Genomic DNA, 144,179 nt, shown 5'->3' with positions numbered 1-144,179 from the left:
ACTTCCAAATATTGCCTTTTGAAAGGACACTGATGGAAATATCAGATGGAAACATTAACCTGGGGTGATTATGTTAAGTGACACATTTTATTTGTCTTTTATAATGGAATTGACTTGGATACTGAGGCTGCCGTCCAGGGTTTAGGATGAAAAATACAAGCAAAGGTTGTTTTGATGTCTATATGAGATTTGGTGGTTAATTAAAAGATTCCCCAACATTATATGTTTGTTTATTTTTATTCCTCTGGGCGGGCTGGAGCGATAGCACAGCAGTTGGTTGTCGCCTTTCACGTGGCCAAACTGTGTTCGATTCCTCCGCCCCTTTCGGAGAGCCTGGCAAGCTACTGAGAGTATGGAGCCTGCATGGCAGAGCCTGGCAAGCTACCTATGCGTATTGGATATGCCAAAAACAGTAACAATAAGTCTCTCAATGAGAGACGTTACTGGTGCCCGCTCAAGCAAATCAATGAGCAATGGGATGACAGTGACAGTGACAGTGATATTTTATTATATAAAATAAGGGGAATCTGGGTGGAAGAGGCCCAGTCTCCATCCAAGCAGCCCTGGAGATCTTGGCCCTGGGTCCTGCACACCTGGGTTCCTCTGCTGGTTCCTTCATGCGTGAGCCTTGTCTGAACATGTGGAGAGCATGGCTGTGGCTGAGTTCTGGAGGTCTTCAATTGCCAGGGCTCTGCTTGGGGAGGGGAGGGAAACTCAACCCACCCCCTCCGAGGGGTCCTGGTGAAGACAGCCAGGCTAGGGGGCAAGAGACTGTATCACATGCTTCCAGGAGCTTGGTTCTATAGTCTCTGGATGTTGGCTAATTATGGGATTACACGGTGTCAGGGGCAGTTTCTGGGTGTGACTGCCTAGCTACTGGAAAATGGGGAATCTGGGTGGGAGAGGCCCAGTCCCGATCTGAGCAGCCTTGGAGATCTCGGCCCCGCACACCCGGGTTCCTCTGCCGTTCCTTCATGCTTGAGGAAGGAAATAAGTTTTGTTTTTTGTTTTTTGTTTTTTTTGGTTATTTTTTTTTTCATTTTCTAATAGCTAGGCAGTAACAACCAGAAACTGCCCCTGGTGCTGTGTAATCCCATCAATGGCCAACATCCAGAGACTATAAAACCAAGCTCCGGGAAGCATTCGAGGCCATATGACATCTGATAGCCTAGTTCTCCCTCTTGGAGAACCTGGCTAGGTACTGAGAGTTTACTGCTCACACAGGAGAGCCTGGCAAGCTCCCTGTGGTGTATTCATATGCCAAATACAGTAACAATGATGGGTCTCATTCCCCTTACCCTGAAGAGCTTCTAATGTGGCACCATTGGGATGGATGAGTAAAAGGAGACTGCTAAAATCTCAGGGCTAGGATGAATGGAGATGTTACGGGTCCTGCACGAACAAATTGTTGATGATTGGAATGACAGTTGACAGTGACAGTGATATAAAATAAGGGATAATATAAGGGGAAAATGGGGTCAAAGCCTAAAATATTTAAATCAGATCATCCTTATTTCTAGCCCAGGTAGACCTTGGTCTGTACGTCATTGTTTCCAATTCATCTTAGCATCTTGAGACCATGTATGTGGTTGCAAACTAAATGAATGGATTCCAGAAAATATACAGATTATATAAAGGGGAGGTGAGGTATTGTGGAAGAAGTCGTAGAATTGAGGGGAAATGCAAGAAACTGGACATAGTGCATGAAATAAAAGGAAACCAGATTGCTTTAGGAATCTGTTTCAAGACTTATTCAGCCTTCATAATAGGCTCCGTGCCAGGATGGATGAGTGCCACCCTCAAGAGATTTAGGAGGGAGCCTCACTTTTGTGACATTTCTTTCACGAATCTGGTTGGAGGTAAGGACACTTTATCTACACCCGCTCCAGAGTCTGTCCCTGGGGAGAAGGTATACTTATCCCTAAAGAGAACAAGGAATAAAATACAGAGATGATTTCTGGATAACAAAATAAGAAAAAGAAAAAAAGAACAGTTGTCTACTCTATATTTCACTCTAAAATGCAATTTTAAAGAATATTTTAAGTCAGAAAGCTTTTTTAATGAGTCGATTAATGATTTTAAAATTCAAATGTCAATAAGTCATGACTTAAACTTAGTGTTCTCTTATTTAATTCATTGGGAATGATTTGAGGAAATGCCATACTCATTTATAGATTGGATTAAACATGGAAGTAATTTCCCTGAAGAATAGTGTTGGGGAGAGGTAAAGGACAGTAGCTGTGATGGTGAACAATTTGACCTTCTGGACTTGCCTACTAACCTACTTTCTAATCAACACTGAGTAATCCAATCTACCTGTACTTGCAAATCTTTAAAAAATAAATAAGGAAGAAACCCTACAAAAAAAAAAAATTCTGCCTGACCTGCAAAATGTGTTTGGCTGTTATCCAGGTTGCCAATACCCCTATGACTTTTCTCCTGGGCGAACTAGCAAAGTAAGAGCTTTGTGCTTTCTTCCTACCCAGCTTCCTGGAAACCAGAACGACTCTGAGCATCCAAAACAGAAATGGGGGAAGGCTACAAAAGAAGAGAGATGATTTCTCATGAGGTTTAACATAATTTCTTTTGCACCCTGAGCATGTGTAAGGAGGTGATTTTTGCAGAGACATTAACCTCTGTGCTCTTCAGGGTCAATAGCACTTTCCCATTTTACTGGGGAATTTGAATTATTGACTATTTTGTGTCTTTATTCCTGAGAATGCGAACTGAAGGAAATAATGTCTTAAGAAGGTTTTTAATTTATATTTTCTAACATTAATATTTAAAGTGGCTTTTAATAAATACATTTTCCTAGTAATTACTATTTTTTCTAGGAACATTATATTGAACCTTGATAATTGTGCAAAATGCTACAATGGAGGGCTGGAGCAATAGCACAGCGGGTAGGGCATTGCCTTGCATGCAGCCAACCCAGGTTCAATTCCCAGCATTCCATATGGTCCCCTGAGCACCGCCAGGAGTAATTCCTGAGTGAAGAGCCAGGAGTAACCCCTGTGCATTGCCACGTGTGACCCAAAAAGCAAAAAAAAAAAAAAATTCTACAATGATGATCACTTTCAACTGAGGCACAGAGGTGACTTTTTCAGTGCCACTGGCAGAGAAATACACTAATTGCAGAACATTCACAGACTCTTTCAGCATAAGCTGGCTCATTTTCAAATATCTTTTAGATGAAACTTAGACTACTTTGATAGCTTATTTTTAAAGCTTTGGGGTAAGGAGTGTCTTCCAAACTGATCACATACTGGTTTGCTACTACTTGGTTTAGTTAGTTGTGCCCTTCAAGTTTATTTTGAGCATTCTAAAAAGGGGGGAGTAAATAATCAGGCATGTTGGTATTTTTTGAGAGTTTAGATGTGTATTCAGCTCAAGAAAATAGAGATTAAAAATTCATTTAAAGTCTTATTAAAACAAGTGAAAGCAATAAGAAAATGCCTTTACTAATTATTATTATTATTATTATTATTATTATTGCTATTATTTTGAACTTTGGGCTACACCCGGTAGTGCTTAGGACTTACTCCTGGCTCTGTGCTCCAAGATTAATCCTGAGGGCTCGGGGGACCTTATGGGATTTTGAGAGCTGAACCAGTGTTGGCTGCTCTAAGGCAAGCATCTTACCAACTGTCCTATCTTTGCCCCTCAACATTAGTATTTGAAAGAGCCATGAAATTCTAGCTCTGCCTCATTCTAACCATGGGCCAATTATATGTTCCTTTGTCAGTTTCCTCATCTATATAGGGAGGGCTGTACAGACAGCATACTTTGGGGTCAAAGTAAAATTAGACTAATGTATATACAAAGGCATTATGAACCCTTGCATACACAGTAAATTCAACAAATGGTAGTTTTTAGGAAGGAAATAGGAACCCTGTATGCAGACAGAAATTATTTGGGTTTTAATATATATTTGTCTTAACACAGAAGATAGATCAAGCTATTGTTCTTTCTATAAGGAGAAGATGATTTAAAAAAAAATCTCTAGTTCAATCAAACATCCTGAAGCAACTCTCCTTAGCAAGGTCACTACAATTTCTCCCCAAATCCTCTTCATTCAACTCCTGCTCTGTTTTTCATGTGTTTAGTTACTTCATGGCTTTTCCCTGCAGTTTGTGTTTTATGCTTCTGTCTCCTCATGCAAGAAAGATAGCTTATTTGATGATATTTCTCATTCATTCAAGAAAGTGCTAAGTCAAACAGCTATCTTGTCTGAAGAGGTGACACTCCTCCTACCTAGAAAGCCAATGGCTAATAGCCATCCTGCTAACTTTAAGTATAGATTATTATTATTATTATTGAGCTTATAGCACCTTGGCTTTTTGCCCAGCATGTCCTTGTTCACTCAGGGTCACAGAAAAGAGTAATTTTCTGCCACAACTCAATAAGACATGAGACCTGTATGATTAGAATGGCCTTCACATTTGGAATCTTGAAGTAATGGCACTCTAAATTAAATTAAAAATGGGTTAGATTGTTTTCACTGAATAATCATTATCGCCCTGTCCCTTTCTTCTTGCTCCCCTCCAAAGTCTTTATTGATTTCATTGTTGCTCAGATCTGATAATGTCGCTCCTATTGTTTGGAGGAATTTAGGATGCTTCTACATTACTGAATAAATGGAGGGAGGCTGAAGAAACAAAGAAAATGAGGTGATTTAAGTACATATATAAACACACATCCCTGCCAAAGGTTGTCGCTGTAGTAGACACTTTCTTTGATAAGCCAGAGCAAACTTCTTTGTTCGACAGTCACTTCCTGGATGAATGTGCTTAGTCAGTACACGAGGCCACTGGCCCTTAGACAACACCAATTCATTTGCCCCCCAGCGACCACAGTGCCCACACAGAACATTTTGATAATTAAATTCCCAGAAAAACCTGTTCTGAATCACCCAATAATTGACTAAATTTGTATTTGGATGCCATTGCTGATGAGAATAAAGCACCATGCAATAATGTGTTCAGTTTCGCTATGGTTTTATTACATTATTGGACCACCAGGGACCTGCTACACCCCCAGCCCTGGGGGAGAGGGGATACTTTCCAATTTAATTGAGCTGAAGACATTTAGCTTAAAGAGTAATAAATAATCGACTAACACTTCCCTTCCCCCTATTTCTTTCTTATGGAGAGTTACTAATAATAATGATGTGGTAATTGAAATCCAAAATCAAACTCCATAGCCGGAGAGGTGACTAGACAATGAGGAGGGTGCTGGAAAATAAATGAGAGTAACGCTGCTGGAAGGCGTCTTACGATGGCTGTACTTAGATATGATGAAGTAGGGTTCTCCTTTACTTTAAGCTCAATATTCAGAGGCAAGCATGAGAAAATTATCTTCTTTCATGGATAGGATTTCAGGACTCCCAGGAAGGGGTTCCTGGCTTGTAAAACTTTATTTTTTTTATCATCACAGGGAGTTTTAAACCAGAAACAATACCATTTATTCTATTGTTACCTAAAAGGTTTGGAATGTGAAGTCTCCCTGGTGAGAGAGAGAGAGGATGATGTAAGCTCAGGAACAATGAGAGGCAAATGACTGATGTCATATCCTCTCTTGAGAGTTGGTGTTGATGATGAAAAAAGGGATGCAAATCCTGGACTTTGATCAGCAGTGGGGAAGAAGAAGCCAGCGTTTTTTTATATTGTACATTTTCCCCCAGGACTGTTTGGTTGGTGAAATTTTAACCATGTCATATAAAAAGAAGCTACTGATAAGTGAGAAGTATTTAGTATCTACTGTGTGCTAGGTTCTGTGCTAAGTTGTTTCCCAGTCTGTCTGGGGTTTATCACACTGCTGGAAGAGAGAATTCCTAGTCAGTCCCCTTTTGTTGGAGAAAACAACCCCTGTTCGAGTGCATACATTAAGTTATCTAAGATAGCTTGGCTTTTAATTGACAGAGCCAGGATTAGAATCAAAAGATGTAGTCTATACCAAAATAAGTTTTTAATTTTGCTTCTGCATGGCAGCTGATAAGTGCTTGTTCTAAAGTTTGGGGATAAATTAATTTTTTAAAAAACTACAAGCCAGGAGTTAGAGAGATAGTACAGTGTGTAGGACATTGTTTGTCTTGCATATGATCATCTTGGGTTTGATCCCTGGTACCCCTTACAATCCCCCAAGTCCCACCAGGAGTGATCTTTTTTTTTTTTAATTTTTATTAAATCACCATGTGTAAAGTTACAAGGTTCTCAGGTTTATATGTCAGTTATACAATATTCAAACACCCATCCCTTCACCAGTGCCCATATTCCACCACCAGAAACCCCAGTATACCCCCCGCCCTCACCCCTACCCCCTACTGTATAACTAATGAATTTCACTTCATTTTTTCTTTACCTTGATTACATTCCATAATTCAACACAAAACTCAGTATAGTTGTTGGAATTTCCAACCAAGAGAGACAGACCTACTACATTTGATAATTAGTTTTTCATTGCTGGAAATGAAGAGATATGTAGCCCCACTGCTACAAGTACATAACTCTCTCTCCCTTTTTTTTTTCCTTTTTCCTTTTCCCTTTTTTTTTTCTTTTTCCCCCTCATCCCCCTTCCTGCGCCTCATAGTATGGTGTACGCCACGCCGCGTCGGCCAGCGTGGGGCTTTTGCTAAGTTCACAGTCCAGAGGTAGCTGCTACATTAAAAACCTTCAATATTTCAACAAAAACTTACTGTTATTATTTGGAGTTTCCCCCCCAAGTCAGACCTGTTCAAATGGAACCATTTCACATTGCTGACAATTATAAATGTTAAGTCTCGCGGACGCGGCAGCATCCGCAAGGTTTTGGATTTCTGTATAAAGTCCAGGGAAAATTCTGCCAGAAATTACATAGCCCAGCTCACAGTCCCAGTGCATTGCTGTAAGAAGTCTCTGAATTCAAAGTCTTTAGGCGCAGAGTGTCCGATTCGCACTCAGCAGCTCCGGATTTATCTGGGCCGAGGGCGTGCCAGTTACGCCCCCTTCCCATGAGTTCCTGGGAGCCCCAAAAGTAAAAACCGAATACCTGTAGGTTTGGAGTCACAGAAGATGGTGCCTGCCATATGGGTGCCACCAGCCCGCCGCTTTCCGTGCAGGAAGACAGGGTGGGGAGGAAAAAAAAATCCACCCCCGGCAGCACAGAGTTGTAGCCCAGTTTGGTGTCCCAGTGCATCGCTATTGGATGCTGCGCTGGATGCCTGAATGTGTTACATCTTTGGAATCAAAGTCTTTAGGCGCAGAGGGTCCGATTCGCGCTCAGCGGCTCCGGATTTATTTGGGCCGAGGGCGTGAGGAGTGATCTTTGAACACAGAACTGTGAGTAAATTCTGAGCTCCACTAGGTGTGGTCCAAAAATCAGATCAGAAGAAAAAGATAACAAACCAAGTCAAAATCTTGCCATTAACTTTGGAATATTTTGGTGAGACGATTGGCTAGAGGGATTAAGTTTGTTCCATAAATGAGACTGATGAAGGTCATACAGAGAAGAGTCTAATTTTTTATTGCAAGATGAAAAGGAATTAGGACTTATCATCCATTCCCTATTCGATATCTTCTCTGTATCTTGCCCAGAAACTGTAGATCAATCTGTGTAAAACTGAGTCTATCATTTAGTCCCAGGCCATTACCCAAACCGTTTTCTTGCCCTGAACTATTCCCCAATATATTTTCTGTCTTGATTATTGAAAAACATGATTCATCTTTAGCCACTTAGAACAAAAATCTGGAAATATTTCTATATCTTCTCTACCCAAATCAAATCAGTCCAGTTGAATATACTTTTAAAAGTTTGTTTTTGGTTTTGGGTCACACCTGTCAGTACTCAAGGCATACTCTTGATTGAAGGCTCAGAGATTCTTCTAGTGGTAACTGGGGTGACCCCAGATCCCCCACATCCAAAACATGCACACTGGTCCTTTGAACTATCTCCTTGGCTCTCAAATTTCTCTTAAATCAGATTCCTTTCGCCTCTTCTCTATGTCCAATGTTAACTTCTTATTTATGAATGCTATAATCTCCTGGATGAATCAGTTACATTAAATGTTATTCTGTGATGCTCCCCCACAACTCACTCCTTCCTAAAAAAATTAATAACAAGCTGATCTTTATAAAACCCAAAGCTTGGGCTGGAACATAGAATATGCTGAATGAATTAATGAATGACAAAATAAATAGTAAAGAAAAAGTATGCTGAAGTGTAAATAAAGCATCACTGTATCACTGTCATCCCATTGTTCATTGATTTGCTCAAGCAGGTACCAATAACGTCTCCATTGTGACACTTGTTGTTACTGTTTTTGGCATATCAAATACACAACGGGTAGCTTGCCAGGCTCTTCCATGCGGGAGGGATACCCTCAGTAGCTTGCCGGGCTCTCCCAGAGAGACGGAGGAATTGAACCCGCGTTGGCCGAGTGTAAGGCAAATTCCCTACCTATTGTCCTATTGTTCTAGCCCCTCAGTTAGAGTAAATAGGAATAAATGAGCTGAGAAACTACAAGCTTCTTGCTCTTCTTTAAGTTGAGGTAAGATATAGTGATATAGTACAACATAAATCATGGGCATAAAATTCATTAAATTTTCTCAAATATGTGCCTATGTAAACTCACTACCAGTTATCTCTTCAGAGGTGGAGAATATTTCCATCACACTATAAACATCCTTCTTGTTTTTCTCTGAAAATTCATACTTAATACACTCCAATATGCTTATTGGACATCCATATAACTACTTTTGAAAATAGTCTATTCATGTTTATCACCTTTTGAAAATTTGGTTGTTGGCTGGAGTTGTACAGCTGGTAGGGGGTTTGCCTGGCATGTAGCTGGCCCTGGTTTAATACCCGGGATCCCATATGGTCCCCCACATCTCTGGGTGTGTCCCCAAAAGCAAAATAAAAAAAATATCTTTGCCAATTCCAGACCTTGGCGATACCCTTCTGTTTTTTTTCTAGAAACCTATTGTTTTAGTCTTTATGTTAATTTCTAAATACATTTAAAATCAAAATTGTAAGTTGTGTATAGTAAGAAGTAGAGATCACATTTTTGTTGACATTTTTTGTTCTCGATTTGTCAATCTCAGTATCAGCTCTATGATGTTGATTATTATGCCTTTATTATTATAAAATTTTAAAACAGGTAGTATAAGTGCTCCTACTTTCTCAAAATATTTTTTGCTATTTGAATTCTCTATGTATTCATAAATTGTTCCAACAGTTACCACAAAGAAAAGCTAATTGAGATTTTGATTGAGTGTACAAAATCTTTAAACATATTTGAGAGGAACTGACATCATAAAAACTGCAATTTTTCTCAGTCTATGAAAATGGTGTATTTAGTTTTTCATAGTTATGGATCTTGCATAGCTTTTGTCAAATTTATTCTCACTTGCTTGAAATTCATAGTGTTTTAGATTTTTTTAAAGTTTCATTTTCTAATTGCTGGTGATATACATAAATATAGTTAGATTTTTCTACAAAATCTTGATGAATATGTGAAAAAGTTTTGCTCTTTTATTTCTAATTTTTCTGCCTGTTATTTATTTTTTTTGCCATAACACCTCCAGTACAATAGGAATAGAAGTAGCGGAATTTCTATTCTTTCAGTGTTAGAAGAAATTCAATGACTCACTGAATATGTTGTTTGCTCTTTATAGATATGGATGTGGGTCAGATTGAGAAAGTTCTCTTTTATTTTCATTTTACTAAAATTTTTTGTTATGAATGAATATTAAATTACTTCAGATATTTCCTGCCCCTATTATTCTATTTTTTCCTTTTAATGTGAATAGTAGTGAATGAATTTTTAATATCAAACTTGCCTCATGTTCCTAGGATAAACCTCTCATCATAATATATTATTCTTTTAATAATAGTCTTTAAAGTTTGGGTTTCAGACTAACCATATCTCTATTATCAAGGAATTTATTAAAATGCAAATTATTGGTCTTTGGCTTACTAAATCAGGAACTCTGGAAAGTGAATCACAGAATTTTATTTTAACAAACTCTTTTTATTTTTTTGGCTTAAGAATCACTGCCTTAGAACAACAACAAACAAACCCCATAAATTATAAATTTTTAAGCTAATAGTAATCCAGGAGCAAATATTTCTCAATTCATTTTATGATGTCAGTATTTCCCTAATGTAAAAACCTGAAAAGACATTGTAAGTAGATATAATTATAGAGAAATACCTTCCAAAAATGCTGATGCAAAAATCCTTAGTAAATCATTAGCAAAATAGATTCCATAAAATATAAAAGGTAAGATTTTTTCCATAACAAAATGAGGTCTATCTTAGTAATACTCTAGGAATTAAAATATAATTATTTACCTTATTCTAATTTACTGAGAATTAATTACATAACTTTACCTAAATTTATGAAAATTTCTTTAAAAATTCTATTTAATATCTATCTTCTATAATTGTCATATGTTTTGTAGACAGACCTAAGTAACAATAGCAAAAATTTAACTTTATTATTCTCGGTGTAAAGGATGAATATTTTTTCCAAAACTAAGAGGAGAAATACAACTTTTGCATGTGAGTACTCATTTATCACTAGATTCTTTCACATTTTCTCCTATAAAATTAAACAACTTATTGGTATTGCTTCAAAATCAGATTGGAAAAACTTCCTCAAGTTTTTTCTCTTGAATATATCTCCCAGTACTTATAATATCTTCAATCTATTTCACTTCTATTTATTTGAAAATGCCTTCATTTTTCCCTCATTTAAAAATGAGGTGATGCTATTACTACATCACCACTTTAAAAATATCACCTCATTATCTTTTTACCTCAACTATTTCTGGTGAGAAATCAGTCAATTTCACATCATTAGTTTCTTGAATATAAGAAGTGTTTTTTCTTTTATCCTCTGGCTACTCTTCAGATTTTCTCTTTTATCTTTGATGTTCAGTAGTTTATAATGATGTGAATCTAAGATCTTTAATTTTTTCTCGGATTTCTCAGGCTTTTTGGATTTATAAATTGATATTTTTCAGCAAATTGAGAGAATTTTCGGCATTCTTAATATATTGCTTTATACATTTATGCCCTATTTCTTTCCTCATTTATACCTCCAAGTATATTAGACCATGTGATATTCTACAAGTCAGTGTTTTGTTCATTTTCCCTCCTGGTGTATGTGTGCGTGTAGTAGTTGGTGGTGTTATCATTGTTATTTTGGGTCATACTGGGCAGTGCTCAGAGATTAATCCTGGCTGTGCATTCCTGGATGACTCCTGGTGGTACTTAGGGGACCATACGTAGTACTGGGGATTGAATTTGGGTCAGCCATGTGCAAAGTAAGTGTTTACCTGCTACATTATCTCTGGCCCTCCCTTCTGTTTTTTTTTTTTTTGAATTGAAAAATTCCTCTGTATGTAATTTGTGTTCACTGACACTTCTGTAATCTCTAATATTATCAAACCAACCTAGTGTATTTGGGGGAGAGGGCAGCTTTTGGGCCACAGCCGGTGGTACTCAGGATTTACTCCTGGCTCTGTCCTCAGGGATCACTCCTGGTGGACACAGGGGGCTCCCCCAAATACACTAGGTTGGTTTGATAATATTAGAGATTACAGAAGTATAAGTGAACACAAAACACATACAGAGGAACTTTTCAATTTTAACATGAGTGGGCTTCATGCATGGAAAGCACCCTATCCCCTCTACTATTGCTCTGGTCCCAGTGTATTATTTTTATTAAGATATATTTTTCAGTCTTAGATTTATACTCTTTTTTTTAAGTTTTCATTTCTCTCTTGAGCTTCCCATCTGTTCATTTACTATGGTCACTTTTACTTTTAAGATTTTCATAAATTTATAATATTTGCTTTTATGTTTCTATCTAGGCTGTTCCAAGATGTTTCTGCTTGTTGCTTTTATTCCTTATAATGGATTGTATGTTCCTGCCTTTCACATTTATCTCCAACTTGTATTTTATGATGAAACTTACTGATGATTCAGTACAGGATCTTGAATTGTGTTGCCTTCTTTTATAAAGCATTAAATTTTGCTTGGGTGGGGTGGGGTTGTCAGTTAAATAATTAGAGAATCTCTTAGGTTCTTAGGCTTTGCTTTATTATTCAATTTTCTTAAGGAAAAATCTATTTTTGATGTGACCAGATCTTATGGTATAACTCTTTCTCTAGTTTATGCTTCTTATTCCCAAAACATAGCCTTTCAGAGTTCCCAGTGAAATTTCTAAGATGTTTAGTAAGGTCTCTTCATTCTGGATATATTGGAGCCTAAAATTTCTTAGCACCACACAACTTCTCATTTCCTCACTTAGTTATTAGTCTTCCAGCAATTTCTTTCTAGTAGACCTTTTTGAGTCCCCCTCCCCCCCGCCCAAGTCCCATTTTAGCCCTTAGCCAAGGACCTGTGTTGAATCCCTCCCTAAATAAACTTTGGGCATACCCCCTATTGGAAATTCCCCTTTTCTCGCACCATCCACTGAGAATTCCAGGTACTCCTGCAGTCTAGAATTCTAATCTATAGCACATCCGGTAGGGCGTTTGCCTTGCACTCGGCTAACCCAGGTTCAATTCCTCCATCCCTCTTGGAGAGCCCGACAAGCTACGATGAGTATCTCCCCTGCACGGCAGAGCCTGGCAAGCTACCCATGGCATATTCGATATGCCAAAAACAGTAACAACAAGTCTCACAATGTAGATGTTACTGGTGCCCCCTCGAGCAAATCGATGAGCAACAGGATGACAGTGACAGTGATCTCTTCAACTCAGGAAAAAGTTGCCATTCTTCTTGAGCTCTAGTTTTCTAGATATGAACAAGAAGATGCCCCCCATCAAAAAGTCATGAAGCCTTGAGTATTTCTCTTTTCTCAGATACTGGAATACTCCCCTGACTTGTGTTCAATGCTTGAAAACAGAAACTTCATATACTTTGACCATCTTTATACTTGTTTGTGTTGGGAGGACAGATCCTTATACTTGTTTATGGCACTGGTTACTCCCTTGTGGTTGAAAGAAAAGTTTGAAAGTTGTTTATGCCCTTACATAAAAATTTTATGACTAACCACAAATGTGTTTGGTGAAAACAATGCAGTAAAAACCAAAGTTTTCTCACAGCCACCCCCACACACCAATCATCTGCAAATTGTGTGCTCTGATCACTAAAGGGCATTTTAGTGTGGCGAAGACTTTTACTTCAATAGAGTTTCTAATATTTTCCATAACTTCCATCAACTGGAAATGGAGAAATCAAGAAATTGTGTTGAAATGCAGATTTTTTTTGCTTCTTTAGAAAAATGAAAATATCTGGTAGTACTCAAGTTTAGTAGCAGTTGCTGAGAGAAAATATGTTCCCTGTTCTGCTACTTAGCCCATTTTGCTCTGCTATGCTATCTGTCTGCTTCCTGCGGTTTTCTACATGCTTGTGACCCTAACATGTAGGCACACAATCCTACATATAAGCAGCCTATCCCTGGTATTCAACAAAATCAATCCCAGTATTGTTACATTTCCCACAATAGATTTATTACATAAATGAACCCTGTTTTACCAAACTGCTTATGGGTATGTAAATATCTCAGTGAGGGGGAATAAACATAAGGAAGAGAAATATGGAATGGAATTGAATTTGACAAACAGACCCTGGTTTTCATGCAGGTGGAAGTTCATCAATAAATGGTAGGGGCCAGTCACACTGTCTATTCTCATTCCGATTCCTATGTTAAGATGTGTTTATGTCTTTCAGCCAACAAACCTCTCTTGCTTAAAAGCCTCTCAGATATTACTTTCCTGGAAATTCAATTTGGCCCTGCTCTGAATTTTATGCATAGTTTTGCTTGAAAATGCAAAGGAATGGAAAACCATAATTGTTTTGCTTGTGCAATAGGGAATCAGTATTTGTGTTATATAATCAAAATGTTGTTTTTTTTTCCTTGAGTTTGGTGTCTGTGTGGATATGTATGCACTCAAATCTCCATGGTATCAACTAGTGTGTTGAATACATGCTGTGTAATAGGTAGTCTACTAAACATTTTACATGAAAAATGACACTTTTAATCATCACAACAGTTCTGTGAGGTAGAAATGAATGTTCTCCTCATTTTATGGGTGAGACAGCGAAAAAAGTAAAGTTTAATACCTTGCTTGAGATTAATTGACAAGGAAGGAAGGAAGTTGGATGTTGGAAATCTCTGAATTGAAAATATAATGTCTGAATGGAGTTCTACCTGGCTGCTTTCCTTATAATGGTTATGAGCAGGAGTGTCAAAGTGATGCTGCGTTTAGCGGGTTTTGACGAGCCTTGACTTGCAAAGTCCAGAAGGGTTACACATACCTGCATGGTAGCCTTCCCGACTGAAGGATTTTCTTTGAAAACGAACCCCTTAAAGCACATGTGTCTTCAGAGCAAATGTCAGAAAAACATTCAGAGTAAACCACAAAATTCCACAGCCTAATGTACACATCACATAGGAAGCGAGTAGCACCCCTAGGCTCTACTCTGCCTTGGAAAGCTCATCTCTTCTTTGTGTATTGAGCTTACAACAAAAATACTTGAGAACAGGAAAGACAAGAACTTTAAGAAACTCCCTTTTAGTATTCTCAGGGCCAGAATACACCTGGATAGACATGATTAAGAACAAGGTCAACCGTGAGGTGTACTTTCTTTTCTGACTTGGGCCCACTAAATATTAAAGTAGAAGGGAAGATATTTTCTCCAGCCATGTTGTCTGACAGATGGGCAGTTGAAGGCCTGAAATAGGTCTGCTCCCAGCTAGAAGATTGGTGATGGCAGAGAAGAGCCCAGAACGCAAGCCTTATGGCTCTCTACACAAATTCATACATGGCACCTCCACTAGGCAGGAACTGAGACTTGCTAGAAAAGTGACACCATGACACTTTATGGCTTCAGTAAACAAGGGAGAGCAATGGCTGTAGGGTGAAAAAGATAACAGTGGACAATGGTGATAATTTAAGCAAGAGAGAAAATGCCAAACTCTTAAAATAAAACTAACAATTTAAATTCTATGTCCACTCAAACCTTTTTTTTCTTTAATACTTTTATTTTTATTAATCCATCTCCTTTATCTGTTTCTTTCATTGTCCATTTCAAATCAGAAATAAAATCTTTTGAAAAGGAAAAGTCCATGCAGGTAGTAAAATATGAACAAGGCATTTACCTCCCTGGAAATATTACCCCTATTTTCTGCTTTCCTCATCCCTCATGTCCTCATGCATTTTTTTTTCTCCATTTTGCCCTATTCTAGCTAAGTCTTTTTTTTTTTTTAACTTTCCAAGGAGTCTTCCGAGAGATCGGAAGAAACAAGGAAAAGAATACTGTTTTATTTATGGTTACTTCACTGATAAGTGCTAGGAAATAGAGAAATGGATATTGCAAGGGCCCCAAGGAGAATATGGTGAAGAGGGATAGAACATCTCACTTGTTTCTGTATTTTGACACAGTCCCTGCAGCTTGATGCTCTTCAAGATGTCATGTGTCATTGTCATAAGTAAGGGACTTATAGGAGTAAGTTGACTTTCCCAAGGTGGTCTAACTATCGGGGTCAGAGCTGCATCCTAGAATTTTGGCGTTTTTTTCCTCTTGTTTCTTATTTTTGTCTTTCCTTCCGTGAGTGTACAAACATCAAATCAAATATAGCTAAGCTAAGGGGCTTATGTGGGCATATTCTACTCACAGACAAATGTAGGCTCATTAGTTGCAAGATGATGTCCAGCCCCTCAGCTTTTCCAAGCTTTAATTTTCTCATCTGCACAATAACAATAATAATAGCTGCTTCATGAGACTAATAAAAAAGATTATATGGTTACCCTTCCATTACATAAACTGCTTTTCATGTAGTAAATATTCAAGAAATGTTAGATCTTATTTTGTCCCATCCCAACATTCAAAATAGTCAAAAGAGATAAGTACAAACATAATAACCAAATAAGCATAGTCAAGGTAGTAGCAGAAATCCTAACCATGACTGTGCTATATTATCTTTTTTCTGTTTTTCTTCTTGGGTCACACCCAGCGATGCATAGGGGTTACTCCTGGCTCTTCACTCAGGAATTACTCCTGGCAGTGCTCAGGGGACCCTATGGGATGCTGGGTCGGCCGCCTGCCTGCAAGGCAAACACACTACATGCTGTACTATCGCTCCAGCTCCTGTGGTATGTTCTTGATCAGACTTCTCCATGGTAGTTATTGTCACCCTTTTTCTATGACTTCTCAAATTGTTTACTAGGGCAGGAGGACTTTTTAACTTCTTCCAAAGATCCTTACTTAAATTCTGAAACAAAGCTTGAAGTCTTTGCTAGCACCAACATGCTTAGTATGTGTCTTATTTTTTATTTTATGGTGTTGGAGGGTTGAACTCCAGGCCTCACACATGCTAACAAAGGAGCCACATTTTCATTTTGTGTGTCTGGGTTTTAAAGGGAGAAATGAAATGGAGAAAGATTACAGAAAGTCCCCCTTCTGGAGCTGTTGATGTGGGTACATATTGATCCCAGTCATGCTTTCAGGTTTTGGAAGTGGGAACCAGTTCAGTTACAGTGTCTCTAAAGCACAAACTCTAGTTAAGAATGAGGATGTCATGTACAGGCTTGTAATCACAACAGAATTCATGTATGCTAACTGGAGAGAAATTACGGGGCCTCAGGCACTTAACTTGCATGTGGCTAACCCTGGATTCTGGCACCATATATGGCTCTTTATATGGCAAAGAACCAGGAGCAATCCCTGAGAATCACCAGGCCACCCTGTGGCCCTATAATCTCCCCTTCCAGAACCTCCCCGAGACCAATGTACGTATGTGAAAATATTGAGTAAATGAGAAAGAATTAAAATAATAAATTGTAATCGGATTTGCAGATCACAAACATGCTTTTCATGCGACTTCCCAGCCTCCACTTTACCACTTCACTAAAACCCTGCTTTTCACACATCTGGGTGTGTTCCTCGTGCTCAAAATCTCTTTACTGGGGCAGTATCTAGGGTGATTAAGTGGTCAAGGTTATTATCCAGCTACTCTGCCCTGGAAGTGTCTCGTTGGGAAGGATGAGTTTCTCCTGCAGCAATCACAGGGAGCTTGGCCTCTGCCAGGCTATAGCTATAAACAATGGCTTTGTTCAAGTTCACCTGCCGTGTCGTTCTATTTTTCCTTCCATGTACCTGTATTCTCCCCAACTGAACTGGAAGCTCTTTTCGGGAGGCGGCTCCTTATTCATCTTTTCATCCCCTCTGGCACCTGAACTGGGGTGCTATTGAATTGGCTGCTGGTGTTTATGTAAAAAGAAAAAGAAAAAAAATTAAATTTTCTACTTCAATAATTTTCTATTTGGCCAAAACTTCTCTTGCCGTGATTTAGGAAATAATCACATTTCTTTCTCTTTTTTTTTTGTTGTAACCCATCTCTCTTCTCAGCTTTGTGTCAATGAGGAGATAGGTTTATTTAGCCAGTAATTTCCACTGCAGAAAATCTCGGGCCCAGATTGCACTGCAAAAGCAATATGTTCTGTTTTATTTTTATATTACATTATATTTATTTTAATTGCATTCTCCATCTGGTCAAAGATAGCATTAGGCACTGTAGATGGAGAGGAGAAACAAAGAAATATATAACTATGATAATAACTAGGATTATCATTTTTCAAATTGTCCCTGGGTACTATAACCTCTAGACACAGCGACCCCCCCACCTAAAAAAAAGTAATGCTCTGAACAAAATGAAAACCCAGGCTTTGCGTTAGAGAGCTCTATAGATGATTCTGGAGAGGAAGATGAAGAGAAATGAACCAATTCAGGGATCCTCATGTCCCCTGGGTGACCCAGATGGATCCTTGCAACCAGCCCCAGCCTGGTTCCAATTTCAGGACAGTATAGGTCGCTGTGTGAACCCCCTGTGCGAGCTGGAGCACTTTCCCTCTTTCTAAAGTCATTTTAGCAGAGCATTAATGCACAGTTTCAATCACATGTATTTTTAATAAACTTTAGAAGAGACCCCCATGGGAGAGGTCATTTTCTTCTCATTTCAGAGGATGTTTCTGCAAAGCCCTGAGAACAATTGGAGGTCTTCCAAATGAAACTGATGTTACATCCATGGTTTAGGATCCCAGAAACCAAATCCTAGACTTGGATGCCTGCAGTGGATGACTGGGCTCTCAGCACTCGGGGTAGGGCGCTGTGTGAGGGGACTGGGGAGGCTCAATCTGCTGCTGTTCCTGCTTTTAAATGGAAACAAATGATGGGACTCGAGGGGCGGGTTTGCACGTGAAAGTTTGCCAGAAAAGAGTAGGTGGTGACATTCCCAGGCTATAATCCGTTCCTCCTACTCACGGCAGTCTATCACTTAGGGTAGTTTATGTTTAAAATTAAAAAAAAAAAAACTGAAAGTGGCTTAAGCAAATAATGGAATTTGTTGGTTCGCAGACTGATGGATTTAAGGGTATATGGCTTCCGGTGTGGTTTAATGCGGAGATTCACCATATTCTCAGGGGCTCTATTGATTTGAAATCCTTTTGCCCACCTTTAATGTCAGATCTTTTATTCAGACTTGTCCAGGCTTAGGTCGCAGAAACGGTTTCACAGCTCCAAACACTGCGTGCTTTCCCCACGCCAAGCAACAGAAGAGAGTTTCTCTCCAGGTCTTTATTAAGAGCACGAAGCATTTTCCTCTGCTGCTCCAAGGAAGTTTTCTTGCAACTTTTATGAGTCAAAACTGGGTCTAGAGCCTTTCTCTGTGAGAGAAAGCCTTTTGCTTTGCAGAGGGCGGGTGGGTGAGCTTTGCAAGTTGCCTTAAGCTTATCAGCCCTCATCCCTGGAACAGGACGGGGTCAATCCCATTTTTTCCATTGGTTTTCCCCCTGCACAAAAAAGTCTGGGAATGCTAGCATCATGAAAGATGAAGAAAGGATAAGAACAGGCCAAACCTCATGTACTGCCTCCTTCTTCAGAGCCAGGACAAGTATCGATGCTACCTTGTGTCAAACTTGGGCCCTTTTCTTCCCAGTAGTTACTGCTCTCAATGTCAGTGTCGGCATAATTTAGAGAATGGAGAAAGAATGATATAAATTTTAAAAGGCAGAAAAGCAAGAAAGGTGGAATTAGGAATTAGAATGAAAGAAGCCTCTTCAGCCACTACTGAGCACCCCTTTCACTGGACTGGATCATGGAGAGGAGGGACTTTCCCCAGCTGTGAAGACTACTTACTGGCTGTGAACAGTTTAGCCTCATCCTTTTTGCTGGAGTGAATGGCACACCTGCTCAAGAAGTCCTGTCCTTTCCCCTGAAATTGAGGACATAAATGGTATGGTGGCTTTTTTTCCCCCAAGACCCCTGTGGATTAGATCAAGGTTTGAATTATACCTGAGCCCCCTTCCCTGCTCTAACTCTTTTTCCTTTCTTTCTCCATCGCTCTCTTCAGCTCTTCCTGAGAAACAGCCCCATCGATAAATTGCACTTCTCAAATCCATCTTCCACTCTGGTCCTAGGAAGCCTGACTTTAAATAAAGAGGCTGGTTGGTCTGGAGCAGGAGAAAGCAAAATATAAACCAACAAATGGGAGCCAAGAACCTTGATTTAATGTGGGCTTGAGGAGCCAATGAGACACAAGAAATATTAGATGGTACTTAAATTCATTAGTGCTTTATTCTTTCTTTGCTTTTTTTTCTGTTTGCTTCTTGGGTCACACCCAGCGATGCTCAGTTACTCCGGGCTCTGCACTCAGGAATTACTCTGGTCGGTGCTTGGCAGACCATGTGGGATGCTGAAGATTGAACCCAGGTCGGCCTTGTGCAAGGCAAACACTCTACCCCGCTGTATTATTGCTCCAGCCCCATTGTGCTTTATTATTCCCAAGCAATAGAATCCCTTCCCAGAGTGACTTACACATCAAAAAGACGCGGTATCATAAGAAGTTGGGGTGTTATAGAGGACCTAAGGGCTTCGGCTAAAACCCCATTGAAAATTACCTAGGACTTTGGGGGAGAAGAGACATGATTTATTCCTCAATGAGGTTGAATTAAAGAAAAATCAATGTTAGGAAGGATTGTTTGGGTGATAAAGTAGCCAATCCATGCTCAGATAATCATGGCAGTGAGCAGAAAATGAGAAAATTGAGTACTGGCTCTTCAAACTTTTGTCTACTCATGATACACACTCCTTGCAGTCACTTTGGTCAACAGAGAGTCACAACTGACTCCAAAGCAGTTGGTAAGTGCAGCCCTATCAGGAGAACAGAGGCAGATGGCCACATGGCTTAGGGACTGCACTAATGTATGCCACAGTGGGATTTTGGTAAGAGGAAACATTAAGAGCTGACTTTGAATAATGACATATAGAGAATTTCTGGAGAAAAATGTGAAAAGCCTGCATAGAATTTATTCCTTGAACATTTGAAAGAAAGTGCATTGTCTGAATAATCCAACTAGCAGGTGATGAACCAGGAAGCTGATTTTCATCCTGCACTATGGGGTGTTCTGCATGAGTCCTAAGAAATCAGGGATTGGATCCCCCTCTTTTTATTTTCTCAACTACTTCATTTGGTTTTTGGAGAAACGTGCCATAAGCTCCTTGCATTAAGCCCCCATTCCTAGTTCCCATGTTAACAGAAAAAAGGACAGATGTCGGGGATGCAAAAACCAAGAAGGCAGGTGTCAGTAGCACACTTTGGTCTGGAAGGAGGATGGGAGAAAAAGATTGGTGAAATCCAAGAGATTGGATTGGATTGGATTGGAGTATGGTGGGCATAGAGGAGTGGACCCACGACTCTTCTATGAGTGGGTGCAGGGTTCCTGCCCATACACAGAGATAGACACAGACTCAGAGCCAGGCCCCAAGAGGAGCAGACTGAACCTGTGGATAGACTGTGGCTTCTCAGCACCCATTTATCCTTTATAACAGTGTTCTCATCTTATTTTAGAAAATCATTTCCTCCACATTGTTTGCAGTCTCAGGTATTCCTCTTAGAAGCTCGAAAGCTCCTGGTACCTTCTACCAGGTATAGCCATGTACGTGATTTTTTTTTTTTTTTGCTTTTTGGGTCATACCCGGCAATGCACAGGGGTTACCTCCTGGCTTTGCACTCAGGAGTTACTCCTGGTGGTGCTCAGGGGACCATACAGGATGCTGGGATTTGGACCTGGGTCGGCCGCGTGCAAGGCAAATGCCCTACCCGCTGTGCTATTGCTCCAGCCCCCAGCCACGTACATGATTAAACAAACTCTCTCTCCCTAGACTTTCACTCTTGGTCAATGACAGTCCAAGCGGGGAACAAAAAAATGGTCCAAGTTTATTCAATGCCAGTGTAATTCCTGATGCTTTGCATATTCCCTGGATTGTGCTTCCTCTTCCCTCTAATCCCATAAAAGCATTAATATATTTCCAGTAAATTCCCCCATGCTTTAGTTAGCTTATTAGTTTCTATTGCCTAAACTGAGCAACCTTAAATAAAAAATTCATTAAGATATTATTTTTTTACAAAGAGTTCTACAAATTCCATATTAGAGTGATGACCAAATAGTTTTCGGTATTGTTTCTAGCTCTATGGATTAAGCCCAAAAAGCCACAGAAGAGACTGCTTACTGTGAATATGACAGCTGACCCAATGCAAATAGTACCTCTGACAGCAACCACAGAGAAACCTTGGCTAGTAATATACTCTTATAAAGAAAGATGTTTCCAGATCTTCTCCACCCTCCTTCCTGCACTGGTCTGTGAAATTAAACTCTTTCTAATATCCATGCATTCAGAATCTGCCTGCTTGAACTTTCAGGAGCTATGAGCTTTAGTTTCCCCTGAGAATGTCCCTCTATACTTCTTTTTACAACGATGGTAGAAAACCAGCATGGCTCCAAGTGCCTGCTGGCTTGGAACAAGGTGCCTTTTAGGTTCCTGTCATTTCTGTACAATAGTGACAGCAGATTTGGTGAATGATTTTTATAACCTGGCATCATCTCCTCAATCTTCCTGGCTGATATTTATGAGTTTAAATGTGGCTAATGATATAATACTCCTGCCAGATGGTCAGTCGGAACTACGTGGATTCAGATATTTGAGCATCAGGCAAATGCTTAATTCCTTTGATTGAGACTACTCAAACATAGTGCCATTGATAGGAAATAATCTCATTCTGAGGATTCACAAACATTAAACAGAAGTGACCAGTGCAGATAAGTGAAACACAAATGAGCTTAGCACAGTCCGTGCATTGTCACTATGAGTGCTAATTAGTACCTCATCAGGGTATGTGCCTGGTCTCTCAGGGATACTGGTTATCATGTTGGGTGCTGAATATCACATGCATTTCCCTCATGACCTAGTCAGTGGCCACTTATTTTATTTGGAGGTCTTTGCTGCCTCACCGTTTCACTGCATCACCTCCATCGGGTCCATTTTATTCCTCTTGTAGGCAATCCTTTCTCATCGGTTTTCATATTCTGTGTTGTGCACCCAGATAAGCACCATTTGACTGTTGCACTCTGCTGCATCTCCACTGACATGTGTTGTTTTGTGGACCACTGACTTCTGTGTCCCTGCCTTCCCCACCTGATCATTGACAATGCTCCCTGAACTGCCACCACACAACACAAACCAGCTCTGGACTCTGGAATTTTTCTCCCTTTCTGTCAAATGGGTATTCCTTCCTGCTTGCTTTGTTTTCTAGCTGTTAAAGCATCACTTGGCAGGCATATCTCAAGGGCCCTCAACAAGGCAGAGAAGTACTTTTCTTGTGCATTTATTATCTATTGTTCTCAGACTTTAAGCGAACATCCCTCTCAGAATTAGGTAAGTGCATGGAATAAAAAATTCCATGGAAGAAAGATTTGCAGAAAATAAAGAACAAATTTACCCAGGAAGAGGGTCACGGAACAGAGAAAGCAACTAATTTCCTGCAAAATGGAAAGGGAAGCCACACGAACTCTGGACAAGTCCAAAGACATTTGGTGGCAGACCTCCTTTCCTTTCAGAATTGTTTTAAGCATGGTTTGCCTTTGTGCAGATTTCTCAAGAAATCCACCTGGTTTATTTTACTGTTCTTTGCTTCCATATGGGAAGTTTCTATTAAATCCCAAGGACCTGTAAATGAACACAATAGCAAAACATGAATAGGATAGAGAAATTCTGCTCTGGAGCAGGAATACATCTAGTAAAAGACATGGAATGACTGAGGAGTCATTGTCATCCTTCTTGTCCTGGTCTTATTGGGCGCGTTCATGCAAATAAATGTGTCTGCGTAAATCAGCTCTCAGTCAACAGCTTTGTTCAGGGAAAGACACTTACTCACTCTCACTGCATCCCACGAGGCTCTGTCTGTTCTGAGACTCTGCTTAAACTGCTATGTAGCCACATGAAGACATTGTATTGGTTGGGTTTCTTTTGCTTGGGGGGAGAAGTGCTCAGGAACTCCTATGCTCCTGGCTCTGTGCTCAGGATGTTGCTCCCCACAGTGCTCGAGGGACTGTGTTGTGCCAAAGATTGAACCCGGTCTCAAGCCTGCATACCATACATTCAGTCATCTGAGCCAAGTCCCTGTCCTGTGAATATATTTCACGGGTGTGCATTACCAGCAGTAATTCTTTCAGGGGCTGGCATCTCCTCTCTTCCTGTTCTTCCCGGATTCCCCCGCACCGCCATTCCCCCAGCTGCCTGAAGATCAGAGGACTAGCCTTGGCCTCTGCACAAATAAGAGAAACGTACTTGCTATGCACTTTACCCTGAACCAGGAGACATTTCGTTGGAAAAGGAAAGATGTTTTATTTCCTCCTGAATTAGAATAATGAAATATTTCTTGTAAACCTGGAAATTAAAAAGCAGAAAACACATGTCCTTCACTATCCTTTTCTTGGTCTACAGAGGTGAACCCAGGAATCGTTGTAAATATGCACCAGGATGGCTTCTGGTCTGAAGGCATTGAAATTCCACGGCCAGCAATGCCTAATGTTGCGGGGGGGTGGGCATCCCCAAGAGCCTCTTGCTGTTTCTCCCCACCTTCCTTTTCCTGTCCATCTCCCTGCCCTGGCTATAGTGACTTTGAGGCTGGTAAGAAGCTTTTCGAGGTGACCCCCTAGCAGCCATGTGGTCGGAATGCATTATAAAGTGATGTCTCACTCAGAAGTAGTTTGGGGTTGCTGTCGAAGGCAGCCATAGCTAGGATCCAGCCTGGGAGGAGTGCACCACTGCCATCTCCTGGAAAACCCTCTGCACTCAGGGTCTGCAGTCCTTGTTCCACCATGGCCACTGGGGAGTGGGGGAAAAAAAAAAAGGCCTTGGCCATGAGGGCCTTCTAGTGTTTGAACTAAAGGTCTGGGCACACAGAGCCCTCTTCTGCCCGTTCACATTGGAAGGCACCATTTCCTGAAGGGAGGGGAAAGGCGTTAAGCTATTATCTTAATTGAAGGCCCCAGTTGAATGGGGGACAGCTTGGTTGTCCAGACTGTGTGATTATGAGATTATGACTTTGAACTGCTTTCTAGGCTGGGAATGGGGGGGGGGTGCTACTTCCTGAGCCTAGTTTCTGGCACCCTTGTCATTCTGTCGCCAGTACCACTGTGTGGGCTAGAAGCAGCTGGATTTCTACTATCTAGGATAGGACAAGGGTTTTAGAAAGAAGTTAACTGTTTGGATGGAGTGTTAAAGAAGAGGCATCCCTGAATTTTTCTTCAGCCACTTGCTCCCGGCAGTTGTTTATTGAGATTCTACCTCCTAAGTATGTTGGGATAAGTAATGAGATGTATTCAGAACGCATAAACATACAGTTTGAAGGGTTTCTATTGAAACTCAGGGCCTGTGGAAACCAGTTTGCGTGACCGTGGCTTGAAGCAGGGTGGATTTTGTAAGGCGCAAGTTTGCTGATTAAAGCTGATTCATTGTCTGGTTTTGGTCAGAAGAACAAAATGTGTTTAGGAAAGTATCAGCCTCATTTTCATAAATAAGAGTGGGAAAATGGATTTCTCTGTCAATACCTTTCCTAGTTTTCCTTTGAAATAACAAATACTTATCTGTATAAGGAGAAGAAAATATTCTCATTAGTGGAATTAACTGATTTTGGTTAATTAACCAAACTGCTTAAAGTCAACTGTTGTCCTTTTCAATTAGTAGTTCTTATTATTTGGAAGACCCTTTGAAAAATTGGAAAATTTACAAAACCTTTTCCTAGAAAACAGAACACCTATGCATTTTGCCTCATTATTAAAGCCCAAAGAACCACATCATTACCATTGCTGAAACAAAGTAATCTTAACAACACACTAAAAATGCCTTTTCTAGTTAGGCTAGTTTACATGCTTTTTTTACTTTTTGCTTTTAGGTGGGAAGAAATGGGGCCGCAGGAATGTTTGCCCTCCTTCCCTCCCAAGTTAAAAAACAACTAGCCTAGGGGTTGGCCCTTCTAAGGAATGAGCAGAGGTATTTCTCCTTTTCTGGCTTCATATTAGAAGTAGTTTTATTTAGACATAAGTTCATCTTACAAACTCTGGTCTTGCAAAGGCATACATCTGAAACACCTTGTTTGAGCCTGGCTCCAGGAAAGAAGCTGAGTAAAGGTTTCTGCCAAATGATGGCTGGAGGAACCAGTTGGGATGGGAGATGCATGCTGAAAGTAGATAATGGACCAAACATGATGATCTCTCAGTGTTACTGTATTGCAAGTGATAATGCCCAAAAGTAGAGAGAGAGTATGGGGAATATTGTCTGTCATAGAGGCAGGGGGAGGGTGGGAAAGGGGGGGTATACCCGGGATATTGGTGGTGGGGAATGTGCACTGGTAGAGGGATGGGTGTTTGATCATTGTGAGATTGTAACCCAAACATGAAAGCGAGTAACTATCTCACGGTGATTCAATAAAATTAAAAAAACAAAAAAGGATTCTGCCATGTTCCCTTTTAGACATGTCCTTCCCACCAAAATCTGTCTTTTTTTAGCTTTTGGAACACACCTACTGATACTAAGGGGTTCTTCCAGCTCTTCGTACTGAGGAATCGTTTCTGGCAGTGCTCCGGGGACCAGGCAGTATACAAAGAGTTCAGGAAATTAAATTTGGGCCTCTGGCACACAAAATATGTGATCAGCCCATCTCTGGTCCTGAAACCCAAAATTGTAACTTTTATGCTACAAAGAAGCAAGTAGGGTCATCTTTATAAACTCAATTTTCTTCCTCCCTTCACCATGGATGATGGATTAATACAAAGAAACCGTCTAAATATTGTTCAAAAGAAAAACATGATGGAAGAATAAGAGATGGGACAGAAAGGGAGTTGGCAATGTACATCACAACTCATCAAGGTTTAGTGTTTGCAGAATAGAAACCATATCACCAATTTAAAGCAAAGGAACACATCAAGCTATTTTCACTTGGGGCACCCCAGAGTGGGGGGGGGTGAGAGCCCTCACTGCCCCAGAGGGACCCAGCCCTGGCAGCCGACCTCCACAATCCAACAGCCACAACATTCCAGGCTGTTTTCCACACGCTCGGTCTGAGCCACATGCATGAGTCAAGTCCCACGGAACCCAGGTAATGTGGAACTTTGTGACTTTGGACTCTGTGTTCAATGTAACCTGGGAGTCAAGATCCTCTGTCCGTTTCCCCCAGTCTCCAGTGACCCAGGGGTCACTCATAAGCCACCTCCTGCTGACGACAGATAATCTTCTCATCCATCACCCTCCAGAACTCACGGCTGCTTCTCCCGGAAGGGAGCATAAAATGACCCCCCATAACCTTGTCAGTGGACTCTGCGATAGGCTGTTTTCACTTAGGGCACCCCAGAGGAAAGCAGGTGAGAGCCCTCCCTGTCCCAAGGGACCCAGTCCTGGCAGCCCACTTCCACAATCCAACCACCACCGGTTTCCACACACTTGGGCCACTTTCCACACACTTGGGCCAATTTTCACATATGAGCAAACATATTCCTGGACTGTGCGACACATCATAAGACACCCATTTTCCATAATTACCACACCATATTTGATCGGTTTCAGACAGTAGGCAACAAATCATAGAGGGAAATATATGTATGTACATATATATGCATATGTACATATTTTCAGACATATATACCAAAGCTCACATCACCCAAACTTTAACATGTTAGTGATATCCTATAGAATGTCTTAGTGACTCCTGCAAAATAGAATAATCTTCACACTTTTTTTCTATATGAACACTTTTTTGTAAGCATGTTCATCAGTTCTTCCTAACAGACAATACAAAATTTTAAAAAATAAAGCAAAGGAGGGGCTGGAGTAATAGCACAGCTGGTAAGGCATTTGCCTTGCACGCGGCTGACCCAGGTTCGATTCCCAGCATCCCATATGGTCCTCTGAGCACTGCCAGGGGTAATTCCTGAGTGCAGAGCCAGGAGTGACCCCTGTGCATCTCTGGTGTGACCCAAAAAGCAATAAATAAATAAATAAATAAAGCAAAGGAACAGTGCTCCATTTTGTCTTCTGAGTGTTTACATTGGTGAGTTGCAATTTTTTGACAATCATCATAATAGAGGGCCTTACTATAGATCGTTCAGGGATATTGTATCTCTTGTAAATGGTAGAGAGGTCAGAAAAATTGGCATCTGATATCTTCAGGAGCAGCAAGTATGCAAAGTCATGTGCTGGGACCTGAAGAATACCATAGAAGAGATTGGGACAATATTTAAAAATCTTTGAGTACTAATGGGAATGAAATAATTTAAAAACTAAGGAATAAAACAAAGAACAAATGATTGAATAAAAATTAATCCTTGCCTATCAGAGAGTAAGATGATCTTTTTTCTTCTAACTTTGGAAATCAACTTGGAGCTTGCGTTCTGATATAATGACTTTTCAATTGCCTCCTAGGATAACAGCCCTTGTTAAGACTAATCCTTCAGATATTTCTCTCCAATGAGTAGTTAGGGAAGACTGGAGCAGAGGTCATTGCATGGATCCCACTCTCCCTTCCCCCCACAGCTGGTACCTTCCCACTGTGTCTATGACATTTTCCACCAAGTATGTGACATTTGCCCTTTCTTCTCTTTTTCTTCAGAAGCCATCATTTTGGACAACTGTGAATAGGATCCAACTCTCTTTGTCCATAGTCTCCTAAGCTGAAATAATATTTCAGAAACTTTTGGCAGTTTGCTCTTAGCTCCTCAGTGGGCATGTGCTTGCCTTACTGCTGTGCCCTAGAAACCTGCCTTATGGAAAAAGGAAGTGAAGGAGAACTCAAGAAGCCCATGGATTATCAGGAGTGATTCCAGGTGCATCATACACCAAAAAAGGCAGCAATAAGGAAAAGAGACAGCAGAAGATTCTTACAGTAGATAAGTGTCCTGATTACTGATGACATCAGTTAGGTTTGGGTCTCAGAGTGAGTGTGGAGACTCAGAAGATTGCACAAAGGGAGGGTTCCTGTGCTACATTTTGGAAAGAGTCATTCCCTGGATTCTGCATCCTCCGAGGAAACCTGAACCTTCCATGCCAGGAAGGAGTCTTAGCGAAAGGGCAGCAAATGCCTCTTCAGTGACAGTACGCTAAGGAATCTTACTAATTCTTCAATGGCATAATACCTAGAGAGAATAAAAGAAAGAATACTGGGATTTTTGTTGTTGTAGTTGCTGTTGGCCACATCCAGTGATTCTCAGGAGCTACTCCTGGTTCAGTGCTTGGTGGTTGCTGCTGGTGGTACTCAGGGGAACGTGAATTGGGAGGTCAAGCCTAGGCCACCTGCGTGCAAAGCATGTGATCCAACGTGTTGAACAATCTCCTTTGTCCAAAAGGAATATTTGATCATTGACAATCAAATCAGGGGGGAAGATTTGCTTTAGTTGTTACAGTTACTGTATGGTAAGAGTTCTTTTCCTCTATTTCAGAATTCCCTGTGCTATGGGGATAAGAAGAACGTTCATCGTCATGCCTAACACTTATTTAGCTCTTACTCAGTGGCTTGGGGAAGTGATCTGTAGCACTGTAGCACTGTCATCCCGTTGTTCATCGATTTGCTCGAGCAGGCACCAGTAACGTCTCTACTGTGAGACTTACTGCTACTGTTTTTCCTGAAAAATCAACATCATCCACTGCAATTTAACAAGATAAATTTATCCACACTGCCTAACCACGGTGCAAGGCAGACCTACTTATTATTCCCATTTTATCAATGATGCAGCTGAAACATATACTGGTGCAGTAACTTGTCCCAGAAGATGATGGAGTTGTGCTTTGAATCCAGGCAGGAAGGCATCAAGTCTCTCTGGGCTCTCACATACATGAAGGCAGGAAGGCATCAAGTCTCCCTGGGCTCTCACATACATGAAGCTGGGGTATGGTTTGTGCAGAGGGAAACCTGAAAAAAATCATTTGTGCACGAGCATGTGGAGCATGTGCAGGTGCTATTGCTAGAGTTAATTAGACAACTGTCAGAAGAACCGATGTTGGCTTTGCTTGTGATGTCTGTTCAAGCATGGAGGGGTCTGATTTGCTTGCAGAGAATAGGATACTCCACATCTGCTGGGATAAGTGCTGAGATGTGATGAATCAGACCCCAAACACCTCCCACTCACACTTTTTTCCAGTCAAGTGGCCTGGTTTTATTTCTGCTTTCAATGTAGGGGCTTTGGGACAACAGGTTTAAAAGTGAGAGTGGGGTCTAGACCTGGACATTAGCAGATTTCAACTTCTCCATGAAAGGAAGGCCTTCGGTCCCTATTTGTGTGATTTTATTAGAATTAAGGAAAAAGAGAAGCATTTTTCCCTTTGGGGTTGCAGGGAGGATAGGACCCAGACTTCTGGGGGTGGGCTGTGCCATTTTGAGACTATATCTGGCCAAACCAACAGGGGAAAAAGCTGATGAAAAATTAAAGTATGGAAAATCACCAAACCTGGAAACTTCTTTAGAATTTCTTCTATTTCTGAACTCCCCTTACATATTTACTCTGTAGATACCAATAAATTCCTACTTTTAAAATGTAAAGCCAGATTGGTTGGGACTCCAGTCCTTTGTATCTACCCAAATCTGCCTATTAGACCTGTAAATCCTTGGGGAAAAAAAGAGCACTGTAAAGTCCTAGAGTCTCTTAATCCCCTTCCTCCACAGGTAGGGCCTTATGGATTCTCTCGTGTTCATACAGTGGCAGGCATTGGATGCTTGACTTTCCAAGAGGTAAAATTCCAGAGACAACCAGGTGTTTGCTGACTGGACTTCATCTGAGCTTTTTCCTTGCTGGAGAGAAGGTTTGCTCTGGCATAGCTTCTCCTCCTCTGCACATCTTTTGATTCCTCCATCCCACTCCCTTCAATTTTATGTAAGACATTGAAGTGATTTTCAGGTACAGAGACATCATTGAGGACTGGAGAGATAATACAGAGGGCTGAGCTCTAGCTGACTCTGATTTTAATTCCTGATTCTTCCCAATTCCCAGTGCTACATTTGGTTCCCCCAAGCCCCACCAGAAGTGATCCCAAAGCACCAAACTAGTAGTTAGCCCTGAGCAGTTCTGGGCATGGTCCAAAAACCAGACATGAACAAAATAACCAAAACCATCACTTAAAATTGAAAACAACTTTAGGCTATTGTCAGAAACTCATATTAAAGAAAGTGTTTTGCATAGATCACAGATTTTTTTTTTCCCAGCAATCAGTAATCAGTTTTTCAAGTTCTCCCTAAGCTTTCTAGTGCAACCTTCTATTCCCTTCCCATCCCTCCACTGGGGCTGGCCTTTTCTTAGCCAGCTCCTTGCTTGCATCCTTATTTCAGAACTCATGCCGAGGTGAGTGTTGACTTTCCCGGATTTTGAACTCAACTTTTAGCTCCTGGAGAAAGAAGACATTTGTCATGTTACAAAACAAAAATGGTATCCCCTGCTTACCTAGTTGCAGCTCTTTTTAAATATGACCCAATCACTAGTGTAGAGTTTCTCAAAGTGTGGTCCCTAGAGCACTATCTTCAGGGAGCCTCTTCAAAATACAAATTCTTGCATCCTACTGACGGAATCAGAAACTGAGCCCGGGCACAGCAATTCATATTGTAACAAGCGCTCCAGATGGTTCTGATGCAGATGCATGTTGGAGAATGCTGTTCTTGCTACTCAATGTGAGAATATCTAGCATAAGCCTCATCTGGGAGCTTGTTAAACTGGCAGACTTCTAAGATCCATTGATATGGCCCTAGAATCTGCATTTTAACACATTCTGGCCTTATTAGGTGCTTTGTATATGCAAAAGCAGTGCTTTCTAAGTTTCCAAGAGTATCCAATTACCTAGGAATTTACTGACCCCAATATCTGATGGCCAAGAATTTGAATTTTTAACAATATAATCAAATGAGACTAACCTACATGTCCCTAAACCCAGTTTTCGTTGTCAGTGCCTAGGTTCAAAATGAAGAAAGAGAAAAATTAAGGGTGGAGTCTTTTTAGTTTTAAAGGCTGAAGACAGACAGCTTTTAAAGTAGTAAATTTGCAAACCTAATTATATGGTAAATATTAAAAATGTGGATTAACAAGTGTATGGGAAGTTGGTGGATAGTATGTTTTTTAACTTTTTAGAAATAGCTTTCACCAAGCTTTTGCATTCAATAAAATTTTGAAATCTAAGATTGAAATGAAGGTGTCTTGAGACCAGAAACTTCTGTTAAGTCAGAAAACAATGGGTAAGTTTCAGCTGACAGATCAAGCCATCATTCTGTCTTTCCCAATTTCTGCATCTTAGTGTCTCTTCATGATCCCTTTTACTCCATTTCTGACTCTGTGGATCTGTAAAGGTGCTTCCAGCATGGGTCTATCAAACTTGTCAAGGCTGGGTGAGACTTGGACAAATACTCAGGATCTTAGAATGTTTCAGTTTTCTGATCAGCCAATCACTATAATTTTCCCATTCTTTTTGCACATTTCCCCAGAGATCGTGCACAGACCCATTGTAATCTCTCTCTCTCAGGTTTATCCCTTTGTTTTGATTTTAATAACATGAACACAAGTCTTTTTCAAGTGGGTACTGTGTAATATTTTCTGAAGAGCTGGTCATGGACTTCTCTGCTCTATTCTATCCTTCGGGATTTATCTTCCAGATTCATTTTTCCCCACGTGTATGTAATATTTACCCTCCCTAGGTAAAAGCATGGGTACTCTGCACAACCTACAAGGTTAGTGTAAAGGACATACTGACTTTCTGGACCAACCTGATCAGTTTGGCCTCTCCATCTCCCCATTTAAGGCTCCTCCACATAGCCAACTGGGTTTGTGCACTGGGGGAAAAAAGGTGAGGATAGGGTGGGGGTGGGGCTCAAACTCATATACGCTTATCACTTTCTATTTCTTCTGGTTTGGATGGTATTTTTTGTACTATCACTGAAAAGGAAAAAGGCTCTTCACCTCTGATTTGTACCTTTAGTATGAAGCTGACTTGCACAAATACATTTTTAAAACAGAACACATTCTCAGGAAGAACATAAGAGCTCCACAGGAAAGGAATACGCAGGTAGGAAGGTAGTTGATACACAGACCATTTAAGCTCTTTGGAGCTTTATATTTGTTATTATTTTTTTTAAATGAATGACTCCTTAGAAAGAAATAAAATTCCTTTTTCAGAGTAGCTAAGAAAAAAAGCTATGCTGTCTTGATTATAGCCGAGTGGGAAACTGTTATAAGTGGCTATTATTTTCTCGTAAAGTCTTATCGTAAAACCAAATCCTTCAAAGTTTATAAGTCCATAAAGGCTGATTTTTCTTCACAGTGTCTCCATTAGAGACCAATCTGAAAATGCTTATGTTTTCCTGAAGTAAAAGTCTTACCCAGAACAAGATTCCTCCTGTTCTTGAATAACAGCATTTTCAAAATAAAAATTTTTTTTTCTGTCCATATGGCACTTAAAACCCCAAGGCATATTTAGAATGTTAAGTAACACTTATACTTTTTAAAATCAATGGTCATCTTTGAAAATTTTGGTCATCATAGGGAATTAAGATTGTACTATATGCTGCTAAAATTCCCAAGGGATTTGTCTTAAATCAGATTCCTTCAAGGTAGACCCAGATGTGAGAATGTAATGCTTTATTTGAGAGAAATATCTAAGGAGAGTGGGGACATGAGCACAAAGAAGGGGAGGGCATCAAACATAGGAGTAACTTCAGAAAAAGTGCTTTGGAAGATCACTTCAACTTTACTCCACAGGCTTTGTGAAGCATTAACTACACTTTGGAGCACTTCCCAATTCACTGGGGAGAGAAGGAACTCTGGTACTACCGGTCTCATTTATTACCATCTAGGCAGATGCTTGGGGAGGTTTGGTGGTGGGAATGATTCTTCTACACTTCTACCACTTGATTGCCTCATGTAACACATATGCGGTAGCCTCGAGGCAGTGGATGGAAAGAGTCTTGTGTGAATTGTTGAAAGCAAAATACTTTTAGGACAGATACGGAAGAAGGCAAAGAGGCCTGGAGGGAATAGTGTATTTCTCACCTTCCAAAATGTACTTCTGACCTTCCAAAAAATTTCTATCCTAATAAAAAAATGTGTAAAATCAACCATTATCTGGCAGTTGGGGTTTTGAACCACACCCAGCTGTGCACAAGACTTACTGCTGTTTCTATGCTCAAGAATCATTTCTGGCAGTGCTCAGAGGACCCTATGTAGTGCTGTGAATTAAATCAGTCTTATCTGTATTATAAGGCAAGCACTTTACTGTCTGTACTATCTCTGACCTGAAATCAATAATCATTAAGAACAATGTGACCGTGGTCATGCTGTTTACCTTCTCTTCGTCTCAGCTACACCAAATGAATAAAAGTACCAACTTGAAATTCTTATGAATAACAATTCTTATTATACAGCATAAGAGATAAGGAATCTGGAGTTCCGACCTCCATCTCAATGATTGAGAATCAGCAGTGCTGTCTTGTTTGCCAAGTCGTAAAAAATCAGATGGGACGGACACGTAATGCAATTTAGAGACAACCGCTGGACGAGAGCTGTTACCGACTGGATTCCACAGGACGTCAAAATGTGACGTGGTCGCCCACCTACAAGATGGTCAGACTTCTTCATCAAGAACTTGAACGAACGGTTTGAGGCTCTTCATATTCCTGGAGCAAGCAGATACTATTGGACTACACTAACACGTGACAGGGACGAATGGAGACGTTACTGGCACCTGCTCAAGCAAATCAAAAATCAACAGGATGACAAGTGATACATGACAAGTGATTATACAGTATTAGACAGAAAAGTATTTCAGTCATTTCTGATAGTTGATGTAGGTAGGTAGACAGGGAAATACCCTCATGGCAACGGAATTCCTAGGAAGTCATAAAACCAATAGTGCCAAGGCTACAAAAAACTCACCTTGTGAGCTCAGGAATTAAGACTTCATCTGGCGCCAGAGACCCAGAGAAGGCTGGGCCCCCTCAGAAAAAAACTCCAGCCAGAGCAAAGGCAAAAGTAAGGAATGTCAAAGAAGACCTTTGACCACTCCCAACTCTAGCCCCTTGGCAACCACCCTAGCAACAGACTCTTACCTAGCTAGAAGACCCACATCAAATGCTTGGGGATAAAAACCTATAAAAGCCAACTTGAACAAAGGAAGCACACGCATATGCTGCCAGAGCCCATGTGCTTCTTGTGTCCATGTGGCCAAGCACATGTGGTGCCTGAGCACATGTGTTACCTGCATCTCCCCTTGAGATGTGTGCTGGGGCTCTGTCTTTGGAGAAGCCCATGTTTTCTCTTGAGTGCATTCCTCTCTTTGTCACCCTTTCTCTTCTTCCTCAAAACCTCCAGATAAAATCTATTTTCACTTTACTGTTCATCTACTCCAGAAATTCTCTTCTGTGAGAAAGACAAAGACCCAGATGGCTTGGATAAGACCTACGACTGCCTTTCTTTTCCTGCAAAGAGCAATTCCTTGCTCCAGCCTGTGTCCACAGTTCCCTGAGAAATTGGGTGGTGGGATTAATTCCCATGCTGAGTAGACCGAGTGGATGTCAGGTGGGGCTTGATGGCTACCTAGTGGGGCTGGTGCCATGCAGGGGATCATCACAGACTTTTTCAATTCTAGCCTTCCCAACCTGTTCCAGAGTGACAAAGGTGATGTTGGTGAGTCCCACGGGTGACTTATGTGAAGCTCAGAGGAGAAAGATGGTCACTTTCTCCCCATCCGGCTCTGCCACCCAGGATCCAGGGTTAATGGGTTCTTATCTAACCTCTCAGAAAGGAATTTCAGGAGCAGAAAAGCAGTGAAATAAGTAGATTTTATTTGGAGCGTTTTTAAGGTACGGAGGGAGAGAAAGAGAGAGAGAGAGTAATGCATTCAAGAGAGAACATGGGTTTCTCCAAGGGTGGAGAGAGCCCCTAGATAAATTGCAGTATTAGACACGAAAACATGAGAGTACTCATCTCAAGAGAGGAGATGCGGGCAACACATGTGCTTGGGCACCACATGTGCTTGGCCACGTGGGCACAGCAGCACATGGGCTTGGGTAACATATGTGTGCCCTTTCTTTGTTCAAGATGACTTTTATAGGGTTTCTCCAACTTGCCCCTATGTGGGGCTTCTTCCTAGGTAAAAGGCTTTTGCTAACCAGGGAGGTTGGGAGTGGTGATGGTCTTCTTTGGGCTGAATCACTAAAGTTAGGGCATTCGAGGAATTTTTCGTCATGGGGAGGGGTCTAATCTCCTCAGAGTCCATTGCTGCTCAAGGTCTTATCAGGCCTTAGTTTCTGTTTTTCCTGTGTTCTGCAAGGGTGGCTTTTGCCATTGCCTTAGGAGGGGGCCTTCCCTATCCTGCCTAAAATCAAAGGTGGATTGGAAAAATATGAGCATCTCTCTCCTCTCTGTCTCACATAAGTCACGAGTAGGGGCCCACCAACTTCATTGTGACAAAAGGTAAGGGTTATTTCTTTCTGTTTTAATTTTAAAGCTCTTTTGTATTTCTTACTACAATTTTATATACTTGGGCAGTAGATTTCTTTTGGCATAATAATCAATTTTTGCCTGTTCCACATTGTATACATAAGCTAAGAATAACACTGGGGTAATAAGAAGACTATATTTACAATAGCACATTGTGTTAAAAAAAAAGAAGAATAAGAACTTGATCAGACAGAAGAAACAAAAGTATAATTCATTTTCACTGCAATAAAAAAAGGTTAGGAGCTAGAAGTTTGAATGTCATCTGAATATATTGTTCTGCATCATTTTAAAAATTGAAACTCACATATAAGTCAAGAAGAGCTAGATCTTTTGTAGGAATAGTTATGAATAAAACACTAATAGAGTTTGGTGGAAATAAAGAAATAACAGGAAATAGCAGTCCATTCGAAGTACTTAAACAAACTCAAGAAAAAAAGCATTGAGACTACATATGGTCTAACTATATACAGCCAACAATACTTGGACATTTTTAAGCACACAAAACATGAATATCATATAATCTAGTCTAATACATCAAATTTGGGGGGAGATTCTTTTTTATAGGACTCTCTTTAATGGGGCTATCTTCAGTTCAACACATTTGGCTGCTACACCGAGGAGGCAAGACTCTGACCTCTCTTTCCCTGGGCATGTGCTTACCCCAGGCAACCTTGGCGAGGGAGAAAATGTCTCCTTCCAGGCAGCAGATCAGGTTTGCCTGCAACTTGCTTAGAGAAGCTTAAAGTCTTCAAGCACAGAGTTTCATGCACACTATTTAATCAATCTGCAAGTGTCACTCCCTTGAAACTTGAGGAAAAGGAGGCCTAATGTTCTGCTATTTATTGTGCTCATACTGTTCACGGTGCTGTAAGAAATAATTCCTCTCTGGCCCAGGAGCATGTCTTCTACTGCTTTCCATGAAACTGGAACCTGCTGACAACTTAGCTCTAATCTAAGGTAAGATCATATCCCAAACCCAACAAATCTGTACCACAGACTACCCTCAGGATTGCATTCGTGTTATCAATTGAGAAGTTTTCCTAAGTTATTGTCCTTTAATACCAGGAAGCCAAAAACCTTCTTATTAAAGATCAGGGTGGTCATTTGTGGTCTCGCTATTTTTTTTAAAGTATATATAACAAGTTTATTGTGAAATAAGAGGAGAGAAGGGGACAGGTAAAGTTAAGATATGTGCTCAAAAGAGAATAGGGGCTTCTCCAGAGTGGAGTGAAGCCAAATTTCAAGAGAGAAGATGCTGGTGGCATGCATTCGGGCAATATGTGCATGGGCAACATGTGCCTGGCAGCATGGGAGCGGGCAGCATGGGCACTGACAATACATGCCTATCCTTCCTCCTCTGCCAAGTTAGTTTATGTACTTTTATCTCAAACTGCACCCCACCCCTTCTCCACCACCAGTCAATTGCTATGGTGGTTACCAAAGGGGAGTTAGGAGCAGTTGATGGTCTTCTTTTGATATTCATGCATGTCCTTTGTTCCAGGGTTGGAGCCTCTCCTCCAAGGAGATTCAGCTACTTCTCTTGTCTGGAGGACTCCCACATTTAGCCTGGAATACTGCAGCTCAATGGTTTTTCTGGGCTCCCCAAATGTGTCCTTCGGGTCAAAAGTATCCATGCCTTCAGCCTCAGTCAGGTTTCAGACACGTTTCTTTTTTCCAAAAGACTTTATCAGAACCCCCCCTGTGCCCACTCCCATCTTGTCTACAACAAACATCTTCCCTTATAAATTTCAGCCCCTTAAATCTTTTAATTTTGTTTGTTTTATATTTTCTCCTGTTTACAACCATGGGTTATTCTTGGCTCTGCACTCAGGAATCACTCCTGGTGTGCTCAGGGGACTCTATGGGATAACAGGGATCAAACCTGGGTTGGCCACATGCAAGGCAAGAGACACCCATCTGCTGTACTATCTCTCTGGTCCCTTCCCCTTGTACATCTGTAAGGGATTGAACTTTCTGTTTTGCTCTTAAGATCCTTTAATAACAAGAAAAATCTCTCATAAGAAGATAAAATAATGTCCTGGGCCACAGATCTTCATATTGTCAAAGACACTTGAAGCCCTCCAGGAAAGCTATGATGTATACCATATTCCTGACAGAGGTTGCAACATGCTAGTAACTTATATTTCCATCTGCACCCTTCCAACTTATTTTGACGTTGGGCTGAATCTTTAGACATGAATTAAACTTTGTAGACCTGAGCTCCTACTGCATACAGAGGTTCAAGTATTTAGAAGACTGCCCCAGGAGCTAAAACATAGGCTGAATAAAAGCTGTTAACTGCCTCAAGACATAGCTCCCCTATTTTCTTCTTGCATAAATGTCATTGGTGGTCACACAAGCTTGCTCCCCTCTGAAGCTGACCATTGATGGAACCCAAATATTTTTTTTTCTTAACATGCCAAATGGACTTAGCATTTTTATGTAAATAGCTATTCTCTGATTCATTAAGCCCCATTGGCCCTGACATTTTCTTTTCTGACCCCATCAGCCGTACACTTGTGAGACATGAGGAAATAAGGAGATCAAAGAAAGGCAATAAAAGGGTTACGATCAAGAAGTGTACTGTGACTGTGATAAACAAGAAAATTTGGAAATGGTGACTGAACACCCAAGGATGTCCTGTCAACCGTCACAGCTACAACATTAGTTCAAAGCCTGACAAGAGCTTAGCACCATTTCAAGGTGTCACATGGAGATACACAGGAAGTGACAATCATAACCACTACCTGAGGAACACTAAAAGTTTTATAGATGGTACAGCACAATTAAACACATGCCTTCCTATAAAACTGTCCCTTCCTTTCCTCTCTGCTTATTCATTTTTTCTCTTGTAGTACCTGTGACAAATAACAATATTTTAGTATGTTTATTTGTATTCTTATTGATTATGGATCCTTAGAGATGAGATTCGTTTAGTAAGCAATAGTAGGTCTCCTCCAATGATTTATGGCTTCCAACTCCAATTTCACCCACTAGAAATTCCACCATGTGAGGAATCATGCATATCTTATTCACCATCATTTCCACGGACTAGAAACATGTAACTAGTAGACACTCAAAACATCTGTGCATAACTAAACAAGATTAAAATAAATAAACCATTAAAAGGAATATAGATTAGTAACTTTGTCTTTTGAATGCCACTTATTAGCTCAACAGCACAAAATTAAGTGTAGACCTGGAGCAAAGGCCCAAGCAAAATTTTCAGAGACTTAAGGGGAGAAAAATCTCTGACCCCTGGGAATCTTCCTGGAAAGTGACCACAGATGCATTAATCCTCACAACAGATCAGAAGAACTTATTAATTACCAATAGATTTGCGAGTGCCTTGGTTTGCAGCAGAATCGTGGATGAGGAATTGATATTAGATTGTTGAAGGAACTAAAAGTGAGTGACCAGCAAAACAAACATGAAAACTCAAACATGATTCATATTTATTAAGATGAAAATCTTTGGGGTCAGAGAGATAGTAGAGTGGGTAAGGCACTAGCCTCGAATGCAGCTGACCCCGGTTTGATCCCCAGCACCACAAAGAATGCCCCATCCTCATCAGGAGTGTTCTCTGAGCACAGAGAACGGAAGCATTGAACACAGTTCATTATGGCACCCTCTGCCCTAATTAAAATAAAATATAAATTTTGTTTATTACATTTTTTTGTTTTTTCTGTAATCACAAACAAGCACCTTCTCTGCAGCTACATCCGTGACTTGGGGCCCGATCAAGCCAGGGGAGTAGCACTTAGAGGGAATAAACAAAGAACATGAGCAGGCTTAGTACCACGGTGGTGGATGTCACCTTCCCAGCACTGTTTGAATATTTTTTGTCTATATCCTCCAGGATCGAGAGCACAGCCTCCATGGTCTCTTCACAGGTGGCTTCGATCTGCTCTTGTGGCAAGACAAAGCCATGTGTTCCATTATCCCTGAGCTCAAAAGTATATGAGAAAGGGATCCCAATGTCCAGAGCCCAGTCTCTTGAAGATCCAGATGTGGCATCTACAAATGGAAATGAAGGTAGAATTTGAAATTGGATTGTGACAGGATAGACCATGAAATCCATTTTCAGGGATAAATGCTCAATCCAGCAAAGTAAATAAAGTCACATTAGGGTCTCAGGGATAGCTATTTCCTCTATTCTTGAGACTGAGCCCCTGTGGGGCAGATCACATCCCTTTCACAGCTTCTCTGTCTCTCCTGACCTCCCACCCTTCACAGCTCCTGGCACCTAGCAGAGGCTGGGATAGTACTGGGTGCTGATTTACATGTGACCTACTTAGGTTTGATCCCTGGTATCCCATTTGGTCCCCAAAGCCCACCAGCAGTAATTCCTGAGTGCAGAACCAGGAATAAGTCCGGGGCACTGCCAGGTGTGATTCCAAAACAAACAAACAAACAAACAAACAAACAAACAAAGATTTCTTAGCTAAGTAAAATACTAGGCAAACTAATATTGCAAAATGGATAAACCAACATGTCAAGAAACAGAAATAACTTATGAGTAAGAAGAGGAAATACTACACCAATGAAATCCAGGTAGTTCTCTTGTGGATGGAAGGAGGAAATGGTCATCGAGGATGGGGAAAGCAATACACTCTCAACTAAATTCTTCTTCTTTTTCTTAATATTATTCAGATTCTTTTATAGATTTTACCTACTCGACTTTTTAGCATGATGGACCCTCCCTGGGATGAATCCACTGGCTAACACTCACTAGAAAGTTTCTTCCTGTGCACTCTCATGCCCTCTCACTTGCCAGCTCTTTATAACTAAAACCAGAAGAAATTCTGGTCTGACTGGTGTGTTAATCTTACTCTTACTGCTCATACCTTATCCCTAGAGAGCATAATTCTGGATTTGTACAGGCCCCCTTTTAATATTTATCATTTTGATTTGCACAACTTCCTGTTGATCCCAAGAATTTCTCTCCCTCTCCTGTTCACCCCCTCAACACAAAGTCTACTGACTCCTTTCGTGCTTCAGATACTATTGAAGAGGGGAAAAAAGGCACTTACATAAAATATCTGCACTTGATCCAACTTTATAATTGGTTCCATGCTTTGCTTTCAATGCATTTGCTGCCTTCTGTCCAACTTGGAACTGTAGGTGGGAAATGCAAAGACAGATATCTGGTGTTAAAAATAAATGGAAAAGGGGGACAGAGAGACAGTATAGCCGATAAAGTACTTTCCTGGCTCATGGTCAATCCACATTCAATCTCTGGCACCCCATGATAACCTGAGCACAGATCCACAGAGCTAGGAGTAAGCCCTGAGCAAACCTGGGCATGACCCTCAAAACAGTGAATAAATAAATACAAAATAAATTAATTAAGCAATCAAAAGAGTTTGACATTTTGACCAAATTCATCTCCAAAGTTACAGACTTTCTAAGTTCTAACTGGACATCTGTACCTAGGTAAACTGCTGGCACTTCACAGTCAACATGCTCAAACTCAGAAAGGTTTCTGTGATTTCCCTGCCTCATCATGCTCCCCCAAGCATCCATAGACTCCTGCAGTGTTCTCTAACACTTTTTCTCTTAAATAGTTGCCAACTTGCATTTCCAGTGCCATCATCTCATTACCTCTGAAACAGATAATCCTTGTTTCAGTGAATCCATCTGGTTTCCAGGTGACCTCTTACAGAGAATAGCTCTGAGTTTGATTGTGCTGAAAAGCCTTTAATAATTTTGTTACCCAGTGAATTAAGTACAAACCTCTCAGTTGAGTGTTGGAGATTATCTGTGATATGCCCTAACTTACTGTGATATGCCCTAACTTACCCTTCTAACACCCAGCTCTCTACATCTCATTTTAGGTTATAGTGGAACTAAAGAATCTTTTCTGCTCTACAAATACACCAGATGCTTTAGTCTCTGGCTTTTCCCAGGTCATTCCCTCACTCGATGCCATCCCCCTATTTGTGCTGGTGATATTCTTAGCCTGAAAGAACTCTCATAGTTGTTAGCCTCTCCATAAATTTTTTCCTGTTCACCCCAACCGAATTCTCTCTCTTCCCCATTTTGAATCTCCCATAGCCCTTTGTTTATAGTCCTTTCATTACTCCCCTCTTATTTTTCTGTATTTGATACTTTTTGTCTATATTGTCTAAGACCAGAAGCTGCACCTTTCTCCTTTCAAGTGCCTCACTACATTGGAAACCCCTCAGAATTTGATAGATTTAAAAGTGTGAGCCTTACTCTCTGCAGAAACTTTCCTGAGAGAAGGGTCACTAAAGTCAAAGTGAATTGACTGTTTTTATTGACTTTATGGTAAATCTCCTTGCATAGCCCCTTCACGTTCATGTCCGTCTCCTTTGCATATCCCCTTCTTAAGTAGAGTCTTCTATTTTCCACTCTGACCCCTTAATGTTATTTCCTACCATATGATGATATATCCCACTGCTTTAGATTCTACACAGACACTGCAAAAGTCTTCTTGGTCACTCCCCCTTGCCTGGACCATGTCCATGATTGCTTTACCCCAAGGGCAGTCTGACTGCATTTGTATATACATCAGCTTCACTGACTTCTGAATAGTGACAGGTCTAGTAGTAGATCACGTGTTCTTTTTTTAATCTTGCTGCACTGTCCATAAGAAACCAAAGCTATCAAGGAGAAGTGCTTCATGGAGTGCAGAGAGGCACAATGAAATTCAAAAGGTAGAGTAAGGGAGACAATAGAGACAATAGGTATTGTGTCTGGGGCGGTCTTATGCAACAGTTGTGAGCATCATCTCTAGAGTGTTGTGACTTTAAGGCAGAACACTACAGTGAATATATTTGCAAGCTTTTAGTCTCTTCACTGACTGCTGAGATTTCTATCTTTGACCATTCATCTTCTCTCACTCATCTTGGAATGAGATCTTCAGTCTGTTTTCCTTCCTGGGCTTGTGTTATCCAAATTTAGGTTAGTGAGTAGGAAAGGCTAAAGAATTACAAAGGGTAAAGCTGATTTAATCCTGTATACCAGCAAGAAGACATTTCTGGAGAAAGAATTTCTGATAAAGAAATTAGAATGGAAGGTGGAAATAAATAGTTTAAGGTAGTGCCACGAATGTGTGTGAAATGAAGAGCTCCAACTACACACTTTTTTAAAGACACTGGTAAAGATGAGAATTGCTTTCCTTTTCAATTCCCATGAGTCTCTGTGTATCTTTGAATGAAACTCCGTGCTAATTGTCCATCTGGGGCGATGTGGGTCTACTTCGATGATATAGATCAGTTTGAGGCTACATTTTCAATCCTAATAAAAATTTCTTCCATTTTCTCTTTCCCATATGATCTCAGACAATAATTCCTGTTTCCAATTACTAGCTTATGATACTTCTATTCTATAAAGTTCTCTCCCTTCAAATCCTGATTATGAAACAGACAGCTATCTTCCCAGATGATCTGCTTTATTGACAAATAACTTTTATTTCTTAAATAATTCCACTAGCAATTACTATGGGGATGCAGCTAAGATAAAGTGATACATATGAGATGCATACAGTTGTGAGTCTTTCTGAGATAAATGGAACTCCAAAGACTGCTCTGACTTCTCTCTTTAGGGACAGAACTCTTGATTATACTTCTCCTTCTGACACTATACAGGAAAAGCATAGAGAGCCAATGCCTTGGCTTCCCTTCTTAGCCTGAGGAAGTTTCTAGTCAAAATGATTAAAAAAAAATCCCTTTGCTAGAAGAACAAAATTTCCACTGCTGACCTGAGGGCTGCTCTGACCATTTCTTCCTGGAACACAAAGAATTTCCCATAGATGTGGGAAGGCACCCAAAGAGTTTCATTAAGACCCTGGCATGTGTGTTCAAGGGTAGAGCTTGGGGTGAAATAGAGGAGTTGATATGGAGAGAATTTTAAAAAAGCAAAGGACGCATCTTAAAAATTAAAATTTTTCACAACTTTTCTAATTCTCAAAGAGTTTAGAATGAGGTTATGTATGGTTATGTTTCCTCTTTATATAGAGATTACCCAGTTGTCTACCATGTGGGATAACATTTATCAAGGTTTCTATCAGACTCAGTTCGGTAAAGATATTGAGATTAATTACTAGTGTCTGTTTGTTGTAATAGTACCAGAAACAGAAATCTCACTGAACCGTTGTCTTGGTTTCGTGTCTTTGTACACTATGCTAAAGGCAAGAAACTAATGCCACTTTAACTTAGTTACATTTAAGTTTGACACAAGTGATAAAGTTCTCTGTCTTTATTATAGAAGAGTCTTAGAGTAGGATGCTTATACTAATTCTTCAGTAATTCCAGTGCCAGTGATTCCCATCTTAGCACTTCCTTCTAGCAGTGCTAATGCCAGTGCCTATGTCTCTCCTGCTTCCTAGCTTATGATCACAAGGCTCTAACATGTAGTCCACCTGCAATACAAACCGTCTATCTTTTGCATACATGCCATGCAAAAATGGATTTGATGGAGTTCCGTATACATTTTCCTGGACCACAAAAAGAAATGAAGTTTTCTAGAAAAGATATAGAAAAGTAGGAAACTCTTTTTTTTTGTCCTTGCAGGTGGAACACTGGTTTTACCAGATATCTAAAAGGCCTATCTTCAGTGGTTTGTCTGTGTTTGTCTCTAATTTCCTCTAAGCAGAAATGAGACATCTATGACAACTGTTAGAGAAACAAGGAAATGAGGAGGGTCCTGGGCTTCTCAACTGAAATCTCTGTTTCTGCAGACTTCTTTATCAAATAAGTGGAACTTTAAGGATTCAGAAATGAGGACATAGGATATAGTGGACTGGGTATTTAAACTGGTAAGAGCTCCTGGGGCTGGAGTGATAGTAAGATGAGTAGGGTACTTACCTTGTACACAGGGACTTGGGGTCCAATCTCTAGCACTCCTTATGGTACCTCAGCTCCTCTAGGAGTGATCCCTGGGCACAAAGTCTGGAGTAAACCCTGAACACCACTGGCTGTGGCCTAAATCCACTCCCTCCAACCCCAAAATTGGTAACAGCAGTTACTAATTTTGCGACCTCCTAGAAGTTGCAAAAATTTCTCTGAGCCAAGAAAGGAAGTTATAAAGTTGTAGTCAGACCGTGACCTTTAGAGACTGGTAATGAGCCTTTCAACCAGGCACTACCTGGGCACTACCACCATTCACTACCTGTTGAGGCTCTGGAATGAAAGCAAGGGCTCAATTTTCATGTCTCTAAACTGAGTTTATTTATTATAGAGTGGTGAGAATCAAATGAAATAATTGCTGTAAAATCTCTTTGCAAATTATAACATTCTAGGCAAATTCCACATTTCACAAAATAGCATTTAACATAGCTCAAATGACCAAAGACAATGGCAAGAAAGAACTGGGTGTGGCTAACTATTTCCTATGATGCAGGAAGGGCTCCCTTTAGTAGAGCTCTGTAGCAGTTTTTTTTTTTTAATTCATTTAGTGTGAAGACTTATGTTCTTTGAGTGATAAGTAGGAGTAGGAAGTAAAGTAGGAAGTAAAAGGATCATTGGATTCTATAACCTAAAATTAGAAGGAACTTAGTCCCCACTTATCTTAGCATTTTCTGATCATTATAAGCTGGCTTTAGACAAACAAACAAACAAACAAACAAACAAACAAACAAAGATAAACTAGAAATCTATAAGTGTTGGTGAGAATGTAGAGAAATTTAAACCCTTGAACACAGTTGGAAGGAATAAAAAGTGATGTACCTGCTATAGAAAAATAGTATGATGGTTCTTCAAAAGTTTAAACTAGAAACCTCATGTCCTAGAAATTTTATTTCTTGATATATACCTCCTCAGATTGAAACAAAGAAATGTCTGTTTGTTATCACAATTATCACAGATAATCACAAAAAATGCCTGTATTCTATGTTCAAAGAAGAATTATTCACAGCAAACAGAAATTGAAACAACTCAATGCCAATGATAGATTTCCTAGTTTAAAAAGTGATATTAGAATATTGCACCATTTTTTGCCTTTTGGAGGAAGGAACAGACCTTGAGACCACTATGCTTAGGGAAGTAAGCAATCACATAAAAACAGATGTGTATGAATCTACTAATAAAAGGTACCAAAGTCGAAGGGGAAAAAAATCAGAATCATGGTTGCTGGGGTAAGGGACAGTGAGGGATTTTTATGGGCATTGTATTTCCATCCTGCAAAATGAAAAGGTTTTGGAGATTGTTTGACCAATAATGTGTGAATGCACTTAACATTACTACACTTTCCCCTCGAAATGGCTAAGAGGATAAATTTTTATGCTCTGTATATTTTGTCATAATTAAGAACCAAACAAGTAACAAACATAATTATGTGGTTGTTGTCTTCAGGTTTGCAACTGTACTTTTCAACAACTCTAAAACCCATAGTGCCAGGGCTAATAGTTTCGGAGACAGTTCTGAAATAAAGCACATAACTTTCCTGAGCCAGGCTTGCATTTGATGGGCTCATCCCCTTACAATTTTTCTAGACAAATACTAGAAACAGGGTTAAAAAGAAAATAAAGCATTGTGTTTAGCAGAAAAGAGAGCAGATATTATTTAGCTGTGTTATTTTAGATATGCCATATTCCATGAACAGCTGGCAAGTTCTTTAAAGCCTGGTTCAAAAGCTATAATTGCTGAATGGAGCTTCAACAAAATTTACAGAAATGAAAGCACATTCCTGCAGATTATTAACATAATCATCTCATTTATATTATAGACAAATGCGTAAGATGTCTCCCAACTTGACACTTTAGGAAACAGGTAGTTAATTAATGTAGGTAAAGCAGCATTTAACCTGAAGCCTTCCCAGCAGGCATCTGGCGAGGTGTAAAAAGCAAGAGAAAGAAAATAAAGAGCAGAGATGAACAAAAGCGGGAGTTAAAATCTTAGAAATAGAAACCAGGAAAAGGAGATTTCTCTGGAGATCTCAGCAAGATCTCAACACCTCTCTTCTTACCAGTTCATCATAGTTACTTGATTTATTTTTGGTGTAACCATACGGCAGGAGGATGAGCTGTCCATAAGAGTGCATGGTCAGATAGCACACAATGCTCTTCTTATTGGCCTCTATAAAGCTGGAAACAGCTTTAGTTTCTGGTTCAGACACTGGTCCTGCCCCACAGAACGTTAAGTCTTCACAGTTTTTAGATGCTCCAATACCTGAAATACAAAGGAAATCCACCCAGTTGCCACTATACTGGTTTAGACCAACTTGATGAGAAGGAGTTTCTAGGGGTGGAACTGAGGGTTTGTCTTCGCTTTAAATACATTTGTCCTGGGCAAATTAGTCTATATAGTCATTCAAAGAGGAACTCATAAAGGGCAACCAGACTTAGAAACACCCTGTGAAAACATGCTTTCACAGCCAGGGCAGAAGGTATGAAATAGAAGGAGATTTGCAAGAATCTTCTACTTAACTCTGTAGTGAATCCTGAAATATTACTCTCTCTCTTTCTCTCTCCATATATATATATGTGTGTGTGTGTGTGTGTGTGTGTGTGTGTGTGTGTGTGTTGACCTATTTTTATTGGTCTAAGTTTTTCTCCCTTTCTTACTGGTTTGAGTTTCAATACATCTCTCTTGCAGATAAAATAAAAAGTTATTTTGTAGTCTGCCTTCCTCACCAAGGATAGTAAGGCACTAAATCAAAATTTCAACCTTTTCTATCTGTATTTTAATCATTTTAGCCACCTGTTTATTTGCTTTTTGTTTATTGTGCTGGCTGATATTCTGAAACAAACAGAAATTGCCTTACAGAGAAAAAAGATGTTTGCTGGGTTGACTCTGTAAGTATAATTCTCTGATTTTTTTTTTAAATGACAATGCCTTAAAAATATCATAAATTTCAAATATACTCACACTGGTTAGGGCTTCCTTGCCTTAGCTAAGTAGCCTCACTTGAAGAGATTCCTACACTTGGGTGCTGTTCTGTATTATGTAGGTAATGCTACTCTTTATGAGAGAAAAGATTGGTCAAGAAGCCCACATGGTTGTCTAAATTGAACAGTTGTTTGCATTTATTTTCTCAGAATTCACTTTCTCTTTGCCTGCTTTCTCTCTCTCTCATCCTCTCTCTCTCATAGGATAACATTGGTTTGTTCTTTTAGCCTTCCCACAGGGAGCTTAGATTTATTGGGTTACTCCCATCACAGTGCTCCTATTCCTCTGTGTTTATTTGTAACTTCTTTCTTTGGCGCTCTTGTTGACTTGTTGACTTGTAAATACCATTTTTCTCCTTTTCTCAGTCCAATTAATTAACATCTTAATTTTCCTTCTTAATATTAGTTTCTGGACTCAGCACCAGGCTGTTTTACTCGGGGTGCCCCGGGGGTGGGGGGTGAGAACCCTCCTCGCCCCAAGGGACCCAGCCCCAGCGGCCAACCTCCACTACCCAACTGCTGCCATGCTCCAGGCCACTTCCCATACCACATGGCCGAGAAGTGGCTGCGCGATGCATTGTAAGACACTTCCTACCCATTTTTCATAATTATCACACTACCACACCATATTTGATAAAGTTCAGACAGTAGGCAACAAATAATAGAGTAATATATTTGTGTGTGTATATGTGTGTGTGTGTGTGTATATATATATATATATATATATACATATATATATATATCTTTCAGAGAGCCTGGCAAGCTACCAAGAGTATCCTGTCTGCACAGGCAGTGCATGGCAAGTTACCCGTAGTGTTCTATATGCCAAAAACAGTAATGATAGGTCTCATTCCTCTGACCCTGAAAGAGCCCCCAATCATTGGGAAAGACGAGTAAGGAGAGGCTGCTAAAATCTCAGGGCTGGGAGGAATAGAGATGTTACTGGTGCCCGCTCGAATAAATTGACGAACAACGGGATGACAGTAATATAGTGATATAATGAATATGTTATTTTGTATGGACACAGTAAAAGATAGATTGAGCTTGAAGGGTTGCTTTCCTGGGAACATCTCACCACAGACTCAGACTATAGTGCTCAGGCCAGGTTAATCTTTCCTAATCCTATCAGGATCCAAATCTCGTTATTACTTTTTGGATCATGACAGAATTTGTCAATGACCATGCCCTTAACTTATAGTTAAGTATTATGGCACGTTGGCCAGGCCCATTTCGATGCCAGGGTAGCACAGCTTGCCTTGGGTCCGTCCAGTCCCTCGTTGGGACCCTGCTTTTGGGGTGCTAGGAAGTAAGGGCAACTGAGGCTTAAGTCGAGAGAACAGATGTCCAGGAGGTAAATATCATTCAGAGTCAATTAACTCCCAAGTTATGAAAGTATAGCATTAACTATCTTTTTGTGTCCATACAAAAAGGACATTGCTTTGAATTAACTATGCAAAGAACTTAAGGAGAAGAGAAAAACAATATTTACAAGTCAACAGAGCACAAAGAAAGAAGTTACAAAAAAACACAGAGGAATGGGAGCACTGTGATGGGAGTAACCCAATAAACCTAAGCACCCTGTGGCAAGGCAGAAAGGACAAATATTATCCTACACTCTCTCTCTCTCTCTCTCTCTCTCTCTCTCTCTCTCTCTCTCATGTTTATGGATTCATTTACTAAGCTTGTACTTACTGCACCATGATGCATTGAAGTTTCTATTGAGATCTGTCCCAAAACACGTGTTATTGTTATGAGGGGATCGGGATTTCCTCCAATACCGATCCTGGAAGAAGGGAACAGAAAGAAAGCGTCACATAAATGTCTCCTAAGTCAATGTTAGTGATGATAGGTGGCCCTCAACATGAGAAATGGTTCCTGAAAGGGCCTGGAAGAACTTGTCTTAAACCCTGGGACACCTACACTCATAAGCTTCACAGATGGGCTAGCCACACCCAGGAACATGAACGTCTATACAACCCAAAGGGCTCATAGGTAGAAACCATCAGACTGAAGGGAGTAGTTCGGCATTTTCCTTAGGAGCAGATTAGCAGTGCTCGGGTGGGTGTGATCTGCTTAATTAGGGAAAACTTCAAAGAGTCGTTTTTTTAAGTTCACAGAGTACAGGATGAAAGGGAAATAGCTTGGCAGATAGAAAAAGTCTGTTCCAGGTACAGGAGGGGGGGGCGGGGAGAGAGAGAGAGAGAGGAGAGAGAACAAGCTTTTCCAGAGAAGCTCAGAGAGAAGGATTTGATTCACACGTATGGCTAGGAAGACTGTTGCAGTGAATGGTTTTACAAAGGGTCCTTGGGGTGCAATTGGGGTGGGAAATGAATGCTTTAAAAAAAATGAAGGCTCGTATTTGTGAAATGATCAGCTCTAGAAGCATGTTAAGGAAGAAATTTACCAGACAGAAGTTTACCAGACAGAAGTTTTAGTGGTATTTGGTCGTTCTGTAAAAGATCATAATGAAAAATTAATGCTGGATCAGTGTTTATGTAACACGGGTGCCCCTCAAGCTCTAAAGTGGATGTAGCAGAGCTGAGGCTCAGGGGGTACTCAGGAGGCTGAGGGGGTACTCAGTTGGTAGTACATGTGTTGGTGTATGAAGCCCTGGGTAGGATTACCAGCACCATATATGTCTTCCAACTTCCAAGTGTGGCCTCCACAACAACAAAATAAAATGAAGAGCATGTATATCAATCTTATGCCAATATTATCTAGTTCAGCAACAGGTAGTCCACAGATATTAGGAACAAGGAGCTTTAATAAAGCTATCTCATCAAAAGGAAAACAAAACGTAATAGGAATATGTGAAACACAAAGCACATTTTGGACTACAACTCTATAAAAGGCCTTTGATCTCCTTGATCCCAAACTTGACATATTGTTGACTTAAATACTAATTTTACTAATTTTTAAAATCTCAAATAGGCTTTAAAAAGCCACAAAGAAACATGTGGTTGCCATAGTGAAGATCAGAAACAGGAACCTAAGTCAAGATCTGGTTCATGAACATCCCAGAATCAAGCGCAGTGTACTCACAGTTGTCCAAGAGTAGATATAACCATCTATGTTAAGAACCGGAAGCACATAGAAGTCCAGGTTGCCAAGGAGCCTGCTTATCCTTGCATTGTCTTTATAGTTCTGTAAGATCTGGAAATTTAACAAAGAAATATTTGAAATGGCCATGGGAAAACACCTTTTCTTGTCTAACTTTCTAGCTAATTCAATTGAATTATAAGAAATGATTGTATACCCAACCTCCACCTTCTAACCCTACAACATTTAGCTACCCAACACACCCCAGTTTTCCTCATTGTTAGAATAGTTGTCAAACTTCAGTGTACAATGGAATCATGTAGAACTTGTTAAAATAAAGTTGTCTGGATTCACTCTCTCATCTTCACCCACTTCTTGTAATTCACTAGACCAGAGGTGGAGGGGTAGATCCCAAGAATCTGCATTTCCAGGGCTGGAGCAATAACACAGCAGGTAAGACGTTTGCCTTGCACTCAACCAACCCCCGTTCGATTTTTAGCATCCCATATGGTCCCCCGAGAACCACCAGGAGTAATTTCTGCATGCAGAACCAGGAGTATAACCCCTGTGCATCACCAGGTGTGACTCAAAAGGAAAAAAAAAATCCACATTTCCAAGTATCCACCATAGTTTCGATTTGGATTTCCCTAATAGTGATCATTATGTTAATAATGATCATCTAAGGAACTCAATGAGAAGTATTCTTCCTAGGTTTGTATTTGTGTTATAAAGAGTGACACAAAAATTAGTTATTCTTCTTTCAATGCTTTCTCCCTTCAATTCAATATTATCTAATAGTAAATCACTCCTGATTTCTGATTATATTTTCTTAGTGTGTCTTTCCAGTTCCTCATATTTCTTTTTATTGATTTTTTATTGATTCACAGTAATATAAATTCTAAGGGCTTAGCTTTCTTTATGCATGTTTAAAAATCATGCACCACACTCAATCCCCACCAAGAAAAATCCACTGCCATCCCATCATCAAAAGAGCCCTTTACTTATTCCTTGTATACCATGTTTCTTTCCTTTCAGCAGCTGCCATATTTTTCATATTTTTCACTGAATCCAGGAGCTATAGTTATTTATTTATATTTCACATGTGAGTAAACCATAGAGTAGTTTGTCTTTCACTTCTGTACTCATTTCACTTTGCACAATGACTTCAAATCCTATCCATTTTATCCCAAAAGGCACACTTTTATTCTTTTAAGAGCAGAGTAGAAGCCTATTGAGAATATACACCATGTTTTTGTAGCCAGTCATATGTCAAGGGAGCATTTTAATTGCCACCATAGTTTATCTATTGTGAACAATACTGCTAAGAATATAGATGTGGGGGACTGGAGTGATAGCACAGCAGGTAAGGCGTTTACCTTGCACACAACCAACCTGGGTTCAATTTCCAGCATCCCATATGGTTCCCTGAGCACCACCAGGAATAATTCCTGAGTGCAGAGCCAGAAGTCAGCCCTGTGCATTGCTGGGTGTGAACCCCCCCAAAAAAAGAACATAGGTGTGCAAATATCCCAATATCTTTTGGAATTTGTGTTTCATGTTCTTCATATAAATATCTATGACTGTTATTGCTGGATTATATGAACTTATTTTTTTGTTTCAAAAAAATCATTATAGTATTTTCTCAAGAGGCTATATCAGTTTACATTCCCACAAAGACTGTATCAGAATTCGTTTCTCTCCACAACTTCACCAGCATTTCTTGTTACTGACATGTTTGATACAGATCATTCTCAGTGGTTGAAGGTGACCACTCACCATAGTTTTGATTTAGATTTCCCTAATGGTGAGTGGTGTCTAGTAACTTTTATTTGTCTGTGGACAAACTACACATTACCAAGAGATTATCTATTTTGATCTTCTTAATTTTTTATTGGATTACTTGCATTATTTTGTTGTTGTTGAGTTCCCTCTTTTGGGGGCAGAGGTGACTTTCAGAAAGTGCTTAGGGGGTTTAGAGGACACTCCCCGTGATTTTTTCTTTTTTTTGAGTAAGGGAGTCACACCTGGTGATGCACAGGAGTTGCTCCTGGCTCATGTGCTCAGGAATTATTCCTGGTGGTGCTTGGGGGACCATATCGGATGCTGGGAATTGAACCAGGGTCGGCCTCATGCAAAGCAAACACCCTACCTGCTGTGCTATCACTCTAGCCCCTCCCTGTAATTTTTGACAAAATGAGCCAGTAATTCAAAGTGAGAACCTGACGATTTGGTGCTACTTGAGCTCTGTGGTTCTGCCACCCCAGTGGTGCTCTAGGTCTCTGGGACTATACCCAGTGATACTCAGGGGGCTTGTGGTACTGAGGCTCAAAGCAGGGTGGCTGCATGCAAGGCATACGCTCTAATCTTTGTACTATCTTTCCGACATCTCTAGAAACATTATGCAAAATTTCATTTGCTGGGCATTTTCCATCTACTAAATATCTTGATCCATATGACATATCTATTATAGTTATTTTATATTAATTTTGCTAGTAGAAAAACTGAAGACCCAAGACTTAGAAAAATTATACTAGCTTATTAGAAAGGGGCCTCATCATATTGAGTTCATTATATGTTTTTAATATTAACTCTTTGTTGGACTGATAACAAAGTTTCCAACTACATATTTGATACCAAGGTAATATAGTATATCACCTTTGCTATTATTTTCTATATATTTTATGGTTGGGTCTAATACCAATAGCTCAGTTTAAACTGCATTGAGTTAATTGTGTTTTATTTGCTTGCTTTTGTTTGTTTAGGGCCACACCTGGCAGTCCCAATGACTTACTTTTAGGTACCACTCCTAGCAGTGCTGAAGGGACCATATGGGGAGCCAGAGATGAAACTGGTTCTAGCCTGTAAGATAAGCACTGATAAAGTGCTATTTATATAGAACTGTACTATTCTCCATCCTGAGTTGTTATATATGTGTTAAACAGTGATTTAGTCTTATTTATTTATTCATTTATGCATGTGGTCACCCAGTTTTCCCAGCACTAATGGAAAGAGGTTTTTCTTTCTCCATTGTATAATTTTATATCTATCTGTCTAGGTTGATTTCTATGTTCTATGCCATTGGTCTGTGGAGCTTTCCTAAAACTATTCTGTTTAATTACTCATTCTTTATAATATCTTTTGGAATAAGAAATTTAATATCTTAATTTTTATTTTCTCTCAGAACTGCTTCTATTATTTAGGGTCTTTATGGTTTAGAATTATTTTATTCACATATTACTTTTAAAGATAATTTATTATCTCAAAGAAAGTGTAGAAACATACAAAATTTCATTTGCTGGGCATTTTCCACCTCCAAAATATCTTAATCCATACAACAGACCCTTATTGTAGTTATTTTATACTAATTTTGCTAATAGGAAAACTGAAGATCCAGGAGTTAGAAACTTTGTACTAGCTTATTAGAAAGGGGCATTACCAGGATTACAAATATTTTAGACATTCAAGATGCATTTATTTTACACTTAAATATGTTACCCTTCAATTTAAAAATATTTCAGATACACTAGAAAGAGATCAAAATCTCTCACTCAGCTTTTGGTATGGCTAAGTATCACTTAATTTAACTTGAAGCGAAGGAGTAGTTTGATAGAGTTATATCATTAGCATGTGCAAAGAAGCACTTTTTCAAAATAGAAAGACATAATAGGCATTTTGTCGGATGGTTAGCCCTTGTGGCTATGTTAAGGACACTTACTTCCTTCACAAACCATTGGCAAAATGCTGGTGCAATCCATTCCCTGGCATGAATTCCACAGTCCATCCAAATTATCTTCTTGGGGTTTCCAGATGATTTGCTGATCTGGGAAGGACAGTTATGCTTCATTACCAAACACTTATCATTGTAACAGTACAAAGTATCAAGTTTTCTTTTAATTACCCTAAATATCCCTTTCTTTCTTTACTGTAATTCCATGAAGCAAGGGTGTTAGCAGAGATACCCACCAATATGTTCTTCTTAACTACACATAGAATTCACTCAGAATAGTAAAATTCACAAAAGGTAACAGTCAAGTATAATAGGTAGTTAGGAAAAATAATCCTGGTCTTCAAGTGAATATCTTGGAACTGTAAAAAGATATAAATATATAATTTCCTGCAATATTTATTATTTAATTCTTCCTTTACTTAACATCCTTTCACTTCTAGCTAATTCAGTCTTATGTCTTCTCTCCCCATTTGTTACTCTTGTACACTGGTGCAGCTTCCCTGTAGTTAGAAAGATCCTTTCTCCGTTCAGAAGAGTAGGAATTAACCTTTAATTATAGATTGTCTTTGGTGGCAAGAAGGCTGTGACTACTCCTAGGTCTATATAGTTTTGGTTCTGGAAGTGCCCCAGATTTAGGCAAGTGATCATTGAAAAAAATTGGGAGCTGGGCTGATGATTCTCTTTATGAGGAACAGCAAACTGAGATAAATACAGGGTTGGTCCCATCATATTCAAGTAATTGTTTTCTTTCAACCTCACCCATTTTCAAAGCTGCCAACATAATTCGTAACCCACTGTTTACATTTGTCATGTATTATAATTATCAATTTTATAAACAAATGTATATTATGTATTGATGATATGTTTATTGCCTCCTTATTATGTACAATTTTATTCTTTAGACTCTGCCGAAGGCAGAGGCAGTCTCAATGTCTTCTTAGCTGATTCAGCTCAGAGTTGAATGACCTCCCAAAAGTTAGGCCCATAGGTATCCCAAGATTAAACAATTATCTAGCCAACTTCTCCATAAAATTTATTTCAGAGTCAATAGATTCTTTTTATAGTGTGTAACTCTCACATTGCAAATCTCTTTGTAAATTAACATATCCAAGTAAGTGGGAAGAGGGTAATGACTGAGTGACTAAGTTAATATTAGCCCACAATGCCTAACTGATTTGACAATGGTTCTGAAAGAGTCACCCCAGCGAGTCTCACTAGTATACCTGGAAATTTCTTAGCAACGCATTGTGATTGTAAAACTTAAATTTGTATCAGAATAACCTAGAAGTATAGTTAAAAAAAAAAGATGGCTTGGCTGCACTTCCAGAGTTTCTGATTCAGGGCAGCCCTGTGGGACTCAACAATGTGCTTTTCTAACAAGTCACATGTGATGAAGCTGCTGCTGGCCCCAGGACCACCCTTACAAAACCACTGCTTTGGTGCAGTGGCTGTTCGTTCTGGACACATATTAGAAACACCTGGAGGATTTGCAGAGCATGCTTAGTCCCCATCTGGAGCAAAGAGCATAGAACTGTCAGTTTGGAGCAATTATTCCTTCAAATGGAACCCCGGCATCAGCATTCAGGAAAAGGGCCCCGGGTTATTTTCACATAAAACTGTATTGGAAGAATCGCCGGTTGCAAAACAAGATCCTCAAAGTTCTATGGAAAAGTGACCTCTCAACCTGAAATACTTTTCATCATGCCACAAGCAAAATTTAATTGTAAAATAAAGGGGCTAAAATGAAGGCTGTTTATTACTTTAAAATTTTAAAATTAAATGATTAAAATTACTAAAATTAAATTTTAAATTGAACAATTAAAATTCATCTATATATCAAAAATGAACGGGCTCATATTGACATTAGGAGGATTTTCCCCTCATGCTGCCTCTCTTCTTCCACCTTCATGGAAGAAATGGAGGTCCCCAAGTCTTTGGGGAATACAAGATGAGTAGAATGTCAATCAGTGACACTTTCAATTCTGAAGTCCTAATTCTTAGCTGAAACAAGAGAGGTACAGCATGTACAAACTCTTTCCACCTTTTTTTTCTTCTTTAAGTTTTCCCACCTAACCATTCCAAATCCTCTACATCTACATAAGGAGGATGTGAAGCCATTTGGTTTTTAAAACCCTATACTGGGTAGAAAAAAGGCAAAGACTTTCTTTATTGCCCCTTTTAACCTTTTCTACACTTCTGACAAGAGCCCCCAAATAGTTGACAAGCATCTTTGGATTGAGTGGGAACACCCTTTTGAGTCCCTACCCACCCTTTTGCCAGTGAGATAATACTTAACCTTCTTACCCACCTTCAAATAATACATGGGCCGGTTCTCATAGGTCATTCCTAGAAAATGATTTGTTGCCACTTCCTTGTATTCCTCACTTATCTGGTGTATCCACTGATAGATCTGAAACAGCCAGGATTAAATGTAGTATCAATAGGACGATCATTTGCTTACCTCTAATTAAGATTACTCCTTCTTCCACTAAGATACTGGACTCTGAACTCTGCTCTGTGATGCAGACCCTGTTGCTAAACAACCTAGAAGACTAAACAGATGTATTATTATCAACCACCTCCCATTTTCTTCGAAGATTTACTTTGTTCCTAAGTCTGTGATGTGCTTTACAAAGTTGTTGAAAATTAAGCATTTTGCAATAACATGTCCTTTAAAATAGTCATCAGAGTTTGCTTCCTGATGGCATCCAATCAAGAAAGAATTTTTAGCATTGGCATATTTTACAAGGATTTCTTCAGTCTTTAGGATGGAAGAAACTATTCTTTTTTTGTTTTTTCTTTTAGGGTCATACCCGGCGATGCTCAGGGGTCACTCCTGGCTCTGCACTCAGGAATTACTCCTGGCGGTGCTTGGGGGACCATTCGGGATGCTGGGAATCAAACCCAGACAAGCCACATGCAAGGCAAATGCTTTATCTGCTGTGCCTATCACTCCAGCTCCAAGGAAGAAACTATTCTATTCTTTATTAAAGTCCATGGCCATAAGATTAGAGAAGTGCTGAATATGTCATTCACAGAACATGCCAATAAATGTTTCTAAATCAAAACCAAGTTAGTAATTTTGATTAAACTGAGCAGACCTGTATGGATGAGGGTTCAACCATATCTTATATCATGCTTAGAAAGGAAAGGTCCTATACATTCACCAGCATGTCAATAAGCATGAGGCTTCATAAAAGTGAATAAAACAGGGTATTCATGACACAATGTGAAATCTCAAGTCATAATGTCACAATATGACATAGAGATAGTTATCAGGATGTGATAGGATATCTTTCATATACCATTATTTATCTTTTGTGTTTTCTTGCACAAATTGTTTCTTGTACTACTTGAAAAACTTGTCAAAAATACTAATTTTTCCCTTGTTAGTGAGAGAAAGAATGGTGAAGTTTACCTAGAAGGCAGCTCTGCACTTACACAAGCAAATTACCCAGGAGGCTTATATATCCCAGGGATTTTATTTTTAGAAAGTCATATTTCAAAGTAGTTTGTAAAATTCCACACCCTTAGAGATATGTGTATATGATCGCTTTCTTTCTTTTTTGCATCTGGTTTCTGGAAATCACCAAACTTATTGTAGTAGAAATACAAAATTTCTTTGCAGGTTTTCCTCTATTAAGAACTGCTGTTTGTGGTTCATGCTCCTAAAAACCACATTTTTAGGAGCTGGAGTTGTCTTGGTTGGTACTGATACCAATTCAATCAGGGGCACCACATATGGTCTGCCAACCTCTGCCAGGAATGATCCCTGAGTACATAGTGAGAAATGAGCCCTGAGCATCACTGAGGGTTTCCCAAATGAAACAGAAACAAACCAAAAATCTCTCACATTTTTAGCTACATACAATTCAATTAAAACATTCCTTTACTCCACATCCCCAGACATGTATATGCACTAGACCTTTCCTGATTACACCGTCTAAGAGTCTGATGAATAAGGAACATAAGGTCATGTTCACAAGATCAACATTGTTTGGAATATTCCTTGCCTCCTACTTTTTGTGGTTGATTTACCATTTTATTTTATATTACCAGGATATGATGGTGATCAAGGATAGGATGGTGATCAATGTTTTGGAATTGTGCAAACTGAGTGCACAGGAAAATCTTAACCTAATAGTTTTTAGCCTCTCTAGACCTTGGACATTAACTAACAAACATCACTCACTTATCCTAAATTATGTTGTGACCACCAAAACACCCTCCCTTTCTGAGTCTTTGCTCACCTCCCCCATTGAGTGGTATGTTTTATATGAATAGGTCTTCAGGCTCCTCCATGAACTCACTGTCATGTCCCCAATTTCTTTCTGTTTTTGTGCTAGAGACCTACAAAAGAAAGAGGGATTAAAATTCAGTAAAGAAATAAGTATATAGTCATAGTTGATGACAGTAAGAAAAGGGTTTAGGACTTGGAAAACAAAAACAAGAACTACTGGAATCTTGGCTTTGAGATCATTTTGAGTCAACACTGAGTTCCTCTGAACTGCAGTTTTGGTTTTTGTTTTAATTGAAAACTGATGTAGCCGTATATTTGGTGGGTTGAGGAGGTGGTCTGGCTACACCTGGAGGTGTTAAAACACTACTCCAGGTTCTGTGGTTAGGGTCGCTCTGCAGTGCTGGGGGACAAGCACTGGAGCCAGGAACTAAACCAGGGTCAGCTGCTTGCAGTAGGCAAGGACTGTGTCTAAACCCCTGTACTATCTCTCTAGCCTAACCATTCCAATATTGTAGGAAGTATTGCAAGATATTTTAAGGATGATTCAGATGTAAGAGGAAGAGAATTTTAAATGTGTATAAGAAATAGAATTGCTGAACTGATACCTCTGACAGGACTCTGCCCACTCAGGACTGAGCTTCGAAGAGAACCTAATCTGCTGAAAACTCCAGGTACACAGGCTGAAAACTTGGGTGGCTATAAACTTGAGCCTTCTTGGAGTGGGAATGGACGAACTTCCCCGACCTCCACATACTTCTGGAAGCCCAAGCCGCCATTCCCACAGATCATCTTCACCTCCACGTGTAAGTTCATCTATCAGCCCTGTTCCAAAGACTCATAAATAGGTAGCGGGGATAGAGAAGGGACCACAAAATGAATGATGCTTGAAGGGCTTGCTCGGGATGGGAGATGCATGCTGAAAGTAGACTATAGATGAAACATAATGGCCACTTACTACCTATATTGCAAACCATAACACCCAAAAGGAGAGAGAGAGAGTAAAAGGGAATGTGCCTGCCACAGAGGCGAGGGGTGGGAGAGGTGGGGGTGAGGGGGGTGGCGGGAGGGATCCTGAGAACCTTGGTGGTGGAGAATGGGGACTGGTGGAGGGATGGGTAGTCAATCATTGCATGGCTGAAATGTAATCATGAAAGTTTGTAAGTCTGGAGCTGTATCCAATGGTGATTCATTAAAAATGTTTTTCTTTAAAGACAATAATAGATTTACCTACTAAGATGCTATTTCAAAGTTGTTTATAATGCTGAACATGCTTAACAACCAATAGATGAAAAGAGAAGACACTTTTTTAACACCGTGATGCATTCCATAGCCAAAAAAATTAAAACCTCAAATGCTGAAAATAAATAAGCACTGTCACTGTAGCACTGTCATCCTGTTGTTCATCGATTTGCTCAAGCGGACACTGGTAACATCTCCATTGTGAGAGTTGTTGTTACTGTGTTTTGGCATCTTGAATATGCCACGGGTAGCTTGCCAGGCTCTGTCGTGTGGGCAGAATCTCTAGGTAGCTTACCGGGCTCTCCGAGAGGGACGGAGGGATTGAACCCGGGTCAGCTGCAGTAAGGAATTGAACCCAGGTCACCGCCTTACCCTCGGTGCTATGGCTCCAGTCCATATCAGATTACCATATCATAAATAAATACATAAATACATAAATAAATAAATATTGGAAAAGATCAACTAGCCACTTAAATTTCTCATACGTTGGTTCGAGCTGAGACCTCTGTTGCCATCTCAGGAGCGGTGAGATAGCTCCTGCCCTGTCAAAGCCCAGGCAGCCGTTCCCATACCCCAGGTCACTGCCAGGCCTCCAGCTGGACTCTAATGTTTCATGACTGAGCCTCACAGACTGCCCAGTGAAATGTTCTGAATTCCTGGAGTAACATCTCCAAACTCTACAACCCTGGAATACAGGATTGGATGGAATATAACTTAGAAGTCAATAAATCTTGACTAACAAACCCTAACATAGAAGACTTAACTTGCAACAGCAGGTTAGTAAACCCTCAGACAAGGACTTCATAATGTCCCTATGGTGAGATGCAGCAATTTTCACAAATTTTCCTCTATGGAAATATTTTTTAATTATCCTGTTGACCAGTTGGCGGTAACAAGCAGTATCAAATAAATTATTGTGGGCCGGCTCTGGAAGCAGGTTTGGGAATATGGAGAAAACGGTGGAAGGAAGGTGACAGTGGTGGTGGGATTTTGGAATATTGGGAATTTGGGAATATTTGGATTTTTGGAATATGGAATGCTATAACAAATTGTCATGAACAACGTTGTAAGTAAATCACAGTGTTAAAATAAAACGAGGGGGAAAAGATCATTGAACTGGAATTCATTATGAGATAGTCGCTAATCTAAGCAAATTCAAAATCATCTACTTTTAAAATCTCAGAACTAGGTATTCTTCTTTGGGGCATGAGTCTCCACCAACCGGTCCTTGATTCAGCACAAGATCACAGGATGAGATGCTGCTGGGACCTGCAGTGCCTGCGATAACCAGGCTGCCCTTGCAGTGCTCTGGGGCTTCCAAAACTGCACCAAACTCTTCTTGGAGTACCATCTGGTTCTGGGAGTCAACCCCTTGAGTCTGGTTACATGCCTAACATGTGCTCTACATACTTTACTCTCTCTGATTCTGATAAATGATCTTAAAAAACAATCAAACATTTTTTAAAAATTGAATCACCATGGGATACACAGTTACAAAGTTGTTTATGATTGGGGTTCAACCATACAATGTTCCAACACCTGTGCCCTCACCAGTGTACATTTTCCACCACCAATATTCTCAGTTTCCCCTGCCACCACTGCCCCCTCCCCCAGCCTGTCTCTATGGCATGCACTTCTCTCTGTCTCTCTCTCTGTCTCTCTCTCTGTCTCTCTCTCTGTCTCTCTCTCTGTCTCTCTCTCTCTCTCTCTGTGTTTGTGTGTCTGTCTGTCTCTCTCCTTTTGGGCATTATGATTTTCAGGTAATGAATGGTATCCCTTTACCTACTTTTAGTACTTAATTCTTGTTCAGAGTGATCATTTCCAGCTATCATCATCATAGTGGTCCTTTCTCTATCCTAACAATCCAACTCCTCCACCCCTCTGCCCCCACTACTTATGACAAGCTTTCAACCATGCAACCATGGACCAGTCCTTCTGGCCTTTGTTGATAGGTGATCTTTTATTTTTATATCAGCGATAAAGAAATTAAGTCTCAGAGAAAATATTAATGGAATTCAAAGCCTGACAGACTAACTGAAAAGCATGCAATATTAACCACTGGACCACTAACAATGCAAAGAATTCATCTTTTGCAGCGGTTTAAAATCCGCCTTATTTTTAGAGTCTTTGTAGGGTCACAAAAAAGTTGAAATAAAAATTTAATTACCATTTATCCCCAACTTCTTCCACTATTGCATACGCACACTCTCGTGATACATTTGTTCCAATCAGTAAGCCTACACTGATGCACCGTTATTTCCCAAAGTTTATACATTAGAGTGCTACAGACTGTGGATTGGTACAAATGCGTAGTAGCATGTGTCCATTTTTGTATACCTTATAGTTTCACTGCCCTCCAAATCTTCTGTAATCTGCTGAAACACCCATTTCTCCCCCATTTCTCTTCATATTTCTACCTTATCTGGAATACTATATATTTGCTAATCCTATAATATATAGTCTTTTCAGATGACTTCTTTCAATTAGTGATTTATATTTGAAGTTCTTCCATGTCTTTTCATTGCTCAATGGTTTGTTTCTTTTAAACATTATATACTGTCCCATTGTCAGCAAGTGCCATATTTACCTGGTAAAAATATTTTTATTTCTAAGTTTTCACAATTATGACATAAGTTGCTATAAATATCTCCATACAGGGTTTTATGTGGACTTAAGGTTTTTTAAATAAATTTGTTTATATTCTGTGGTTTACAATACTATTAATAGTCATTTCTTATGAGCATAATCTAATACCACACCCATCAGCAGTATGCTCTCTCTTCTCCCAAGGATCCCAACATCCTTCCCTCCCAACCCACATCTCCAACTCAACTGTGGTTCAGTTCCCCCATTGTGATGCCTTTGGACCTTTGTTGCTGTCTTGCTGCGTATCTTTAAATACATGAACTTAAGTTTTAATTCATTTGGATGAATACCAAGGAGTATGATTGCTAGATCCTATAGCAAGAGTGTGTTTAGCTTTGCGAGAAGTTATCAAATGCTCTTCTAAGCTTGCTCTACCACATTACACTCCCATCAGCAACATTTGAAAGTTATTGTTCTGTGGCCTCACCAAAATTTGGTATTGTCAGTGTTTTGGATTTGGCCTTTCCAATAAGTATGTATCTCATTATTTCATTTTCTAACTGGATTTCCAATAACATATGTTGTTGAAAATTTTTTCTTAAGCCCACTTTCCATCAGTATATATCCTCTTGTAAGGTCTTTTGCTGATCTTTAGATCAGCTTTTCCACCCCACTCCCCAACTCCTTATGGGGTTGTAAGAGTTCTTTGTATATTTTGGCCAACATTTATATATATCTGTCTATTTCTCTTTTGAGGACACACTTGAAGGTGGTTGGGGTTTACACCTGGCTCTGTTGTCAGGGATCAATGCTGGCAATGCTTATGAGACAATATGGAGTGCCGGGTATCAAACCCAGGTTAGCTACGCGCAAGACAGATGACTTACCCAGTTTACTATCTTTCTAGTTCCAATTCTATAACTTTAAAATTGGAAACACATTTATCATTTAAAATTTTACCAATATCAATAATGACCATTTGAACATAAACTTTAGGCTCAAAATTGTGTTTTGTGACATTATTCAATCATTTTTACTTTATTTAGCTTTCAAAGAGAAAAGTCTTGCAATAAGATTATACAAATAAGCTAAAACTATGAAAATGACTTTCAGAAGGGGATTAAAAGAAACAAATGTTATTAAAATTGTAATAGCTGAGGAGTAATACATTTCCATTTGTTATTCAGGGACTCATTTCTAATTATAATTCATTTGGTATTTTTTAATAAGCAAGAGTGCTTCTGAGTAAGGATTTTCAATATAAGAATGCATAAAGATACAAGTGATATCTTGAGGCTTATTGATTTATAAAATATTATTTCATAAGAAATATAAAAATAAAATATGTCCCATGATGTATTTAAATTTTATATAAGATTAATATACACATACATTTAGGAGTACAAGTTATGTCTATCAAATCATCAACAAATAGATGTATTTTATAGCAATCTAGTTAATCCTATCAAACAGTGTTAATCAATGATCAAAGGATTAATTTTACTATCTCATTTAATCCATTCAACAACCCAATGTGTTCTCTGCAAAAGTAGTAACAGATAATAAGAGAAAAGCACATATCTTTCTTACAGAGCTTAAAATGTACTTAAGTGAACAAGATAAATATATGAAAAGTAAAACAACTTAGCCATTAAAAAGTAGGACATGCAGTGTGATAAACTAGTGCCTACCTATTGATTGCATGATATACCAGGTGTATTGGCACCAATGGGAAGAATTCCAAATCCAAACATAGTCAGCAATAGTAACAAACAATATTTTGCTAGCAATTATACTTACCAACACTCTTCTAAGAAGCTGTAAGGATTTAATTTGCATATACATACATATGATGGATGCCCAGGAGTAAATATATTTTAAAGTCAATTAACTCTCAAATATTAAGTGCTTAGCATTTACTTTTTTTTTTGTTTTTGAAGCAAAGAACATTGCTCTATGGTAATAGATTATACATTATATAGGTTATAGGGGAAAGAGTAATGCGAATAAATGACTACAGATACAAAGTCCAGAGTCACCAGAAGGTTTGACTTTATGATTTAAAGAGAAACTCAGGGGATTGGGAGTGCTCATAAGAGCACTACAAGCTTCTCTGGGGGAAGAAAAGTGGCAATTCACGGATCAAGCCTAAAACAGGGTTAATATCCAACACTCATGTGTAAAGACAGAGACAGATTCTAGAGTGAAACATTTAAAGCGGGTCCTTAAGCCCCCTTTCCTGTTTTTTTTCTATGCTGCAGAAATCCATATTTTCTCTTGAATACTACTATTCTCTTTCATTGTTCTCACATCCTCTGTGTGTGTATATCTGTGTGTGTGGATATGTTTCAATTTTGGACCACACCTGGCAGTGCTCAGTGGTTATTGCTGCTCTGGGATCAGGGCTCAGTCCTACTGGGGCTCAGGGACTATACAGAATACCAGATGGAGATCGAACCTGGGTTGGCTGCTGCAAGGCAAGCACTCTATTTGCTGGACTACTGCTCTGGCCCTTTCTAAGTGAATTATTTCCACCACATCAGAAGTGACCCTGATCAAAGCTTCCCCAACAACATCACCCACCCCGGAAATTAACTATTTATCTTTTTAAAGATGCCAAAACTTTAGCCCCATTACTCACCACAACAGTTGGGGATCGTCTGGTCAGAGAGGGATTACATGTGTGGGTTTAACGATAGGTCATTTCCCTGACCCTGAAAGAGCCTCCAATCGTTAGGAAGGACGAGTAAGAAGAGGCTGCTAAAATGTCAGGGCTGAGATGAATGGAGATGTTACTGGTGCACACTCAAGTAAATCGACGAACAACGGGATGGCAGTGACAGTGACAGTGATACACACATATATATGTATATATGAAGATACGTTTATGTATACATACATAGTAAGTCCCCTCATAATGTGATGAACAGTTTCTTAGAAAGTATAACTAAATGAAGCAACATATCACTGTATCACTGTCATCCCGTTGATCATCGATTTGCTTGAGCGGGTGCCAGTAACATCTTCATTCTTCCTAGCCCTGAGATATATTTTTTAATTTTTATTAGAGAATCACTGTGGTGTACAGTTACAAACTTATGAACTTTTGTGTTTGCATTTCACTCATACAGTAATCGTTTACCCATCCCTCCACCAGTGCCCATTCTCCTCCATCAATGACCCAGTATATCCTCTCACTACCCCCACCCCATCCTCCACCTTTCCACCCTGCCTCTGCGGCAGGGCATTCCCTTTTGTTATCTCTCCTTTGGGGTGTTGTAGCCTGCAATAAGGGGTACTGAATGGCCTTCATGTTCGGTCAATAGTCTACTTTCAGCTCGAATCTTCCAACCCGAATGGGTCCTCCCAACATTCTCTACTTGGTGTTCCCTTCTCTATCTCAGCTGCCTTTTCCCCCAGCATGTGAGGCCAGTTTCCAAGCTGTGGGGAAGGCCTCCTAATCCTTATCTCTACAATTCTTGGGTGTTAGTCTCCCACTCTGTTATTTTATATTCCACAGATGAGTGCGATCTTTCTATGTCTCTCTCTTTCTGACTCATTTCACTTAACATTAACTTTCCATGTTGATTTGCACCTATATGCAAATTTCATGACTTCATCTTTTCTAACAGCTGCATAGTATTCCATTGTGTGGATGTACCAAAGTTTCTTTAATCAGTCATCTGTTTTGGGGCACTCCATTTTTTTCCCAGACTTTGGCTATTGTAAGAAGTACTGCAATGAACATACAAATGCAGATGTAATTTTTACTATACCTTTTTGCCTCTTTGGGATGGGATATATTCCCAGGAGTGGTATTACTGGGTCAAATAGGAGCTCAATTTCTAATTTTTTGAGAATTGTCCATATTGTTTTCCAAAAGGAATGAACCAGTCGACATTCCCACCAACAGTGAAGGAGAGTCCCTTTCTCCCCACATCTGTGCCAACACCGGTTGCTTTTGTTCTTTTGGATATGCCTAGCCCTGAGATTTTAGCAGCCTCTCTTTAGTCTTTTTTTCCAGTGGTGCCATATTGTAGGCTCTTTCAGGGTAAGGGGAATGAAACCCATCATTTTTACTGTATTTGGTATATTGAATACACCACAGAGAATCTCAGAAGCAACATATGGCAAAAGCAATTTTCCCAATATCATTAGTTGAAAGTGCTTTATTCTCCTCAACATTATAATGAAATGAAGTTATTCAAGGACCTGTTGTATATATGAGCTGATTAGAGATTCCTTCTCAACCATTTAGAGACCAGGGACTGTGCCTTTTCAGAGTGACCTTATTTCTTCCTGCAGTTCAGTTACTATGTGAGTCTTTCCTCATTGAGACAAGTAAGAAAGTAATATGTGAATTCTGGTTTCATTAGGTTGATATTCCATGACAATATCACAATATAGAGAAAATATGTTAAGAGATAACAGGGCACTACAAGCAACAAGGTTAACTTTTTCCAACTAATGTCTACAAAATGTGTAAGCATGTAGTCTCAAACCCAGTATTGAAAGGTTGGGTTTTTGTAATTTGAAAAAGGTGATCTATGAGGAACTTGTCTGAAATCCACTGATATTAAGTGTACTTATAATTTTTACATGAAATTTAACACAGTACTTAAATCTTAGAAATCCAAGTACTTAGTTTCAGTAAATAGTTAGTTCAAGCAATATACTTAGAAAAGAAGAGTCTTTTTCTAGGCAATTTTTTGAGTGATGAATAATACATGTAGAAAGAGAATGTATAAACTGGCTAATCCCCCAAATTATCACCAGTCGCTTCTCCAATCAAATGAAAAGATGATTATATTTTGTGTGTTCTTTTTGAATAGGAATTTATAAGATATTTAGCAGAGAAAATGATCCTGTAGGGGTACATTATTATAAATATTGCAGATCAAAGTTGTCTGATGAAGATTTGACTGGAATGTATAAAGAGGAAAAAAAATATCCTAATGAACATTGAGGTAAAGTTTGTAAAGAAACAGTTACATGAATATTTCATGATTAGTGATGCATTTCAAAACTTTTTCTGCTCATAAATTTAATGTTTTCTTCTCATGGAAAATTTAGAAATTATAGAGAGGGGGAAAAGGGAAGAGAAAAATAGAAAAAATAAAGAAAAATTAACCCTCAGTAGTACTACCAAACTGAGTTAATCACTGTTGGTATTTTGGTATACCTTTTTTCAGTCTGTACCTGAGCATATTTTTCCTTTTATTTTATTTATTTACTTACTTATTTTTGTTTGGGGGGAAGCCACACCCAGCTTACTCATGGCTCTGTGCTCTGGGATCACTTTTGGCAGGCTCAGTGACCATAGAAGGCGCCGGGGATCAAACCCAGTTTGGCCTGTACTATCCCTTGAGCCCTTCCTATTTTTCTTTAAATACAGTGAAGTTTCTATATGTGTAGAATATTTTGTATTCTATGTAGTGCCAGCAACATTGATAAAATTCATTTGATAAAATGAATAAAAACTGTCTGAGTGTTAATTATTCTTTGAAAAAGTACAGTAGGGAATTGGGGGTCTGGATACCCTATAAATGACTTTTAGTAATTTTTTTTTACTTTTTAAAAAAAATTTTTTTACTAAAATTAATTTACTTTTAGTAAGACTGCATCATATTTAACAGAAAATATGTAACATATAGCATAATTTATTTAACTATTTTATGTGTATTAGATATTAAATAGCTTCCTTTTTTGTTTTGTGCTACTGACAATAATTCTGAAGTGAATGACTTTTGGATAAATCTTTGGGGCTGGAGTGATAGCACAGCAGGTAGGGTGTTTGCCTTGCACACAGCCGGCCTGGGTTTAGTTCCCAGCATCCCATATGGTCCCCTAAGGACCACCAGCGGTAATTCCTGAGTGCAGAGCCAGGAGTGATCCCTGTGCATCGCCAAGTGTGACCCAAAAAGCAAAAAAAAAGAAAAAAGCCTTCTTTGTGCTCATTTCTGTTTAGCTTTTTGAATTACATTGAAAGTGAACATTTTAAATGCATATTGCTTTAATATAAATGATTCCACGGATTTACACTTTTACTGAACAGAAAATATCCCTAAATGTTTGAGAGAAAGGTGAAAAAATTTTTAATTGCTAATTTAAAAATTTTCTAGACTATCATTATCTCACATATAGCAAGATATCAAAATGCTTTGAGCTGATTAGAGTCATATAGAAGTGGAAATTATTTTATATTATTTATATTTTTATATAATTTATTTTACAGCAGTAAATATTATTGAAAATGTAAAGGTCAATAAGGATCAAATAGAAGATTTTATCATTTTCCCCTCAAGCATAGTCAGAAGGAACTATCCAATGAAGGCTGATTTAAATGAGTTTCATTGCTTAAAGATAATCACTTCCATCATTTAATGCACATACTTCTAAATATTTTATTAAATTTTGTATTTTGTACCTTTGTCTTAGGAAAATACTTTTCCCTTTTCTTGTAAAATTTCATAATAATGATTCTAACAGATAAATAACATTCCATTGTCATATATTGCCTATCAGTATGTAACTCAACATGGGTAATTTAGATTGTCCACAAAGACTGTAATATTTAAGAAACCATTTTTATATTTGAAATAACCTTGTATTTCAGTACATAAAATTTTCTGCTCTGTTTTAGTTAATCATATAGATTTCTAAAAGTTGGTATACTAGGTCAAAGGGTGTGTAAATTTTATTTTTAAGCAAGTTGACATTTTTTTCCCACCAAAACTGTGGTGTTTTCCCTAGAAGTTTTGCTGTAAGTTTTGAATAAAGAGTCTCAGAAGGGGATAGAAGTCTGCATCTATAAAACCAAGTAAACTGATAGAAAATATGAGTACTAGATCCAGACCCTTATCTGATATCAGATAAAAATTAGTTGTGAAGCTAAATGAGAAAGTAAGAGAGAGCTAGGAAAGTTGAAGTCACACACTCTAGGGAAAACACCAGCATCTACATCTCTGTTCTATGAAAGCAGGTTCATTTCTAGTTTCTTTTAACCATGAAGAGGAAATGCTATAACCACACATACTTGATGCAATATACAAATGAGCAAAACAATGAGCTGTGTATTAAATAGGAAAAATACACTTGACATGAAAAGTACATCACCTGCATATTATGTATGCAAAAAGCCTAATATATTTATAGAGTAGTTATGAGTCATTCTGAGTAAGGAAGGAAATCTGGGTAAATGACACAAACAGGTAATTTATAAATAAATAAAATGAGTAATAACTAAGACAAAAATACTTAACCTTATTAGAAATCAACAAAATGCAAAGTAAGTAAACTGTGGATGCTTTTCATTTGTCAAATTGGCATACAGTTTAAAAATGCTTTCATATACTACTCTTGGAAATATAAACAGATGCAACATTTTTAGAGGGCAATATGGCTATGTGTGGTAGGATTCATTTTCTCAGCTTCCCACCCAATAACTCCACTTCTATAGCTTTTATTAGGGAAATAACTAAGATTTGCCAAAAATGTAAGAAGCTAGATGCTCATAGTGCATTTGTTATAATGACAAATTAGAAATCTACTAAGTGCCCTATAGGGTAACAGTGATACATAGAATATAATCAGCAATGGAAACCACCCCAAAACAACATAAATAATACTTATCTCTTTAGTAAAATTATTAGGAATTTAAAATGTGTTAAACCTTTTTCTTGGTAGTTGAAATAATGAGGATTACAAAGTTTTCATTATAATTTTCTTCCTTCAACGCACAAAACATGACAAATCAATTGGCATTCATCATACATGTTAGATATTTATCATACATTTTGCTATCTATTCAAAGATTAGTAATTTTTAGTGATAAAACTTCTGTAGTCTGAATTTCCCGCCTCCTGCATTGGTATAAAAAAACACTTTCGTTTAATTTAAATGATAATAGTTAGCTCCTCTTTCCTTTTCATACTCACCCGTCATATCCTTGCCCATTGGGCACCAGCACCCAGAAGAGGTAAAAGATCCCAAATAGATGTTTCATTATTCTTCTGTAACGAGAGCTAGAAAATCTTGGACCCTTCCTGAAGCACAGTCAAACAAATGTTTCTGAGAATGCATCAAGGCGTTGGTTCCCACAAACAAGATAAGATAAATCAGTTAGTGAAAGTCTCATCAGAAACATATGTGAGCAGGCCCTTTATTAACTCCATAATGTCCTCCGATATATTTTTAGATGAGGGAAAACATTAGAATATAATTTTTTCATTCTTTCTTTAAAACAAAATTTATACATGCAATTGGTCCCTCCAGAAGCAGGACAAAGTTTCTTTCCTGTGCAAAACTCTCACTTCCTGAAATCATCGCCTGTACTCATGAGCTGACTATTCCATCTATTTTCTACATATACTGTAGTCATCTGCTGTGCTCTTTGTGGGAATAAATGTTATTCAAGAATGTTATTCAAGCATCTACATTCCCTTTGCAATATAAGATTATGTTTGTTATTGTTTTGATGAACAACATCACTTTTTTTTTCTTTCTTGCAGTGAGGTTACATAGTTATAATTAAGTTAATATTTATGTCTTTGGTGTACAAAGTTACTGCACCTCCACCACCACCAAAGTGCTTCTAAACTGATATTTCTTTCTCCCCCAATCCACACCTCCCCTCACTACTTGGTAATCTTATATAGAGACTCAAAGTTCCAGAGTTTTTTTGAAGGTATACTGTCCCGTGTTTTATTTCTTTATATACCAGATATGAGTAAGATTGTTGTAAAGTTTGCTCAGAACCAAATGGCTGCCATCTGATAAGATAGCAACACTTTCCCAGAATCAAAGATCATCTTTTCTCCCTCACTGTAAACAGGATTTATGGGGTCATCTGGTGCCTGGTAGCCACCAGACTGCATTCCATGTTATATTCACCCCCCTGGATGTCAGATTAAGTACACTGGTCCTTTGTTCCTTTCCCACCCCAGACACCTAAAATCCCCCCCTGAGCTTCTCCCAGGGCAAGTCTCTACCCCAACCTCACTAGAGACCAATAGATCCCACCCAGAAACACACACCAATAAACTTTCTGGTTTCTTCACTTTGTCTCTGTCTCTCTGTCCACAACCTTCCAATCATCTAGTACTTAATCTTCTCCCTCTGACTTATTTCTTAACATACCTTCCCAGTGATATCCAGTTTATAGCTGAGATTAAGATTGCACCATTTCTTTTAGCTGAGTTGTAGTCTCTTGTGCACTTATCATCATGGGCAAGATGACGCACATATCATCTAGTGATATCTGGGAGTTTGATATTCAATTTTTTTTGAGAAGCTCCCATTCTGTTTTCCATAGAGGATGAACAAGATGAAATTTCCATCAACAGTGAGTGGAAGTTCCTTTTCACTTCAACCCTGCTGACACAGTTTATTTCCAAACTGTTTTTTATATAAGACAGTCTGACTGGTAAGATGTGGTATCTCATTATCTTTTTGATTCTCATTTCCCTGGTAATAACAAATTCCTGTGGATAAATCAGACACAGCACCCACTAACTTTGGCAAATTGTGAAGCTGGGAAGAACCACTCTTTTGGGAATGAGCTACCACTACTTGGTCGGATGAACATTTACTGTGCTAGGACAAAGGTGTTTATGTGCCAAGGGGTAGGGGCTACATGTGGGAACAGAACAGTGAAACTGAAAACCATTCCTAAGGTTAATGTGTAAGCCAATATTAGCGTTGATTTCCAAAGGAGACCCAGGAGTATGTGGCTGGGGTAATATGGCAAGTACACAGACAATGAGAGTCATGCTTCCTAAGTTGCCTGAAACACCATCATGTTCCGCCAAGGAGTCCATGATTGCTCTGACCATGTCATGCCTCCAGTATTAATTTAGGATTTAAGAAACATACTAGCAGGGGGGGCAAGTTGGCCCAATTCTTTTTATTCTCCTTCTCCCTTGTGTATAAGGTTTTTGATCTGTCCCCAGGTAGGGTGTTGACTGCGTTGTCTCTGGGAGTTGCACTGAAAACCAGCTGTAGAATAGAATGATATCCTCATCTTGGTTAACACTAGTGACATTACCCATGGCATCTTTCACCCACCTCTTTAGAAGCCACATTACTACAGATAAAAAAAAATTACAAATACATAGCAAGATCATTAGGGCCCTTCCAGTGACCAAATATTCAAGAGGAGCATAGCAGACAGTCTTACAGCAAGAGAGAATTAGTATCCCTTCTGCTACCAACAACAGAGGATAGCAATGAAGAGTCACTAGGATTTTCCTACTGTTTTGAGTCACTGGGATTTTCTGTTGTGCTCCTCACTCTTCCACTGAGCATTAACTAGCCAGCTTCCAGTATGTGTTTAGAGCAAGGTTGTAGAGTGATGTGAACTCTTAAGGGGCTTTCAAAGCTCTCTCCCCATGGCCCATTGGAGGATGTTGGCTGGGTCAGAAGCAGCTTTCCACTCTGTGGGTATGTGTCTTATTGTAGTTGATTCTGTTCAGGAGTCTGTACTTGAGTGTAAAGCATCATATCACCCAAAGGGAGTCGGGATTCTGGCTCTAGTGTTGACTCATAGAAAGGCTTTACTCTTCCTGCTGGGAGCCACATGAGTTATTTAACTGTAGAGACACAAGCATGCCTTTATCCCCATGTTAAATGTCCGGGCCTTTGTGAGACATCTTCAAGCAAAGGGTTTCAAGCAAATAATGTAGTTTTTAAGGTATAATTATCTTTTGGTCCCTGACTGGTTGGCTCACTAAATCTCCCTCTTACTTTGTTTTTGAAAGAAGTTATAGTTTGGTGAGTTTTTGTACTCTGGCTTGATCTTATGGGTTGTAGGATATTCCATAGGACAATTTAATGACCCAGAGAGTACAGAATTGTAAAGGCATTTTTGAAGTATAAACCGCACCATTATTGGTTTTTAACTTCAAAGGTGAGCCCCATTCAGCAAATGCTGATAGACAATGTGCTATAACAGCCATGGTGTTTTCTTATTTAGTTATTTATTATTTATTTATTTGTTATTAATGAATCACCATAAGGCACTGTTACAGACTTACAAATGTCCATGCTTACATTTCAGTCATACAATGGTCAAGTATCGATCCAACTAAGTGGAAACAAAGATAAACAGATGGGACTATCTCAAACTGAGATGTTTCTGGACCGCAAAAGACACAGCGAACAGAATTCAAAGACAATCAACATAATGGGAAAGGATATTCACCCAATACCTATCCAATCAGGGATTGATCTCAAGGATTTACAAAGCATTGGTTGAACTCTACAAAAAGCCATGGTGTTTTCTTTTAAAAAAAAATTTTATTAGTAAATCACCCTGAGGTACAGTTACAAATTTATGAACTTTTATGTTTGTATTTGGTTTACATCCCTCCACCAGTGTCCATTCTCCTCCACCAATGTTCCTAGTATCCCTCCCACCACCCCCACCCCAACCCCCACCACCCCACCCTGCCTCTATCCTGTTGGATATTGTAGTTTGCAATAGAGTTATTGAGTAGCCATCATGTTCGATCTATAGTCTGTTTTTGGTACGCAGCTTTTAACCCGAGTGGGTCCTCCCAACATTCTCTACTTGGTGTTCCCTTCTCTATCTCAGCTGCCTTTTCCTCCAGCATGTGAGGCCAGTTTCCAAGCTGTGGGGCAGACCTCCTGGTCCTTATCTCTACTACTCTTGGGTGTTAGTCTCCCACTCTGTTATTTTATATTCCACAGATGAGTGCAATTTTTCTTTGTCTGTCTCTTTCTTTCTGACTCATTTCACTCAGCATGATACTTTCCATGTTGATCCACTTATATGCAAACTTCATGACTTCGTCTTTTCTAACAGCTGCATAGTATTCCATTGTGTGGTACTGTGGATGTACCAAAGTTTCTTTAACCAGTCATCTGTTTTTGGACACTCTGGTTTTTTCCCAGATTTTGGCTATTGTAAGCAGTGCTGCAATGAACATACAAATGCAGATGTCATTTCTACTATACCTTTTTTGCCTCTCTGGGATATATCCCCAGGAGTGGTATTGCTGGGTCAAATAGGAGCACAATTTCTAATTTTTTGAGAACTGTCCATATTGTTTTCCAAAAGAAAAAGCCATGGTGTTTTCTTTATGGAGAGTTTGTAACATTAGAATAGGTAATGTTCATATATAGGCACATGAATATATTGATGTGGGAGGAACTCTACATAATGAGTAATAACCACTAGCTATAAATCATTTGGTGCCAGACCTCTTTGATTAGTTCCCTGGTAGTGTGAAATATAATTAATTTGGCAATCTGGGCAATTTCCCACAATTTCTTTTGTGTTTGAGTAATATAAACTGCTTTATGTAAAGCATTCCAATGTTGATGCCAACAAAATTTGAAGAGAATCAAAAACATAGAATTATCTTTAGGTTTCTCATCAAACCCTATTTTAGGATACATACTACATTTAATATTACATATTAAAAACACCTTTAAGAGAAAATGCTTCCCATGAAACTTTAGCATGTTGAAGTGGCCTGACTCAATATTTGTGCCAACAGAGATTTCTAATGTTTTGATTTTTGGTAAATCTTGAGAGAAATCTTCTATTTAATATGTTTAATGTGTTGCTATAAGCAATACATTTGTTGCTCACATACTTATTCTTCTCAAAGTCATGAATAGGTTTGACTTAAGATTCAGCTGCAAGACAGACATATAGTTATTTTCACAGGCAAACTGATTTACAATTTAGCTTGAAAAATCTGGTTATTCAATATTTTCCCCCCTGTGAATACTGAATGGGAGACTTGAGAGATTTGTACCTTTGTCTCATCATTTTTCCCCTATCAAGGTTGGGTAGATTTATTCCAAATGCATAGGTGTTTGGGTTTTTAATACTGAGGCTTGATATTCATTTATTAAAAATTTCTATTTGTTAACCTTTGAACTAAAAATATATGTCCATTTATAATAGCTCTCCAATATTTTACTGTCACAAAAATGTGATAACTTCAAGCTGGTGTTTGAAATAACCCATGTTTATACTAAATAGTTGTAGAATTTTGGTAATCTAAACCTGAGATCAAATCTTCCTAGATATATTAGCACGTTGCTTTACTCCTTTGCCTTTCAATCAGGTTAGATTAGCTTGGAAATAATTAATACAAATAACTTTATTTCAATCACGTTTTAGTTAAAATATTGCAAAATTAAATTACTTGAAAATTATTAATTTAAATAACTTAATTTTATCTTCATATTAATCAAAAATAGTGAATGATCAAGTCAATTCCCCTGTTTAGATAATAGGAGCCAATTATGATAATTAAGTGCTGATAGTATAAATGTTTCATATTTAATTTTATGACTCCATAAACCTATATGTGTCAAACTAAACCATCAGTTTTCAAATATTGACAATTTTTATTCATCACTATTATTTTAAGTTATAAGTATTTGGTAAAAGGCAAAAGATTTATATAATCTAAAGAGAAATAAGAGTATGCTGAGTATTTGGGAGCTAGACATTGTAGTAATTTTATGTAAGGATTCTTATTATCAAACATTGTTTTAATTTAATTTGCTGTGATACAATAAATTATTATTCACATTTAAAGAAAGAAAATGAAGGTCAGAAATGCTAACATATTGAACAGATACATTGAAGTTAATTCAAGGTTTATCTGCCTGAAAGATATTTCAATATTATTTCAAATATTTAAGTATTTTCATCATTAAAAAATATTTTTCAAGTTTTTTCTTTAAGGAAGTGTCTGTTCATCTTCTTTCCTACTTTTTTTCATGGCTGAGACTGTTTTTTTTTTAATCAAAATTGTTGCTATGCTTTATGAATGCTTTTTGTCACCATACATCTAACATCATCAGTTTCTTAAACCAACCTGGTTTTATCCACACCCGAGCGGTGAAAACTGTTGAAGTTCTTTCCTAAGTCAATTTTCTATCCCGCTCCCCTCCCTTCCATCCCTCCACCCCTACCAACTTCACCTCTCTAAAATAAAGCATCCTGTCAGATACAACCACCATGTTGTCAGACCAACTCAGGCTCTTCGCAAATCTCAAACGGTGACCAATGAATTCAAAGTTCAAGTTAATCATTGCTAAAAGTATAATTAAGCAAGTCAAAATTTAATAAAGAGAGATGCCAAGTTTAAACAGCATTCTCGATACTTCAGGGTCCATTGTAAGTTCTTTGCTTATTCAGTCATTTTACAAAAATGTAAACAGTACTATCTACTAGGCATAAGTAAAGTGGAATATGAACAAAATAAATGAGCTCAAAAAGTATTTTCCCTTTATGAAACTCAAAATAAAGTGTGAGAACAACAATTAATAGGCATATAAATAATCAATGCAGTTTCCAGTCAAGGGAATAAAGGGGAGGTAGACAGAGGGTGGTAAGAAGTCATCAGCGTCTTGAGAGATTCTTCTCAATAATTTAAGACAATTTTAATTTTCCCACCCATTTTCTCTAAGTATGATGGTTTACAAAGTTGTTCATGATGATTTGTTACAGCATTCAATATTACAACACCAATTCCATCACCACCGTTACCTTCCTTCCACCATCGGTTTCATTTTTCCCTACCACCCCCATACCTGTCCCAATAGCAGGCCCACAGTAACTTATTTTATATTGCTTCTAACCATTAATTCTAATAGCCATTAATGGCTAATAGAATGATCAAAAAAAATTCTATAGAAGAAAATTTGTGAAAATTGTTACATCTCTCTATGGGGACATTAAGTCCCTGTCTAAAGTTTTAAAAAAAATGTTGCAAGTTAAGCTTTTGTGTTACTGATTTTGTCAGTTGAGATTGGTTGGCTTCTATGTTATTCCTGTCTAATCTGATGTACTGGGATGTCATTGTTGTAGTATAGAAAATCCAGAATATTTAACTGGGCAGTCTTGGTATTGAGAAATTTTTGTGGTTAGTTGATCTCTGTGGACTGGAGTCATAGCACAGGGGTAGGACGTTTGTCTTGCATGCGGCCGATCCGGGTTCGAGTCCTCCGTCCCTCTTGGAGAGCCCGCCAAGCTAATGAGAGTTTCCTTGCCTGCCTGGCAGAGCCTGGCCAGATACCTGTGGCATATTCGGTATGCCAAAAACAGTAGCAAGTCTCACAATGGAGATGTTACTGGTACCCGCTTAAGCAAATCAGTGAACAACTGGACGACAGTGCTATAGTGCTACAGTTGATCTCTGTAGAGATTTATTTATGAATCTCTGGAAAAAGACTGGTAGACGAACTTACATGGCAGAGATGGTGGGACCTAGGAGTGGCTTCTGGGGTCCCAGAAGTATGGGCGTGGAGAACAATTTTTAATTTATATTTTAAATTGCATGATACATGCAAAGGTTTGTAAGAAAAGTATGCTAGGTACAGGGGGGAGCATTTGTATGAATCCTAGGAAAGAGATGAGTTTGGCACTATTAAGGAACTGAGGAATAGTGAGTGAAATGAGGGAAAGAAAGATTGATAAAAGATGATACAAGTGTCTTGGCCATGGATGAAATCTTGGAAAGACCATAGCTCTTACTGTGGATATTGTATTTTATTCTAAGCAATACTTGAAAAGTTCTTGGCTTTATATTTTCAAAGATTATTCTGGCTGCTGCATAAAGAGTAGCAATAGGGAAACAAGATGAAAATAGAAAGACTAGCTGGAAAAGGTTCATAGCCTTCCAGGATAAAGAGAAGACAGACTCTCTGCCTAGCCAGCATGGTGACCTAATAAAATATGGTTACCTCGGGGACTTTGGAAGCAGATCTAACACATTTACTTATGCAATAAAGATGAAATCTAAGACAATTAGGGAATTCAAGAACAACTCTTAGATTATAAAGTAAAGAAAAGGAGTGAATTGTGGTGTCTTATAGGAATGTTGAAAACTAACTGAGGTGTAAGTCTGAAGGAAAGAAACATCAAAAATTATTTTGCAATTACTAAGAGTTGGAAACAACCTAAGTACCCATTAAAAAATAATTGGACGAAGAAGATGCAGAATACATACACAATGAAAAAGTACTCAGCTATAAAATAGATTAAATTCTTTCATTTGCAACATCATGAATGGGTCTAGGATATTATACTTACTAAAATAAGTCCAATTAAAAAAACTAATGGGTATAGTGTTAGAATTATGTACATGAGAAACTGTCATTCATAGTATTGTAAATCACAGACTCTAAATCAACAACAAAAAACTATTAAAATAAATAAAATAAAATTGCAGCTAAAACCTATTATTTAATGCAAATGCAATAAAGAAGCAAAAATATATACTTAATAAAACAATAAAATTTGGGTTGGAGACATAGTACAGCAGGTAGGGCATTTGCCTTGTGTGCTGACAACATGATTGTGATCCCTGGCATCCCATAACATCCCCTAAGCATCGCCAAGTGTGATTTCAGAGCACAGAGCCAAGAGAATGTCCTGAGCCACTTTGGGTATGGCTCAAAAGACAAAATAAATAATTAAACTTTAAAAAATTGATTTTCATAAACTTGAGTTGCTTACTTACATCTTGGGAATTGTCAAGTGAGCAACAGCTATGGTAGACTGGAGCACAGGGAGATGCTAGAGCCAGGTGCACACATTTATGACTTTTCAGTATGTAAGAGATGACATTTGAAGCCATATGGAACAGTTCTTAAAGAGACTGAGTATCCAATAGGGAAGAGATGAACTAGGAGTGAGACTTGGACAGCCCTAACAGTTACAGATCTTATTAGATTTATCCAGCAACATATATCAAGAAAGAACAGCCAGTGAGGTCAATGGAAAACTCAGACTGTGATGTCTCAGAATAAAGTGAAGAAAATATTTTTAGAAAGTTGGAATTACCAATTGGACCAAGTGCGGTTCAGAGGTCTAAAGAGATGAGGACAGAGAACTCATAGTTGTATGCAACATGCTAAAGGTTCCTGGAAAAGTAAACTTTCTGCCAGATTGTGGTAAAAACAACTTTCTGACTCAAACTGACTAAAGAAGGGAAAGGAAGTGAGGGTCTAGGCATTATTGAAATTATCGCTGGCATTGTCTTTAGAGACATTGGCACTTTACATAAAGTTTTATATCATTGTTAAGATCTTCCATCATCAGGAGACTCATAAATATGTGTCGAAAAGAGATTAACAAGCTGCAGAGATGCTTCCAGACCCCGTGCCAGACTGAGTCTATCAGGGCACCCTGGAAGGGGGTTGGGTGAGCTTACCACCTGCCAAACCTGTCCTGGCAACCAAGAATCTCCACACTCCAATTGCTGCCATGCTCACAGCCAGAATCCAGAGGCTTGGGGGAGAGCCTTATCTAGGAATGAATCTATTTAAAAACTCAGGTATGTGGGTTTTATGAATGAAATCTCTAGTCTCTCATGGAATCTGGGATGGGCTACCTCCCCCTTTTTCCCTGTGCTTCCAGAGTTTGATGTCATGCCCATGAACTGGCTCTGGTGCCATATTAGCTCATTAACCAGCCATGATCCAGAGACTTATAAATAAATCTCAGAAGACGTCAACAATCTGCAGAGATACCTTCAGACCCCAAAGTCACCATCCAGTTAAAATTTAACTTCAACTGTATCATCCCACTCAAAATTTTAGTATTCCTGGAGCTCACATCTGTGACATCTCAAACTCTATACCACTGATACACTATGAGTAGTATGGGATGGGATGTAAAGTAGAAGGTAACCAATATGAACTATGAAAATATTAACACTCAAGGCTTAACCTTGTAACAACAGGCTAGTAATCTCTTATATAAGGGCTTAATGGTTCCAGGGTGAGATACAGTAATCTTAACACATTTTCTTCTAAGGAAATCTTTTTGATCATTTATAGCAAACTATAATATGCAACATAAGATAAATTATATAAAAGCTGCTATTGGGGCAAGTTCCAGCTTGGGAACATTGGTAATAATGGTGGTGGGGAAGGTGTTGAAATATTGAATATAATAAATCATTGTGAACAACTTTAAAAATATAACATTTTTTTGCTTTTTGAGTCACCCTGGCGGTGCACAGGGGTTACTTCTGGTTCATGCACTCAGGAATTACACCTGGTAGTGCTCAGGGAACTATATGGGATGCTGGGAATCGAACCTGGGTCGGCCGCATGCAAGGCAAATGCCCTACCTGCTGTGCTATCACTCCAGCCTCCCCCCCCAAAAAATATATTTTTAATTAAAAAAATCTTCCATAATCAGCTTAAAACACAATCAATTAAAATCTTAAATTTGAATTTTGATGATATTCAGATGAGGGGCAAAGTTTGTTGTCCAAAACATGTATCGCCTCATAAGTGCAGAGCCAGGGTAGACTTCTTGGTTCTTCTGACTCTGAAGTAAGGGTTTTTAATTTTTTAAATTTTTCTTTGTTTGGTGGGTTTGTCCAAACAAAAACAAAAACAAAAACAGTGCTTCTTGACCAACTGGACTAGTGGTTCAGTTCCTGGGCCCAATGATGTACTATTGCTCAGGCCTATAGTGCCAGAGATCACCAGGCATACCCTGAGAGTTCTGCAGGGTGTCCAGGACCTCCCCTGGGATGCTCACGAGACCATGTGGTACTGAAGCTCAAGCCTGGGTTGGATACATACAAGACATTGTACCCTAACTTCTTTACTACTTCCACAGCCCCCTGACAAAGGTTTTAATGTAACTGTAACTTCCAGAGAAGAGTGTAATATGGATGTTTCTTTTCATCACTCTAATTGGATTGGGATCTACATGAATACAGAGCAGAGTTACAAACAAGAATAGTATTGAACCCCCACCCAGTAGAGATGCAATTTAATGCAATTATTCTTAAAAAATGAACTTAAAAATTTTTTTGTAGAAATCCGTAAATAATTGTCAGAATATATTGTGAGGACATTTGACATTACTACACAGGGTTTTTTTCAATAGCCACCTGATAATTAAATTTTTCTCATCTCCATGACCAATATCACTGTAATGTGTGTTGTCCTTCCAACACACAGATGGAAGACTATCTTTCAGCAGACTTACAGAATGTAAGTAGTAACCTAGAGTAGTTGGGGTCAATGAACTGAAACCATGGGCTGCTCACTAACAAGGGTGAATTATTATCACATCTTTCCTGGTGATTAGATTATTTCTTATCATTATATTTTATAGCTTTCTAGTTAGTCATCCCCAAACAATTTATTCACAATAATAGTGTGTTTTATTGTTGCTATTTTATAGTTCCTACAGCAGTAAAATTTATCCTCAACTCTATTATTACAATATTCAACTACTAATGGAATTCTTGTTTTTATTTCATTGTGTTTTAATGCCACAACATAAAATTTATTCCCAAAAATATTACTGAAAGTTTTATGTCCTCTAAAATATTTGATGAAATGCTTGTAAATACATGTGATTCTATAAGGTACATCAGACAAGTCCTGCCAAAAGGCAAACATTGTTCTAGGGAAAAAGGCATTCGCTTCTCTTATGGAGATAAACATGCTTTTTGATAAAGAGGATGAAAGGAATTACAGAATTTTATAAATGACTGGTATAGAGGAAGATTAAATTCTAGCTATCATAAATTCTTTTTTGAAATAGCAACCTCGATTATTTTTCACCTGCCAACCCCTATAAATTTCCACCATCCTCATCCTCCAAATAATATGGTCTCAAAATGATGCCCATGCTTCCTCAGGAATGGTTTCCGTGTTGATTAAAGGGAGCTTCTATGATATATTATTATCAAAGACAAGGCATTTTTTTTAGATTTTTTTAAATTTTATTGAATTACCATGAGATAGTTACAAGATTTCATGTTTGGGTTACAATCTCACAATGATCAAACACCCATCCCTCCACAAGTGCACATTCCCCACCACCAATATCCCGGATATACCCACCCTTTCCCACCCTTCCCCTGCCTCTAAGGCAGACAATATTCCCCATACTCTCTCTCTACTTCTGGGCATTATGGCTTGCAACACAGACACTGAGAGGTCATCATGTTTGGTCCATTATCTACTTTTGGCATGCATCTTCCATCCCAACAGGTTCCTCTAGCCATCATTTTCTTAGTGATCCCTTCTCTATTCCATCTGCCTTCTCCCCTCTGCTCATGAAGCGGTCTTCCTGCTATCGGGAAATCCCTCTGGCCCTTGTATCTACTGTCGACAAGACACATTTTAAAGGTAAATTGTTTTGGTGACATAAGAGCAAAGTTCAAGTCAGCTTACTCTTTCTGCCTCTCCTTAATTGTTCTCATTAACCCCGAACCCAACATTGCAGTGAAACTGGAACAGTGAGTCAAAGGAGTGGGACAGGAATTATACTCCATCCAGTGGAGCAAAGTACCAATAAAACACCAGAAAAAAAAGTCATTGGCAGAAATTATTGTCTGATTAGAAACACAGTCTTTACTATGTGGTAGGTTGAAATGGGTAACAAGCAGGGATGAAAGCAGAATGGATAAAAATACAGGTCCGTTGTCACTTAGGAATTTTTGGTTATCTTGGTAGCAGAAGAAACAAAATCTGGATTTTGTTTATGAGGCAGCAGCAAAGATCTATTTCTTGTTCTGAAGGGAGCTTTAGAAACTTCTGATAGTATTCAAAGTAATAAATGAGTGGATGGTTGGATAGTTGCATAGGTGAGTGGGTGGATAGATACATCAATTGATCAATTGATCAACAGATAGATGAATGGGTGGGTGGTTATATGTTTCAATATGTATCTATGTTCTTATTAGATAACAAATGTCCAGGTCTAGCCTCTGATACATATACAACTAGGTACTTAGCTTTTGTGATCATTATTTCTGTTTGAGAGGACATGTGACAGAGTTCTCTCTAAAATTTACTTATTTTAGATATTTAATTTTTTTAATTTTTTATTATAGTATAGGCAAATGTTTTAATAGTATTGATATTTGTGGTATTAATTCATAAATATTTGAAGCCCTTGTAGAACTGAACAAGAAAAAATTAATTAACCCCCAAAATGAAAAGTGGTGAATAACGAAAACTTCATCAAAGAAGGCATACAGATGGCCAAATGGTATATGAAAAAAATGCTCTGTATAACTTATCATCAGGTAAATGCAAATTAAAGCAACAATAAAGTATCACCTTTGGGGAAACAATGTGGGTACTCCTCACAAAACTAAGAATTGAGTTTCAGGATTACTCTGTGAATCTGCTTTTAGGTATCTACCCCACAGGTCCCCAAACTCAGAAAAATTGTCTGCATCCTATGTTCATTGCAGCACTCTTCACAATAACCCAGATCTGAATAAAACTCTGGTACCCAAGAACAGAAGATTGGATTAACAAAATTATGGTACATATATACAATGGAACATTACTCAGCTATAAAAAAAGAAAAAAAGCAAATCATGGCAGCACATTTATTGCCATGTGGATGGGACTAGCATATCAAATAGAGTAAAGTTAAGCTAGTAGGAGAGGAATACACACAGAATGATTTCTCTCATATGCAGGATATAAAGAAACATAGTAAAGAAATAACAAATGCCCAAAGACAATTAAACCTAGGAACTGGTCCACATAGAACTGAGCTTTTGTGAGGTGTAGGGGTCTGGGGAGAATTGGGACAAGGGTGGTGAAGTGAAGGGAGCACTCTGGTGGAAAGTATGATGTTGGAAAATTGTATGTTGAAATCTTAGCAGTAATGACATTTTTAAATCATGTCTTTAAATTTTGGAAATAATTAAAAATAAATGTAGGTGTGTATTTAACTTTTTGAATCAATATTTTTGCGTTTGGAGGTAGATGGCTAGAAATGGAATCACTGAATTGTACGGAAATTAATTTCCTACTTTTTGGGGAGGAGGAAACAGGGGGAATCTTCACATAGAGGCTGAACCAGATAGTAAAAATGAGACTTCACCCACAGTGAATGAGGCTTCTTAAAATTTCTTTTCAATGAAGAAACTGCTGTCAAACTAGTTCTGGGTGTCTTCACAATCTGATGAGTATTAAAGTTGAAACTAAGCATTAACTGCCCCGCAACTAATTGAACACAGAAGTAATCCTTGATCATTTCTTTCACTCTTCGTATGTATCATACCTCATTATTATCTGAAGACTCTTGCTTTCTGTTCCTTTAAAAAAAATCTTTCCCAAGGATAATCCCCTGTCTCTTCCACTTTTAGCTCCTGACATGATGCTCAGATAATCCAGTTCCAACACACTTCAGAACAAATGGAAATATGCAAGCATGTTTTGTCTTGAGTCACTGAAATTTTTCTAGACTTTGCTAACAATTAGATACAGAAACCAAACAAATTTGGAAGAAAAAGGACAATCTTACATGGCCAGCGTTTACGTGGCCTTCTTAAACATGGAAAACTATAGAAAACTTGGGGCTGGTGCAATAGTAAAGCAGGTAGGGTGCTTTCCTTGCATGTGGTCAATCTGGTATATCGAACTTCGGCAGCTTGTAGGTCCCCCAAGCACTGCCATGAGCAATTACTGAAGGAAGATCAGGAGTAACCTCTGAGTATCACCACGTGTGACCCCCCAAAGAAAATTGAACAAGAAAACCACATATATGGAAATAATGTAGTATTGTATTTGGCTTAAAAAGAACTCTTGTGTCATTTTTTATTACTTATTATTCTTGTTACTTGCTTGTTGCTGTCTAATGTAGCTACATTACTGTTTGAAAGGGTCCGCTAACATTTTATGGAAATTGTCGATATTTCCCTCACATTGACATACCTTTGATCTAGAGGCAGAGGAAGGAAGAAAAGCAAGGAAGGGAGGAAGGAAAAGGTAAAAGATATACCTGCTGTAAAGTGAGCCAGGAATGTAGGTGGGAGGGAGAGGAAAATAGAGATCCTAGAAAGGGCTTGGATTTCCTCGAGAAACCCTGGAAGCCTGCCTGCAAGTGGAGTGGACATAGAGCCAAGATGTGATCATGGTCATTGGTAATTAACCTTTTGGACACGATTTTCATCTCTTTTCCAATGGCATAGCATCTTATTTAATATAAGTCATGAGCTAGTTTTTAAAAAGAACACTTCTGATCCATCATGATGAATACTAAAAATATGCATTCATTTCTCTAAAAATTTATAAAAAGCACTAGAATTGGGGGGTCTCTATTTCTACTAAGCTTCCATTGATATATTGGGTGTTTAAAGGGAAATCAGCTTCTCAAGAACAAAACTTAGTGAAATCAGTAAGAAAGTGAAAAATATAGAATGTTTTCTCTCCTATAAGAAATACAAATAACCAGAGAAAATTAATAAACATAACCAAATAACTTATACTGTAAAAAAATGCACAGGAGTAACCCCTGTGCATCGCCAGGTGTGACCCAAAAAGCAAAAAAATAATAAATAAATATTATGAGTGTCAGAATGGAAGAGGAAGGAAAATGGGGACAGAAAAGGCAACCTAATCTTGAAAATAACATTAGAAGTTTGGTAGCAAGACATATATAGACATGGACGTGTGAATGTGTACTCTAAAATTTAAACCAATGTAAATCAATACACTTTTTAAAAAAAATTTTTATTTTATTGAATCACCATGTGGAAGGTTACATAGTTCTCAGGATTATGTCAGTTATACAATACTCAAATACCCTTCCCTTCACCAGTGCCCATATTCCATCACCAACCCCCCAGTATACCTCCTGCCCCCTCCCACCCCCCCAGTCCCCGCCCTTGTAAGTGATAAGTTTCACTTCGTTTACACTATCTTGATTACACTCCATGTTTCAACACATAACTCACTATTGTTGCTGGAGTTTCGCCCCAAAAAGAAAAAGACAGTCCTACTGCCAAGGAAGCATTTGATAGTTTTCCATTGCTGAGAATGTAGAGATATTAAGTCCCGCTGTTTGTTACATAACTTTTCTTTTTTTCCCCCCTCGTCCCACGCCACCGAGTTCATGCCTGCTTAGTAATTGCCACGCTGCCTGACAAAGGGGAAAAAAAAACGAGAAAGATGGTTATTTCCCATCATCAGCCGGCGTGGGGCTATGGCTTAGTTGATAGTCTAGTAGAATGTCTGCAAGCATTTTCTGGAACCAAAAGTAGTGCGCTGGTATCAGCCCCGGCTCGAGATTCCACCAGCGTCCCGCTGTTCCATGTACATAATAATTTTTTCCCTTATATCCCATTCCCACGCCACCAGGTCCGTGTCTGCTTAATGGACATCATACTATGGTTAATGCCATGCCGCGTTTCTTCCCGAGAAAGAAGGATATTTCTTTTCCTCAGCCGGCGTGGGGATATGGCTTAGTTCAGTCTAGAGAGATGGCTACCACTTTGATTGCCTTCAATATTTCAACAAAAGACTTACTATTCTTGTTAGGGTTTCCTCCCAAAGTCTGACCTGTTAAAAAGGAACCATTTCATATTGCTGATGATTAGATGACATTAGGTCGTGCGGCCGCTACTGCAGCCGCACGGTTTTGGGTTTCTGTATAAAGTCCAGGGAAAGTACAGCCAGAAATTACATCACTGCAAACTCTTACCCTTTTATGGTGCTCATAAGATGGAAAAACCTAGAGAGAGCTGGGTCGGCGTCTCCATTTTGTGCTCAAAAAGCAGTGGAAGCTGTGCTGTGCTCAGGAGGAAGGGGTTGAGAGAGAGAGATTAAAAAAATAGAGAAATACCCAACTCCCACTGTCGCAGCCTGGCGTAAGCTCTTAGTTCACATTCTGGAAGTATTTCAGTGGGCTGCTGGAGTCCAAAGGAGCTCTTTTGGGCTCTTGGATCATGCTCGAGCGGCAGCCACGCCCAAAGGGGCGCGCACGTGGGTCCACTGGGTTTAAGTATCGGCGGTGGGCGGAGGCTGGTACCCCCCGACCCCTGAGGTCTTCTGCGCGTAAATCAATACACTTTTTATTAAAAAAATAGACAATGGAAAACAAAATATATGGAATCAACCCAACTGTCACCAATGGATGAATAGACAAAGATATAGTATATATGTGTGTATACATATATACACATATGTATCATGTGCAACACTTAAGACATATATTCCACGTGTATACATGTAATTCCATGTATATGGAATACTTTTTATCAAATCACAAGAAATAAGGGAATTAAGACATAGTGACCAATTGGCAGGCCCTTAATGAAATTAAACTCAGAATAAGTCATACAAAAAAAGACAAATACTGCATGATACCATTTATATGTACAATTTTAAAACCGAATACAAAGTAGAATGGTGGTTACCATGGAAAAGGGAAATAAAAGAAAAGATCTTTTAGGGGATATATATTTTCAAGTACAAAATGAATAAATTCTAAGGATATATTTCATAGTGACTATAGTTAATAATAATATTACTTTATATACTTTGAAAGTTGCTAAGAGAATAGATTTTAAATGATGTGATGGAATTAATAGCTATCACTACAGTGGTGATCATTTTGCAATGTATGAGTTTATAAAATCAACTTAGTATACAACACATTGTATATTAAAACTTAGCACTGTCGTAGCACTGTTGTCCGGTTGTTTATTGATTTGTTTGAGCAGGCACCAGTAATGTCTCTATTGTGAGACTTGTTACTGTTTTTGACATATCAAATATGCCATGGGTAGCTTGCCAGACTCTGCCATGCGGGTGGAATACTCTTGGTAGCTTGCTGGGCTCTCTGAGAGGGATGGAGGAATCAAACCCGGGTTGGCTGCATGCAAGGCAAGCGCCTTACCCGCCATGCTATTGCTCCAGTCCATTAAAACTTACACAATGCTACAGAAATAGCATATCTAAATAAAGTTGAAAAACGTGCAAAGGGAATTCAACTCAAGTAGAACAATCTTTCGTCCCTTCTCTGGATTTTGCTCTGGGTACTTGGATCTGTACCTTTTAATTTCTTTTAATATATTGAGAAATATCAGTATAGATATTACAGTTATTGTAACAACTCAGTTTAATACTTGATGAGCCAGGTGCAGGGAATTGTTCAAGAAGCTACAGCCTGTGATTTTAGTTCTGGTTCCACCAGTTTCCAAACATGTGATTTTAGGCAAACCTCACCTGTCTTTCTTCATGAAAAAGTAAGTCTCCCTGGATGCCTATTCAGAATGTGGAGCATATTAAAATAAAATAATATATGTGGAAGCATCTGAAAATTGTGAGAACAATCACAAATGCCTAGTGTAATTACCTGTGACAGTAATAACAAATATCTCTGACTAATTATAGTTCTACTTAGGATTATTCAAACATGAAAACCCACACTATATAGAAAGAAAAAAACCAGCCCCCTCAAACAGAAAAAGGTGAAACTCTTTTCTCATAAAATATCAGAATGTAAAGTTTTATAGAGGACTTTATTAAAGTTAAGATAGAGTTAGAAGCTTCTCAGCTGTAATTATATTAGAAATGCATGTCCAAAATACAGTCTCCATTTGAGTGATCTATACTTGACTACTGAAGTCAACCTAAATGTCACCTGTAGAATCCCCACTTTTTGTTTACAAAGTGAGAACATTTTTCTGCAATATCAACTTATATAAAAATGTACTTATCCAACTGTAATTTCTTCATTTCTATTATCTTGATTTATCCTATATATACAAAATAATTTCTGTAAAAGGCTAGAAGAAATACCAACTTATTCCATAAACTGTGATTAATATTATGTATAGCACAGCAAAGCCTGGCAAGCTACCATGGCATATTCGATATGCCAAAAACAGTAACAACTAGTCTCACAATGGAGACGTTACTGGTGTCCGCTTGTGCAAATCAATGAACAATGGGACGACAGTGCTACAGTGCTACTATATACAGAAAAATAATTACTACTAAAATGATTATGGAGTTGAGTAGACCTTAAATATTCAAAACTTTGAATTCTACTTCTATACACAAAGATTAGCAGAATTCACAAGAGTCCTTTGTGTTATTTACACACACAAATAATATGATCAGTGGAGAAAATATGTCTTTGACCTTAACTTTCCTAAAAACTGCTTCTATCAGAATTTTCTTAACTCTCTATAAAGAGGCTAGGTGATTCTGATAGGAAGACTTCTAACATTCAAAGCAAATTATGGAATCAGTAGGTTTAGAGTTATTACTGTTTTCTAGATACTGCTTCAATGCATAAATAATCATAATGCCAAAGGATCAATTATTTGTTGTGTAACAGAAAAAGAAACTCAGTTTTTACAGAGATTATTGACTGTGCTATCTAATATATCACTGTCATCCCGTTGCTTATCAATTTGTTCGAGTGGGCACCAGTAACGTCTCTCATTGAGAGACTTATTGTTACTGTCTTTGGCATATCCAATATGCATGGGTAGCTTGCCAGGCTCTGCCGTGCGGGTTCCATACTCTCAGTAGCTTGCCGGCTCTCCGAGAGGGGCGGAGGAATCAAACACGGGTTGGCCGAGTGAAAGGCGAAAGCCCAACCACTGTGCTATCTATCGCTCCAGGCCGCAATGAATATATAGGTACAGATGTCATTTCTACTGTGCTCTTTTGCATCCTTGGAATATATTCCCAGAAGTGGTATTGCGGGATCCTATGGAAGCTCAATTTCTAGTTTTTGAAGGACTGTCCATATTGTTTTCCAGAAATGCTGGACCAGTCAGCATTCCCACCAACAATGAAGGAGTGTCCCTTTTTCCCCACATCCACGCCAGCACTGGTTGCTTTTGTTCTTTTGAATGTGTGCCAGTCTCTATTTGCTTTTATTAGTGGTTCCCTAACCCTCTAGGAGAACACCGTGTCACTACTGGACTTCACCTTTAGCCTGGTGTGTGTGTGTGTGTGTGTGTGTGTGAATGACAGAGTAGTTTTCTCTCTCTTCCTTCCTCTGGGACATTTAAACATCAAATTTCTTTGTAGTCCCTAGAACAGAGCTTGGCACATAGTGGGCACTCGGTAACTATATCCTGGATGGGTGAGTTTCTTTTCATATTTAAACAATGTAATAGCATATTGAAAAGTTATTCACAAGTCACCCACCCCAAACAGTTTTCCTTTGCTTCTTTAGCAGCAAATCCTAGATGCCCTTCTGGTCAATCACTTTGTCTCTGAGTCTTCTGTTTCCTCACAGATAAACCTAAGGAGGAAATACTTCTCTTATGGGATTACTATAAATTTTTAATTAAATCAAAGAGCACATGTGGAGTGCTGAGCAAACAGCTTGCTAAGATGGTTTGACTTTAGTATTATCTGAGTTTTCCTTAGCACCTCCCTTCACAAATCAATTGCATTTGCATTTTTGGAACGCGGCCCGGGCATCAGCATTTATACATTATCCCAGATGGTTCTAGCAGGTAGACGTGCCTGAGACCCTCTGACACCCATTTATTGTAGACACCAAATAAAACTTCACTTTGATTTTTGTTTTTCCTTCTACAGACCTTTTCAAAGAGTGAATGTCCCTGAACAGGCCATGCTTATCTTCACTGTATCCTATCTGAAGCTGTTTCCATATCCTCCCAGAGAAAGTTGCATCTCCACTTCCTCTGGGTTCTCTGGAATTCTGGTTCTGAAGACGTTATTTTCTCTAAAACTTGTTTTTTGTTACTGCAACACTGATCATCTCCTCTCAACCCTAATGGCAGCCTGGAGTTAATTTTATCAAATCTACCTTCTTTCTTACCTTTGGCATCTTCCTTTGACTCCTTCACAATTCTGCTTTGTCTTCTAATTATTGTCATAGTAATCACTATCTGATTAAAATGCACACTAAAATATAGTGATAATGTATTTTGGAGAGCAGGAATATTTCCCTTGTTTTGTACAGACTAGACACTTTGTCCCTGTTCTGAAGTTTAATTACCCTGGCAGACATTAGTTCATAATGAAACTTCCTCAGACTGTGAGTATCCCTCACCCATAAAATTCTCAAGTCCATACAAAGCTTTTCTTGTTGCCCTGTATGGTATCACATCTGAGACTATCTGTAAGATAGGAAAAGAAAGGATCAACTAATACCATTAAAACAGACATGTAAATTTAACCAATTTGAACATCACTGGAAATAGGTTCTTACTATTAGTGAAGTAAATGAATGTCAGACCTGGAGACCATTTTCAGATTAGTGTCAGTCTGCTGGGCAGTAAATCCTCCCAAAGATAACCCAGGACTGCAATGATGACTTGGGTGTGGCCCTTGCCCTCAAACCCATGCTAATAATAGTGACCAAAACTATGAAAGCAGCAAAGTTTAACCACATACTTGCACAAATCTTATTTTAACTACTTCTAAATAAAAATCTGATTTGAATTTCAATATTGACATTTGAAAATCAAGTTCTAATTTCTATTCCCTTCATCCACTCACAAATTATTTTTTTCCATGACAATCTATTACTTAAACTTTCCCCATTTCCCATCCTTGGTGAAGGGAGGTTCCCTGTGGATTGTGAAGAATGCTCTAAAAAGTAGAATTTAAAGACCAGCAGCACATTTGAATCTGCCAAGGTCACATCCCAGCCCTGCCTCAATCCTAATGCTTCCCAGAAGCAATCCACTCCCATTGCCTCCCCCTAATCCTTGTCAGGATAGATCAGGGTTGCCTCTCAACTCTCTCCAACATAATCTTCAGGGAGAATTGTAGAAGAAGGCCTTTGCCAGAACCATTAACATCTTCACCTCCTGATACTCCCACCCAGCAATCCTTCTCAACCCTCTTGATCTAATTACATCACCTCTCTCTTTACTTCATTCACTTGGCTTCTGAGAATTGTGGGAGAAAAATCAACAACTATGCCAAAGACTAATGCTTTTTCAGCCCATGTTTGTTGAGTACTGGCTAAGCTCTAGATGGAAACAGTAAGACAAACAATACTGGGGTCCCAAGAACATAAGAGTAAATGAGAATGGATAAGACCAAAGTGATAATACTGTGGGTAAAGGCTTGCCCTTCCATACAACCAACCTGGATTTGATTCTCAGCACTATATATGGCCGTCTGGGTAACACCATGAATGATTTCTGAGTGCAGAGCCAGGAGTAAGCCCTGAGCACCACCAGTTATGGCCCATGCCCCAGTCCCACAAATGAGGACTATGGCTTTTTCTTTTCAGAAGGTAACATCTCCATCAGAGATGAAGCCTAGGGCTATAACTCCACTGGTGGGTGCTTTGGCACTACTCAGGAATACTTTTTGTTGCCAGCTCAAGTACATTTCCCCTTAATGATTAGGCCCTCTGGTTTTCCTCAGGAGTCCCAGTACATTCTTGCCATACGCATCTCTCAACAGACTAAACGACTTCTTATTGCAGAGGAAGTTCAGTCCACAGCAAGAAATACATATTCATCTTAACTCCTCCCCTGCCTGACTCACTAGAAAAGATACCATCTTGTTTCTCTCTTGCCTTCATTAATCCTTAAGTTCATCTGGTACCAAAGCCTCAACAAATAGGTTTGTTCCTTACCTCATTTATATTTTTTTGTGTCCAAATTCTTCCTCTCAATTGATGAAACTGGGTCTAGTACACACCTACCAATATCTTGCTTAAACTTTAAAGAATGAGTAAATTGAAAATGAATGCATCTCATATATCCCTAAAATGTCACCAGCTTTCAAATTAAAGTTAAATTGAAGGAGGTAAAACCCCTATCAGTTTATAAACGCTCTTTTGAACTTTATAGAGTATTCCAATCTCCACTCATCCATCTTTTCCTCCAGGAATAACCTCTAGGACAAATATTGGGCTCCCAAGAACATAAAAGTAAATGAGAGTGGATAAGACTATAGTGATTCTCAAAAATAAAAGGATTTTCAGGGTAGTGGTGGCAGGGGAGTGGAGGGTGGGTGTTTGTTGCTTGATGCTACTACTACCTGCTAGATACCTCTTTCTCAGCTATTCCAAGTCCTGCACTGAGTTTTTAATCACTTACCACTGAAGAGCAACTGGCACTGTTGTCTTCCTCTCAGCAGGGTACCAACCTTCCAGTTGAATCTAGCTGACTTCACCTGAGCAGAACAAGGGTTTCATACTGTGGCGTAGAGTCCTCATGGCTCTGCTCTGCACACCAGTATTCTCGAAGTTGATGCTGCACCACAATCTAACAAGGTATCTAGACAAGTTGCAGTACCTAGGCAGAAGGGAAAATTATGGTTCTTAGTGCTGAGCACATTTTCAAGAAAAGTCCAATGATAAGCATACTTCACCCTGACAGATTGGATGCCTTTTAAAACACTAGGGCACTCCATGCACATTATTTTCAATGACAATGTCACATTCAGAACATAATCCCTTAGAGTTAGTTCTTAGGAATTATCCTGCCCAGTATCTCCCTGTTTACTGCTAACCTCCAATCACACCCATCTGGTAGAGGCATTTGTATATTTTTCCCCAGTGGAGATTCAGCTCAAGTTTTCACAGATCATAAATGCCCAGTACTTAGTAGATTCTAATGGGGGAAAAGGATGTCACTATTCAATATAACATTTGCAGAGGAAAAAAGTTTTCCTCAGCTTCCTAAAAGGATCCTTAACTTTTAGGATCTTTAACTTCCAGTTAAAGTTCCAGTTAAGGATCCTTTTAGGATCGGAATATTTAACTGACAAAGTAAAATTAACAAGAGAAATCACTGTATCACTGTCATCCCATTGCTCATCGATTTGCTCCAGTGGGCACCAGTAACATCTCCATTGTGAGACTTGTTGTTACTGTTTTTGGCAGATAGAATACACCACAGGTAGCTTACTAGTCTACCTGTGTGGGCAGAATACTCTCAGTAGCTTTCCGGGCTCTCAGAGGGGCAGAGGAATTCAACCCAGGTCAGCCCTGTGCAAGGCAAATAAATGCCCTATCCACTGTGCCAGAGAAAAGTCTGCTGAAGATCCGTAGCAGTCTTGACGTGCAAATCAGTTTATCCGACCTGGGTATAGAGGCAAAAGACTAATTGAACCATCTAGTAGCTGGTTCCCTCTGAAGTTTCTCTCAGGATAGCTGATGTTCTTGCATGACCACCCACGCAGTTTTATCCAGTAAAGCAAATGATTAGAGGTCTTGAGGCCAGAACTGGTGAACGTGGGACTGTGTTCTGTCAATGCCACTAGCAGCTTCAGTACGTAGGATGGCACTGGGTCAGGCTGCGTGAGGATGTGCTCATACTAGGAAAGTAAGATATCTCTTATGAGAGCCAGAAGACTGTTGTCAGAATCAACATTGGTCTTCTGCTTGTCATCCTCAACCTCCTGGTTCACAAGTAAAGACGTGGTTTCTGAGAGCAAATGCAAGCTGAAGAGTCTCCATTCCATATTTTGGCTTTGAACCAAAGAGACCAAGGCTGGCAGGATATAATCAACAACCGTGGAGCAATGGTCTTTCAACAAAACTGGATACTATATTATTGCTTCAAAAGCCGACAACGTGATCTTGTTAAATTCTTCAGATACCGTAGGTCCCACAGCATCTTCTATGTTAGTTTCCATGCAGTCTATTGACCAAATGTGATTGAGAACAGTTCCATAGCTGAAAAGGAACTCCTCTGTGACCACCTGAGATAGAAAAACATGAGAAGTTACGAGATGAAGCACTACGGGCATCAGTGGAACATCTTCAGCTGCTTCACTTGGGCCGTTGATGGGTGTTTGTGACCAGAAATGGTAGCCAAGGCATTAAGAACATCACCCAGGACTCATGGCAGCTCCTGCACAATGTGACAGATGAGGAGGTCCAGGCATTTGGACAGGTAAATTTCACTGAACGTGATTCATAATTGAAATGAAGACTCAGAGGGTCTGAACGTGTTTATTAGGCCTGATAAAATGGATGGGCTGGAGTGATAGCACAGCGGTTGGGCGTTCGCCTTTCACATGGCCAAACTGTGTTTGATTCCTCCGCCCCTCTTAGAGAGCCCGGCAAGCTACCAAGAGTATGGAGCCGCACAGCAGAGCCTGACAAGCTACCCGTGCATATTAGATATGCCAAAAACAGTAACAATAAGTCTCTCAATGAGAGACGTTACTGGTGCCCGCTCGAACAAATCGATGAGCAATGGGATGACAGTGATAAAATGGATGGTCATGTGTATATAGGAGAGGTTAGAGTGTGAGAGACACGGAAGGACAGTCTGGCCCATTTGCTAGATTCTTCTCAGTGTTCTTTTGATTTGACAAACAAGGAAATTTTCCTCCTAGGGGTGTGGAGTGGCCATAACAGATTATGGCCTATTTCTGGGCAGAGTTCAGAAGGATTGTCCTGCTTATGTGGGAAAATATCCCTTTAACAAAAACCACTGAGGTTGGAATATTCTCCTAGGTAAAATAGTTTAGGTCTTAGAACACAAAGGGTTTGCAAATGTGCACAGAGAAAAGACTAGAATAGATAACAGGGCAAGCATAAATGTAGCCAGAAAAGAATAGTATGAACAGTTTCAGGGCTGCTGATTGGCTATGTGAAATATCCCAGCCTCTGCTCTTCATAGATCTGTTCAACATTGATCTGCTTACTAAGGGCAGTTATGTCCTTAATGTGTCTGACCACTGAAACAATGGCTCACATTTTGGGAGTCTGGATGAACTGGGAGCGATATGGTACTGAATTAATGGCCTGCCTGTGAGACACTGATAACTGCCCAGGTTACCCTGAAGCTGGATAGTCCATATGTGTTTGTCTCCTTACATGTTTGTCTCATTCTCCACTGGACTGAGAGTTGACAGTGCTAATCGGATTGACATTTGACATATATATCATTTTTTCAAACTTCTTCAGCTTACAGCATTCAGCACGCTGAGATGTCTTGTTTGGGAGTAACTTTTCCTGAATCCCTAACAGTCTTACACAAATTCTGAAATGACATAATACTCCTGCAAAAAATAAGACAGTACTCATCAACCCTACATCCACTACCAGCTCTTGCTATCTCCTTTCTTTATACTCAAGCTATTTGAAAGAATCAGCAGTCATTTTTTTAACTTTCTCATGGGGTACATGTACTTTAAAAATTAATTATTGTATTCTTAAAAAATGCATATCAGGATAGAAAGTAAGTACAAGAGATAGGGCTTACCTTGCATTCAGCTGACATGGATTCAATCCACCCTACATAGGGTTCCCTGAGCTCTGCCAGAAGTGATCCCTGAGAACGAACAAATGTGACCGACCCCCATACTCCCTGTTAAGTATGTACATACTGATAGATATATATATATAATAGATAGATAGATATTTGGTTTAAAGTCTCTTAATACATAAAATTATTCTCTGTGATGCCAGGGGGTGTCCCCAGATGACTTGTATAAATTGCAGAGCAGAGAGGCAGCAGTCTCAAGAAGGAAATCACTTTCTCTCTATCTGCCTCTGCCACCCTGACATCAACAGAGGAAATCTAGGACTGATAGCGTCTGTTGTGAGCTTTACTTTTGCAAAAAAGTAAAGTCCCAGACCTAGACCTTTTTGGTCATTACCTTTCCCTAGTAGAAAAAAAAATGTTGGTAGGAGACAAGCATTGAAAAAACAGGTTTTAGTTTGAAGTCTGTGGAAAAGGGGAGAGAAAATAATGCACTCAAGAGAAAACATGACAATGATGTAGGAGATGGAATTAAGATAGAGGAGGGTCCATTGTGACAATACTAGTTGGAAATGACCACTCTAGACAAGAACTGTGTTGAAAGCTGGTAAAGGGATATACATGATAATAGTTCAGCATCTGTATCGCAAAGCAAACTGCTAAAATGAAAGAAGGAGAATGCCATAGAACCAGGCTGGAGTGGGGGTGGCTTGAAGGGGTACGAGGGAAACTGGGAACTCTGGTGCTGGGAAATTACACTGGTGGAGGAATGCATGTTTAAACATTGTATGACTGAAATGCAATCACGAGCAATTTTGTAATGATCTATCTCACGGTGATTCTATAAAAAAATAAGAAGAAAGAGCATGAGCTTCTCCATAGTGGAGGGAGAGAGAATGAGAGAGAGAGAGAAAGAGAGAGAGAGAGCCAACACCAGTACACGTTCCAGTGTTAAAGTATAAAATGTACATCTTAAGATAGGAGATGTGTGCAGGTGATACAGGTGCTTTGGCAGCACATGTGGGCACAGGCTACACATACATGTCCTTCCATTGTTCTCTTTTTTTGTTACAAGCTTTCATGTTTGGGTTACAATCTCACAATGAACAAACACCCATCCCTCCACCAGTGCACATTCCCCACCACCAATATCCCGGGTATATCCCCCCTTTCACACCCTCCCCCTGTCTCTATGGCAAACAATATTCCCCATACTCTCTCTCTACTTTTGGGCATTATAGCCGCAACACAGACACTGAGAGGTCATCATGTTTGGTCCATTATCTACTGTCAGCATGCATCTCCCATCCCAACTGGTTCCTATAGCCATCATTTTCTTAGTGATCCCTTCTCTATTCCATCTGCCTGTCCCCTCCACTCATGAAGCAATCTTCCAGCTATGGGGAAATCCTCCTGCCCTTTTATCTACTGTACTTGTGTGTCAGCCTCATGTGATGTTATTTTATACTCCACAAATAAGTGCAGTCTCTCTATGTCTGTCCCTCTCTTTTTGACTCATTTCACTTAGCATGATACTTTCCATGTTGATCCACTTATGTGTAAAGTTCATAACTTCATCTCTCCTAACAGCTACATAGTATTCCATTCTGTAGATGTACCAAAGTTTAACTAGTCATCTGTTTTAGGGCACTTGGGTTGTTTCCAGATTTTGGCTATTGTGAACAGTGCTGCAATGTATATATAGGTACAGATGTCATTTATGTTGTGCTTTTTTGCATCCTCGGGATATATTCCCAGAAGGGGGATTGTGGGGTCCTATGGAAGCTCAATTTCTAATTTTTGAAGGACTGTCCATATTGTTTTTCAGAACGCTGGACCAGTTGGCATTCCCACCAACAGTGAAAGAGCGTCCCTTTATCCCCATATCCATGCCAGCACTGGTTGCTTTTGTTCTTTTGAATGTGTGCCATTCTCTGTGGTGTGAGGTGATATCTCATTGTTGTTTTGATTTGCATCCCCTGATGACTAGCGATATGGAGCATTTTTTCATGTGCCTTTTGGTCATTTGTATTTCTTTTTTGAGGAAACTTCTGTACATTTCTTCTCCCCATTTTTTGATGGAGTTGGAGGTTATTTTCTTATACAATTCTACTAGAGTCTTGTATATCCTTCATATTAATCCCTTATTAGATGAGTATTGGGTAAATATTCTTTCCCATTCTGAGGGCTCTTTCTGTATTTTTGTCACTGTTTCTTTTGAAGTACAGAAGCTTCTTACTTTGATGTAGTCCCATTTGTTTATGTTTGCTTCCATAACAAACATGTTTGTTTCATCCTTAAAATGCTTTTAGCTTCAATGTCATGGAGAGTTCTACTACATATTCCTCTATGAACCTTATAGATTCATGTCTGATATTGAGGTCTTTAATCCACTTTGATCTGACTTTTATGCCTGGCATGAGACAGAGGTCAGAGTTCATTTTTTGGTAGGTAGCTATCCAGTTTTCCCAGCACCACTTGTTGAAGAGACTTTCCTTGTTCCATTTTGCATTTCTTGATCCTTTGTCAAAGATTAAGTGGCCATATATTGGGGGTCTGTGAATGGATATTCAGCTCTGTTCCATTAGTCTGCAGGTCTGTTTTTATTCCAATATCATGCTGTTTTAATAGTACTGCTTTGTAGTAGAGTTTGAAGTTGGGGAAGGTGAAGACCTTCCCTCTAAGATCGGGCACAAGGCAAGGTTGCCCACTTTCGCCACTCCTATTTAATATAGTACTGGAAGTCCTGGCCATAGCAGTTAGACAAGTAAAAGATATCAAGGGCATTCAGATAGGAAAGGAAGAGATAAAGTTATCACTATTTGCAGACGATATGATACTATACTTGGAAAACCCTAAAGACTCTACAGAAAACCTCCTAGAAACAATAAGTTGATTAGTAAAGTGGCAGGCCACAAAATCAAAACCCAAAAGTCCATGGCTTTCTTATATACAAATAATGAAAGAGAAGAAAGAGACATAAAAAAAAACAATCCTGTTCACAATAGTACCTCAGAAAATCAAGTACCTTGGAAACAGCTTAACCAAAGAGGTGAAGGACCTATACAAGGAAAATTACAGAACACTACTTCAAGAAATAAAGGAGGACACTAGAAAATGGAGACACATTCCCTGCTCATTGATAGGGAGGATTAAAATTATCAAAATAGCAATACTGCCCAAAGCACTATACAAATTTAATGCAGTCCCTATCAGGATACCCACGACATTTTTCAAAGAAATAGACAAAACACTCCTGAAATTTATATGGAACAATAAACCCCCACAAATAGCCAAAGCAATCCTTGGAAAAAAGAAGATGGGTAAGATGGGTGGCGTCCTTCCATTATTCAAGCTGGCTTTATATACACTTCCTACATTTCCCCCAAACTGCCTTCCCACCCCTCCTCAATCTCAAATCCATTGCTAGAAGGTTGCCAACGGGACGTTTGGGCAATTGATGGTTTTCTTTTGATATTCTTGCTATCTTCTGTTGCCATGCTAAAACCTCTTCTTCCAGGGAATCCAGCCATCTTTCCTCTAGTTATAGGTTGTGAATTCTGCATCTCACTGGCTCTCCAGGCCCCTGAGATGGGTAATTCCTGTCAAAGGCCTCCATGGATTCAGGCTGGTTCAAGTTTCAGATTCGGTTTCCCCCAAAACACACAGTACCTACTCCTCCATCTTCCTGCCTGAAACGCCTACTATAAATATTGTTTCCTAGAAACAAGTGTTCTGTTTTTTTCTACCAGAGATACCTTATTATACAGAATTAAAAACAAACGAATTTCTATGTTTTAGGGGGCACACTCAGAAGTGTTCAGGGCTTACTCATAAGTATGTGCTGTGATCACTCTTGTCAGTGGTCAAAGGACCCTACGTGATGTCAGAGGCAGAGCAAGACTTGACTGTGTGTAAGGCAAGCCTTACATTTTATACTATCTCTCCAGCTTCAAATCTCCACCTTTTTAAAAATAGCAATCACACCCTGTATCTACACTCTGTCCCTTTCCCACCTTAATATATTAAGTTTTAGGGATCTTTTTATATAAATAAAGAGCATATTTGTCTTTGGGGCCATAGTCTACATAATATTCTCTTGCATAATAACCTCAATTTATTTAACTTGCCCCTGTTGGTGAACTTTTTTGCAGTTCTTTTCCTAATTGTTAATGGAGTATATTTTCATTTTTATATATTTAAGATATTGATTAATTATAATTAGTTATTCCTAATATTAAGACATTAAAAATGAATGTACATTGATAACTAAGGTAGAACCTATGAACATGGCAAACATTTAATTTTATTTTTATTTAAGCCACTTCAAATAATAATGGAAGCTTACTGCATCTGCAAAAGGAACTCTGATCAATAAATATCAAGAGTCAGAGACATCAAACAATCTAACAGAAAAGTAAAAGTCATTCCTGAGGAGATAATTATATTATTGGAAAAGTGCCCTGAATATTTCCTGTACTGGTTATTTATGACTGTGAACATAATAGCTTTAAGCTACATTATCCCTCACAATTTCTGTGAGTTAGAATCCAGAAGAGGAGTAGTTTTGTGTCTCAATAAGAAATTCAAGATCTCTCATTAGGTTTGGGTATAATCAAGATATTGATGAACAAAATAAATATTTCTACTTTAAAAGCTTTGTCTAAACTGTGAATTATTAAGTGTAAAGATGAATTGAAAAGTCAGAAACCGATATCATATAACTGTATTTTAACACTAATAAATAATAATGATTAGGAAAAATATAAATTGTTTAATACCATATTGTATACATTTTATTTCATTTTTATTTGATACATTATAAGATGGCACACTCCAAAATTATGTACAGAGAGCAATCCTTTTCATATATTCCCATGGGTATCAACATTACTGCCTTGAATTCCATCAAGGTATGACATGATTTTAATATGAATTGTTTATTATCCAGTAAAATCAGGGCAGAATAGCTAGTTGTCACTTATGAGCTAGTTTCTCTGCTATTATTTTTCCACACTGAGTGCAGTATCCTTTGTCATACAGTGATCAACTTTTTTCCACCTCCAGAGATCCCTGGTGAAAGGAAGTAGAAAGACTTTATAAAAATGTGTAGGGCCCAATTTTCATCATTTAGTCAAGTAAGACCTATGAACTGCAGGATAAAAAAACCTTCACTGCAGGACTTTACCACCAGAACATCAGAGAGCAATAGAAACGACTTCTGCTGTTTCAGAAGGCTCAGGTAAATCAAGAACCTGCTTCTGCCTGGGCCTTTCAGCAGGTGGTAAAATTCTAGTTCAAGTCTCAGGCAAGTTAATTCCTTTTCTTTACTGTTGGATGCTTCAAACTGAAGCAGGCAGGCGGATAGAGGAAGAGACCTCTCCTACCTCTAACACTAGCACCAGGCAATGGGTTTGGGGGAAGGAATAAAACCAGCTAGCACTAAGGTTGCCAGGACCTGCCTTATGGACACAGAAACCAAGACCTTTTCCTGGTGCCAGTACAGACTCAGAGAAAGCTGAATTCCCCTCCTAGAGAAACTCCAGCAGGAACGAAGGTCAGGAAGAGAATATTGAAGAAAACCAATAACTGCTTCCAACTCTATTCTTGGGCAACACTAGCAATGGACCTACATAGAAATCCCATCACCAATGTCCACATCCCTCTGCCAGTGTCACGAGACTCCCTCACAACTCCCTCAACCCATCTCCTTGAGAGACACAGTTTTAGTTTAAATACTGTAATTTGGATCCCATACTTAAAGTGGTGTTGGCTCAAGTTTCTACACCCCAACTAAATCCAAGAGTCCCAGTCCCCTGACTATTGCCTCCAGACTTCTTCTAGCGTCTCCATTTGTCTCCTTCCCTGGCATTTCTGTTTCTATAATCTAGGGCCAAGCATATGCCCACTCATGCATGATATTATCTATTTCCTTGTCTTATTTTTCTATATTCACAGATTAGTGAGAACAGCAGATATTTGTCATTGTTCTACTCTCTCTCTCACTCATTCTCTCTCTCTCTCTCTCTCTCTCTCTCTCTCTCTCGTGGTGTGGGGAGGCGTATATGGTGCTGCTCAGGGCTTACTCCTGGTTCTGCTCAAGGATCATTTCTGACTGGGCTCAGGGGACCAGGAATATAGATAGGGTCAGCTGCACGTAAGACAAGCATCTAACCTGCTGTACTATCTCTCTGGTTCTTGTCTTCGTCCTTCTGACTTATTTCACCGAATGTATGATCCTCCAGTTCTCCAGGTTTTTTTAAATGAGGTTTTCCTCTAAGGCATGATTAGCCTTCATTCTAAAGTGAGGTAAAAGATAACATTTCTAACAAAGATGAAAAACCTGTCTTGTTACAGGTAAATTTTCCACCCACAAAGATAACTTTACCAACGGGGTTGAAATGAGAAGATGAGGGAGCTTTTGGAGATTCCTGTTTTGGGCTGGCACTGGAAAACCATAGTTTTCTTTTTTTAAAAAAAAAAATTTATTTATTTTTAATTAGAGAATCACCGTGAGGGTACAGTTACAGATTTATGCACTTTTGTGCTTATACTTCCCTCATACAAAGTTCGGGAACCCATCCCTTCACCAGTGCCCATTCTCCACCACCCGTAAACCCAGCGTCCCTCCCACCCTCCCCAATCCCATCTCCCCCCCACCCCACCCTGCCACTGTGGCAAGGCATTCCCTTCTGTTCTCTCTCTCTAATTAGCTGTTGTGGTTTGCAATAAAGGTGTTGAGTGGCCGCTGTGCTCAGTCTCTAGCCCTCATTCAGCCCGCAACTCCATTCCCCCACATGGCCTTCGACTACAATGTAGTTGGTGATCGCTTCTCTGGGTTGACCTTTCCCCGGAACGTGAGGCCAGCCTCGAAGCCATGGAGTCAACCTCCTGGTACTTATTTCTACAGTTCTTGGGTGTTAGTCTCCCACTCTGTTATTCTATATACCATAGATGAGTGCAATCTTTCTATGTCTGTCTCGGAAAACCATAGTTTTCATTTCATGACAAAAAAAAGAAGAGAGAGAGAGACTATAGGGTGATGGTGCAATGAACTGCAGCTGGAATTATGCAGTCCACTTAAAATACTTAAAGGATGAAAAGAAAATATGTGGGGGCTGGAGCGATAGCACAGCGAGTAGGGCATTTGCCTTGCACGAGGCCGACCTGGTTTCGATTCCCAGCATCCCATATGGTCCCCCAGCACCACCAGGAATAATTCCTGAGTGCAGAGCCAGGAGTAACCCCTGTGCACTGTTGGGTGTGACCCAAAAAGCAAAAAAAAAAAAAAAAGAAAGAAAGAAAGAAATATGTGGCTTAAACCTGCTTAGAAATAAACAAAAAGTGATGCGAAGGAATCCATGCTCTAGAGTTGGGCAAAGGATGTGTCTTTCCTAAGGAGCAGATGAATGCCCCAAACACAGACAGCGTGGACTGTATTAAGCTTTGTTCAATGGGAATGGTTGCAAGGAAAAAACAGAACTTTAGCCAAAGGTTTTAAAAACTGAAGAATGGTTTTAGGGATGAAGGGAAAGTCAGGCGAAAAATTATTTTCTAGTAAGAAGGGTGATAAACCATGGTACCTGATCTCCAAGAATTCATAAAAGACCTCTAAGAAGATTTGGGTATAAATAAATCTACTAGATCCAGATTTGATCTAGTTGATCAAAATATGAAAGGCATTTTCCACTTTCATATCATCTCCCACTATTGTCACCTTATTATTATTATCTTTTTGAGTCACTTGTGGGCTACTGAGTTACAAATGTGTTTATGGCTGGATTTCAGTCATTCAGTCCATGGATTTCAGTCCATCCCTCCGCCAGTATACATTTTCCACCAGCACAGTTTCCCTTCCTCCATCCTCTCCCCCACCCCCAGTCTCTATGGCAAGCACTTTCATTCTTTCTCTCTTTCTCTCTTCTCTTCTCCCTCTCTCCTTCTATTGCCACTTTTGAGTGGCATAAAAACAGATTGGAAAGACAGGAAGAAGGGAGAGGAGTTCTCCAGCCCTCTTCTCTCACTGCTGGTATCCAGCAGTGGAAATTGAAAAAAAGAAAAAAAAAACTTAGATGGAATTTTAAACATTTTTATTATTGACTAGATCGCTCCTAAATGCAGATATCCTGTAGCACTGCACAGTCAAGTAGCACTGTTGTCCTGTTCCTCATCGATTTTCTCAAGTGGGCACCAGTAAGGTCTTCATTGTGAGACTTGTTGTTACTGATTTTGGCATATCAAATACGCCACGGGTAGCTTATTGAACCAAAATTTGAAATGTTGATTTAGAAGACCTTTATTTTCTTTTATTTATTTGACCATACCTGCAGGTGCGCAGGAACTTGTCTTGGTACTTGGAGGTCACTCTTAGTGATACTCAAAGGACTACGTGGTGCTGGGGACTGAATTTAGAGCTTCAGCATGTGAAACATGTGCTCACCCTGATGCGCTATCATTCCGTCCCTGGGAGGTATTTTTTTGAGGGGGAAGGAGTCTGAAGGGAGTTGAGCCACATCTGGCAATGCTCAGAGTTGATTCCTAGTTCTGCAGTCAGGGTTCACTACTATTGGTGTTTAGGAGGGACCATATAGAGTTCCAGAGATCCAACCCAGGCCAGATATGTGCAAAGCAAGCACTTTGCCTGCTCTACTATTGCCCCATCCCCTCTAAGATTTTTTTTTTTTTAAGAATTTTATTTTATTGAATCACCATGTGGAAAATTACAATGCTTTCAGGCTTAAGTCTCAGTTATACAATGCTGAAACAACCATCCCTTCACCAGTGCCCATATCCCACCAACAAAAAAACAAAAACAAAACCAAAAAACACAGTACACCTCCCATTCTGCCCCCCCGCACCTCCCCCGCCATGTAACTGATAAATTTCACTTTACTTTCTATTTACTATGGTTACATTCAATATTTCAGCACAAGCCTCACTATTATTGTTAGAAGTACCCCACTAGTCAGACCTGTTGTGAAGAGATATGAGGTTGCGCAGCCGCTACCGGGGCCGCGTGGTTTTGGATTTCTGTACTTTAGCAACTAAGTCCAGGGAGATTTCTTCCAGATATTGAATCATTGCAAGCTTGTAAACCCCATCTGTGGTCGTGATAATATGGCGGTCACCACGCCCTTCACCCCCGGCAAGGAAGAGGCGCGAGAGAGAAATACCTTTCCCCTCCTGGGCGGGCATGGGGCCGCAGCTTAGTTCTCAGTCTGGAGACATTCTGCGAGGAGCTGCCCATGCCAAAAAATTTAGCTGGCATCTGGAGCCACGTTCATGCAGCTGCAGAGAGGCTGCACACACGTGCGGCCCCCAGGATCACATCTTGGCAGCAGGAAGATTTTTTTTTTTTTAGTAACTGATAGTTACCAAAAAAAAAAATCAGAATTTGTGCTAACTTAATTAGTGGTTATTTAGTAAGTTATATTAACTTATATATACTGACTTAAGAGTGGAGCAATAGCACAGCTGGTAGGGTGTTTGCCTTGCACACGGCTGACCCAGGTTCAATTCCTCCGTCCCTCTCGGAGAGCTCGGCAAGCTACTGAGAGTATCCCGCCCATATGGCAGAGCCTGGCAAGCTTACCCGTGGCGTATTTGATATGCCAAATACAGTAACAAACAGTCTCCCAGTGGAGATGTATTGGTGCCCACTCAAGCAAATCACAGTGCTACAGTGCTATGCTAACTTAACTAACGTGTAAGACACAAAATGCATTAGTTGACTTGCTTTTCTTGCAAGAATTAAAAAGTCACAGAAGCTATTGCTTTGATCCTATTGGGAAGAATGGCTCAAATAAATAACTAAATCATATTTGTGGGTGTTTTTTCTTTTTCTAATATGTGATATATTAGCTACTAAGAACAGCAGCAACAACAAAAAATTAAGACATTGATCCCTGTCAGAGTGGTGAGAAAGGAAAACCTGATATAGATAGAATAGAAGGGAAGAAAAATCAGGAAAAATTTAAATAAATATTAATGACCACAGGTGGCAAATTTGAAAAGATTCAAGTCACAGACCCAGTCCACACTGAACTCTATTCTATCCTCCTCCACTGAATTCATGAAATATAACGCAGAAGACTTAGTAGAAATAAAATTAATCCTGTCTGAGTATCTGTAAGGAAAATGAGCAATAGCTGAAATAACAATATACGTGTGTGGGTATGCATCTCAGCATATACCAACACATTTATCATTTATATACACTTATACATATATAATCCCTGATTTTATAGGATTAAAAAGATAAAATGCATTTTGGGACTTGCAGAATTTATATAAATAAAATGTGTAACAGCAACACACAAAGAATTGGAAAAGACACTTCTTTACACCATTGTCAGATAGTTTATAATGTACCTAATAAAATAAAATATTTGGGATATGAACTATAATAACCTAAAGAGGCATATTGTACATCTAGAGTGAAAATTTTGTTAAAAGTCAGCAGAAAATATAAATTCATGATAAAAAATAAAAAGAGAAAATTGAAAAATAGAAGTATTCTATAAGGTAAAGCTGTAAACCCTAAAACAGAAGATGAGTTGTGTGACAATAATAATAATAATAATAATAATAATAATAATATATAAAGTAGATTTCAAGATCAAGGATGTTAGGGCCTGAGAGATAGTACAGCAGATAAGGCATTGGGCTTTCATGTGACCAATCTAGGTTTTATCCCAGTCACCATAGATGGTCTCCCAAGCCCCACCAGGAGTGATTCCTGATTGCAGAGCCTGGAGTAAGCATTACCTAGTGTGGCACACTCTCCCCATGACCCCCAGATTAAAGACCAAGGATGTTATCAGAGATTAAGAGGACCACTGTAGCACAGTAGCACTGTTGCCCCCTTGTTCATCGATTTGCTCGAACAGGCACCAGTAATGTCTCCATTGTTAGACTTGTTGTTACTGTTTTTGGCATATCGAAAATGCCACGGGTAGCCTGCCAGGTTCTGCCGTGGGGTGGGATACTCTTGGTAGTTTGCCGGGCTCTCCAAGAGGGATGGAGGAATCAAACCCGGGTCAGCCACGTGCGAGGCAAATGCCCTACTCACTGTGCTATTGCGCTAGTCCAAAAGGACCACTATTAATGACAAAAGTATCAGGTAATAAGGAAGATATGATAATCCTTTAAGTGCACATGAACCTAGTAAAAGTTCCAAAATATAAAGACCGAAATCCAAGAAAATGAAATAGAATAAAAAGAAAACCCACTATTTTTTTTAAAGATAGAATAAGAAATTTTAACATCTCTAAGTCAAAATTCATAATATAAATAGATAAAACTGGTAATGATACAAAAAAGTGAAAATAGCTATAATTATCATAGCTGGTATTTAAAATCAATTATTCAGTGAACTGCACTAACATATGTCTCAGAGACCTGGGCCCTATGAACACAGGATAAGAACACTCTTTGGGTCTCTCAAAGAGAAATTAATTGAAAGGGCTAGGCTTGGAATATCACGTTTCACTCAGTTGAGAGAAGGAATCTAGAGTTCTGATGTTCGTCGATGGTGGAGAATCAGGGATGCTGTCTTTTTAGCCAAGGCGTCAAAAATCAGATGGGCTGGATACATAATGCAATTTGGAGATGACCACTGGACTAGAGCTGTTACCGACTGGATTCCACAGGACGTCAGAAGAACGCGTGGCTGCCCACCTACGAGATGGTCAGACTTCTTCGTCAAGATCCTGAACGAACGGTTTGAGGCTCTTCATATTCCTGGAGTGAGCAGACATCACTGGGCTACACTAGCACGAGACAGGGGCGAATGTAGATGCTACTGGCACCCGCTAGAGCAAATCGATGAGCAACAGGATAAGTGATACAAGTGATACAGTGAATGACATATCCAAAAGTTATAATCTTTTTAATGCATGTGGAGAATTCATAAGATATACAGAGGTTGGAGATATAGCACAGCGGGTATATAGCACAGCACTTGCCTTTGCGTGCAGCCAACCCAGGTTCAATCTCTGGCATCCCATATGGTTCCCCAATCCCAGCCAGGAGTAATTCTCAGTGTACAGCCAGGAAGGAATAAGCCCTGAGTATATCTGAGTGTGGTCCAAAAAAAAATTAAAAACAACCCCCCAAAATAATATACACTGTATGCTTTCTTGTCACAGTAACATTAAATTAGGAAACAATTATACGATATCTAGGAAATCTTCAAATATTTGTAAAGTTAGCTATACACTTCTAAATAACCCATGTGGCAAAGAAGAAACCACAAGGGAAATTAAAAAATATTTTAACTAAATGATAATGAGAACACCAGATATTAAAATTTGTGAGATATATTAAAGCAGTCTTAGAGGGCAATTTATTATTTTTAATGACTTTATTAGAAAATAAGGATGATACAAAAATTGATCATTTAAGTTTCCTCTTAAAGAACTAAAAGGAGAAGAGAAAATTAAACCCCAAGTTGTATAATAAAAGAAGATGTACACAACAACAGAGATTATTAAATAAAAAGACAAAAACTGGGAAAATCAATGAAGTCAAAAGTTGTCATTAACAAAGAAACTAAGCATGTAGAAAGTAGTAAGAAAACTCTCTTCGATAAAGGGTATTGGAAAAACCGGACACCATATACTAAAGTTTCACCAGATGACTATTTCACACCAAGCACAAAAATTAATTAAAAATAGTTTAAAGATTGGAAAATCGGACTGGAAACTAAAACACACATAGAAGAAAGCATAAGTAATCAATTCCTTAATATTGCTTTTAAAGATGTCTACAGATGTTTAAGTCTACTAGCAAGAGAACTGAAAACAAAAAATAAATGCGGCTTCATCATACTACGAAGTTCTGTAGAGTGCAAGAATCTAAAATTAAAACAAAAAGACAACCAAGTGAATGGGATGAGATATGTGCCCATCATAGGCCTAATAAAGGGTTAATATCCAAGACGTATAAAATAATTTGTATAATTCAACAACCCCAAACTAAACAGCCCAATTTTAAAATGACATAATCTTTAAATAGTCACCTCTCTAAAGTAGAAACAGAGAGCTAACACATTCATAAGAAGTTCATCTATCATTAGTAAGGAAACGAAATCAGAATGAGGCTCACACCTTTAAGAATGGCTATTACCAAAAAAGAAAAGAAGAAACAAGTGCTGGAGGGAACTTGGAGAAATGAAAGTCATGTATACTGTTGGTAGACATGTAAATTAATGGGAAACAGCATAGAAATTCCTAAAACATTGAAACTACAAATACTATATTATGATCTAGGTATCCCACTTCTAGATATGTATCTAAAGAATATGAACAGTATCTCAAAGAGAGATATATGCATTTCTATGTTCATGTCCTCATTATTTCCAATTTCACAATAGCTAAAAGTTGGGAAAAACCTAAGTGCTCATGACAGATAATTGGATAAAGATATTATATGTACATATATATGTAGACATATATTCCCAGTAGAACAATGCTCGGCTATGAAAGATTGAAGTTCTACCTTTGCAGCATCATAGAAGGGTCTTGATGGCATTTTTCTTTGTGAAATGAGTCAGATGGGGAGATAACAGATACCATATGATTTCACACATTCATGGAATATAAAGAAATAGAACAAATGAACAAACCAATATAAGAAATAGATTACTAGAATAAAATCGTGGTTCATGGAAGAGAAACAAAAAAAAAAGGAAGCAGCCCAATTAAAGGGTGAATTTTCTCAGAAGGAATGGAAACTAGACTTTTGGTGGTGATGCTAAATGCCTGAAACCTATATAAGGCATAAAACAATGTTACTTCATTATAAACGTTTCAATTTTAAATTCAATAAAATGTATAGAACTCTAGCACTGTAGCATTGTCACTGTTCATTGATTTGCTTGAGCGGACACCAGTAACATCTCCATTGTGAAACTTGTTGTTACTGTTTTAGGCATATCGAATATGCCAAGGGTAGGTTGCCAGGCTCTGTCCTATGGGCTGGATACTTGCAGTAGCTTGTCAGGCTCTCCGAGAGGGACGGAGGAATAGAACTGGGTCGGCCACGTGCAAGGCAAATGCCCTAACCATTGTGCTATTGCTCCAGTCCACAACTCTAGCAGGAACTCTAGCAGGATTGATTAAAAACATACACACAGAGAATGATAACAAGAATGAAAGAGATTATTTTGTTAATGATCTATAATCAGAAGATAACAAGGGGGGAGCTGGGAGATGTGACAGTATGCCCAACCCAGATTTGACCCCCAGCACCTCAGGGTCCCCAATGGCACTGCAGCTCTGCATCCTTTGGGCCTTGTCTTGAACTCCTAGCCATATGGCCAATAATTTCCAGAGGGGGAACCCCCAATCCTCCTGAGCAATACTTGAGATCTGTCCCCAAAGATAGAAAAGGATGTTATAAGAAATTAATGCCATTTATCAAAAACCTTAGAGAGTACCGAATTGTCAAAAGCAATAAAGATTTCACTACATTTGCAAGCTAATAAGTTAGCCGGACAGTTGGCGGTATGCTGGCAGGAGACATCAGACATCTAGGTTAGCTAGGTTGGAGGCTATGGCTGTTGTTACTCATCACACAGTAACCGCCTGAGCTTCCTGCTCCAGTCCATTCTTCCTGATCCCCAACTTCTGTCGGGTGACAAAAGCAGCTCAGCTGGATGCTATACACACCATTTGTATTTCAACTGAGGAATACCAAGGTTAAGAAACACAATTTTTCATAAGAAGCTGCAAGCGAACTAGTTCTGACCTTTGCCCCAGGGGAGGACATTATCGTTATTACACTGCACAGCAAACTTGCCGTCTATTCTGAAAACAGGAACTATCTGTATCTTCCAAGGCTGCTTCCCATATAAATATCTTTAAAAAACAGTTTGGAACAAAAACTGTTAGTGCTTCTTTTTACAGAATATGCACCCCCAAAAATTTTAGATCCACGGAGGAAAATTATCTCCCCACACTAATGGGATGAATTAGACAATTTTTTTGAAAAATGCAAGTTTAAAGACTAACATAAAATACATAGATGTTAAATAAATCTATATTTAGTAACTAAATTGATTTTTTTTCTTTTTGGGTCACACCCAGGTTAGTCCTGGCTCTGCACTGAGGAATTACTCCTGGCAGTGCTCAGGGGACCATATGGGATGCTGGTATTCGAACCCAGGTTGACCACATGCAAGGCAAATGCCCTACCCACTGTGCTATTGCTCCAGCCCCAGAATTTTCTTTTCGTGTTTCCCTTTGGGGTTTGGTCTCACCTGCTCTAGGTTACTTCTGATTTAATGCTCATTGCCCCTGACATTGCTTGGAGAACTATGTGGTGTCAGATATCAAACCTGTTCATGCAAAACATGATCTCTCATCTGTAGAACTATATCCCCTAGCTCATACGTTCTTTTGTGGAAATCTCCTAAGCAGTGCTCACACAGTTCAGGGCCTCTCCTAGTGAGGTGCAGGATTACTTTTATTTTCTGACCAAGAACTCATCCCAACCCCACGGATGTTTAAGAAAGTGAAGGTTGTTCTTTGTGATATCCCACACCATCTCACTCTTTTTACGTAGAAGCTTTTTTCTACAGTTGCTAAGAGATATAGAAATATATTGAATCTTAATTATTAATCTTCTTAGTAGCTTCCTTTTGTGGTTTTTCTACCAGGACCAGTACTATTCCCCACTAACGGTGTTTTGAAGTGTGTAGAAGTATTTATTTGGTTGTCATAGTGACAGTGTAGCACTGATAATATCTGATCCTTGTGAACCTGATGCTAAATAACCTGCAATTATTTGATCATCCTGTGGAATGAAAGATTGTCTTAGCCAATGTCAGTTGCAATTTTTTTCTTAGTCTTCTCCAGCTTAACTAATAAAGTAGAGAATGGTTGACTTCAAAAACAAGAATTAATTTTCTCACAGTTCAGAAAGCTAGGCTTCTGAGACCATATTAGTTAGCAAGCCAGGTTCTGCAAGAGCTCTTCCTGAATTGCGGAGATCACCTACTTGCTGTGTACTCACATGACAATGAGAAGGAGAGAGGGAGAAAGGGGTGGTGGGGGAGAGGAGATGGGAAGAGAGTGCTCTAAGGCATTTCTTCTTACAGACACTGATTTTAGTATATTAGGGCCCCACCAATGACCCCTTTTAACCTTATTTAACTTCCATCCTATATGAGCACATTACTAACTAGGACTTCAGCAGATAATTTTTTAGTTGTATGTGAAACAGTAGAGTTCACAATGCACATCCACTGAAAGCAGTAAATATTTGTTTCAGCTTAGGGTCATAACAAGACATTCATGCTAGCTTTCTTTCTTAGTCAAAAATAGAAACTCTGCCTGTAGAATAAATCTAAACTCCTAATCATAATGTTTGGACTCCTCGTATTCTGGTTCCAAACTGTTTCCTCAGGCTTTCATCATTTTCCTGAGTTACTATTTCCCCAAATACTTTCTCACTTTTTATACCTTTCTGCTCATGCTACTCTCTCAGTCTGGAATTAGCTATTTTCAGTCTTCCAAAGAAGCATCTTCTCAAAGCTTTAAAAGGCTCAAATTCGCATGACCTCTTTCTTGCAAATTTTTCAATGCCACCATTGCTGCTGTCAAAATTAATTAATTCCTTCTCTAGATAGTACAGAAATTACTTACGTCTGCGCCCTTTTTAAATTTTTTAAAAAATTTTATTGATTCACTGTGAGATATAGTTATAAGCTTTCATGTTTGAATTACAATCACACAATGATCAAATACCCATCCCTCCACCAGTGCACATTCCCCACCACCAATATCTCCAGTATACCCTCATTTTTCCCACCCTCCCACTGCCTCCGTGGCAGACAATTTTTCCCATACTCTCTCTCTCTCTCTACTTTTGGGCATTGTGGTTTGCAATGCAGATACAGAGAGGTTATCATATTTGGTCCTTTATTTACTTTCGGTACACATCTCCCATCTTGACCGATTACTCCAACCATCATTTTCTTAGTGATCCCTTCTCTATTCCAGCTGTCCTCTCCCCACCCGCTCATAAGGCAGGTGTCCAACTATGAAGCAATCTTCCTGACCCTTGTATCTACTGTCCTTGAGTGTTGGTCTCGTGTTATGTTATTTTTTTTCTTTTTGGGTCACACCTGGCGATGCACAGGGGTTACTCCTGGCTCTGCACTCAGGAATTACCCCTGGCCGTGCTCAGGGGACCATATGGGATGCTGGGATTTGAACCCGGGTCGGCCGCGTGCAAGGCAAACGCCCTACCCGCTGTGCTATCTCTCCAGCCCCCTCGTGTTATGTTATTTTATACTCCACAAATGAGTGCAGTCCTTCTCTATCTGTCCCTCTCTTTCTGACTCATTTCACATAGCATGATACTCTCCATGTCTATCCACTTATAAGATGTCTGCCCTTCTGAGAACTTAATTTTTGTATCTCCATGGTCTAAGAGCACAAGTGACGTGTTCAACAAATACTTTATGAATCACATTAAAATTTAATTGATTAAAAAATAATTTAATTGATGGGTTGAAACAATAGCACAGTGGTAGGGCATTTGTCTTACATGTGGCCGACCTGGGTTCAATTCTTTCACCCCTCTCGGAGAGCCTGGCAAGCTACCGAGAGTATCTCGCCCACATGGCAGAGTCTGGCAAGCTACCCGTGGTATATTCGATATGCCAAAAACAGTAACAACAAGTCTCAAAATGGAGACATTACTGGTGCCTGCTCAAGCAAATCGATGAGTAACAGAATGACAGTGATACAGATAGTGATGTCCATGGGATCAGAAAGATAGTACAGTGGGTAGGGCATTTGCCTTGCATGTGGCTGACCTAGATTAGATCTCTAATCTCCAGAATCCCATATGTCTCCCCCCCACCCCCCGCAGCAGGAGTGATTACTGAATGCAGAGCAAAGTGTAACCCCTGAGTATCACCAGGTGTGGAACTTATCCAAAAAATTTAATTGATGTGGATTGTGATATCATTTATTTTTGTCTACTTCCAATTCAGCCATGTGTCTCTCTCCCTTACCTTTTCTTGCCTTCTTTTTATAGAGCATTAAAATTTATTACCAGGACCACCTTTATGCCTTTGGTCTCACCTCATTTTCCTGATATTCTTATATCACACCTTTATATAAAATGAATATTTTTATAATAAGATGTATATGTAATAGTGATTATATTCATCATCCCTTACCTTTAATATAAGTATATATTCTTTATTTTTTAATTCTACATATGTTGCTGATGCATGACTGGAAGTTGTACACTTTGAGCTGTGGTGCTTGCACACACTTGGTTGTTGCTCACTTAGTACACACACTTTGTTGTGATGGTTGTGATGCTGGGAATTCTAAAGAGCAGAGCCTTGGAGCTGGAGCGATAGCAGAGAGGGTAGGGTGTTTGCCTTGCATGTGACCAACCCTGGTTTGAATCCCAGCATCCCATATGGTCCCCTGAGCACCGCCAAGAGTAATTCCTGAGTGCAGAGCCAGGAGTAACCCCTGTGCATCGCTGGATGTGACCCAAAAAGAAAAAAAAAACAAGAGCAGAGCCATTGGCATTGTTTTAGGGAATGTAAGGTAATATTAGGGACTAAATTTGATCACATTAGCTGCAGTCTTGCAATGTAGATACTTCTGTCACGATCCCTCTAAGCTCTTCTTTTATAACTTTGATTACCATGCAGATTATTTATTTGATTCATTGTTGGTTCTTGTCTTGAACAGGTAGGTCATTTCCCCCAAAAGTTCTCACTGTCAGTTTCAACACTTCTAGCAAGCCATCCTACAATATAAATTTTGACTTTCAAAAAAATCTGCAGTGATACACTTACTGAAAAATGAAATCCTCTATCTCATCTATTCAAAGAAAAAAATGTGAGTGTATAACTATTAAACAATGGAGTACCATCCCTATAAATCTCCATATCTCTGTAGAAAACAAGATTTGATATTATACCCGGTATTATGAAGCCTGTATACCAAGGATTGACTGGCTTTCTGAAGCAGGAATGTTTAAGAGATTGACTGATTTTAACTAAAGTTTAGGAATGTTTTGATTTTCAGAAGTCATTTGTATGTTGTTAGTGGCTGACCTTCAAAAGCATGGGACAACCACTAAATGATTATTTGTTTCATACTTGTTCTGTGGTCACTTGCTTACTACTGTGAACAAGAACTAAGGAACAACCTTATTATTCTTGATTTCAAATTATAAGGCATGATCTTTCCTGATAATGCATGCACCAAAATCACATCTAGTGCCTTTTTAGAAAAATATCCTCAAGCACTTCCCTAGAATTTTTTATTCAGCAGGTTTGGAATTATTCACACAAAAAGGGACATTTCTAACAAGTTCCCAGATGATGCTTCTGTGGCTGGGTCAGAGACCACATTTAGAGAACCACTGAGTTAGAGAAGCCAATGTTGGCTGGAGCGATGGGACAGTGGGTAGGGCATTCACCTTGCACGCGGCCGACCTGGGTTTGATCCCCAGCATCCTATATGGTCCCCCAAGCACTACCAGGAGTAATCCAGGCGTAATTCCTGAAGTGCAGAGTCAGGAGTAACCCCCGTGCATCACTGGGTGTGACCCAGAAAGCAAAAAAAAAAAACAAAACAAAAAAAAACAGATCGAAGGGAACTGTTGAGAGGATAAGCAGTAACTAGAATGACCCATGGTAAAAGGGTTATTTGGCATTTACCTTCAAAGCAAACTGGGCTACCAATGGAATGATAAAGCAGTGGAGAGAGGCCATTGGCAAACACAAGGACTAACCATGGTTTCTCAGGCATTCATAGGTAGCATGGTGTGTGAACTACTGGGAAGAGTCAGGGAGATATTTCGAAGGGAGGTGTACACACATTGAAAGCAGGAGGCTCAGGGTTTGATTCCCAAAATTATATGCCCACTCCTCCCAGCACCACAGGGTAAGACTTTGACAGCTTCTAGCATCTCACCATACTTCATTACAAGTTAAGGTCCTCACTGCTTAGCCAAGTATCACCAGGAATGACCCCTGGGTTCCTCAAAACACTATTAGAAAATATTTGTGTACATTATTTTCCAGAGAAGCGTAAAAGCTAGTGGTTGCTCACCTCTTTCCACACAATGTACAAATAATGTCTTTTATTTCTAAATTGAGAGTTAGACAAAGGAAATCACCATACCTTGATTCTTTTCTTTTTGTGAACATAAAATACCTAAACAAAATTGAATTCTAAAGTCCCCTTTGTAGTATACATAACTTTTGTCTTTGCTAATTCACTGTATCACTGTATCACTGTTATCCAGTTGTTCATAGATTTGCTCGAGTGGGCACCAGTAACGTCTTCATTCATCCCTGTCACTTGCTAGTGTAGCCCAATGGCGTCTGCTCACTCCAGGAACACAAAGAGCCTGAGATTTTAGCAGCCTCTCCTTACTCGTCCTTCCCAATGCTGTCATACTGGGGGCTCTTTCAGGGTCAGGGGAATGAGTTCTGTTACTGTTACTGTTTTTGGCATATTGAATTCTCCACGGATAGCTTGCCAGGCTCTGCCTTCTTTGCTAATTAGCATATCTATTCAAAGTAGGGGACACTTTATACTTCTAAACCGGAAATTTAATGCCTTAAGAAAAGGACGATGGGGGAGGGGTTGGGGAATGTACATCATTAGTCCTAGCACATGAAAGATGTATGTTGAAAACTCAAGATCCATGGCCAAATGTGCAGTATATTTTTGTCTTACATCCTTTATAGCATAAGAAATATGGTTCCAACTAAATTGAAGATTTTTCTTCTCTTAAGAAATGTGATAGTTGCCAAAGAATGATGGAGTTTCCAGAACTTTTCTCCCAATACTTAACAGATGAATTTATTGGCTGGAAAAGCAAGAGCAAATCCAACCTTCTTTGGAATCATGCCCAAACTCAACAACAGTGACATCAATAAGTGTCACTTGGAGGCATGCATAAGAGACAGAAAAAGAGTGAAGCACACACAAAACCACCAAAAAGGCAGCAAAGTAATGCATATCTAACCTTGATGAAGTACTAGAGTCACAGTATGAGATTTACTAATCCATCTGCATTTTCTGGGTGGTTCATTAGGAACCATAGGGATGACAGTGTCCTTACTGAATAACAAATTTTCAGAAATGCTGCATCTTGGGGCCAGAGCGATAGCACCATGGTCAGGGCACTTGTCTTGCAAACAGCTGACCTGGCTTTTACTCCAGCACTCCATATGGTCCCCCAAGCTCTGCCAGGAGTGATTCCTGAGCAAAGAGTAAGACCTGAGCACTATTGGGTGTGCCCTTCCCCATCCAAATAATAAATAAATAAAAGGATTTTGCGTGTGTTCTTTCTGTTCTCTATTTAAAACTATGACAGTTCTTGTTCTCTTGGCGTTCAGACCACCCATTTATGACAAGCACCAACAGCTTCGGTGGAGGCTTTTGGATTCAAAGATATTAAATCATTTCATTTTGAAATAATACAAACTCTCTAAATTTTGAGAGAATGCAAGGAATTGGGCATAAAAATTTATACCTCTCTTCTCTCTTGAGTCTAATTCTCTGAGAGTTGAAGGCTCCTCTCAAATGAATTCTTCATACCTATTTCCAACTAATAGAGTGGATCATTTACCAGTGTCATTTATTTTATCCCAATTTTGTTTTCAGTGTTTTCACGAGGAGTGAGGTCGCACTCTGTACGGAACATGTTTTTGTCCACAAGTGAGTTGTGTGGACAACTCCAGACAGCCCACAATAATGCAGATTTCCTGTGCACATATGATTTGTGTACTTTCTATTCACTAAGGAATATGTAAAACTAGCCCATTTCATTGACTCAATGGACATGCCCATTGTGTGATGGGCACCATGTTCCATATCATGCTTCCTAATGGAGTCAAGTCTGTGGTTGCTTAAGTGTGGCCTCATATTTTATTACTAGTTTTTTTACATTACAGGGAGAGTTCTCTTACTTCGGTTTGGAACTAACAGGGACTTTGTTTGGCAAACAATAGTAGACAAGCAACATAGTCACTTAGCCTTTTCTGCCATCTAACCTAAGCATGTTCCTGCTTTCCAAGAAATAAATTCTGCATAGGAGAGGGTAAAGAGCCAGAATCCCATAATCCTGGTTGGCTAGAAAAGTAGCCTGGTCTGAAAAGATGGAAGCTCTTCATTCTTATATTCTTCCTAGCCCATTCAGGTCCTCTTGCCAATTCTCCTTTTTTATGTATATTTTCCTAATGTTTAATTTTCCTTTTCAAGATGTAACCTGGTTTTGATACATGAAATGCAAAATCAAATGAACAAGGAAAAAAATTACAAGTGAAATACTGCTACCATGACCAATAGTACACATCTAGCACATCATCAGTCCTCTCATTAAACATTTAAGGAATGCCCATTATGTCTTGGCTACACACTAGAATTACAATGGGATGAAATACGAACACCTCTCTTCCACAGCTTATCTGGTAGTGGTGAAGACAGATGCAGAAAGTAGTCATTTAAACATTTTGTTATGGGTGCTGTAAGTAGACACAGATATTCTTGTAGTGCAGGATCTAGCTGTGGCACCTTCCCTGCACAAAGGAGGTTATGAAGGGAGATAAGCAGGAGTTAGGGAGGAAAAAGACATTTAGATCCAGTGAAAATTTTGTTTCGGGCAGAGAAAACAACACATACATAGGGGATGGCTGTGAAATCATGAGAAATGGGTACATTGGCTTCTGGCCCCAATCTCTGATAATCTTTGGTATTTAACCCTGGTATCTGAGAGAGAACTGCTTAAACTCCAGTTAATTTCCCAAATCATTTCCAGGATGAAAGAAACTTCTTTGTTCTTGTAAAATAACCTCTTAATAGATGCCTAAATGAAGGCAATCACAAGAAGGAAAAAAATATGATCAGAAGCTTGGAATTTTCAACTCCACCCTGGGGAGGGAACAGATTATAGGACTAGAAATTAAGGTAATAATGGATCATGCCTTATATGACGAAGACTCCATAAAAATCCCTAAAGTACAGGCTTGGCCCTGCCACAATTCATCCAGAATAAACTGCAGTGTGCAGAGAGACTTCTAGAACTTGATGATTATAAAGGATCTTCTTTTTGAAGAATTTACTCACCTTATAATTTTGAAGTCTTAAAGAAGAAGTTGAAAATTCTTTTCTTGTGTGTGAAAGAAAGCTGCTATCTCTTTGCTAACTTATTCTACTTTCCAGTCTTCTTGTACACTGAAACACTTCTCCAGCCATACTAATGAAAGTGAATCTGTGTTTCCAGAGAACTGCAATAGAAACCCAAATGAGTTCTGTCAGCCTGGCTTTCCCCACGGACTGTTTCTCCCTCCTATATTTCCTATTCTTTCCAGCTATATGTGTCTTCCTTAAAAATGAAACATAATCTTATAAAGCAAGAGTGGTTTATAAAACAAATCACTTCCTGTGATGGCAGGGTCCAGTTGGGAGTCAGTAATCTAGCTACTTATTTTATAAGAAGGCATCTAACTTTATTAAAAGTAAGAGAATTGCTAACTGAAAAAGATGAGGTAACAACTGCAAAAGCAGCCACTACTGCACTGTAGCACTGTCCTCCCGTTGCTCACTGATTTGCTTGAGCGGGCACCCGTAACGTCTCCATTGTGAGACTTGTTGTTACTGTGTTTGGCATATCAAATACACCACACGTAGCTTGCCAGGCTCTGCCATGCTGGGAGGAAGGAGATAATCTCGGTAGTTTGACGGGTTCTCTGAGAGGGGCGGAGGAATTGAACCTGGGTTGGCTGCATGCAAGGCAAACGCTCTACTTGCTGTACTATCACTCCAGCACTACTACTGAAAATAAAGAGATGTAACAAAGGGAGGAGGATGGGATCCTTAAAACTTACCTGTTCGGGAGAGATGCTCTTCTGTGGTGGGTGGTGGGTGGGACTCAGTGAATGCTGTTAGTGTTGGAAACACCCCAAACTGAATTCCACAATGAGTACTGGGATAAACTTCTGCTGCTGAGGTGAAAAAATGTTCTATTAGGTTACATAGGAAGGGAGCTAAAAGGAAGCTCACAGGCAGAAGAACATCCATACTTCTCCTCTGGTCCTGAAATCCTTCTTGTCTCCCTCTTAGCAAAGCTATGCATGCACTCAGTAGGCAAAGCAGAAAGGTGGTCTTAAGACTGACAGCCTCAGCCTCCAAAAGAAGGACAGATAATGGTAGTTTTACAATTGAGACAGAATAACTTACACTCCTTGAGAAAGTAAGGTGTTCAGTAGGGAAAAAAAGAGGCCGTAGCTTTTGAATTTCAAATCAACAGCAATGTACAAAGACATAGAATAAAATAAAACATTAACTGTAAGTATAACAGACTTTATGAGTTAGTCACCAATTGTCCAAGGCACATTAAATGATGATGTGGCTCAATTTCCTCAAGGTGGTGCATCTTAATTTAAGTTAAATGTGGTAGATTTAATTGCTGGTTCCAGTTCTTTCCTCCTGTGTAATGGAATCATACAGCCACACCCTGAACTAGCTTTACAGGGTGCATAGTGTACTCTCTTTGCTCTTGATTTGTGCTCTGACATGTGACCTACCTCAACCAGAGGGACATTACAGAATGTGACCAGGTTTAATTGAAGTTGCATAACTGAATCTTTGCGCTTTGATGATCTACAAAGAAAATAACTCGCCCTAATATAGTTACTTTCCTTTTAACCTTGGCTCCACAGTAAAATATATAGATCAAATCCTAATCTTGTAATCACTAGTCCAAAGAAAGAGGAGAGAACCTGGAGCAAAAGTGAATGCAACTGGGCACCCGAAGTCCAAGTTAAATCAGTAAGTAGAATTCAACCTGTAGATACATCAGGTTAAGAATAAATCTGTTAATAAATCTGGTTTTGTAACTGTATTCGACATAGCATTGTTGTGGGGGTAACTGAGTAATGCACTAAGTTTCTCAGACTTCTCTGATATATTCATAGATATAAGCAGGAAGCAGAAAGTGCTGATTACTTAATAAAGAGAAATTTAATACAGAGAATTGGTTATACAGGTAATATACAAGGCTAAGAAGTCAACCAGAGGGCATGGAGACAGCTTGATGGTTAAGAAGAAGAAGAAATTGCTTTGGGGCTGGAGTGATAGCACAGCAGATAGGGCGTTTGCCTTGCACTCGGCTGACCCGGGTTAGATTCCCAGCATCCCATATGGTCTCCTGAGCACCACCAGGAGTAATTCTTGAGTGCAAAGCCAGGAGTAACCTTTGTGCCTGTGCATCCCTGGGTGTGACCTAAAAATGCAGAAAAAAAAGACATGTTTAAAAAAAAAAGAAGAAAAAACTGCTTCTACTTCCAGTATGGGGAGTACTGAAAGTTAAAGACCACCCAATTGAAATGAAAGCCTAAACAAATCTTTTCAGTGGCAACTTGCATCAAGAAAGATACATAGTCACTCCCAGAGATACTACCCCAGACACAGGGAAGGAGGATAAAAATCCTGGTGGTGTTATCTTTCTCTCTACACTCCTATCTCCATTGGCCATGCAGCCAGAAACCAAAAGGTGATGTGTGGGTGAACTCAACTCACAGAAGACCATGTGCCATGCAGAATGAAACAGGGAGTGGCAACAAATGAATGAATAGGAGATTCTCTAATCAACATCAATTCTCACCTGATTACTTGAAAGGAGGAAAGGTTAGTCTTAAAGGGTCTCCTGATTCAAGAAATTTACAAAATACTCTTCTGGATACTTAACTTCAATCATTTAATCAGTTCTGACCATTGTCATGTGGTGTCCAAACATGTTAGAATTAAGACCCCAGGGCTTCTTTGGGATTACAACTCAAGCTGCAATTCTACTTCAGAAGTTATAATCACGCCTGACCTCCTGTGTTGCCCCATTATTGGGGCCAAAATTCCACCATGCAATGGTGCTTATAGAATAAGAACCCAGCTGTGCCCTAATGCCAGCAGAGCTGGTATAGTTCCATCTCTATTGAAGGTCAGAGATCCACACTATTGATTTTTTAAAATGAAAAAGGATTCATTACTCTTTTTACTTTTTAACTTGAAGATTAAGAGTTTCCTGAGCTACACTGTGTGAATTCCAGAGCACTGAAGTGTAGAGAAAAGCTCTATTCATTCTCTCATGGCTATTTGCTCCTAGAGCATACAACTTATGCTAAGGGTGACTGAAATCAAACAAACTTTCACATCAGTCAAACCATTATGCAAATTTGACCCCGCCCCTCTCAATGTTTAGACCTCTCCTGGTTCTTCATGTTCTTTGCATTAACAATGAATACTTTTGAAGACCATTGATCACCTTTTTTTTTACTTAAAGTCATGCCTTTATAGACATGTTTATATATGAGTAAACCTCCCCCCCAAAAAAGCGCCTTTGAGTAAGATGAAATCTTTTCCCCCAGGAGGCTGCTTAACTCCTCTACAAATATATAAAATGCAGTAGTTATTAGAGTGGGGAGACTATATCACTAGTGAAAGCAATTGGGCCCCAGTTCCTGCCCAAATGAGTTAAACTACTCTGTTCACAGTTGGAAATAAAGGGAATCTTAAAGGTTTCATTTTATGGCTACACATTAGATTTGAGAAAACTAAGGTTGTGAAGTATAAAGTGATTTGCCCAAGGCACAAGGTTAGTTAGTAAGATGTGAAAAGGCATTCAAATAAGCCAGATCAAATTCAAACTAAAGGAGACTTAGTGCCTGCAGAAGCAGATGAATGAAAGACTGGGAAAAGATTATAAGACCCTAGAGAAGAAGCTTAATTTAAAGAGATATGTGCTAAGGAAAATAAAAAGATTATGCATGTCTGTAGTTATTTATATGTTTAGTTTATCTACCTATAATTTTATGCGTAAAATATATGTAATACATATTCTACATGCTTGTATTTAGTCTGAGGAAAAAGCACTATATTCTCCAAAATCCATACCATGTCCCTTTTTTCCTTTATTACTTCCTCTCTCTTAAATGTTTGTTTGTTTTTGGCCAAACCCAGTGGTAGCACTGTAGCACTGTTGTCCCATTGTTCATTGATTTGTTCGAGCAGCTTCTGGAGGGATGCACATGGAGTGAGGGCGATCTGGCCGCGACATCTGTCACCCCATTGATCATCAGGGTTGATTCGGCTGATCTGGCTGGTTAGGCGGGTGTCCCCTTCCTCCCTCACTGCTCCTTGTGTGTCCCTCCCGAAGCTGCGCGCTCGGTCGAAGAGGACAGGACTTCCCCGAGTAGAGACAGACCGGTCTTCGGTCTTCGGATGAGGGTATAGGCATAGCTGCGCCCCCCTGCTAGAACCTCCAAACAAGCTCTCTTAAATGTAGTTTAATTTATCTCTTCAGCAAACTAAAAACTTTCAATGTACATTGAGATAATAATATTGACTATGTTGAATAGTAGAATATAGCACAAAGCAAAAAGACAAGCCTGCCTCCAATTTTAGGAATGAGATAAGATCATCATGTTGACTCCCCTACCATGTGTAGGAGTATTCTCACTTTAGGAAAGTCATCTTTCCTCCTCTGTCCATTTTGTCATCTATATAAATATAAAATGTAGCTAATTATACCAGCCAATCCTTCTTATAGACTCCCATTTCTCTGCTGGAATCACAACGGCATTAGACAGGTTTTCAACTTCTCAGTATCTTGGGATTAATAGGACTACAGAAATAAATTAGTTATATAAATAAAACTACATTGCTTAATATCTTTTTATTTGTATTTTGTATTGGAATAACATTGTATTATGAATAATGTGATCATTCATGTGTTCATCAATTATGAATCAATATCTGCATATATTACTTTAAGCTCACTACTGAAAGTACAATTCTATTCTTCATCATGCAATTTACTTTTTTTTTATCTGACTTCTTCCACCTTTCCTTCTGGTAACTACTGGCATGACCTTAAGCCTAAACTTTTGTTCTATTTATTCATGTACATAATTTTAATAAACAGATATAAAATTTGGTACTGCTGGCATTTGAGATAATAATGTTTCTCTATTTTTTGAGCATAAAGCTAATTAGGTACTAGTAAAAAATATAAATATATCATATATATTTATCAGTGTTTACAAGTATATTAGAAATTATTAGATTGAAACCAATAACCCTAAGTTTCTTGCCACTCCCTTCTCCTGACACACACACCCATGAACCTCAGGCCAGTGGACACTCAGCCCACCAGAATGAAGACTCTGACTCTTGGCCTGCCTCATTCCTTTGGGGTAAAGTCGGCACAATTAACAGACATCAAAGTGTTTTATGAACCCACCCCCCATCATATTACTAGAAACCCAACACCTTATGCTCACCATCATGTTTAAGAGATGAAAATTTATACTGTTTATGGGAAGGAAACAGAGAATGGCAGGGATAGGAATTCACAGGGGGCAATTACTTTCTCTTGCATGAGCTTGGCACAAACATTGGTTTCATTGGCCACAAAGAGTAAGAAGCAATGAAAAGAACTTTTCCTTTTTTTTTTTTTTTTTTTTTTGCTTTTTGGGTCACACCTAGTGATGCACAGGGTAGTTACTTCTGACTCATGCACTCAGGAATTACTCCTGGTGGTGCTTGGGTGACCATATGGGATGCTGGGAATCGAACTCGGGTCAGCCACATGCAAGGCTTTACCTGCTGTGCTATATCTCCAGCTCCAGAACATTTCCTTTTTGGACCTCCAAAAATGTCCTTGGAGGGGCTAAAGAAATAGTACAACAGTTAGGCACTTACCTTGCCTGTAACGAAATAGGTTCCATCATTGGCATCCCATATGGTCCCTGAGCCCCAGCAGGAGTGATCCCTGAGCACCGAGCCAGTAGTATTCCCTGAGCATAGCCAGGTGTGACCCCCAAACAAATCAAAACAAAGTCCTCTGTGTGAGCCTGGCAACAAACGGGAAGTAGTTTGGCAGTGGTCTAGATTATGCAAGAGTGGATGGAGGCAACCGAGATAATGTTGGGGCTACCTGAGCCTAGGCCTATCAAGGCAAGAGAAATGGGGATGCTAAAAGTCAGGAGGAAAAAACTGTTGATCAAATAGCAGATGTTCAGAAATTCCATTCATTTCCAATATGGTTAATTGGAATTTGGGATTTGGAAATGAAGTCTTTCTTTTTTCCTCTTATAGATAAGAGGACAGATCTTCACAATATTCAGGAGGAAGCAGCTGCATATTTTGGCATCCATTTAGAGGAAAACAGTAATATATGAAATATTACTGCAAGTATATAAGGGAGAAATTTGAGTAGACAGCCAACACAAGAGTGAAGAGTGGAGAATAGTAAATTTATGAGGTTTCCATATGATGTGGTTTCTCAAAGACAGTGTATAAAAAAAATAATAGGGAACAAGGAGAGAGGGATAGAATCAAAAGACTTGGAACAGTGAGCACCAAATTGAGGAAAAGACTTTTCTGAGAGACACTTAAAAAGTAATCAGAGAAACAAGCTAAAGACCCAGAAAGGGCAGTTTGTCTGGGGCTTGAAATGGAAAGAATCACAAGGAAATTCCTCTACTATATCAAACTCTCAATGGACCGAGAAATCTGCTGTGCTAATAGCTCTGAATCAATTGCTTTGCATGAGACTCTGTGCTAGTCCAAATGACTTTGTCAAACTTCAATTTCCCAATTTAAACACAGAACAAATAATAATTTCCAGGTATGCATAGCATTACAGCTATCAGCCTGACTCATTACAAAGAAGTCGAGTGAGTTTATACACTGAAGAGATTTCTCATGTGAGTCTCAGAAAAGCTGGCATAGCCCCTTCTGTAGCACCTTTTCTTCTGTGCCCTTCTCACCTTCAAAGTGTGCTGTGCTCCATCTCATAGCTCATTCCTGGAGAATGCTTGTCACCCCTTCACTGTTCTTCTTCCTTATCCGGTACATCACAAGAGAGCCCATGTGACTACAGAGAATTAATTGTTGATATAAATTTTAAAGTTTCTGTGACTTTAGATGACTCTCTTCTATGCTTTAGCCAACTATTTATCTTACTGGGAGAGAAGTTGCGCCATTCTTAGATAATCAGATAGTATATTTTTCTGAAAGCCACCCTAAAAGCTGTCCTTGGGACCTGAAATTAAAATAAATTCTTGTCTTACAAAAGCTACAATCATAAAGAGGTGTTAACGTTGAACTATGACCAAGTAGGATGTTATTTGATCAAGTCTTAAATATCTCATCTGAAAGGGATTCTCCTGAGCCAGTCAAGTGGAGGGACAGAGAGAGGAGTTGGTCAAAAGATTCTAGACTGTCATCTGGAAGGAATGCAAAGAAATTAACATTTAATGAGAGCCTTCTAAATGTCATAAACTTTGCCAACTTATTTTGTATTCTTTATCTCACTGTGGCATTTAAAAGACACATATACTTAAAATCAAAAAGTTTATGTCACTAGTTCACATTCACACAACTTTTAAAGTGGTAAATCCAGAATGCATGCTCCAGGCTATTTAAATTCACCCCCATTTCAAAGGCTGAAGAGCTAGTATAGCAGACAGGGCATTTGTCCTGCCCATGCCCTACTCAGGTTTGATTCTTGGCACCTCATATCGTCTCCTAAGCCCAGCAAAGAGTGATGCTTAAGTGCATAGTCGGGAGTAAGCCGCAAGCACTGCCAGGTGTGGCCTGAGAACAACAAAAATTCACCAAATTTTGCTTTTAGTAGTTATGGGTTTTTTGTTGTTGTTTTTCTTTTGTTTCCAAATGGCTTTTTCTTTGCCCTTCTTTTTTAAAAAATAGTTTTGGCTATGCCCAGAAGTGCTTTTGTCTTAGTCCTGGTTCTGTGTGGTGCTCAGAGGACCATATATGACGCTGTTTGCTCTGTATCTACTGTTTCACAAGGATACCAGCACCACTGATGCCTCTGCTGTCACATGTCCTGAGGAAGAGTTCTTCTCCAGTGTTGAAAATGGCATGATGTGATTGATGCCTTCTTGTCTCGGTCAATCCAATGACATCATACTTGATCTTCCACACTTGCACCATCAGGTCTTCGATAGATGCTTCCTATGCAACTGTACATGCATTAAAAGTGCAGACAATCATTTTAGTCCTTCATTTTGGCAGCCTAGTTTGTCCCTGATATTTTATCAGCCTCTCCTTGCTCGTCCTTCTCAACGCTGCCATATTGGGGGCTCTTCCAGGAGTAGGGGAACGAGGCCCATTTTTGTTACTGTTTTTGGCATCTTGAATATGCCATGGGTAGCTTGCCAGGCTCTGCTGTGCAGGTGGCATGTACAAATCCCAGACTGGATCTACTGTATGCAAAACAAATAACTTACCTGGGGTACTATATCTATGGTTCCTTTTCCTTCATTTTTTAAAACTTTTGATCTTGTTCAACGCTGCCCAAACCCCTTGAGCTCTCCCGAACCTGGCTCACCATCTTGCCTTAGACAGTGTGCGGATAAACACACCAGGCAGGGAACTCTGCATGGGACCCCTGCTGGACATCGCTGGCTGTTTTGTAAGGTTTTGTAAGATTTGGATGGAGTGGCATTGGTGGGGCATGAAGAGACCACGGCTGGGCCGAGTCGCAGTTCCATAGGGCATGGAGCCACGGTGGTGATGCACGCAGTGGCTTATCCACTACAGGGTGCTGCCTGCTGGCCACCAGGTGACCTGGGTCTCCGCATGGGAGTTTTACCCGGCACAGACCCTCTGCGATGGGGTCCTGCCTGCCAGCTGCTCAACAACCTCAACAACCTCCGGGCACATTCCATCAATCTCAAGGAGATCAACCTGAGGCCACAGATGTCCTAGGTGCTGCCCAGAGATGCAGGCAGGTGCATATTTGTCAGTGTGCAGGTCGTTACAACATGCCAGTTGACCAAAAGCTTGCTTTTGGTGGACTGGGAACACCCATAAGGATGATTAGAGACCACCCCAAAAGCCTCCGTCCCTCTCAGAGAGTCTGGCAAGCTACCCATGACATATTTGATATGCCAAAAGCAGAAACAGTAAAAACAACTTGCTCTTCATGTATTTGGAATGAGTAGATGCCACTGGGCTACACTAGCATGTGGCAGGGATGAATGAAGACATTACTGGAGCCCACTCAAGCAATCATTGAACAACGGGATGACATTGACAGTGACAGTGACAGATCTTGTCTAGTTGGGCCTTTCAGAGGGAAATTGCCTCCTGTTCAAAGAAGAGACACCTCCAAGAAGCTAGAACCCAATGAAGTTCAATAGCAATGTGTCTAAGACACTGGAGTGGATGTTGGCAGTAGGGGGTAGCAGGAATAGAAGAGCAAGTGTAGCATGGCCCAGAACCTTGGTAACACTTTTTCACTGCAGTCACTTTCTGTGTCTTCCTTCCTAGAATTGAGCTTAACTGGTAGTTAAGTCAGTTCTTAACTATCGAGGACAAACTCTAACATAACACCTGTTGTACGATGCTTCATTATACTTAGAACCTATTTAATAAAGAATTCTGAAGTTGGTCCTCCTCAGGTCAAAGAACAGAAAAATTTGGAAATGAGACTGAGACATTCCCCCCACCCATATTTGATTGTCAATTTCTTGAGGGAGGAAATGAGGCACAATAAGGATTCAGTAATTCTTATAGGATGAACTATTAAATGAATGGGTTAAGTGAATTCCATCTAGAAGAAAAAAATATAAGTAACTGTAGAAACAGGATAGGTTAAATGAAGTGCACACTCAACTGATAAGATTTTTCCAAATGGAGATTTGTATCTGACAAACACAAATAATATAAAACTCCAAAGCTAAAACATTAAAAAAGACTCCATACAGCATAGAGTATAAAATACCTTTATACCTTTAGATTGCCTTTTAAAATCTTCCTATATTAGGTATTATAATTTTCCTGTCCAATGTTCTATAACCACAAACAACAGGCAAATTATACAATGCTCACTGTAACACTTACTTTTATTCTAACTTAATCCTCTCAGCTCCCCTCCTATTAATAAATTTTACAGCCCATTGATGGTACATATAGGAAATACCTCATAACAGGGACTAAATGCTTCTATTTATTGACAGTCGCTGTGGGTCAGGCACCCCAATAGATCCAACAGATCTTACTTAATTTTTTCAACAAGCTTAACAAAGTGGATATCAGATTTCCACATTTAACAGGTAGCATTTCTAGGCCCAGGGTTAAGTAATGGACACCCCTGCCACCACAACCACCAAACTCCATAGTAACAGGAGACAGAGTGAAGAAGATAATGAAGACTTGTATAAGTTTCAGATCAGACCTTGAAACACCTACAGGCCACCTCATTGGATATAGTACTCAGCTCCTATGGGTATGGTATTCAGTATGTCCAGATATGCCACTTCTCATTTTAATTATTGTCTTGACCCTCCATTGTGTCTGATCACTCAGTTGAATGATGCAAAAGACAACAAAGTCCTCTCCTGTTCTTCTTATCTTTCCCTGTGAATGGAAAAGACCACCCAGCAACTTACAAATCCTGGAAGTAACTAAACACCCTGCTTATGCATAAGAAAGTTCAGCATTTTATCTGTTCATTTATCAAATATAATATACCAAGCTAGGAGTTCTGTTGCATATTGAGAGATGAAAATCCCAAAATAAAGCCCAAGCCCAGCATCCTTAGAATTATTTTGCAGGAAACAAGGTATATCAAACACCACTCAAAGTCTCCATTCCCAGAGAAAAAGAACCCCTATAAATAGCAGATTCTGTTGCTATAAGCTGCCCTTATGTGACTCTGATCTGCGATTCCAGCTCAGATCAGCTGCCTTGGAGAAGGATAATTGCCCACAGAGATATCTACAATGAAAATGGGGCTGAAATGAAGTCAAACTTGTTTCTGGGGCACCATTTTCTGTGCCAGAGGAATGGGTGAGAACACATTTTGCATCTCTTAATAGGAGACACTGAATCCAAAGGTATCACAGAACAACATGTTCCCCCTCTCACAGTTGGAAATCTTTCACCCAAATGCAGACATGTAAATAACTAGAATAACTAGAGTCAAACTCGGAGCCTCCAGGGAAGAAATTCATGAGCATTGCGCAAAGTGGTTTATAAATGTCATGCGATTATTTCTTAAAATGGGTTAGACAGGTGTTTATCCATGCTTTCTTAATAGACCAAAATGATTTTCCATTCTCAAATCTTTCTCCTATAAACTGAAATGGCTATAGGCTGTCTCCAAGGGAGAAAATGAATGCATACAAACACAGAATGTGTCGAAGCTGGAAGGGGACTCAGAGTTCAACTCATCTAGTCACCATCACGCTGAGGCCAGGAGAGCTGGCTGGTGGCTTGCCTCGGGACACAGCCAGGACACGTTCATAGATGAGCTCGGATGGAAACCTATGCCTGTTTCATCTGAGTTCAGGAGGGTTTTTAGACACCCCAGGGTAAGTAATGCTAATTCAGGGAAGCAAGAGTCAGAGTGTCATGTAATGACTTAGGATACTAATACCGAGTCAATAATGCCATAATATTTTTAGAAAGCAAACATAAATGATTGCACATAGAGATAAAGATTGATTTTAATCTGAAAAATAGAGAAGTAAAAAAAAAAGTTAATGGTTGGTGTGAAAAAAAAAGATGAAACCATGTTCTCAATTACCCAGAGTGAGTCTCAGATTGTAGTCATGAATTGTCTCCACATCTCTGGTTTCTGTTATGCTTAGAGAGAGCAGTGTACCTCAACCCTTTGCCTACCACAGTTCTCTTCCAATTTTGCTTCCTTCCTGTGGCCCCCTATCCTACCAGATGGCCCCCAGTCTCATGTTATGGTCCTCTTGGAATATCTTAGGGTTAGCTCTCATGGGTGATCCAAAATCCACTAAGCCAAATCCGTAATACAAGGTGTCCACTTCCTTTGTCATGCCTAAAAGAAACAGCATAGTGTGACACTAAAATGATGTCTCCTTCCATTTTTTTCCTTACTGCTAGGTTGCCTTGATCAAGTTACTGACTTCTCCAATCCATTCCCTCAATTATGCCTCTCTTGAGGGGATTCTTCCATGTATTAAGAGAGGAAATTTATGCAGTAAGTGCTCAACACATATTAGTTGCTTAAGTTGTAATTTATTTATCATTTTATTGTTTTCCTAACAATAATTTTTCCACAAAAATTTCTAGCTAGTATTTTCTGCTCATTCTAAATTATTTCCTTAGAATAAGTCTTAGAAGTGTGTTTACTACATCAAAAATTATGTCTGATTTTTTCAGATGTATTGCCTAGTTGCTCCCTTAAAAAATGTGCCAAGTAATTTCCCTAAGAAACTAGATCACTCATTCCCTCACATGTTCTCCACAACTAGAATTATGTTTCTAATCTCTGTCAAATTGACTAATTGAAGACCATTATTGCTTCAGTTTTACTGTTTTGTAAGTTGTGAAGTTAAATGATCTTTAATCTATATTTTGGAAATTTACATCTCCCTCTCTTCCTCCTCTTTCAGATTTTTGCATATGTCTCTGGAACAATTTGATCTTTCTATAATTGATCGTGAAGCCCATTTAAGTTTTGTCTTAGCCCCTCTAAGTAAAAATATGTTTGCTAGATTTTAAGCACTTTGCTTTCCACTCTCTCCATAAAACCTGGTTGTGAAATGTGTCTAACAAACATTGATAGAAAGATGGATGGATGGATGGATGGATGGATAGATGGATGCCTAGACAGATGGATGAACGGATGGATTTTTGAATGACAGATGATGGGATTATATACAATGTTTCTCTGGTTCAGTTCTGCAACATTTCTATGATATGAAGCCTGAGGTTTTTCCAGCATTCCCATTCATCCATTTATTAAAGACAGAAACTATCATGCAATCACACCTCTAGTGAAACTCTCACTACCAGAAACTCCTTAGCACACCGGTTTCTTGCTATGAAGTTGCAATGTCACAAAGCAGGTAACAACTCAGATTCCCTTAAACTAAAGAGTCTAAGTAAGCAGTTAGTATTCATCAAATGAGTGATATTACATTCATTTGAATCCATAAATCTACATAGTGCACCAACTAAGAGAAGGAACAAGACTCTGGGAAAACAAAAAACAGAGAGAGAGGAACAGGGTATGAAGCTTTCCCTGTTCTTAAAGACAGGAGTTGTTTCACTCCTTTTAGGTGTTATTGGAACCAGGTGGTTAAGGAAGTGTGGCAACACAGCCCCAATTCCGTGTGAGAAAGCATGACCTTCATGTGAAAGAAGAACGTGATTCCTCAGCTCCAGTCAATAGCTGCCATAGTAAGAATGTGAGTTTAAAGTTACCAGAATAGAAAATGTTATATGAAATCCTATGATTGAATGTTAGTTTGGGGTCTAACAAAAGGTTAGATCTGGCACACTGGGGGTAGTTTGCAATCTCTACACAGGAAGCTGACAACCTTAAAAAGAAAGCAGCCATCCTGCAAATGAGGCTCTGTCCAGGTGGTAAAGTGTAAGGGGCTCAAGGGAGCGAGGAGTACTTGAGGTCTGAGGCAGTTGCAGTGAGAGGAAAGGCATGAAACTCATTTTGTAGAGTGATGTTCAGATCTCCGAAAAGACCATGAAAACACACTGAATGGATACTTCAATCAAAAACCTACATCCAACAAAGAATTGCTGTGCCAGAAATAGAGACACAGTCAAGACAGCATGTGTGAAGTCCTGTGGATCCATAATCCATTGTGAATTTTGGTCTGGGCAGATTTAGAAAGACATCAGAGAGCCACAGTGAGGAAGAGGGCAGGTCAGCTCTCCACAGGACAGAGTTTGCTCCAAGCTCTGCAGCATTGCAGATGCAGCTCTTGTCATTTCCCTCCTGAAATTTACCCCATACTCCTAAGTTTGGCTATCCACAAGCATACATGCCAATAACAGCCTGACAAGCAGCATCAGAAAAAAAATCAGGACTCACAAGTTGACATTGCAGAATTTATTCTAGCAGACTACCATTTTCCAAGTGGCTGCTTCCCCTCTTCCTCTTTGAACAGCAACTCATGTATGATGTTCTGTTTTTCCATTTGAAAAGGCTCTAGCTGAACACTTGCATGGTTTCCATAGCAACTATCAGGTAGCATCGGCTTGTGCCTTAAGCTGAGACTTCCAGCAAGAAAGCCAATACAGTAGTATATTGTTTCTTCCTGGACTAATCTTTTAAACTGTAACCTATACTGTTCCCATAATATATTCGATCAGAAGCTTGAGTGGTTTATTGAATTTAATGTGCCATGGCTCTCTTTGGCCTGAACAATCCATTCAGTAGTTTGCCTTTATTTTGAATTTTCTTCTTGGCAATGAAAAGTGCAGGGCCTACTACAGTGCACGTTTTTTGATTTCTCAGATTCCAAGAAAGAAAATGAATTTGCACACACAAACAAACTGTCTTTTTAATCTCACACTGCTTGAAGAATTATTCATCTTATTTTGACTGGACCCAGATGGGCTATTTGCCAAACATCTGATTTCTAGATACGGTATATATTACCAGGGGAGAGCTAATACATTTCTGTGATTGGTGAACACTGTTAGGAAGCAAGAAGTTAAAAACCATCTGGTTCAAACAGTAGCTATCAATTCCAGTTCCCCAGGAAAGTCCTTCCTTCACATCCTTACAGAGGGAACATGTCTCCTGGGTGAAAGAGTTTCAGAAAATGGAGGTGCCCTAGCTGTGAAAGGGAGCATCACAGTGGAACACTGTGAATGGGAGTGTTCTTTGAGGTTATACAAATGAGAAGTTCAATTGTTTCAGCAAGTTTCAGACTAGCCTAGAAACTAGAACAAAGGGTTTTATTAGGAGTTGTGAAATTGCCCTTGGACCTTTGAATATTAAGAAAAATATGGGCAGACATTGGAATCTCTTTGTGGGATATGATTCGTTGAGTATAAATTCACTCTGGAAAGGACAATCTACATGGGTTATAGCTCAGAATGCATTATAATTTCTTCATTAAAATCTTCACTTTTAAAAATAATTTGATAGATAATCATGTATGACTATTGACTAGTTATAAAATATTTAATATTAGTAATCATAGTCTATAGATGTTTGCTGGATGTGTCCTCATTTTTATTTTCTTTAAAGCAGAGCTTAAATGTGTACTCTCATCTTTGTTTCACGCATGAAACTCTTTAGTAGTATTCTTATCTGCACATTTTCTAACTTTTTATTAACTCATAAGTACCTATGACACTATCATCTTCTATTTACAATTCTAGTTGTTATAGCAGGTACAAAAAAGAATGAACCATATGACTCCTTGGAAGAAATGTCTAATTTAATGCATAGCCTGTTTCCCAAAGACATGACCAACTCCTCCTAAACTCTGGAATCTATAAATACCACAGTAAGAAAAAGGGTCTTTGTAGATGTGAAATAGATAATCCTGGATTCTCTGGCTGGAAATTAAATACCATCACAAATATCTTTATGAAAAAGAGAAAAGGGAGATTTGACAAAAAAAGACAAAAAAGGAGGCATGTACAGAGAAGGTCAAAGATTGAAGTAAGGTGGCCACACATCAAATACCAAGAAGTTGCAGCAGACATCAGAAGTTGGAAGAAACAAAAAACAGATTCTCCTGCAGAACCTCCAGAGGATATACAGTCTTGCAGACACTTTGACCTCATGCTTCCAGCTTCCAGAACTTTGAAAAATACAATTCTATCTTGTTTGGGGTTTTGATTTTGATCCTGAGCAGTTGGTGCTCAGGACTTACTCTGTGCCCAGCAATCACTCCTGCTGAAGCTCAGGGGCCATGTGGGATGCCAAGGTCTGAACCTGAGTCTGCTGCACACAAGGCAAGTGCCCCGCTGTCTATTATCTCTCCAACCCATATCATTTTGATTTCAACCCTCACCAAGGGTATGGTACTCTGGTACTAATCCTAGGACTCTAACACAAGAGGGGCGATGAGAAGTCAAGCCTATGAGCAACTGCAATGCTAGCAACTGTAATTAACTATAGTAATTAATGGACTAGGTTAAGCATATTACATGAATTATTTCTGTCCGTTCTCTAAACATTGCTGTTAAGAAAATACTATAATCAAACTACATATTATATATAAAGTAATGTATCTCCTAAATTTCTAGGCCTAATTGGTGATACTCAAGGGATACAGATACTAAATACTGAAAAGTATCACTGTCACTGTATCACTGTCATCCTGTTGTTCATCGATTTGTTGGAGCGGGAGCCAGTAACGTCTCCATTTGTCCCTGTCAAGTGCTAGTGTAGCCTGATGGCATATTGGGGGCTCTTTCAGTCAGGGGAATGAGGACCATCATTGTTACTGTTTTTGGCATATCGGGTATGCCACAGGTAGCTTGCCAGGCTCTGCTGTGCAGGTAGGATACTCTAGGTAGCTTGCCGGGCTTTCTGAGAGGGACAGAGGCTTTTGGGCTGGCATTGTTTTATGATGGGAAGACAAAACAGATGGCTCTAAAAGGGGCTCCAAATCTCTCTGATGGTTGTCATTAGCAACTCTCCTTGTATCATAAAGTCGGTGACACTTTCTGAGCCTTATATCTGGCTCTGGAGTCCTGCCGCACCCCAATCAGTTTTCTGCTCTTGTTCATGGGATATCCAAGACTTTTTTACAAAGAGGTCTTTCTGTCCCTTCTTTTTGGGAAGATGGACTTCTAAAACTTAATCCTGGCTGGGTGGCAGTCCGGGAGAGCCACTTAAAAGTAACTGAAAAGTTACTGAAAAGTAACCCTCTAAATTATTTGCAATTTTTTTAGATATGCAGCCATCCATAACTTTAAAGTACAAATCTGCCATATCTGTTGAAATGAAAACAGCTTCTTTCTAAATATTCTAAAAGAGAACTGCAGAAAACATTTGTATGTACATTGTGCGTAGCATTAAATTAAGAGTTTCATGCAATCAAGAGACGTGCTCTACCATTGAACTACAACCCTGGCCCCCAATTTTTGATCATTTAATTGAAGCTTCACTTTTTTCTGTCCTTTTGGGCCTCTGTTTCACTATTTCTCTAAGACATATTTCATCTTTTTCAGAAGAAAACTATTACTGCCTGATTTTTTAAAAAATGCTTAAAATGCTTTCAAGAAATATGGAATTTTGCTGAAGCATAACTGTTTACATCAGAGATTCATGGGGGAGAGAAATGAAACTTTGGTCCAAGTCAGATTGTAGGGAACCAGGTATCTGTAATTTAAGGAATCTGGACTCCTTTAATAGGAATCTGGTGGGAATCACTAAAATCTTTAGACTAATAACTAAGCACTACTAATTCTAAGGAATTCAAAGTTTAGAGAAAAAGAATAATGGCAGATTGCAGGGACTTAAGGAGAACTAGGTCATATGGAAATGTAAGCAAAGGGGAAAAGTTCCTCATAAGAAATACCCAGCAGTGGAAGAAAAGAAACAAAATGGATTGGTGGGCAGGTAGCTGGGTAGGCAGCATGGGTAAACTGAATTTATCTGCAGGAGAGATGAGGTACGTGTCATAAAAGGGATATTGGAAAAGAAGCCAGTAGCTTCTTATAGGCCTAGGTGGGGAAAAGAGGATTTTTTTTTTTGAAACTCCAAAGCAAATAAATAAAATTCAGTTAAGGAACACTGAAAAAAAAAGTGATTCCAGAAACCACTGGAATAGGTGAAGAACCTTTGATGAGACAGAAGTCAAATTCACAGACAGTAACACATGCCTCTTCTTTAGTTTTTTATATGAATAAGTGCTTCTCATTCAAAAAGATATTTAGTATCAAATTCAAAAATTTGATACTAAATATCAAAGTACCCTAAAATAAGAATTATATGTTTCCCTGTCTCTCCTCAGTCTCCTCATTTCTCTCTATATCTGGATCAGTTCTAGTCCCATGATTTCTCAGGATGGTGCTATGCTTAAGAAATGGAATGCCGACTGGTCCAGCCTTTCTGGAAAACAATATGGACATTCCTTCAAAAACTAGAAATTGAGCTTTCATATGACCCTGCAATACCACTTCTGGCAATATATCATGGGGGTGCAAAAATGCATAGTAGAAATGACATCTGAACTTATATGTTCATTGCAGCACTGTTCACAATAGCCAGAATCTGGAAACAACCCAAGTGCCTGAGAACAGATGACTGGTTAAAGAAACTTAGGTACATCTACACAATGGAATATTATACAGCTTTTAGGAGAGATGAAGTCATGAAACTTGCTGTAAGTGGATGATGGACAAGGAGAGTATCATGCTAAGTGAAGTGAGTCAGAAAGAGAGGGACAGACAGAAGGACTGCACTCATTTGTGGAATATAAAATAACATAACATGAGACAGACACCCAAGGTCAGTAGACATAATGGCCAGGAATATTGCTCCATAGTTGGAAGCCTGTATCATGAGCTGGGGAAGAAGGCAGCTGGAATAGAGAAGGGATCACTAAGTGAATGATGGTTGGAGGAATCGTTCGGGATGGGAGATGTGCTGAAAGTAGATAAAGGACCAAACATGATAACATCTCAGTATCTGTGTTGCAGACCATAATGCTCCAAAGTAGAGAGAGAGTAGGGGAGAACTGTCTGCCTTGGAGGAAGGGGGAGGTTGGGAAAGGGGGTGTATACTGGAGATATTTGTAACAAAGAATGTGCGCTGGTGGAGGGATAGGTGTTTGATCATTGTATGATTGGACTTCAAACATGAAAGCTTGTAACTGTATCTCATGGTGATTCAATAATAAAAAATTAAAAAGAAAAAAAGAAACGTGAGCTGTCACTTAGCTATTGAATATAGAATACTGGATGAGGAAAAGTAGTAAAGGGGGCTTGCCTAGATCACCCTTGATCCCAGTCTTTAAAAAAAAAAAGAGGACAGAGAGGGAAATCAAGGAATGGGGGAGTGGGGTGGTGGAAGAAGCAATGGGTGAACAGTCATCAGGGTTCCAGTTATAATAAGTATGATATGCGTGAGTGGTATAGCTGGAGATCCAAAGCACAGAGTGAACAAAACTGAAAACATGAAATTTAAGCTGTAACCACCAGAACTTTGTAGTGTGTCTGTCAAGCTGACAATGGGGATGGTGTGGGAGTTGCGGTAGGTATGAACTATGGGAACAGTGGTGGAAGGAAGCTGACACTGGTGGTGGGACTAGTGTTGAAGTATTATGTGCCTAAAACTCAACTATCAAAAACTTTGCAAATAATGGTTCTTTAAAAAAATGAGGGGGCAAAAGTGAAATGTGAGCTAAAGGAATAAAGAGTTGATTGCCACTAGACTTCTATGATGCTGGACAACTTGCCTAAGCCTGTTTCCTGATCCATTAAATATAGATAATACTATCCATTTCATAGGATCAGTGAGTGCTATGAAGTCAACAAGTATAAAGCATAATTTGTGTCAGCTGACACACTCACAGCTCATCACAGTCTTGTCCAGAAAAGCCATGCAACAGAGTAGTCAAGGCAGAAATGGTTATTTGGGCACTTTGACTTCCAGTCCATTCAGCTGCTTACTGTTTGCATGACCATGGACAATTTCCCTAACCTTCCTAAAGATAGTCTTTCATTTATAAAATGTAGATAATAACATTTACTTTATTAGGGATGCCATGTGGAGTGAATGAGATATTATACAGTGAGCTGACCTTTTTCTCTTTTTACATTGATATGCAAATTTAAAATAGTATTCCACTTTCAAATGGAAAAGAGAAAATTTAAATCTCTAAGAAAAACCTATTTGGATGTCTTTCCTTATTTTTAAAAGTAGCTTTACTCACATTTTCCTGTCTAACTTTCTATGAGAAAAAATAAATAGCTATACATGGACAAATTTAATATCAACCCTCTCTAAATTTATAAAGGATTTCTTACTCTCACTTCTGAATGGATTATTATTTATCATTTTATATGCAGATGTAAATTTTTCCTTATTTTATTCTTTCTAGTTGACTTCAGTACCTCAAGGTATATGAAAGGAAAAAGTTTCACACGTTTGATATCCCAGATGATGTGAGACAAATGGGGAGGATAACAAATAAGATTTGAGAATATTTTAAAATGTAGATCCTCACAATTCACACAGCCTCTTAGTGCCAGTCTATGATATCACTTCTAGATTATTATTGAAGACATGAACAGAAAAATATGACAATTAGTTCCCACACTTCGGAGTCTAAAATCTTATGAGATTATCCTTGATTAAAATGGTCCATGTGGAAACTTTCAAGACCTGAAATCAGTTAAAATTTATTAGAATGTTCTCTTACACATACAAATACCAAAACAACTGGATATCAGACCATGGAGAAAGTTAAAAAAACAAAGTTATTGGCTCAGTATTTTAAGTACTACGTTGAGAAAAGAGCTATATATTCTAGCCTTGATTCCATACACTAAAAAAGTGAATAATGGGGCTGGAGCAATAGCACAGCGGGTAAGGCTTTTGCCTTGCATGTGGCCGACCCGGGTTCAATTCACAGCATCCCATATGATCCCCTGAGCACTGCCAGGAATAATTTCTGAGTGCAGATCCAGGAGTAACCCCTGTGCATCACCAGGTGTAACCCAAAAAGAAAAAAAAAGTGAATAATGATTGAGTGTTCATGAGACTTGGAGATTCTAACAGCATCTTCTTGATGTATAGGAGCTCCATGTTCAATGAAAGAGGCATATTTGTAAACACTAAATATAGGAACTATAATGATATTTGGAATTGAAAATCTTTTTGATTCCACTGTTCTTCCTGCACTAACGCACGCCTCAGAGGCCTGGGCCCTATGCAAACAGGATGAGAACGCTATTCCGGTATCCCAAAGAGGAATTTAAAGAGCTATGCTAGGAGTATCATATCTCACTCAAGTGAGAGAAGGAATCCGGAGTTCCGACCTCCGTCGATGGTCAGGAATCAGGAACGTTGTCTCATTTGCCAAGGCATCAAAAATCAGATGGGCGAGACACGTAATTCGATTCAGAGACAACTGCTGGACTAGAGCAGTTACCGACTGGATTCCACAGGACGTCAAAAGACCACGTGGCCACCCACCAACGAGATGGTCAGACTACTTCAAATCCCTGAATGGTTTGAGGCTCTTCCTGTTCCTGGAGTGAGCAGATATCATTGGGCTACACTAGCACGCGACAGGGACTAATGGAGACATTACTGGTGCCTGCTCGAGCAAATCGAAGATCAACAGGATGGCAAGTGATACAAGTGATACAATAATATCTATCAAAATAATATCTCTGTGGACTATGGATTTTGCAAGTATACTGTTTATAGACAATGAAACCCTAAGCTGGATTGACAGAGTTGATATAAATATAATATTTTATTATTTGACTCTTAATTCATTAACTATAAATTAAGAAATATAGTTGAAAGCTCAATTTTAGTGAAAATATTGAGACTCAATTATACCCTCTTTATTTCCTTTTAAAACATCCGTCTCTTCTACTGCTGATTGTAAATAGAGGTCTTGCTGTTCCCATGTATTAGGACAAGAAAAATAGATTTTAAAATCTATTAAAATAAAGCATACAACTTTTGTGCATTTTTAAATTCTCTCCTAAAATATTAATTTTAACAGTGAATTACTTGACATATATATTTTTTCATTAGACTGAGAAACTCTGAAGCTGGTCCTAGTCCTACCTCTGATTTTTTCTAAGTCTACCGAGGCATCATCCTTGGTTTCAATCTTCTGAACCTACAAAATAGGGAGTTTGTATTAATCAGAGCTATTTTGTAATCAAGTGAACAAAATCTGATTCAAAAATACATAATTCCTAGTGGCTGGAGAGACAGTATAGGCATTTCACTCACCTTGCATGTGGATGCCTTTAGTTCAATCTGCAGCATTGCATATGGTGCCCTGAGCACTACCAGGAATGACCTTCATCACGGAGACAGGAACACTGCCAGGCATGACCAGAAACAAATAATTTATAAAAAGTTTATATTTTTTATTTAAATGACTGAAGAGGATATAACAACTGCAAACATACCTGAATCCGAGAGTTTTAAATCATGCCACCAAGACACAATTGCTCAGATTTAATTGTCTGTTTTATTCTCTGGCTTCTTCTCCCTCTATTGTTATAAGACTATTCCATGCTTCTTAGGTTTAATCCTAAAAATGTCAAACCCAGAAGGGAAGAGTGTTTCTTTTATTCTAACTTTAGGGAAGGTTGTCAAAAGGAGTTTCACTTTGGATTTGATGGACCTCCATCACTTTGCTAACAGGGAATGTAAAATATATCAGTGAGTCAGATCTAGGTAAAATGTTCTATTTTTCTTTTTTTTCTTTCTTTTTTTTTTTTTTTTTTTTTTTTGCTTTTTGGGTCACACTCGGCTATGCACAGGAGTTACTCCTGGCTCTGCACTCAGGAATTACTCCTGGCGGTGCTCAGGGGACCATATGGGATGCTGGGAATCGAACCTGGGTCAGCTGCATGCAAGGCAAATGCCCTACCCGCTGTGCTATCACTCCAGCCCCAAATGTTCTCTTTTTCTGACCATGGCTCTGTTCCTACCTTGTTTCTTCTCTGTGACACTTTTATTCTAACTGTTGGTCCTTTTGTTTCCTTGTGCCATGACTCTTCATTTACATGATTTTGACTTGTGACTCCCTTGGAATATCTCGGGGACCCACATAGTTCCCTGATAAGGACTGTTCAATAGCTAGAAGAGGAGTTAGTATAAGACTGAGAGTGGACAAAGATTGGTTTCCAAATTAAGTCAAGAGTCAGTTAAAGAAGAAAGGGACTGGTATCTGGAAGCTCTTTAATTATAGACATATCCACTATAAGCTAAACACATTGCTTCAAAAGTCCCAGTGAACGCTTATCTGTAAAAAATGATCTCTAAAACTTTCCCTTATTAGATAAGAAAAGAATCCCCGAGAAAGACTCAATGAGTGACTTGCAAAGTCATGCAGTTAGTTAAAATAGAACCTGGTCTTTTAACCTGTAATTCCCTATTCTACATCTTTTCAAGAGCTCTAACTCCAGGAATCAAAAGAAACTCAATTAAAAAATGCCTTACAATGTGTGATGCTCTACCACTTCAGGTGAGAATTATAATAAAGATAATTTCTTCTGAAGATGCCATTAGAAACCTTTGACAATTTACCTCATGTGTAACAGGAAGCCTCAACATAGTCTAATTTGGTCGGTTGACCCTATTTCAAACATGCTACAAAAGACATCTGTTTCTAGTCCAGCTGAGGAAGCTTCATGTCCTCATTCTTGGTGCCTAAATTCATGCTTGCTGTTACTATAGCAACCATCTAGAGCTGATCCTGCATGTGTGGCAATGAGAATTCCAGCAACAATAGTGCTTCTTTTTCTTGATCTAGACTATCCAATCACGGTAGTTTTTCCTTTGTAAGTTTTAAGATGATAAACTGCAACCTATTATATCAGGAGCACCACCTAAAATCCCTAAATTCATATTAAGATATGTTGGCTGGGAGTTGAAAGATTTCATTCAATCCCATACCACCTGTTTCATTTCTGAACTTCTTATAGTACCTACCAAGTGACTTATTTAAAATTTTATCTTCTTTTTTTTCCTTCTCAAAGGAAAGAATCCTGTCCACTCCGGCACATTCTGTGATTTCTGGCTTTCCAAGGTGCAAACTCATGAATATTCTTAATTAGAACTGTGGTTTCTCCATCTCTTTCAAATTGGGCTAGGCAGAAACTTAATTGCAGCAAGGGACCAGGAACATCTGGCAGGTCTAACAGCCATGATCTATGGTTCCAAATATAATGTATGAATTACCCACACAGTGGTGCATCAGTGTGATTTCTGAGATTGTGGAGGAAGAAGGAAGCAAAACAAATAATGACCTTTCAATTCAGTTTTCCAAAAGGTTCCAATGATTAACTGGCTACAAGCAGAGTTGACTCCTCAGTTGAAAATATAAGCAACAACATAAAGCAAGCACACCTGCTATCCCAATCATGATGGTATGGTAAAAGAAGCCATATCATTTTTTTCACATTAGCAGGCTGTCCAATGTTTGGCAGCTCTTTTCTAAATGATTTTGGTGTGTTTCTCTAGTGTGGAGCTTAAAAGAAGTTATATTCAATTTCATATTATGGATTTTAGTTATGTCAAAACATTATACTGGTCATGACCTACCAATGATAGACACATTCAAGGGAATGTGTCTTGATATTTCAAAGGTGGTCCATAAAAACCTTAGTGAAAGATAGTAAGTGGAGAAATCCCTCCTTATTTCTGAGATTCTAATGTAATAAGCTTTACTTAAATGTTTATGGTTGAAAGTTATCTGGAACATTAGGAAAGAAATGTTAATGGAACATTTATTTAGTAAATATTCATGAAGTGTATGCTGTCTAAATTTTTTGTTGACAAAGTAAGAATGTGAATCTTCCTGGGATGCTAAAAATCTATGATAGAAGAATGTAGAGAGCCATTAATAATTAAATGCTGGTGTTATGATGGAGGTAGAGTGGGGAGGAAAAGTATACTAGTAATCTAGCTACAACTGGTCATTTTCAATTTATTAATTTAATTTTTAATTTTTATTTTGCTCACTGGAATGGAGCAATAGCACAGGGGGTAGGGCATTTGCCTTGCACGAGGCTGACCCGGGTTCGATTCCTCTGTCCCTCTTGGAGAGTCTGGCAGGGTACTGAGTGTATCCCACCTGCACAGCAGAGCCTGTCAAGCTACCCATGGTGTATTTGTTATGCCAAAAAAACAGTAACAAGTCTCACAA

At 39.1% G+C, this 144,179-nt stretch overlaps 1 protein-coding gene across 1 annotated transcript; it reads right to left on the bottom strand.

Moving 5' to 3' along the window:
- Positions 1–39,612: 39,612 nt before the first annotated feature.
- On the bottom strand, positions 39,613–141,286 carry CPO (carboxypeptidase O). Its single transcript, XM_055121264.1, has 11 exons — positions 141,251–141,286; positions 141,080–141,134; positions 131,251–131,371; positions 58,720–58,819; positions 56,778–56,879; positions 54,458–54,562; positions 50,746–50,856; positions 49,396–49,486; positions 46,782–46,984; positions 40,886–40,970; positions 39,613–39,869 (listed from the first exon to the last, which is right to left on the bottom strand). The coding sequence occupies exons 1-11, from the start codon at positions 141,284–141,286 to the stop codon at positions 39,613–39,615; spliced, it is 1,266 nt and encodes a 421-aa protein (XP_054977239.1).
- Between the last annotated feature and the right edge of the window lie 2,893 nt (positions 141,287–144,179).

The sequence above is a fragment of the Sorex araneus genome, chromosome X (assembly GCF_027595985.1).
Source record: "Sorex araneus isolate mSorAra2 chromosome X, mSorAra2.pri, whole genome shotgun sequence".
Lineage (NCBI taxonomy): Eukaryota > Metazoa > Chordata > Mammalia > Eulipotyphla > Soricidae > Sorex > Sorex araneus.
Note: the sequence above shows the minus strand (reverse complement) of the source record. Positions and strands in the feature narration are given on the sequence as shown.

Coding starts and splice junctions, on each gene's coding strand:
- CPO (XM_055121264.1), bottom strand. CDS start 141,286: ATGCTGCAGATTGAACTAAAGGCATCCACATGCAAG. Junction 58,820..131,250: donor ATGAGACTGGGGGCCATCTG/GTAGGATAGGGG, acceptor TTTCTTTTGTAG/GTCTCTAGCACAAAAACAGA. Junction 46,985..49,395: donor CTTCAATGCATCATGGTGCA/GTAAGTACAAGC, acceptor TTTGTATTTCAG/GTATTGGAGCATCTAAAAAC.